At 42.6% G+C, this 144,179-nt stretch overlaps 2 protein-coding genes across 2 annotated transcripts; one reads left to right on the top strand and one right to left on the bottom strand.

Moving 5' to 3' along the window:
- Positions 1-2,015: 2,015 nt before the first annotated feature.
- Dennd11 (DENN domain containing 11) lies at positions 2,016-30,461 on the top strand. The gene is made up of 9 exons (XM_038320515.2): positions 2,016-2,285; positions 14,301-14,400; positions 15,288-15,446; positions 21,144-21,297; positions 23,333-23,471; positions 24,731-24,862; positions 25,009-25,159; positions 25,908-25,976; positions 27,358-30,461. The coding sequence occupies exons 1-9, from the start codon at positions 2,018-2,020 to the stop codon at positions 27,551-27,553; spliced, it is 1,368 nt and encodes a 455-aa protein (XP_038176443.1). The 5' UTR covers positions 2,016-2,017; the 3' UTR covers positions 27,554-30,461.
- Positions 30,462-34,879: 4,418 nt separating this feature from the next.
- Positions 34,880-113,405, bottom strand: LOC119807014 (acylglycerol kinase, mitochondrial). Its single transcript, XM_038319150.1, has 16 exons — positions 113,349-113,405; positions 108,555-108,661; positions 85,668-85,707; positions 79,900-79,979; positions 75,093-75,168; positions 68,893-68,985; positions 66,461-66,493; positions 64,588-64,682; positions 56,658-56,727; positions 53,138-53,217; positions 50,456-50,513; positions 46,646-46,793; positions 46,110-46,207; positions 39,093-39,163; positions 37,170-37,254; positions 34,880-35,934 (listed from the first exon to the last, which is right to left on the bottom strand). Exons 2-16 carry the CDS (start codon positions 108,653-108,655, stop codon positions 35,797-35,799), a joined length of 1,266 nt encoding a protein of 421 aa, XP_038175078.1. The 5' UTR covers positions 108,656-108,661; positions 113,349-113,405; the 3' UTR covers positions 34,880-35,796.
- Positions 113,406-144,179: the final 30,774 nt, after the last annotated feature.

The following is a 144,179-nucleotide window of genomic DNA, read 5'->3' as shown; positions in this document are numbered from 1 at the left end:
AATTTAGACATGGTGTTGTAGGTGAACCCGTTTTGAAATGTCATAACCTCAGGCAAGTATCTCTGGTATTGTGGCCTTTCTCCCATGGTTTCTCAAATACTTGTTCCCAAGCAGAACGGCTCTAACAGCTAAACTCAATGTCTCTACATCATTATGTGACAGCTCAGTAGATACAGAGATCAATCTGGTGCTCAGGTTCAAAAACATCTTTCAGACTGTGAATGTGTACGCTAAAGCAGAGCACCAGCACCATCACTAACATCTCGGTGCACCCACCACTTGCAAGATACTAAATAAATTCTGGCAAGAGGGCCTGCAGCTTGGGAGCCTAAGTCTCTGCTTTCACTTCCTGTGTTGACCAATATCTGTTGAGCAACGTTATGCAAAGCACTAGAAACATACTGTTGGGTTCCATGGTCAGCAGACTAGACTATGCTGAAGACAGAACATGGCTGTCAGTCTGGAAACTTCACTCTTCTGCATCTACAGAGAGCTGATTGTGCTGGAAGTTACATTTATGGGTGTGTATGTGGTCCTAGGGCATTAAATTAGGAAATGCTGAGAGAGGCACACATTGCCATAAAAGACCAAGAAAGGATCTTTTTCAAGTAAGAAAGAAAAAATCCATTTCCTCTAAAACTGGTGACTTTGGAAAGGTTAAGGATTATTTACCAACCCCCATTTTTGTATTTAAAAATAAAATATTGTATGTCTCAACCTCAGGAACTTTGGCTGTGGCTCAGTTTTCTCAAGTATTGGCATATGGCCTTGAGAGTTTGTGAATAATCCAGCCTGATGTGCCCTTGAATTAAAAGTAGATTGTGCCCTGGCTGTAGCTGGGATTGTATGTCTCCCAGCTCCCATTTCAGTAATGACTTCATTAACTGAGTGTGATAACCCCTCAGCATGTCTTTAGGGGATGGGAGTCAGGCTGAACTAACTAATGATGGCGGCAGCAATCCCTACTCTTTTTTTGGTTAAATGTTTTCTTGTTAAATTGCGAGTTGCATATTTGGAACTAGCAGCAGCTGTGGGCAGTCATTGATGACTCTCTTGAGACCAGGATTAAGCATATTATTATTGCATCCCTGGCGGGAAGACCATGAGCTTCACAGAGGTCGCTGGAGTAACAGGTAACATAGAAACCCACCAAGTCCTTGTCCGAAACTGGGCCTTCTTGAAACATGGGGTGACTTGTGTATCTATGTAATTGCCTCTTGCCATCTTATTTTTTCTCATGATTTTAATGGCTTCTTTTGCATACTTCTGAGCAAGTCACTAGGTTGACTCCCCCCCCCCCCAGTTGAGACATTCAAAATTTTATTTGTTAATATACAAAGGGAGTTTATAGGCAATCCTTACTTTCCAAAGCCACAGGCTTAAGGACTGACCTCCCCCTCTCCTCTGACTTCTTTTTTCTGTTCTTTTTAATGTAGAACAACATCCATAACCTCCAACTTAGTATCTTCAAATTGCACATACACAAGGAAATACATTCCCATTGTCATCCCAATCAGCCACCCAACAGTCCTGATTTATGTATAGATTTGAAACATCTGGGAAGTCAGCAGTCCTCTGCTTTACTTCCCGACTTGGAAGCAGCTTTCACCAAGCTCTCAGGATTATATAATATATGTGCCCCGGTCCTTAAAAATAATGGTGACGTACACAAATTCACTGTGGAATCCTAGGTGGCAAGGCGCTTCGACCCACGCGCAGGTGGACAGACGAAGGGATGTGCGCCCTGCACCCAACACTCTGGGTCAAAAGCACCCACATACAGAGATGCAGAACTGAAGCCCAGACCAGGCCCTGGGGCACCGATCCCGAGTGGGCCACTTTCGCGAGCTTCCGGGCTAAGCCCATCGGCTGGGACAGGGGCAGGAGCAGGTGTGGCCAAGCCCGGCGGGCACCAAGAGAGTGGCCGCCCGGCGCAGAGCGGCGGGGCGGGCAGGCCCGGAGGGGAGTGCCCGCAGCCCGCCCCGCCCCTCGCGCCTCGGCTCCGCCTCGCCTCGCCATGGTGGAGCAGGGAGACGCGGCGCCGCTACTGCGCTGGGCCGAGGGCCCCGCGGTCTCTGTGCCGCAGGACCCCGCGCTGCAGGCGGGAGGATGGGCTCGGGGCGGCGGTGGGAGCGGCCGAGCCGCCGCGGAAGCGTCCCGAAGGCGGGAACCCGACGAGCCAGCACCCCCCGAAGTGCTGCTGCAGCCCGGGCGTCTGGAACTGGGCGACGTGGAGGAGGACCAGGTGGTGGCTGTGTTCGTGGTCACCTTCGATCCCCGCTCGGGTGAGAGACGCTTAGGGATGGAGAGATGGTTTGGGGGGGTGGGGACGGCAACCGCCCGCTGGGTTGCGGGGGAAGGACCCGTTGGGTGAGCACTCCCGGCACACACCTGCATCCCTCCGCGCCCAGGAGTCCCGGGGCACGGGGGCGCTGTGCCCCAGATGGGAACCCAGGGATCTTGGGGGCTTTGTTCCGCCCGCTTCTCCGTCCCGCCGGGGCTCTCAGCTCCGCTCCGGTGCCTCTTCGCGGCTCTCCCGCTTGCTCCGCTTCAGTGCGGGAGGATTGGTTTGTGGCCGCGGGCACGTTGGCTTTTGTTTTCTCTCTTTTTCCTGCTCGGCTGGAAGGTTCCTTCGACGCCGAGAGGAGGGAGCCCACCCCCACTCTCCACCCCCGCGTAAGTCGCCTCCCACGCGGGTCCTGAAAGACCCTGCTCTGTGCCTGCCCTTGCTCCTGGTTGCTTCCAGCGAGGTAACTTTCCTAGGCGCCAAGTTCACTTTCTCCGAAGGCTTTATTTTGAGGAATTAACGTGGGAGCATTTGGAGATGGAGCTGGAGAAGCCTTCTCTGGCAGGCTGTCTTTCTAGGAGAACTAACTGGTTTGTCACACCGTCTTTACCCTAACTACCCACTGCGGGGGGGTGTGCGTTGAAAGTGAATGCGAGGGCTGAGGGCTCTGCATCGCAGTCCCCAAGCCGCTGTACTGCTTCATATTTGAAGGAGGACAAACGCTGCATCCTCCAAGCTTTCCCCTTGGAGTTGCTAGAGTGAGGAGTTGGTGTTTGTGAAGGAAGGGTTTTCTTCTTTCTTTCTGGGAGTTCCTACTTCCAGAAACCAGTCTTCCTACCCTGAAGGTGTGCACGGTAGGAAGATTTGGATTCTGTGAAAGGGATCCAGTTGTGATGGAAACTGGTGGCTTCTAGGCTGAGCCACTTAACTGGTCCAAGATTCTGAGCCCGCAAATAGGCGCATATGCTCCTTAACTAAGGCGAAAGCTCCATTCCTAGTGGCTGGGTTTGCGGGAAGAACTCGAGCCCCTTTGGTTCCTTTCTGCCTCCTTACCTCATTCCATTGACTTTCAAACTTTTATTTTTTTGACTCCGATCTGCCATGTGGAATTAAATTTACGTTACAACCAGCACATTCGAACCAAATGAAGCCAGAGTTTCCTGAAATAGAATTGACGCCCCCCCCCCGTACTGTTTTCTTACAGCTCATTACACATATTGCTTGACTCTTACAACTAGGACTCTTATACATACATGGTTTTAAAAATACTGTGATTTAAAAAAAAAACCAAAACCTTTAATGTTAGACAAAACAATACTTTTTTTTTTTTTTAAAGCTAACTGTATTTCCTGTGGAGTACTCCTTCATGTGAAGGTAAATAGAGGCAAGCTTAAAAGCCACTCGAAGTGTAGGAACTGGAAAGGGGACATTGACGGCTCCTGACTGCATAATGGTAACTGTCTGGTGATATAGTCTAGGGAAAGGAAGGGAAAAGAAAATCCCACAGTAATCACAGGCAGAGCTGAAAAGATAGATTATTGATCGCTTACTATAACTGATCAGTTATTGGTAGCCATCAGTTCGTAATTAATATTGATCAATTCATAAAAGCTCCTAAAGACTTTGCATAGGTTTATAGTCACAGCTGCTGACTATGGTTTCCTGGTTTATGCCTCTCTCTACCTCTCTCTGTCTCTCTCTCTGTCTCTCTGTGTGTGTGTGAGAGAGAGAGAGCGAGAGAGCGAGAGAGAAGGGGTTTTCAGACTAAGGTTAATGTGAAAAGACAGCTGGCACCAATACTGCCCCACTTGTGCAGGCATTTTGCTATAATCCTGTTTGGTTTAATTCTAACTACTCTGTAATTTGCTGATTATTTATACTTAGTTTATTCGTGAGGAAAGGCACCAAGGATGGTTCCAGATTTTGGGATGAACTAGCCAGTATCTACTTGACTCTTAACCAGATATCTTTCTAGCTGCCTGAACCTCTGCCCCCTCACTTTGCCTCATTACGACCTTAGGGATCTGGGGAGAGGCAGATGTGTGCACCTGGGTGAGCGTCATTAACTTGGTTTAGTTGTGGGGAGAAAGCAGCTGTTTCCTATCCATCTCCTTTCCTCTAATCCGTCCCACCCTGTAAATGACTCCTCTCATCCTGTGTAATATGCTGGTAGTTCTTGTGTAAGATAAAGTTGCGTAGCACATCTTTTAGAAGTAGCAGAGGAGCGGATGGAGGCTGCCGAGAAGTCCTGGGTCACTAACCTCAGCACCAGGAGGACGGAAAGAGCACATTGGGCCCGTGTGGATGGTGGTTGAGGAAGGACAGTGTAAAGAGGTGAGAGAAATCCACTCCGTCCTGCAAGCTGGAGCCATCACTGCAGTTAGAATTGTGTCTCTTTGTTTTAATCCAGGATCTTGTCCGCTCTCCGGAGCCCCATCTGCCATATGTTCCTAATTAATATTGGGCCACCCAGGCAAGTTCCTCAGCCTGCGTTATCAGAAGTAGTCAAGTAGATACTTCTGCTGTACCCAGACCAGAGCCGGTCTCATTAAGTTCACAGGTATGAAGGCTCTGTCTCATGTCTTGCTCTGATCTTATCACTTCCCCATGTCTTTCCTGTCTCCATCTTCAGGTTTCATTTTTAGGCCCTAATCCACCCCAACCACTGTCCAGACAATGGACAGTTCATGTATCCTCTCACCCAATACGGGCTACTTTTGGCATATGTACAAGTCAGTGTGTAAAGGCAGGCAGGCAGACAGACAGGCACGCACGCACACACACACACACACACACACACGTTGGGGTGTACAGAGAAGGAATGGGAGGAGGAGAGACTCCATAGCTGTGGTTTGTCTGTCTGGTGGTGGCTGTAAGGGGGGAAACTGGTTACTTTTGTAGTTTCTATGACAAAATATCTGACGAGCAACTTAAGGAAGCAAGGGTTTGGCTCCACCATGATAGGAAAGACTCGGCGGTGCGAGTGTGCGGTGGTTTGAGGAGATACAGTCCACCATGAGAGGAAAGATGCGCGAGTCTGCGGTGGTGGGGGATAGCACTTGAACAGGAAGCAGAGAAAGATGAATGCTGGTTCCCCGCTTGCTTTCTCCCCCCCCCCCCTTTCCTTTTCCGTTCAGCCCAGGACTCCCGCTCATTGGACGATGCTGCCCACATTCGGAGTGAGGCTTCCCCGCTCGGTCAACACCCTGTCAGACACACCAGGGTGTGTGTCTAAGGTGATTGGGAAACTAGTGAGAAGCCTATGAGGGAGGAGTGGATCCCGGCTGGAATGGGGATGAGTGGTCCTCCAAAGAGTGGAAGGAGGAGTAAATCGTTTGCACTTTTAAACAGAAGCTTGGGAGAGCTTCTTTGGGCATCTGTCGGAAAAATCAGAGGGAAGTGGTTTCTTCTGGGCTCCTGGCTCATCGCTTGAAACTTAGAGTTGTTTGACCTACAAACGACAGAAAGATCCAGGGCTTCAGGTTCAAGGTAAGACTGCACAGAGACACACAGAGGCTTTATCTGAGGCTGGGAACTAGCTGTCGGGTGGCAGTGCTGGCCATCTGGGCCACAAAGCTGCTATTGAAACCAGTCCCAGATGATAACTTGGCATGCTGGGTAGAAGAGGTCGGCTGCCAGAATATTGCTTTCTTCGTTGTGTTCAGTTCTGTGACGACTTAGGCCCAGATTTTACATTGGCTTCTAGGGTTTCTAGTAAAATTTCCTTTTTTCTGCTTGGTTAAGGAAAAAGTAACCCCACCCTTGGGATGTCCCCCGCTGGTGGCAGGAACTGCTGCCCCAGGGTAGTAGAGGTCAATGCAGTTTTAACCTCTCCGTTCCTGGCTGGGGTCCTACGAATCTAGCTACTTTAGACCATTTCTTTACAAGATTCACTGTGCACTGCTCTTATTTTGGGGGTATTTCCAGGGCTGCGTGTGTTCGCCTTGGGGTGGTTCAGAAGGGCAGAGAGATGGTTGCAGGGCGCATCACCTGGCGAGCTTTTCCTTCCTGATTACAAATGAATCACCTGTTCTCTCTTAGCCTCCAGCCGCTGCCCACATTACGCAGACACCTCTTCCTCTATCCAAATGCTGCTGCGCATCTGTCAGATGGGGACATTTGCAATCAGTCACATGTACAGCCAGGTGTGGTGGTGCATGACCAAAATTCACAGTTCAGGACTACTTGGGGCTACATAACAACCTTTTTTTTTAAAGAAAAACATCTACGCACACTTGTTCTCATCTTAAACTTTATCATGGAACTATGGAAAGGTACTATGATATTAGAGCTAGGTCTGGTGCCCAAGTCAGTCGTGACTTGGAGTGCTGCCCAGCTCACCTGACTCCTTGCAGACATGGGAGGGGCCGGTGGAAAGCAAGCTCTAGGAGTGGACAGTCGTCCTCAGAGTGGCACTCACGGGATGGGAAGGGGAAAGTTGACTCTGATAGGCGACAGGAAAGTCGCAAACGAGGGCAACTCTGTCACCGTCCTTCCTCAGTGTTTTCTGCCACCTCAGTGGTTGATTGGAATGCAGTTGTGGTTATTGATTAATGCCACGTTGGCAGACTTTTTCCTGAGCTGTTGGTGATTCACCTGCTTTGTGGTTTCCAGCCTGAAAGTTGTAACCATCTGTTGTGAATTTAGTTTCTTCTCTTGAGGTTCCACAGAGAGAAAAGGAAGGGAGGTGGTTACAATGCCCACCACTCACTGTATGCCTGCTGGGGTCTCTGGGACTGTACTGTGGGGTTCAAGGAGCATACCTTTGATCCTCCCGAAGAGTCTACACAAGAGAAAAATAGACACCTGGAGCTGTGAAGTACACCAGAGTGAGTGTGAGTGGCCTGTCACGAGATTTTTTTTCCCCCTGTGTAAAATTAGTGCATTGGAATTCAGCTGTAGGCTGACATATGGCTGCCTCGAGATTGCCAGGATTAACTTCTCCCTGATTCAGAACTCTCCATTCTGTCTCTGCCTCTTGTTTTGGTTGTGTTCTCATCTAAGGCAGTGTAAGATTACATCAAAAGACATAAGACCCAAAGGCAATTGATACAGACTGGACAGGAACTGGGCCAAACGCTCTTTGCAGTTTTTTCTGTCTCTAGGATTCAGTGGCTTGTTAAGTGATTATATACAAGTAATCTGTTGTTGGGACCAACAGTGCTCCTGCTTCTTGCCTTTATTATTGTCTTTTTGTTACTTTGAGGCAAGATCTGTCAATCTAACCCAGGATGACCTTAAATTCACCATATAGCCCAGACTGGCCTCAGACTCCTCCCCTGGCCACTTGAGTGCTGGGATTACAGATATGAGCCACTATATCTGGCTCCGTCCTGAATTTCTGAGACAGAATTGCTTGTTTACCTCCTAGCTGAAGCCAGAGACAGAAGTAAGTACTGATGGGAAATAGCCAGTGTACAAGTCTCAGGAAATGTTATACAGCACCCCTGCCCTTAGGCCTAAAGGAGTTAGAAGAGGATGCTGCCCACTGTCCAGTCCAGAAGATCTCAACAGGAAGTGCTTGGCTGGAGCCCCCCAATAGAGGGAAGAGCCTAATTTCTAACTTATAAGAGATTGGAGTCAAGATTGTTGTTTTCTCCACTTTAAATATTTTGAGGTGAGCTTTCCAGCTTGCAGGCCAGGTTTTAGGAGGCTGTGGACTGTGACATCTGGCACGTAGCGGGTGAGGTTATTTCACATTTCAGCAGAATATCTGGGAGATAGACACAGCCCTGTATAGAGGGGACAACCTGTGTCATGAGCTTCGTTTGTTCTGTTGTATCTGGAATTGAACCCAGGGTTTCACAAAGACTAAGTAAGTGCTCTGTCCCTAACCTGGGACAGCCTATGTCTTGTCTACCTCAAGAGTTTCTAAAGCCTCACACAGAGCCCCTAGGCTGACCTTAGGAGCAATGGAATGGCAGAGTTCATACCAATGTGTACATCCACAACCCTATTACCTTCTCCTAGATACACAAGCTGCTAGCCCAATTATTTGTTCGTCCTGGTTCCCTTGAATAGGACTATGTTTGCCTTTGCATGAGCTCAGCACCGGACACTGTGCTGCCAGGTTAGGCCCCACCAGTATTTACTGAACAGCCAGACTGGCTGAATGTACACAATTCAGACTACCCCATTTGTTCCTTTGGTGACCGTGTGAAATCCTCCCCCTAAGCTGTCTTTGTGGGAAAGACTAGGGAGGACCTATAGGTCCCTGTGATATAGGCCCACAGCTGGGAGGATACGGAGATGGAAGGAAACCAAGTTGGAAGGGCAAGGCCTGTGTCAGTGATGACACTCTTTTATAAGGTCACTCTCGTTGAGTTCTTCCACGCCGCCTGACTATGTTTTTGTTGATAGAGTGAGGATGTTTGGTGAAATTGAGAGCACAGTATAAAGTCTGAGCCTAGAATAGGTAGGGATGACTCTGTGTAAAGCTTTTCTGGCATTAAATATTTTCCCCCTAAGGATTTCCATTTTTGTAAAATCATTTTTCTTTATACTTATACAAATTCCAGATAGAAGTTGGTCTCTAATTCAGAATACTTTTTTTTTAATAGAAAAATGAGCTCAAATCATAATAGTTAGGTGTGGTCCCTTCTCTTAATTGTGGTTTTGCAAAGTCCCTTATGTATAGGTAGGTAGGTAGATAGATAGATGATAGATCCTTTTTGTATAGTTAGATAGATAATAGATAGAAAGATAGACAGACAGACAGACAGACATATATGAATTTCTACCATTTCATTTGTTTCCCTGATTTGTAGTCAGATTGGTTGAGCCTCAGGAAAAATCTGAAAGAACTTGTGTATCCTTCATGTCGAGTCTCCATCTGTTGACATTTTTGTCACATTGGCTTCATCCTTATACAGTCAGTTCCACTATAACATGAAATAATGTGTTCCAGAAACCTCTGCTAGGAAATACCATGCAGTGCAAATCAATTTCATGAGAAAAGTGAGAGGTAGGCACAGCCCTCAGAAACATCAGAGACACGGAGAAAGGGGAGGGAGGAGGAAGAACCTAGTAGGGACAGTAGGAGAGTCTCCAGCACATGAGGTGGGTAGGAAATACATAAGTACTGCATAAGGGTGTGATGCTCCCGGAGAAACCTGCGGTTTCCCTAAGGAGGCGAGTGTTGGAGGGCTGAGCAGGGGACTGTGAGACACGACACGGGCTACCTGAGGTCCCATGGTAAGTTGGGATACTAGTGGGTGGTGGTGGCTCCCAGCACACACCAGACAGCGGTGGGAGAAGGAAGAGCATTGCTCATTTCTTCGTGGCTGAGTCTTCTGCATTCTCTGGCGTTCCTCATGGCTGAAATCACGTGAAAACTAATTTGATGATCTCTGTCATCAAGCCCCCCGAGCTGGTAGTTACTTCTCAGCACTGTTGTAAGATACCTGACAGAAACAGATGAGTAAGCCTGGCTTTTGTTCCCAGTTTCAGAGGTTCTGGTCATGCACCTTTACCCATTGGGCCATCTCGCCTGCCCAGAACTTTAGAATTAATTTCTCATTATTTATTAAATGACTAGCTGGGCTCTTTTTAAAAAAAATTGGGATTGCATTGACTCTGTAATAGAAAATAAGGAGTTCTTTGTGTTCAAATTGTTCCCTAATCATCACTGACCCAGATTTAACAGGCATTGTAAAAGGCATTGATTTCATATGGATTTAAATATTAACACCCCCCCCAGCCTGAACTATTTGAAAATAAGTTGCAATGATGTTTATATCTCACTTCTAAATAATTAAGAATGCGCTTCCTCAGAGTAAGGCGGTTTTCCTGTATAACCCACAATGTCATTACCATTCCCAGGATAATTACCACTGATTCATCAATTAGCTGTTTAAAAGGCATGCTTGTTCCTAATAAAGCTGTATTGTTCCATTTGTTTTGGTTTTATTGCCCTTCGTCTCTTGTCCTAGGCACTGAGCTGTGTTGGGATGTGAAAAAAAAAGTCAAGCAAAAGTCCTCCTCTCCAGCCTTTCAGAGTCTACAGACTACCAGAGAGACAGGCGTCTAAGGCATAATAGTTGAGCAATAAGAGTTGCAGCTTGTTTTTCTTTCCTTCAAGGAGCATGTCAGAAGAAATGAGCTCTGCCCAGAGCCTCTGAACCTCTGCTATGTCCATGATCCGCGCTTCTGGTGGACCTTGCTCCTAACCCAGAAGGGCGTGCCTTCCTCTAAAAGTAAAGGATGCAGCAGGCAGGATGTCCTCCTCCCCTCCTTGGTTTGGCCAGGCACAGAGCTGTAGTGAAGAGGACCTTGAAAACCAGGCTGAAGAAAGGCGACATTATTCTTTAGGGCAGCTGTATGAAGTCGAATATGGCCTTGCTCATGAATACCAGGCATCTAACAGCTATGGTCTAATCAAGATAGGATCCATTCCTTTTTCATGTGTGTCTTAGCTTTGCCAAAGATTAAAGTATCGGCTCAGATCTATGGGGCCACCCAGGGACCTGAGTTCATGTCGCTTTATGGCTTTGTTGTTCCTCCTGTCATGACATCACCCGTATCCCATTCTAGGCAGCATGATAGAGGAAAGGGCAGCGTGTTCCTTCCCTTTCGGGCACATTTTGGAAGCTACGTGTCTCACTTCTGTCTGTATCCCACACCTACGTGCAGGAAGGGCTGAGAAACAATCTTCATTGGGAGTCCTTGTACTAAGTTAAAAATAGCAGGGTTTGAGAATGGATATTGAGGGGCAGCTTGCAGAACCTGTTATACCAGCATGCCTAAAAGCACCGAAGGGACTTTCAATAAAATTAGTCCCTGAAAATGGTCCATAAAAATGCAGTTATTGCGAGGCATATTGATTCATGCCTGTAATTCTAGTCCTTGGACTGAGGAAGAGAATTGGGCTACACAGCGAGTTCCTGGTCAGTTTAAGCTAGAGTGTGAGTTCCTGTATCAAAATCCCCCCAAGCAGACAACAATAAAGCGCAGATGTATTGTCAGTGATTTTGGAAAACATTAAACACTATTGATCTTTTTGAGATTCACATCACTAAAGGCTCAGTGAAGGTCTATAATAATAATAAAAAAAAATACATGGTGGTCTTTGTTCAACCTAAAAAAAATCTGGCCATAAAAGTGTTTCACACCATACTTGATTTTTCTTTGAGAAACCGTGTTCACATTAGCTTTGGGATTCCCAAAGGATCCTCAGTGAAGCAACAGGAACGTGTGGGAATTGTGTCAGTCGAGATTCAGACATCATGTATAGAAGGATTGCCACAGGGACTAGCTCTTATGTAACGTGGGGGCTAATTTGGCAGTCTGTGTAAAGCTGCTGTCTGCATGACATGAATGGGAAGGAAGGAGGAGGCAGATGGGGACCTAGGTCAGCCGGTCGCTGCTCTCACTATGTAGCTCTGACTGGCCTGGGATTTAACCTTATACTCAGAGATCTGCCTGCCTCCGCCTCCCAACTGCTGAGATTAAAGGCATGGGCCACCATGCTTGGCCAGTTGCCCCCAGTGTTGGTGATGTGAGTATCCTATAAGAGAAGTTGATGTCCAGGACTGGAGAGATGGCTCAGCAGTTAAGAGCACTGACTGCCCTTACAGAGGACCTGGGTTCAATTCCCAGCAACCATATGGTGGCTCGCAACCATCTGTAATGAGATCTGATGGCAGATTCTGGCATAAAAAAGCATCTGATGCAGCACTCATATACAACAAATAAATAAATCTTAAAGAAATAGAAGTTGATGTCGATTGTGGAATAGAAAACATACCTACCTTCCAAGCTCAGGTATCATCAGTAGCATGGGCAAGCCTGGCTGCTGTTCTCACGTTAGGAGGTGAGGATGAGCAACCCCGCAGGTAGACAGCTCGATGCCCCAGCACCGACCTTCAGTGTGTCCTTCACATCCACCTTCAGCTGTAAACTGGAAACGGGTTGAATGGGAGTCTGAGCCACGTAGTTCAGCCTACTCAAGTAAGTGCCTTCAGAAGCCAGCGCAGGCACTTCCCAGATGGCAGTGATAGAACTGTTTCAGTCACGCTAGCTGTCATAGCTTTTAATGGGCACTAACCTCCATGGGCGTCATAGTTTAGTATAGATAAAGTGCCACGCCCAAATGAGAGAAGTGATATATGGACACACCATTCTTATCACTGTAGGTGAACAAGTAACGAGCAAAAGACATACTGGTTGCTCTTATAAAATCTGAAAAGGGCCAAGCTGATTCAGAGCCGTAGTTACCTGTAAGAGGATGGATATGGCTGGAGGGCTCTCAAGGGGTGCTCTGGTGCAGATGTAACGTTCTTAATGCTGCATGACTTTCCTCTGCTGCCTATACAGGAATGCTCTCTTTGGGAAAACTTAATGTGTTGTGTAATTGATACTTAATACTAGGCTTCAGTACAAAGTTTAAGTTTCCTCAAGTTATAAGTAGTTATGGGTTATGGAAAAGAAACTTTTTATTAGGTGAACCCCATAAAGAGTGGGGTGGAGCCTAGGGATGTAGCTCAGCTGTGTCTGATATGGACAAGACCCTAGGTTAGGTCCCTTGGGTTTTAGATGGATGTTCGTGCATAATAAAGAAGAGAATACAGGAATGTGGGGAGACTTGATGCTTAGGAAACTTACCTTTACTCTGAAACCTAACACTCCCTATGAACATGTTTTCTTGTCTTTAACCCAGTTAACAGAATGTCATTTTAACCTTTTTCTGTTTTATGGAATTTTAATTCCCTTCTTTTCATGCTTTTATGTTTTCAGTAAGTTTATTAGTTGGATATAATTGTGGGACTGGGTGGTCTCCTGCGCTGTCTGCAGTGGCTTGCAACTAGATATCTGTTCTCTGATGATCCAAACAATTATCTGAAAGTGGTAGTGGCTAAGATAGTTGATGGTGTTTTTATTTTTTTTTTATTTTTTTTTTATTTTTATTTTTTTTGGTTTTTCGAGACAGGGTTTCCCTGTAGTTTCTAGAGCCTGTCCTGGAACTAGCTCTTGTAGACCAGGCTGGTCTCGAACTCTTGATGGTGTTTTTAAAGCCTAGAAAACTTGGACTTGGAGTGCTAATCAGCTTGCTCAGAAATGAAATCTTACGAGTTACTTATTCTTTGACTTTGGGAAGTTTTGAATATACAAACACAGGACAGATTATTCTACATTGTTCTCTCTGCCTGTAGCTTACGTGGCTGATTGTGCAGTGCTCGTACTCCCTCTTTTGGAGGATGATTGTTGCTAGATTCTACCTTCCTGCCTTCTGTCATAGCAATCGTCCAACGGAGCTGTAACTGCTGGTCCTTTTCTCCGTCTCCTTTTAACCCTTAGACTCTCATCATCTTTGTGGTCAGGGATTATGCCTTCTTCATGTTTCCAACACCTAGCTTAGTAGAAACCCAGAAGTTGGTTATGAGTGGCAGAGTCCCAAAATTCCTAAAGTGAAGAACTGATAGTTGATTCTTGAAGGGTCACATCTGGGAAGAGGTGAGAAGGAGGTGGTATGTGCTACACTGCTCAGAGAAGCAGGGAAAGACCCAGAATCATATCTTATCGGGGAAATCAGGAGAAAGAGGCGTTTTGAGGAATTAGCAAACATCACAAGGTGGTCAGTGAGAATTGGGGTTTTTTTCAGGTTGGGGTCAGATGTTAATGGCTATAGATTGTAAGATTAAAAACAATATCTCAGGAGATCAAGGTAAGACTATAGGATGGAGAAATGGGAGCATAAAGTTAAATAAATAAAATCTCCCTATACTTAGAGAAGTGAAGCCATAAGAGGAAAGTTTGGGAGTGACCTGAATAGAGAGGCACAGCCAGAGGGAGACCCTCAAAGGATACTGACTTTGAAGCAGGAGATGGGGTCCCTCCATTGCCCCCTCCTGGCCCCCTGGTGTAACTCATCAGGACATGGATGAGATGAGCCCCCTGGTTCTGGAACCGTCTGGTCAAACAGCGCATTTCCCAGAAGCAGTGTGTGCTGTGCTGTGCTGTGCTCTTTCTCAGAGTGATTTTTGTTTGTTTTAACCTGACCTCCCTGTTTCTGCAGGAAACATGGTAGAATGGTGCTTACCACAAGACATTGACCTTGAAGGTGTCGAGTTCAAGTCTATGGCCAGTGGGTCCCATAAAGTTCAGTCTGATTTCATGTGAGTACTTCTGAACCCATCTTGCTCAGCTTGACCCCTCCTCTCCCACGCTCCCCAGAGCATGTTATCGCGAGGTGTCTTCAGGCAGTGTATGCGTGTATTCTGTGTTTATCCGGTTTCCCATCAAGTAGGGTTCCAGCTCTCAAGCTTGCAACGGGTCCTGACCCTCCCAAGCTGACAGCACCTACCGTAGAGGTTCTGCTATTACTGCGTGATTATGTGGCCCTCGTGGAGGTTTTTGGTTTCAGTGTAAGAGAGGAGTTTCAGTTTAGTGTGGGTTAACCTAAGACATCTGTGTGATAAGCTTGGAGTGCTAGCTTTAAGCAGGCCAGTTTTTAGGGCTGTGTAAATGGCACATTGTGAATTTTGCGAGAAGCCAATGGATACGCTTTAAGGATAATTTGTAGCTTTCGTCTCTGCATTGGACTGGAGCCATGGCTGATCCAAGCGTATAAAGGGAAGGAAGTAAAGCGTCGGCCTCATTGGCGCTGTCAGAAGCCAAGGAACTGAGAGCGTCAGGGTTTGTTCTGAGAAAACAGACTGAGTTAGTTCCAAAGGAGCCTGGAGGTCAGTGTTGGTCCTGGTTCTCCCATTGAAGCCGTTAGTTGCGCCAGAGAGGATACCAGGGTCTGTGACTGTGAGCATTTGAGCGGCACGCCTATGGAGACCACATGCTATCGCTAACCCTTGACTCTGGGATAGCCGGTTTCAAGTCTTAGAGCTTTGACTGCTCCCCGGGAGACTGAACGACTTCTTTTATGGCCAAACTTTGTTATTTGGAGCTCTGAACATAGCTGTTTGCACAAGATCGCGTTACAAAGGAAGAAAAGCAAAAAGTATGTCTGTTTCCTAAGCCGGAGCCTCAGTACATATTTGGTCTATTTCAGCTATTTTCGAAAGGGGCCCTTCTTTGGCCTGGCCTGCTTTGCCAACATGCCCGTGGAGAGCGAGCTGGAGCGCGGGGCACGGATGAAGTCTGTGGGTATCCTCTCTCCCTCCTACACCCTGCTGTACCGCTATATGCACTTCCTGGAGAACCAGGTTCGGTAAGTGGCTTCTATACATGGCTTTTATATGTTGTGGGAAGCAGCAGGATCAGCAAGCTGGTGGCTGTGCAGTGAGTCCCTGGATGCGGAGACTGGGGCCCAGGACCTCAGGTGTCTTTCCTATGGCATCTGTGGCCCTGGGCCAAGCCTCAGTTGATGCTCCTTTCTTTCTTACAGCAAATGTATTATAAAATAATTCTTTATCCTATAATGAAAGTTGGGGAAGATACTTGCTTTCAGTTTTATTAATACTCTCATCAATTTTAATGACATTTTAATCAGACATGAACGTGATCTTTGTTTATACTCAGCTGCTATATTACTGTTTTCCCAGGTAGGCAGGTAGAACATAAATATAAAGTGTTTTATGTCAAATCACTTAATATTTGGGGTAATAGAATATGTAGCAGCAGAAGAAAAGTTATTAGTTACTATCTGTCTATCTATTGCATAATGCAGATAACCTAATTGAATGTCAAACAATGCTGGAGAATGTTATCTCTAGTCTAGTCCTGGAAGCACCATTAAGATTTTAATCTCTTTTCTTATATGTATATTTGTGCTTTGGTAAAATATGCTTGACAAGTGGGCATAGTGGCCCAGGAAATAAAGGCTTTTCAGTTTACATTTGTAGCAATATAGCAAAGACCTTATGTGTCAAACATAAAACATATATAAGAGTGTGTGTGTGTATAGTGTGTGTGTGTGTGTGCACTTAGCATAGATACTATATATAAACTATTTCATTCTATGCATCATTCATTCATTCTTTCATTCATTCATTCATTTACTCACTTTGAGTTAGAATCTTGCTTCGTAGCCCAGACCGGCCGTTTAATTGCAATCGTATAGGATCCAGGCTTTTTCTGTGGTTGCTGGGTTATAAACTGCAGTCCTCATGATTGCGCAGCTGTTGCTCTCAACCACTGAGCCACCTCCACAGCTCCCTTGGGTCATGGTTTCAGTGGACGGGATCTAAGCTAGTCCATCCTTCTTTCTCTCATTTTCATGGTCTCTCACATTTGATCCTTAGAGTCTGACTCCCCCCCTCCGCTCCTCCCCGCATCTGCCTGAGTACTTTGGAGTGAGCAAGACTCTGAAGTGCTTTTCAGTACAAAGAAGTTGGTTTTCCCAGCCTCACGAGATCTAAATCAGTGGATTTTAATAGCGATGATCAGCTTTCCTGATGAGCAATTAAAAAAAAAAAAAAAACAAACCACTCTCTTCTTCAGCTTTTAAGCCAATGGTTTTTGATTCTATAACAGCTCATTTTCTGGGTACCAACTTCTGCTTTAGCTAAAAGAGACACTAAGTTACTGTAACAAAGAAGAGACCCCAACATATAGCTGTTCAAACAAGTCAGAACCCCATCCTTCTAGCGCAGCTGTCCCAGACCAGACGGAGAGAAGGGTCTCAGCGAGGACGGTGCCTGGGACGCCGTCCTTCCGTCTCAGCCATCTTATAGCGTGATGGTGGAAAGTGACTCATTGCTGTCCTGTGACATTTCAACCAGTAAGGAGAGAGATTGATGCAAAAAAAATCTCAACTTGAACACATCACTTCTGTGCACATTCCGTAGGCTAGTTGTTGGCTGCTGGCCAAACCCAGCCGTAGGAAGCCTGGGGACATGTCGTTCCGGAAAGGGTGAAGTCATCTAAAATGTGGAGGCTCTGTGTGCTGAAGAAAGAAGAAGGCAGCCTCTACCAGTGTCATAAAGCTGTAGACGTTCCTCAGTTACAGTATCCACCCAACAGCCCTATTTACCGCTGTTAGTTCGGCATGTCTTTTAAAATCGATCCGTTCGCATGTTTACAGATACAGATCCTTATTCTCCCTCTCACACAGGAGAAAGCATGTGTCGTGTTTGTATTTTCCTCTCACACACGAGAAAGCATGTGTCGTGTTTGTATTTTCCCTTCCCATTCAGCGGTAGAGGAGCTTTCCTGTGGGCACACTGGAAGCGTCCCCATTGTTTTCCCTGGCTGAGTCAGAAAGACTAGAACAAAGATGAGACTTGGAAACAGGGCACAAGGAAAGAGCAGTCCGGTCTAGGTGGGACAGTGACTTCTGTGTAGTTAACTAGACTTCATTTCTGCACTACCTAATCTGCATATAAATTGACTCTGACTTCCAATGTCCCAGGCTTGCTTACTAATATTTTATCTACAGATATTACCTATCTGTGTTCAATCGCCACAACCCATGTAAGAGAAAAAGCCAGATATGGTGGGGCATGCTTGTAACCCCAGCACTGGGGAGGTGGAGAGGTGGATCCCTAGGGCTCACTGGCCAGCTATCCTAACCTACTAGGCAAATTCTGGGGCTAGTGAAAAATAGAATCCTCAGAAACCATACCTAAGGTTGACCTCTGACCTCTACCCATACTGTTGAACACGCTGTCTGGGTAGCTTCACCGCATGGCAGAACAAGTAACTCATGATATATTTAACCATTCCATTGTATTGAGCTTTAAGACTGTTTATTTTTTGCAACTACAGAGAGGAGCATCTTCTGGATAAATTCACATTCATGAATTTCCTAGAAATGGAGTCATCACTGGGTCAGAGGATGGACACAGTGTGCTGTTTGACACACGTTTGACACACCTTCAGAACGGTGGTGGTACTTTCCCCCTGAGCCAGCAGTAAATGGGAATGCCTGATGGTTCTGTATCTCTAGAGCCCAGTGACAGACTGGTTCAGACGACAGAGTGAGGTCGGTGGCAGAGCATCTCTGAGTCCCAGTGGATGAATCACGGCAGAGTACAGTAGGGGACAGCAAGGGTCTCTGTCCTGAGCATCTGCACAGCATGTGCCCCATCAGTGCAGGGGGCTGTGGGCCTAAAGAGAACCCAGCCTGGCTGCTCCTGCAAGGGGAATCCTTGATCTGGTTCACACAGTTGGCGCCCCGTATCAGCAGCATACGCCCAGTCATTTGTCCCCACCAATGATTTTCCATGGGTTGTGTGGTATGCGTTTCAGTGTGGTGGTTTTTAAATTTACCTGCCCTTGTTGAACCTCATCGTCTCCAGCTTTGAAAAACCGCCTTGTCTTCTGGCACTCTGTGCCTCTAGTACCTTAGGTGTTGTGGTCTGATGACCTATTACAGACCCTACAGTGGTGTTTAAACTCTGAGGCTTCCACACAACGGTTGGATAACATTCCTCTCTGGATTTCTGTTTATGCCTGGGCCTCTGTGTCCTATCCTACATTGCCTGTTACTGCCATGTTCTGTCCCAGCAGGCAGTGATACCTTAGACTGTCAAAGGACAGAGTCCTGATTAGCTGTTTTTTTTATTTTATTTTATATTTTTTTTTTAAGATTTATTTATTATGTATACAGTCTTCTGTCTGTCTGTATGCTTGCTAGACATGAAGAGGGCATCAGACCCCATTACAGGTGGCTGTGTGCCACCATGTGGTTGCTGGGAGTTGAACTCAGGACCTCTGGAAGAGCAGTCAGTGCTCTTAACCTCTGAGCCATCTCGATGGCCTTGCCTTTAGCTTCCTGTCTAGAAGCCTCACAGCGCTGACTTTTTCTGGAGGATCTTGGTCCAGCTACAGCACTGACTGTGGTCAAAGATTCAAGGCCAGCAGCTGAGTAGCAAATCAGCAAACAAAATGAAGGTGCCGTATTTAAATTACTGTGGATAAGTTACCTCTTTTAAGACTGAATATATAGATTCTCCGTGGGCTGTTAAGGGAAAATGGATCTTAACTCAAAACACATTTGAACTTCACACATTTGAATACATTCGGACTGGCACCCCGCTGCCTTTTCAGAACAGCTAGCCAGACCTTAGCCACCAAGGATTTCCCGTCCAGCCCAGGAGCTTGTCTATGAGTTACCGCCGCTGCTGTGAGTGCCCTCATGCTGGTTCATTGCTGCTAGTACATGGCCGCCTCCCTAAGCAAAGCTTTTTGGGCCCCTAAAATTAGAGCGAGGTGCTTATTTTTAGTAGTTATTTTCTAAACTTTTCTTTGGGAGGAGGCAAGGACCCATTGTTTAATTCAGGCTAACCTTGAAGTTATGATTCTCCTGCTCAGCCTGTTCTTGAATTATAGGTGTACACTGTCACACACAGCTAATAAACACACACACACACACATACACACACTTTGTTTGTTTGAGACAGGGTTTCTCTGTGTAACAGCCTTGGCTGTCTGGGAATTCCTCTGTAAACCAGGCTGGCCTCGAACTCAGAGAAATCCTCCTGCCTTTGCCTCCTGAGTGCTGGCATCAGAGGCGTGCGCCACCATGCCCAGCAGCAACATCTTTTTAAGCGCAATGATGACGTGATGTTAACTGCTTTCAATACAAACTCGTGCACAAAGTCTCCGCCGTCACCTTGTCGTTGAGTGCTGGAAGTCGCTCGGGCGGCCACGAAAGCATCTGCTACTACTTTTTCATTGGACATCTTCCTCTGAGCAGCTTGAGTTACAACATGGCGTAGGTGCTGGCAGGTTGGTGGATGGGAGGAGCAGGGACTGCCTGTTTAGTGTCGTTCCAGCTGTAATCAGCGATTCTCCTTTTTCTCCCCCAAAAAGCCTCTTTTTAATTGTTCGGTGGTCACCGGAAAATAAACCAGGGTTGAGAGGACTTTTTAATTCATCCTTCTGTTAATTTGCTGGGACAGTCTAACAGCATCTGTAATGGGGTGCCTTAGAAGAAAGAGACTTCCTGTCGCATAGCTTCGGAGACTCAGATTGAAAACATGAAGTCGTCAGTGTTTACCGCTGCTGGTTCCGCGTCTCCCCCAGCTCTGTGCTTTGCTGGCGGTCTCTGGGTAGCTTGGCATCTGCATCCCCCAGTGTCCGCCTTCGTCTTCACATAGCTACCGCAGGCCTGTGAGTGTGTGTGAATTTCCCCTTTTAAGTCACACCGAATTGGGGTTTCCCTGAAAATACCTCGGTTTAACCTAATTGCCTCTGCGCAATAAAGCCGATACAGGTATTGAGATAAAGGTACCGAGGTAAAGGCCGAGATTCCAGCATATCTCTGGGGCGGGAACAAGAATCAACTTCTGATATTTCCATTAAACATAGTGCCTTGGTTTGGAGGCAGGATTCTGAGTTGTCCAAATGATCTAGGACCTCAATGCTGTTTTCTTGATCCAAGGGTCAGTTAACAAGGCTTTTGGGCTGAGCACAGGATGTGACAGAGGGGAGTGCAGGGCGTGTGTATGTGTGTGTGTGTGTGTGTGTGTGTGTGTGTATGCGCACGCACGCATGCGCTTCTGCTTCATTTACATTATTACTTGATGTGGAAGTGTGAGCCCCCAGCGGCCTTCAGTCATAGCTTTTCCTTTCTTTGAGACACTACGGGCTCAGCTTCTCCCTGTTCCTTTCCACCAGCACTAAGCACAAGCATGCTCACATTCTACACAAAGCAAAGCAGCTGTAGGCAGGACGTGTGTGGCCTTCCAGGTTCTTTCTTCCCACAATAAACAGCGCTTAGAAAAGCACATGTGATCAGCAGCATAGCTTGCTCAAGAAAATAGACAATCGACCCTGCCTGTTTGTTCTGAACATTTTACATGGCGCCATCCGGGAATTGCAGGTCCTGTGTGTGCAGGTCCTGTGTGTGCATTTTGTACAAAGACAACTTGAAGGGAGTGTGTCTGGACCTTTAGCTCTTTGGATAGAGATCTGCAGTTGTGCTGGGCAGAGCCACTCACTGTGTGTGTGTGCTCCACAGACACCAGCTGGAGATGCCTGGACACTACTCTCATCTGGCCGCATTCTATGAAGACAAGAAAGGGGTGCTCCATGCCGGTCCTGGAAGGGGCGGCAGCCTGCCACCCGTCTACTGGCTGCCTTCCATCCACCGCTACATGTACCCCGAGATGAAGGTGAGGCTGGCCATTCTCTCATATATCTGGGAATAGTCGTGGTAGAGTAGTTTTTAAATGATAAGGAAATTATGCCTCAGCCTCCTGCAGAATAGTGCTTTTGGTAGAACTGGGTTAAATATAAGCATTTGGGTTCATTTAAAACATAAGGCAAATTGCCTTAAGCAATATGCAGTCTGGAGCCTTCATAGCACAAATCCACATACGCTGGGTCACATGGGGTGATCTCCTGGGATGCAGGATGCTTTTGATTGTGTCTGTTGTTTCTGCTATTATAAAGCCAAACGTTCAAACTAAAGATGAAGAGTTTGATAAACAGACAAGGTATTTCATAGCTGTGTTATTTTGACATTGTCTTATTTGGAAATTCTGCAGCATCCTTTGCATTTGTACTAGCATGTTTGTTTAATGTTAACAAGAAAGCCGACCCGCAGCAGGTGTTCAGAAGATACAAAAGGCTCTAAGAATATGAATTTCTGTTGTCTCTTCCTTCTTCTCCTGTGGCTGGGCACAAGATATTTCAGTAAAACTCAGGACTCCTCTTTCAAAGAAATTAATTTATCAGTGCCTGTTGCAACATTCTTTTAAAGTAAGGTTTAAAGAAAAGTGTTCTTTTTTGTTGTTTGTCTTGTTTTTTATCCTCGTTGTCTATTTAAAGCAATTGAATGGTTCACTGACTTGCTTTAGGCCTTTATAGCTAGGAGACTGACAAAATCGAAACCCAGGACTATGTCAAAGCTCGTGTTCACTCCCTACCCTCCTTCACTGCTTTTCCAGAGATTTGGACCAGAACAACAAGGGGCTGGTGAATGATATCGGGGTAGAGGTTGTAGGTTGCTTTGGAAAGGAAAATTTCCCTCCCAGGTAGCCCCATCAAAGCTCTGGAGATTGAGGACAGCCAGTGGAGGCATAGTGCAGGGGCTGCAGCAGGGCTGGCGTAGGGCTTGGGTCCTCCCCAACCCCCATTCCAGCAGCTCTCAGACTTTCAACTCAGTGTGTACTTTGGGGAAGCTGCCTGTCTTCAGAACTGTGCTGGCCTGCCTTTCTTATGGCTGATGAGCCCGCTATGCCTACAAGGAAGCATTAGAGTGGCCTTCTGAGCTATATCACAGGTCACTGGTTTGACGCCTCTGTTCTGCTGGTGACACTGGTGTTCTCCGTGCCTTGGTGTTCCTAGCTGTAAGTCATTCATGTTTTGTCTCTGGTGGTCCTTAAGCCGGCTGAGGTAACCCATGGTCTAGTTTCCCAGTTTTACGGACTAGGAAAGCAGAAACTAGAAACATTGGCTCCCTCTCCCAGGCTTCCCTGTTAGTGAACAGCAAAGACAGGAGGAGCGCAGTTCTCAAGCTGACACTGAGCCCCTAGCGGTCCTTCCAGAAGGTAGCTCTGTGGTAGGGTGGCCCCCTGCAGTTGGGACTGTTGGCCCCTCATGCCTGTAACTGCTGCAGATACCGGGCTGTGCACAGGAGAGCCCCCAGGTCCCTGCTGTTGCAGTCTGTTTGCTCGTCATTGTATTACAGTGCTCAGTGTTTTATGTTAAATGTTCTCACTGAGGCATATGTATCTTCAAGGGTAGTCTCCAAAAGTACATACTTTAAAAAACGCCTGCATTCGAAACCCACGTGCACATACAGGCACATGCGTGCCCAGGCCAGAGGAGAGCTCGGATCCCTTGGATCTGGAGTTGCAGGTGCTTGTGGGATGTCTGTTATGTGGTACTGTGCTCTGAACTCCTGTCGTCATGACTGTATGTTAAGTGTGCTGAGCCATTGAGCCGTCTCTCCGGCTTCCAAACTGCTGAGTTTTAAACCATAAAATCCAGCTGTTTCCTCTGCACTTCTCTCCAGAGTAAAGTGTTTATAGTTCTTAAGTTCAGACTTCATTCTGTCAGGAGAGCTGACACATCAGAGGAATCAAGCACCAGGTAGCATTTAGTGTGGAAGCAACTATCTCTGAACACTTGGGGATTTCGCGGAAGGCTGCGTCACAGTGACCACCTCTAACAAGCCGTCCACCCGCCCTTGCGTGTTTCCAGATCACACACCCGGCTGGCTGCATGTCTCAGTTTATTAAGTTCTTTGGAGAGCAGATCCTCATTCTTTGGAAGTTTGCCTTACTCCGAAAGCGCATTCTGATATTTTCTCCCCCACCCGTGGGCGTCGTGTGCTACAGAGGTAACGAGAAACCCAAGTGAGGGGCTCTTCCTAAACACCCAGTACATACGCCTTAGTCCTTCAGTTACTGAGCAAGTTGGGAAGAGTTTGGGCCCTATCAGAAGGGTCAAGGCTTCTGGTTAGATTTGTGTTTTAGAATATGGAGTCTAGAGGCAGTGAGGACAGATGAGGTTTCACCTTCATATCTGGGGGAGAGATGAGGGTCTGGGCTAAAGCAGAGATGAGGTAAACTGGATGGGGTTGTCTGAAGTATGCAGGGATGTAGTTGAGAAAGAGTCTAGGACCACAATGATGGGGCCACCAAAATGGGGAACCGAGGCATGCGGGGGGGGGGGGGGGGGGGGGAAATTTGGGTGTGTACTTCTTGAGACATTTCCGGGGAGATGTATATGAAGCACTTGTGTGATTGGGTCAGGACCTGTAGGGAGTAGTTGGCCTTGAGAAGAAGATTTGAGAGGGACACAAAGCCTGTATCTTTGGGATGGACAGCATCACCTGGACGGAGTGTGACGAATGAAGGTGTCAGGTGTGAGAGGCTGACAAGTAGTAGTGCAAGGACAGGCGAATGAAGGAGATGGTGGAGAGAGGAGGACCAGAGGATGAGAGGGTCCAGAGGGTATTGAGGAGGGGGAAGGTCAGCAGAACCAAAGTCTAAGTCAGGTCAGTGAGAGAAATTCAGAAAACACCTGTTTGACGATACATTGCTGATGAGACCTTCAGGATATCCAGTTCTGCAGTGAGGCCCTCAAAAGATTCTCCAAGGCCACCTGATTACAGGATAGGTAGCACAAACCAGGCCCTCCCCAGCTTCAGAGACAACTTCCCATTGCCCTAGCAAAACACAAGAGGCTGTGAATTCCTAAGAGGTTTGTTTGGGCTTTTAGTTCTGAAAGTCCAAGAGAGCGATGCTGGCATCTAGTCATCTTTTGAAGATCCCCTGGCGGAAGAGATGGTGCAGGAAAGAGTACTGTGTGGGAAGGAGCAAAGTCACTCTATAACATGCTTTAGCGATAACTGACTCGGTGTCTTCAGACACCAAAACTTGTATGAGCGTGGCACCTCTTTGACATAATTCCATCTTAAAGATCCCACATCTCTCAGTAATACTACTTTGGGGGCCAAGCCTCAGAGTGGGGATTGGCAAGAACAAACCACAGACTGTATGTAGCAGTTCCCATGTAGGTCAGCTGTTCGGTCTTGAGTGGGGAAGATGGAACAGAAGGGAAGATTCCTCATTTCTGTTGTCCCCACCTTTCCAGTGTACTGCTGCTGTTGTCTGGCCAATGTCTCTCTGCCTGGCATTGGAGGCACCATCCCCGAGTCGAAGCCTTTCTTCTATGTGAACGTGGCTGACATTGAGAGCCTGGAAGTAGAGGTGTCCTATGTAGCCTGTGAGTATGGGGCCCTCCCCTCCTCTCCCTGTGTCCAAACCCTTTCTTCTCAGAAATAGGCTCTTGGACTCTTGGCTCTGTAGTCAGATTGGGGTGGCTTTCTTTGTGCCCCCTTGGGGTTACCTCATTAATCCTGGGCTCCGCAGGCACCACAGAGAAGATATTTGAGGAAAAGAGGGAGCTGTATGATGTCTACGTGGATAACCAGAATGTAAAGACACACCACGACCACCTGCAGCCCCTGCTGAAGATCAACAGCGCAGACAGGGAGAAGTATCGCCGGCTCAACGAACAGAGGTGAGACAGCTGCCCGCCACATCCATGCCGTGAGTGCTAGTCAGTGCAGCCCAGGCCAGCGCTGTGCTAAGAGGACCAGAGGTTTGCAGGGCAGTCAGGAGCACCATCCTGTTCAGGATGGCTCTGCGAAATCTACTCCACCACCCCCTTTCCTTGAGCATTCCTAAAAGCGGGGGATGTGAAACGGGATAGAAATCAAGGGGAGTTCTGTGCTTTAGGAAGCCCACATGCTACCCCTGCTGCAGGGTAGCAGACACTCATGGGTGGTTTCTGGTGGGCTTGAGACTCTGAGATCCCAAGAAGGAACAGTTACAACACCAGCTTTCAGAAACGCCCCAAAAGACCTTGTTTAGATTTGCCCATGTATGTTTGGAATAGCCGTTCATCCGCATGGTATGGATCCAATAGGAAACTTGTGTATGCACACTGTCCCACGTAACTCTCAATTCTGTTTATCCTAGGAGAGAAAGGGTTATCATATATTATCCCCATTCAGTGAACAATCAGGCAAGACTAAGGACAATCAGGCAAGACTAACCTGATTAAGGGGGTTCCAGTGGCAAAACGGGCCACAGATCCTGGGTTTGAGTCCAGGCTTTGCTCATTCTCTTCTAGTCTCTGGCCTGGCACTAACTCTGCCTGGTGCTGTTTCTTGGGAGATAGGGACAGTGTTGATGTTGGGTTGCTGCCAATCATGTAATTGGATGTAGCAGCCACTAGAGCCTGATAGTGTTCTACCCTCTAACAGGCAGATGCTGCTGTACTCCCAGGAAGTTGAAGGAGACTACAACCCTTGTGAAGAAGACCTCTTTGTGCTGTGAGTTGGCCGGGGCAGCAGCGGTGGGTCTCTGGGAATCCTTTCAGTACTAACTTCTATGGATAGACAACTTGGTTCGCGCCCATGCAACCCACTACAGTTTCGGATGTCCTTTATTCTCAGGGCTCTCAGGGCTCGGTCCTTAGTGGTACCCTGAGTCCTGCACACCTGTCAGGGTGAACCCAGAGTTGCTGAAGAGACAGGGGCAGGTCCTAGAGAAAACGGGGACCCTGATCATACATCTTATTGACCATTTGCATCCAGGATGTCACCACATAGCTGTCATCTCTCCACCCTCTCATTTGTTGACCCTCTGGAAAGACCAGATCCTTGTGCTGAGTGTTATGAGGTCAGCTGGAAATTCTACCCTTGAATCGAGGGTAACCTCTCCTCTCCAGATCTGGTAGACATGGGAAGGGCTGGCTTTCAAGTAGCCACAGGAAGTCCTGTTTCAGAATCAGAGCAGAATGTGATTGAAGTAGAAATAAATGCTCCGGAGAGTCCTTAGCTTTGACGAGGGCATCTCCACGGAGCTCTATCTTGTTTCTGAGTCTACTTCCTAATGCACACGCACTGTGTCTGGGCAGACACAGTCTTGTCAAGGTGTGACAAACAAGCCATTTTGTTATGTCTGTGGAAAACCTTTAACTCCAAGGCAGCATGGCTGAATGAACGCCTCTCTAAACACAGCTCATTTACTCATTCAGCATGTGTACAGCTGTGACCCCGAAATCCTTTTTCTTACTGTATAATGTTCCCGCAGACACCCTCCTGAAGAGAGCACACACCCTGAGCGCTATGAGCCCTTGCCATCCTCAGGGAGTGCAGCGTGCCTTGCCTTTCCACTGCTGGCTTCAGAACTGCCCTGTGCCTGCTCCAGCCACTCTGAGCTCTCCCTGTCTGCGTGCAGCATCAGCGACCTAGGGCCGCAAGGCCAGCGCAGAGCCCCGTGCTCTCTAACGAGGCTTGTTGGCTACCAACTGCAGCAGTCCAGTCAGGGCTTTGAACAATGTACATTTCAGTCTCTGGCTTGAAGTCTTGGCCTCAGAACTGCATTCCCAGGTTCTGTGTTTTCACTCTTCCCTGAGGGTTAGGCACGGGGAGAGAAGCTGTTTATGGAACCTCTCCAGAAGGCTATGCTTAAAACAGGAAAATCGTAGTCAAGCAGCCATCCCTACAGATTACTCTGTCATATGGTGATTCTTGCCCTATGATTTCCTTGATGACATCATTCACATTCAAATAACCATTTTACATTTACTCCCTCTAAAAATTGTTAGATTTAATTTGGAAGTTTTGCACAGTTCGGGCTCTGTATGTTTGGATTATCTGGATGACCTTTTGCTGAGTCTTCTCTCCCTTTCCTGTCTTGGAAATGCAGGTTTTTCCTAGAGCAAAACAACCGGATTTTTCAGACTCTGTTGGAGGTGTCCGCCAGTCAAGATAAAACTCTAACAGCAGAGCATGCCCGTGGCATGGGACTGGACCCGCAGGGAGACAGGAGCTTTCTGATGGACCTGCTGGAGGCCTATGGCATCGATGTCATGCTGGTCATTGATAACCCCTGTTGTCCATAGGAGGAGGACCAGGACTTGGTGGTGAGCCGCTCATGTGGGGTGACAGGAGCCTGGAGTGCACCCCAGGCCCTCGGCAGCTTCAGTTTAAGTTAACACAAAGGACTGTTTAGACTCTCCAACCCATTCAATGTGTGCCATTTCCTTTCTCCCCTCCGCCCTGGGGCTGAGGTGAGGCCATCCGGGTTTTGTAGCCTTTGGTTGGACATTGGAATCTACTGTCTTCCACTGCTGCTGCTTTGGGTTTGGTCTTAGGAGTTCTGTCAGTCAGAGTGAGTCAGACTCTGGGATGAACTGTTCAGAAGATCTGTGCATCTTCATCCTTTGTTGCACTCAAGAACATGATAACCATGAGTCCTAGTATGGCCTTAGACGTGCATCTGCCTAAAACCAGAAACTAATCAGATGACCTTTCAGGGTCACCAAGTTCTAGGGTCGGGTTGGGATGACCTGTTTGTCATAGGACAAGTCTGCGTCTTCTGTGTTGACTGTAGTGGGGACCACAGAGAAGGAAAGCAGTGCTTCTGACCGAATGTCAGGGAAAGGTAGAAAACTAGAATGCATCTGAAACCCTTTCTAAAGTAAGGTAATGGTAGCTACACAGTGTAGCACACCCCTCGCCCCTCCTGCACCCGAATCCCCTCGGGATGGGTTGGTGAATTCTGAAGGTTGGAGCTGGCCCCCGGAGCTTATATAAGCTCATTTGACATTTGAGTCTCTTTTGAGGACTGACTATCTTCTTGGTGTAACAGGTTCAACAGGCAAGGGAAGACATCTTACGGTTCTCTGAGAGCTCTCCGGAGGGATTATTTGCCGTCCTGAAGCAGATATTTCTAGTGAATTCGGAAATGTAGCCAGGGTCTGAGCTGGTTGACTCAGTTTGGGATGTGGTAGGAACAGGTCTCTTAACTGGTTTAAAACTCCCACAAACTTATCTTTAGCAGAGACAACATTCCTTAGCCTAAGCAATTGGATCCACAGATCCAACAGATTTGACAGGGAAAATAAAAAGTGCCTCCCCTGCCTGGAGAATAGCTGGAAACCGCAGACAAACAACCATGCCTGCTTTCTTTGGCCTGGGATGGAACTTGTAGCCACCTTGTTCTTTGGGGCTGGGTCACTCGCGACTGCCAGGTTCCTAGATGAGACACTAGGTGAGAGGCAGGTGTTAACCATACTCAGAAAGCCAGTTCCAGTGCTAGTCTCCTTAAAGATTCTGACTGAGTTTGCATTTTCAGTAATGATTTCTTCTCCTGTGCTCCTACTGCCTGCCTCTGTTACATGTGAGCAGCCAGCCAGCCATCCAACACCCACGTCTGTAGTAGCCAAAGAGCAGTCAGGCCGATGTCCGCAGCAAGAGAACTTCAGACGGCGGGGCTCTGCCTCTTATCTCAAGTCTAGGTTCTCGCTTAACTCAAGTATTTTCGCCGTAGTTCCCTGATTAAAAACTCAAGAAGGAAGAGATTTGTGTGTGTGGAGAAGCAAATACACACTGATGAGTCAGGGTAACATCTTTCTGTAAATATATAAATAAGTTTGGGCACTGGCATAAACTGTTCGGCTAATAGGTTTTTCTCCTCTGCAATGTGGGTTTAGCGGTCATCCCAGTAACATGTTTACAAAAAACACAGCTGTGCTCAGTGGTGCAAGCTTCACCTGCTCCTTCCTGTGGCTGACTTCTCCTCGTGCCCCAGGGCCGACTGAACAGCGACTTCCAGTGATCTCTGAGAGCCTCGAAGTTGGGCGTAGATAGCCAGCCAGGGATAGGAAGAGCCCTTGCTGAGAACCTCCCCAGAGCCTTCTGCTTGCCACCACTGTTCCCTGTGCTGTTGCAAGCTGATCTAAAGATAGCAAGGGTGAGAAAGGCTGTCCTTTGTGAAGTTGGGCCCTGTGGACCCTTTTAAACTAAGCAGCCGATTTCCTGGTCTCTTTGTATCCCGCCCACCCTTGCAGAGGACCAGTGTATAGGTGGCCCCAGAGGGATACAACCCCCAGATGATGCCATGTCTTAGGTCATAGGTTCTGGGCTCAGCTGACCCCAGAGCAGGACTTCTTGTTCAACATCTCTTCCAATCCTTCCCTACTCTGCCAGCTTCCTCCTGCAGCCAGAACCTGGCACAGACCTGTGTGGCCCAACAGATGTATGTTAGCACCTCTGCAGCCTTTGCCTCTGTTATCAGCTTCAGAGTACGTCTTAGAAGTGAATTCCTGTCTGTGTCCCCGTGAGGTCTCACTTCATACCACACTGATCCCCCCCAGTGGCGGTGAGCCATGCAGGCCTGCCTCATGTGCTGCAAGTTCCCCGTACAGCGAAGAAGTTTGGGTAGATGGATACAGGACCCCCTCTACCATGATGGCACAGAAGCTGGCAGCCACAGGATTTGCTCTTTTTTGCCACTTTTGAAATACTTTCTGAAAACCCATCTGGTTTTATTAGGAAGAAAGAAGTGGGTTCACACCCTTCACAATTCCCTAGGTCTGACAGTCAGCAGAGTCAGGCATTTTTTTTCTTTTAAATTACCACTGGCCTCTAGGGAACAGGGTTAAAAATTCAGATGTGGGTCCTGCCACTCTTCCGGTGGCCCCCACCAGATCCCTGCCTAAGCTAACAGAGCCCTTCTGGGAAGCACTAAACCCCACCTGTACCATGCTGTGAACCATGTGCCAACCCAGAAGCACTTCCTGACTTGAGTTGCTGGCTACTCAGTCATTCTTAAATTAGAAGAAATTCCAAGTGGCCACAATCCTCAGAGGGATTGGGGTTTTAGATCTGTGGACATCCATATTAAAGTGGATGTTGTCAATTTCATTAGCAGATGGTAGGAAACACTTGGCTAGCTGGTGCCTGGCTCAGGACTTTTTCTCCAGAAGGAGTAAAAAATAGCACAGCTTATCCCCCCCCCCCCCCCCCCCCCCCCCAGTCTTCAGAGGAAGGCTAGGTCATTGCTTGGTATTAGCTTCAGCTTTAAACATGGAGCCTTCCTATGCTGGGCGCAGATCCAGGCCAGCGTCGGTGTCTTACCTGGGGCCCATATGGTCCCGCTAGGAGTACAGTGTGACAGGAGGCGTTGGCCTCCCACACTCTGACCCTCCCAGGCTGTGGGAGAGAAGCTGTTTCCATGGCTGTGACAGAACAGGATAGGAACCGAAGGCTGTTCGCTTACCTTGCTGGAAACCACAGGAAAACCACGGGAAAGGTGAGAGCTACACTCAGGAGACAAGAGTGTTAAATGCTTCATGGGAAGGTTCGCGTAAATACTTACCTGACATTAGCTAGGAGATAAAGGTAAATTGAGTCATAACCCATGGCTGTCTTCCTTCTGGTGGTGGTGGGCGGTGAACCTGCTGTCTTGAGGCACTGAAAGCGTATGGATGCAGTGAGGGGGACAATGACTTGCACAGGGCGGTACCCAGTTAGCCCTCTGGTGGCAAACGCTAGCCTCTAGAGACACAGGCCCTCAGGACCTGTCCTTTCCCTCAAACTCACAGCAGAGAGTGGACTGAGGTGCTCTCTCCAGGTTCAGTGGTCCTTGTGTAGTAAAGAAGGGATACAGGGTGTGGATGAATAGAATTACAAGATAATGCCAAGTTTCACAGTGAACTTGCCTTACCATGAGAAGAGTTTGAAAACTGACGAGAACCTCTGTAGGAAGACCAACAGGCCCTCCAGGGCTGCCATCTCCCCACCAGACTTGCAGGCAGGTAGGCTATGATTCGAAGAGCTGTCGGCCCTCCTATCTCTCACCCATGGCTCACAGTTCCACCCCATGGTGAGGATCCTGGGGGCCTGTGGGCTTTACCTCAGCAGACCTAGTCTCATCCCTTCTCATCTCATGAAAATCCTTTTCTGATTCAGGTAGGGGAAGGGGAGAGGCTGAGGGCTCCTTTCTACCCAGCTCATGGGTTTTGACTCTTCCACTTTATTGCTAGCATACCTCTGCTCCCAGAAGCGACTGGAGTACTGAGTGTTGTAGGAAAAAAGACTGTGAATTAAGGTAACGTTTTCCCTATGAGAAACGCAAGTTTATTTTTATATCAGTGTTACTGAGTACTAAAGTGTTGCAATGGAAAGGAATTGCAAAGTCATAATCTAAGAAGGAACGGGCGGCTTTGTAACTGGATAGCCGCCGAGGCCCTTGCGTGTCGTCATCCGTGACAGCGGACTGAAGCGTGAGCACAGACTTTTTCGGTGGCACTAGTTGGCCTGGGAAGGATGAGATGGCCACCAACTCTGGCTGAAGCTCCAGGACAGAAGGGATAAATGCAGTCCTTCGGTGACTGCTTCCTCCTGGTCAGGGGAGAGGGTGGCAGCGGGAGGTGGTTTCTAGCTGGCACTTTAATCCACTGGAGCGGCTGCAAGTTGAGTGGTGATGGTGTAAATTTAGAAAAGGAATAGGAAGTTTCTGGTGCTATAGAGAGAAATGAAGATGGGATAAAGAAAGCTCTGCTTTCGTCTTTTGAGAACTTATTCTAGAATTGCAACATGGCCCTGGCTCTCAGAAACATGTTGACTTAAAGTCTGAAAGGTTTACAGCAGAGGATTTATTTACTTTCGCAGCAGGTGCCTGCTCAGTCCCACGGTGAGTTTATCCTGATGATACTGGGGCTTGTGGGGGCAGAATAGGGTTTATAAATTGTGTATAGATGGAACTTCAAAGTGAAATACCCAGACAGAGCAAATATATTTAATCAAAATTGTATCTGGGTAAATTAAGCAAAGATATATAAAAGTTAGGAAAACTAATATCAGCCATCAGCAATGGGGGGATTCTGGCTGGGCTCCTGAACTGTCAGCATGGGTGGCTTCTAGGATTTGAGATAAAGGTAAACAAAACCAAGTTCTTTATTTGTGCAGAACTTGCTGGCTAAATTTTTATATAAGTCTGGAATATAATCCTTTCCTGAAGAAATAGTTGTCACCAAGGAAATCTGTTTTCCAATTTTTTTTTCTTTTTAAAACAGTAAGTGTCCCTGTTGCCTTAAATGTAAAAACCTACTTTGTGAAATAACCCCAGCCTAAGAGTTATAGCAATAAGAGAACCCGAATCTATTTTTGTTTCAAGTCTTTACCTCTATGACAAAGTCAGAAAGATAATTGGTAAGTTTTGCTCTGGGTACTGCTGCAGACCGAAGTATCCTTTCTCTGTGTCTTCAATTGTGTGTTATTTACAGACCTGAAGAGAGCTGGGCTTAACCCCGAGGCTAAGTGCAAATGTTTCTTGAATTGATTCTTTCTGTGGTACAAGTAACACCTGTGTATATCATATCTGTATATATCTGAACCAAGTTATGTGCAGAGGTTGATAATAACTATATTTACAAAAACCCCCAAATTTTTACAATTAAAGTTCACATTTTAACATGAACCTGTGTGCCGTGATCTCTAGCAAGGTGTCTTTGGTAGGAAGGAATGATGATGACCCCGCCTGTGAGCAGAGCCCAAAGGCTGGATGCCGCTTTTACCTACAGAGATGAGGACAGACACTGGGGAGCTGCAGCCAGTCCTCTGAGGGACTGTGGTTGGATAAACATCTCCAGGTAATGGAAACGAAAGTCAGAGAACCAGGACTATGGATCTTTAATCCCCACAGGAAACTTCTAGACTCTAGAGAAGCTATTTTGTGTCAGAAATATCTTCTCAGAGTTTTATGTGGCATTATACAGATATATGTGCACATGTTTATCTGTATTCTAAAACTGTTAGTTCAGCTTTGCCTTTGGGGGAATTATTTTAAACTAGTATAGAGTGAATGGCAACATTATTGATGGCAAGGCTAGGTTTCTATTTTGTAAGTGGGATGGCCATATCCAAGAGTGTGCCTTATAAGAACTAACATACTTACAGTTGTTCGCTTGATGAGGTGACCCCCATGATCCCCTCTGCAGAGCTGAGCATCTGCATACTTGTTAAATGTGGGTATTTATGGATGTCCAAAGAACAAAGCAGGTAGACAATGAAACCCAAGTCCTTAAAGGGAACTAGGGAGTAGCCGCTCCCCACCGCCAGACAGGGTTTCTCTGTGTAGTCCTGGCTGTCCTAGAACTCACTCTGTAGACCAGGCTGGCCTTGAACTCAAGAGATCTGCCTACCTCTGCCTTAAGTGCTGGGATTAAAGGCGTGCGCGACCACCGCCAGGCATGAGCAAAATTCTTAACGTGGGTCCAGTATCTTTTCCTAACCACGTGGCACTTACGGTTAGACTCTGCAGCTAACGGTGTTTTAAGAACGAACACTGGATTCTATACTGGTCCTTCATGCTGTTACAGAAGCACAGTCTTCTATCTCCTTACCCTCCACAGCTGGCGCTGGGTAACTGACTCATGCTCTTCTTCAGACTCACCTGTTTGTTGCTGATAAAGCAGAACATTTGCCTCCACCATAAACATACAGAAATAAACAGACAAACCTTATTTTTGTATTCTTCAATTGAGGGCTTTCTTGTAGGTGCTGTCTGTCTGATCCATTCATGCACTGATTTTACTGGAATGGGCTGTGTGGATGGGTATATCACTGTCTTTAAATTTTATCTTCCTCAAGTTCCTGTTGCTATGGCTGTCACTTTCCCTTTCATGATGGCAAGGGCTCAAGCCAACTTCGGACAGTGTAGGCCTTCTAGAGTTCAAGGTCTTCTGGGTATGAGCAAAGGAAATGCCCATGCTAGAATTAAAAGTAAATGGCACTGGGGCTGGAGAGGTTCAGCGATCAGGACCCAGGTTCAGTTCCCAGCACCAACATGACAGCTAACAGTTGTAACTTCGAGATCCGATACCTCACACAGATATGCATGCCGACAAAAGACCAATGCACATAAAAAATAAGTTGATGGTACTAACGATCTGGCAGAGGTTCATTATGGAAAGTCAAGTGCTTTTAGTACTCAGCTTGCAACAGACTAAAGGAAGATCTAATTAGGTTGTTAGTTAAAAGATCATTATTAATATTCATGCAGTAGTATACTTTTTCCTACTAATTTCAAAGCAATTAAAAATGATGTTATAATTCTTACATCTACACTGCGGGCTCATGAATAATAAAAAATGAAAAAGGACTATAACTGATACAGAATATCCTTGTCTCACCAGAAAGAATATTTATGTATCATATAAATGAACTAGTTAGGAACAACAACATTCTAATATAATTTTTAATTACCAAAAAATTCATTACTGCTTCAAATAACTATTTCTAATAATATATAACAATAATTGTTAAAATAGTTGTTCTGTAATGAATTAGAACTTAAGTTATTTTTGCTGAGAAAAAGCAATTGATAGACAGTAGTATAGAGATGTACCCAAGAAAGAGAAAAAAATTATTAAAAAATTTCATATAGGAAGAGTTAGTTCACTAGTTTATTTATATAAATAAATGAGGGGTGCATTTAAATTACACTGGATATGTTTAAAAGAATGACGCAACACTTTATTTGTAAACAACGGTATTTACACAACACTAGAAAGTACACTGACAAGTGTTTAGCTTCCCATGAAAAATGATAGATGTCAACATGAATACGTGATTCTTAAAAAATATATATAATACATTTGGGAAAATCAGGAGTTTTGAAGTAGTTTTAAAATACATTCTCCAGGTCTGGTTGATTCAGCTGTGAAGCAGCCTTTTAAAATGAAGATTCCTGCCAGATTGAGCTACACAGTTAGAGGGTGGGTCCCAGGTCAGTTAGTTTCAACGTGCGCTTCTGTCATACACATGCAAACTAACAATGAAGAAGCACAGATTTGTCTTTTAATAGCATTTTATAATATGTTAGCCAGGGCTGAAAGGGAAACAACCTCACGTCTGCTTTCCAGATTGAGACCAACCAAAGTGGAGATCATGGAGGAACAGCACCCATGAGAGAAACACCCGGAGAAGGCAGCTGCTTTCCTTGGATGTTCTAGGATGGTCAGAAAACTGGAAGAGTAGCTTACTCTCCACTGTGGGGCAGTCACAAAATTCCAACCCTTTCCAACTCACTGAGCACAAGAACTTCGTTGAACCAGAGGAGGGATCGCCTACCACAACACAGGAAAGCATGACTTACGGGATGCTGGTCACCGAGTGGGTGAGGGTGACAGGGTATGCGCACTAGGAAGCACTACAGGAGGAGGGTCAGGACTACTTGCCATGAAAATTCCCTTGGGATCCTGTGAAAACACTCTGGGGAAAGATGAAGCACACCCATTCCCTTGTGGTCCCAATGGTGGCGTGAAGGGCAGCCCACCAGCGCTGTGCTGCAGCCGGATCACTGGGATGCGCTCTGCAGCATCTGCTCCCTCTTCCGTGGGTCGCAGAAGAACTGCAGTTTCCTGGGCAGCAGCGTCACCTCCACAGGCATGGCTTCATACTCCTCGCTGTCGATGCTGAAGGAGCCCTCAGTTCCCTGCAGAGAGGAGGGGTTCTGAGTGCACCTCTGTGACCTCATGGATGAGGAAGCATCTCTGCTGAGGTCAGTCTAACAAAACCTCCCAGTGCTCACTGGTCCTGGAAATACCTCAATTCTCTCTCCGTCCATGAAAACGGATTTTTCTTTTTTAAAACTTCTATCTCAAAAAACAACTTTGTAGCTTGAATAAGGTTAAAATTATTTTTTAAAATATTTACCAAAAGACAAGAGCCGCCGGGCGGTGGTGGCGCACGCCTTTAATCCCAGGCAGAGGCAGGCGGATCTCTGAGTTCGAGGTCAGCCTGGTCTACAAGAGCTAGTTCCAGGACAGGCTCTAGAAACTATGGGGAAACCCTGTCTCGAAACAAACAAACAAACAAACAAAAAACCAAAAACCAAAAGACAAGAGCCCTTTGATATTATACATGTATGAAATTATCAAAGAACTAATATGATAACCAAGGATATCCATTAGGAAAAAAATTGATGAACATGTAACCGAGGGCCAGGGACCATAATTCTAAGCTGAAAGCAAAAAAGTCATGCAATTTTCATGTGAGGGACGTTGTGTCCCCTGACTCATTTTCATTGTCCCCCAGACTTGCTGGGCTCTGGATATGGATCTGTCAACACTAGTATCACTAGAGACTTTGGGGCCGGCCCAGCCATAACTCAGTTAATCCAGCATTTGCTCCATGAAGTGGCGGTGGCAGCACATGGGACACCTCCCATTGGCCTAGAGTTTCGATGCAGTGCAGCAGCACCACAGCCACAGCTCTTCAGAGACCTGGAGTCAAGCCCCTGTGGGGCAGCAGCAACCACATCACCTTCAATTCCTGTATCTCCACGTTTATTCCTACCTCAACAGGTTACTACTCTAAGCATAGCACATAACAGCATACTTTACAGGAAAAAGTAAAACCCACTGCTCACCAGCTAGAAAATTCCTAGACAATAATATGATTATAAATGTCTTTTGCATTACTGGCATGAAGAAGCAAAGGGCAGGAGACGTAAGGATCACTTTGAGGGAGGAGCCTGGCTTAGAGACTAGAAGTCCTCAGTGGCCTGATCCAAATCAGTAACTTAGAAGCCATTCTCCTTTACCTCAGAACTGATAATGAGTTTGCCAAACGGAAGGTGCCTAAATGGAGGTCAGGTAATATGGAAGAAGGAGGAAGAAATGGAGGGACAGACAGACCAATCTAAAAGAATGGTTGGTGCCCCCTTACCTCAGGAAGGAGGAGAGTGCAGTGGCTGGCCTGGAGACACTCAGTACCAGCTGTGCGCAGGTCAGGGTCTCTCACCTTCTTACTTCTGTTAGTGTAAGAAAAAGTGAGGTTAGAATCCTTGATGGCAGCTGCATTGGGCTGCAGAAAGCCCAGTTCTCCCTTTTGAGGGCAAGGAAGCCACTGGAAACCAGGGCTCAGCGACGAATTCCCCAGAATTCTGGCCCAGAGTTGTCATGGGTTCCAGGGTCAGTAGACTTATTACTGATGTTCTTGCTGCCCGGAGCGGCATAAAGCTGAGGCCAACTTTCTCTCAATTGCTCTACATCTATCTAGTTCTTAAACCGTTAACCTCATGTTTAAAATTAGGATATAACTAGATCCTTTGAGAAAAGCACCATATTTCTGTGACCCTTTATTACAGACACAGTAGCTTGATTCTAGCTTGCGGTAGATACCTCTTTATTCTCTAGAAAGTCTCAGATGGTTTCTGATAAATCTCAATATGCAACAGCCTGATGAGCACATTTACCTTTATTAAATGGCCTTGGAGTAAAGCAATCGGGCACAAATACGCTTGACCTCAGTGCATATGTACCTCATTTTGTTATGATGAATATAAAAAGTGGGAAAGTAAACAGGCAAGAGTTTAAGGCCAGCATGAGCTACCTGGGGAGTTAAAGGTAAGCTTGGGTCTAAGAGACCCTGTCTGGAAAAAAAAAAAAAAAGGTTTGTCATCAGCATTTCCCCATGTTCCATTAAGATATTCAGGACACATGGATTGCACACATTTACTTCCCTTAGGAACCAAGAGGAAACTTGCTGATAAGAATGCTGACTACAGCGCCATCTAACTGAGGGATACAGGGGAGTTTTTGTTTGGCTGTCAGTTTTATAAAGGAGATTTGAATATGGCTGCCACCATTAGGCAGAATCACTTCAGATACAGGGTGATCTGTGCACATTGTAGAGGGACAGCCTTTTCCTTCTTCCTTTACTATACACCAAGAATAAGCAAAGGCTGCAAGGAGCCATTCAGTATCTGAAGAGTTTGTATCAAAGGCATGAACAACACAGATTAATGAAAGCCATTCTGCTGCCCACGCTGGAATCGATAATGACGCAGCCATGGAGACGCAGCTGCACAGCAGCGATGTCCAATCCCTAAATGGGCACGAGAGGGAGCACCAGGACAGTGCAAAGGCAGCTGGGCAGATTACTGGTTGGCATGGGAACACACAGCTCCACAGATACTTGGGAGATGTCTGGAGGGTTTACAGAATTCTCAGCCAATGAAGTTCCAGCTGAGGCAGGACTTAACAAATCAGGCAGGACTCTGAAGTGTCTATGGGATTATACAAAGGAAAGCCTGGGAAATGTCCAGGTACACAGTATCCTTTCAAGTTTGTCCTTGATGTTCTGGGAGCAGGGAGACAAGGGGAATGCATGCACAGTAAGAGACACTGGGGAGTGATGTTCACTGTCAAAAGCCTCCTGAGACTGACAAGCAGTCCTGAGACAGTAGACATGATTTCCTTCTGTTTTACAGATGGCAAAGGACTCAGACAAGTAGATGACCTTAGAGTTCCAAGGCCAGGGAGGAGCCACTCAAGCTCCTGCACTGAACCTCGAGTCCTTGACTATGTCAGAAACACGGAATTCTTTCATTTCAGTTGAAAGGCAGAGTGTTCCATTCTGATTTCCCAAAATGAGCAGAGGAGGCAAAAGCGCACAGGCACCCGAAATTCCAGCTCCATTAGAAAAAAGAGTTACAGACAGACAGACAGACAGACATACAGACAGACAGACAAACAGACAAGGCCTTTGCCAGGTCTCCATCTGAAGTAGGCAGCCCACTCTGAACAGAAAGGGTTGACAACACAAGTTATTTCATGACCCTCCATTTCCCACAGGCCAGGCACTTACCCTATGGTTATGAAATCTCCTTTGCTGACAGTATCAGGCTCGATGCAAATGTTCATAAAGTCTTCTTTGCTCTAGAAAGTTCAAGAATATGAATGTAATGGAAATTGGGCTAATGCAGCTGTCACCCACAGGTGTCTGTGTATTTAAAATGCTCTAAATGTAAACATGATAAGCAACCTGTTGACAGAGGTTTCTGTCTTGCTTGGTTCCGCAGCTGTTCAGTCCCAATAAAACACAGAGGCCTATGTTAATTAAAAACTGGCTGGACTATTAGCTCAGGGTTCTTATTAACCAATTCTTACATCTTACAGTAACCCATAATTCTTGTCTGTGTTAGCCAAGGCTTAGTAGCTTTAACAGTGAGGCCTTCTCATCTTGCTTGCTCTGCGTCTGAGTGATGACTGCAGACTGAGCTTTCCTCTTCATAGAATCCTCCTGTTCTCACCGTCCTACCTCTACTTCCTGCCTGGCTACTGGCCAATCAGTGTTTTATTAAAAATAATGTGTTTTATTAAAAATAATACAAGTGGCAAGATAAAAGACCATTGTCCCACAGCAAGTAACCCTTTCTATTCCCCAATAATCACTGTAAAACTCTGTGGTTCTATCCATACAAAACCCAGAAAGATTAATCTGTAACTAAGCACTGTGGCAAGAGTCACGATTCCTGTGCCCCTCCTCATTTTGCTCCTAGTTATTAGCTAATAACATAAGCCCAGCTTAGTGAAACAGCCACAGCACTTCTGTGTGGCCATCTTGAAGTTCAAAACATGTAGGCCCAGGAGAACATACACAAGCCTCTGAACCCTTGCCAGAGTTTCAATTGTACCACCAAAGCACAGCTGGATCTACTAGGAATCACACACACAATGCTCTGACCTAATGACCACTCAGAGTTCACATTTCATTCTGCTACCTGCTGAGTGCCAGCCAAATTTCAGCAATTCCCGGAATGTTTGGGTTACATCACTGAACAAAACACACAAGGAGTTTCACCCACAAAGAACTTACATTTCACAGTAGGAAGTGCAGGGAGTAGAACAATAAGACAGTATATTTCTCAATATACCATAAATAGGTATACTAGAAGTACATCAGAATATATTACAAAATATATGTCATAAATAGATGAGTCTCAGATGACACTGGTGGCAGTAACTTAAAATATTTTGTGTATTTTGTGTGTGTGTATTGTATTTAATATATTTATGTATATTTTGCTTGCATGTATGCCCATACACTACATGTGTTCAAGATGTCCATGGAGGTCAGAAGAAGGTATCGGATCCCCTGGAACTAGAATTAACTGTTTGTGAGTCACTGTGTGGGTGCTGGGAATTGAACTTGAGTCCTCTGAAGACCCGGGTCTTCTGGAAGAGTAGAAATGTCTTCTACTGCAGAGCCACCTCTCCAGCCCCAGTGACCAATACTTTAAGAGAGCAGGAGCCCAGGAGGTGAGCAAGAAGAAATATCTTCATCTACAACAACACTTTTCAAACAGCAGGTACCCAGTGGGGCTGGCTGACATCAGGATCCTGCTTGTATTTGCTGGTTTAAAGTTAATTATACAGAGATTCACTCATCATTTTGAGAGTTCTTTGCTCAGGGCCTGCTGTGAAGCTCAAGAATTTTTATATCCAGGAATCTGATGCTGCCGATCTAAAGACCATATGTTGGAAACCACTATTCTAGGAACAAGCCATCCACACAAAGGGAGTGCCCAGCAGAGGCCTTCAGGTGGCAGAATCCCTGAAATGTACATAGAATGGCAAAGAAATCCACATGTCTGGAACAGACTGAGTGGCAGGGACAAGAGAAGCAGATGAAGACGGGGAAGAAAGCATCTTGTTGGGTAGGGCTCTGCAGACCACTGTAAGGAATGTGTCTTTTAGGTTGAGTGAAATGGAGAGCCGGTGCAGGGCTCCCAGGAGGGTAATGTTATGGCTTTTGTAACAGGGCCACTCTGCCCACTGTGCTCTACCTGCAGAGGCAGGGGAGAGCCAGTGAGGAACATGACAGAGAAATGAGCGGGGGCAGCAAAGGTTCAGTAGATGCCAGGGCAATGACATGGGGGGACGAGGGAACATGGCCTGGGGAGCTAGCCGGGAGTAGGAGGGAAGTGATCCAGTTGCCAGGTCTAATTCACAGGGGATAAGGGGAAAGGAAACAGCATATTTAAATTTGTTGGCATAGGCATGTTCATTTGTTCCCTGCTTGCGGAGACATGAAATAATCACTCAGAAACTATATTATTTGCAATACTGTTTGGCCAATAGCTTAGGTGTCTTTCTAGCTAGCTCTTTTTATCTTAAATTAACCCATTTCTATTCTGTGTGTCACCATGTGGCTGTGGGTTACAGGCAAAGTTCCATCGGTTACGTGGTTTCCCCGACTCTGCCTACTCTCTCTATATATCTTTTCCAGCCTGGCCAAATTCTGTTAAGTCGTTGGCCGAAAGCAGCTTCTTTATTCATTAACCAATAAAAGTAACACATATACAAAAGGACTTCCCACATCATAAACTTGCAGCAGGACGGCACAGCCATCCTCCAGTTAGAGCAGACACCAGCATGTGTTTTCTGGTAAGGGCCAGAGAGGGTTATCAGAAATCTCTATGACTGCACTAGGTTTGAATCTGTGTGACTCCACTGGTGAAGGCGGCTGGCAGGGTGGGCCTGTGGTTAGTCTCCACTGACAGCTGCTCTGCAGCTTTGCTCGAGGCAGTGATGTGGCCTGGAAGTGGCGCCTGCTGTTAGTCTCCAGATTTTACTAGAGGAAACGTCAGCCTGGACTCAGACTACTTTCGTCCCATTACTGAGGAAAAGCCTTTGAAAGCATCAACACCCCAGAACTGACAACCATGTTCACGTTTACCTAGTCTTGCTATGTGACTGAATATCCTAGGACTGGGCCGGGTTCCTGGAGTTCTTGACCTCAGGTGGTTCTCATACACACACATCAGTGAGAAAGCAGACGAAGGCTGCAGACACCTGTGGGTCCCCGGCTCGCCCCTCAAGGACGCTTTCTTTTACTTTGCTCTGCAATTCTCATTGCCCTGATGGCCCTAAATTCTCCAAGATGCCTTCCCTGAGGAGACCTTGGGTCCCTGGTGAGCCCTGTTCTCCATTCAGCAGCCTCTGTCATGCAGGGGGCTGGCAGAGACATGAGGCGCAGCTCATCTAAGGGCCTCCTTTCCGGGATCCCTGCCCTACGCTGTTTGTTTCTGGCCAGTTCTGCCAACAGTCATTTCATAGATTTTTTTCTTCAGTGTTCAAGGGGCAAAGGTAAAGCTATCGCTTGTTCTATATCTTGGCCATCTCCATCTCTCACATCCATTCAAAAATCAACTCACACTGGCAGGTTCAATGAGAATCTTATTGTCTTAAGGGAAGAGGAAAGGATATTTGATAGAATTTAATGCCTAAGATATTTAAAGTTAATAAAACTCTTGGCAAACCTAGCATGTTTTCTTTATTAGAAATTTCCTTATCTAATAAAAGATATCCAAAAAATTATACCGATTCAAGAACAAAGCAATGGCTCCCATAGGGCATTGGCTCCCATAAGCATTACTCCTGTGCAGCATGGAAGTCCCCACAGGAAGTAAGAAAAGACAAGGGTGGTAAAGATGAAGTCTTTAAGAGGGAGAAACAAAACTGGCACTGTTTGCTATAGATATATCAAAATCCATAGCAAATCTAAAAGAACCCATAGGCTACATAATAAGAATTTAATTAGGATGCTGATTCAGCATCAACACAAACATACGCGCACGCATGTGCGCACACACACACACAAAATCAATTACATGTCTGTTTCCTTAGATAATGAAATTTTAAGAGCTATATTGATAATAGCATTAAAAGTAAGATAACCAGGAGTGTATTCAGTAACAGGCAAATATTATAGAGAAAACCATAAAACTCTATTGAGAGAAATTGAACACATCAGTAAGTGAAGAGATATATCACACTGATATCCCAGAAGGGTCAATACTATAGAAATGCCATTTCTCCTCAAATTGATCTATAAGTACAATACAACCTTATGAAACGTTTATGGGGAACCTAGTAAACACTCTAATATTTACAGAAATCGCGGCTCTGAAGCGATGGCTCAGGAGATAGGAGTGCTTGCTGCTCTTCCACAGGAGCTGAGTTCAGTTCCCGGCACCCACACTGGGTGGCTCACAGGCACCTGCGCAGCTCTAGGGGAAATGATGGGCGGCACTTCATCCTGTCCCCAACTGGCCACTGAAATGAGTAAATAAAGTTGGAGCCTTGCCTTCGTCAGTTACCTCCACAAAGCTCAGTTTCAGGTGGCAGCTTTTCTCTTTTGAATAAAAATGAAACCAACCACCTCATGAAAATCATTTTAAGTTGATTTTCACTCAGCCATGTATGGTTAGCATTTTGCCACATTAGTAAATACAAAGATCACATATTACTTTAAATAAAAAAATACTCATTTAATCAACCTATTTAATGTGTTGCTGTTAAAGAATAAACATGCTTTATTAAGAGACATTAAATTTCTGGCATTCTATACTCTTAAAGCTATTTCATACTTGGAGATAATATTTTAATGATAAACCTTTCAAGCTAATACACGACAGCTACAGTATCTGAATATTTACTGTACTTGCAAAGTGTTGAGGAAAAAAGAAAAGAATGTGCTCCACTAGTGATGAGCAGCACAGTGTCACATACGTTTGTAATTAGCACAAAGATAAAAGCATTGAGCATCCTGAATGTGGCTCATCTAGAGCTGCAATCACACGCTCACTAAGTTCAATGCAGCACAGAGATTCACTCATCAGAGAAAAATGGCAAAGGAGCACAAGCAATATCCTGGGAATACATTGTTACCAAAGACTAAGAATAAAGAAAATGTGTAATAGAGATTTTATCTTCTTTTCAAAAATCCCTCTGAACAAAGGACTTTCCAACCTCATCGATTCACGGTGGTTCAAAATTCTGTGTAAGTACACTAAGAATTTAACCGTTCACGCCCACAAGCTAAACAACTATACCTGCCAGGACAAGGGGTATGCATGGGTTCTAGACCCTTTATAGACACTTACAGTCTCCTGAAGGCTAGGAGAGAGCTCTGTCCCCATGCACATCACCCTGAGAGCTACTGTGCTGTGTAACACATGGAGATCCAGAAGTTACTATTTCAGGTGGTGTTTCTTTGGAATTGATTTTTTTTAAAACTTTAGTATAAAATGCAGTTAGCTGTTTGCACATAGACACATGTGGTATAGTCTGAGGGTAACAACTAATTTATGTAAGATTCTGTGAACAGTGACTCACTCCCATGTAACGATATCAGCAAATATGAGTTCTCTTTCCTCAACTTCCCTTTGTGCATTTTCTATTTTTAGCCCTTGGACCGTTGTTTAATATTGTCTCTGTTCACTTCTTATTGATTTATTTGAGGAGTTTATTTATGATAAGGAGACCTAATAAATGCTAGTCTGTCATACTCAAATATTCTCCCTAATTGTCACTCCGAAGTTATTCTTTTTAAATAAGTATATTAATGCATCAATATAAAATTTTCCCTAGGTGTCATGCTTAGAAGAACTTTTGTACTTTCCAAGTTTATGCTGATAATCGTTTAAACTCAATACTTAAGTTTTATTTATGTTGAATTTAGTTCTTTAGTTCAACTGGAATTATTTCAGAAGGTAAAGGGGGCTGTGTTTGCAAACTTTTTACAGGAGATGGAAATTATTTGTATAAGTAGTAAACGAAGCAATACTCCAAACATAAACATTGGGATTAAACTTCCCACTGCACTGTGCTCCATCTTCCAGTTTTCTGATTGGCCAGGATAACAGTGAGTAGTCTACTTTGATTTATAAAAGCCGGGTATATTTGAATCATTACCCAACAGTTGAGAATGACTAAACTGGCAGTTTTCTCCATTCTAGGGTCAGTATGGTTTCCCCAAAATGGTCACAGAGCAAACATCTAAGGACTGGGGGCTACACAGCCTCTGTCCCAACTACTCCTTCCCCTGCTGCACTGCACGGTTTCTATGAGGAATACATGCAAAGGAACACATCTGGGCTACTATATTGCCTCACACTGGATTCTGAAATATGATTTTCATGTCTCATGTACACAAATATCATTCTTCTGACTTTCCATCATTTAAAATTAGAAAATGAATTCTCTACTTATAGGCAACATAAGATCAGCTGACAGTCCCGTTCGCTTTATTTCACTTCTGTGTTTTCTTGTTTCAGTGCACTGTCCTTAGCAACACCAGCCAACACAGTTTTCTACAGCAGTGGACGTGGTCATGTCTGTACATTTAGTATGGCGATAAGCTACATATGGCTATTGAACATGATATATGTCTACCATGACTAAGGAACTGCATTTTAAACTTTTATTTTAATTCCATATACTTTACTGCCACATAAGGTTAATAACTACTGCTTTGTACAGTGCATGTCTACAGACTGTATCCAAACTAAATCATATGACAGCCTACACATGGCACACTGGCCTGTAATTTTACCATTTAGGAGGCTGAAGCAGGAAAAATCACAATTTGAGGCTAGCCTATACTACAGAGCAAGAGTCTGTCTCACCAACACCAAACAAAACCCCCATATGTGTATAGCTATAGATCTGTGTGTTTCTCCTGGGGAATCTGAGTCTATGCATTTAATATATTCACAAAATAACTCATGTTTACTCAAGTGAAAGTTCAACTTTTTTCCAGCTTTTCACTTTTAAAGCTTCTGTCCCGAATCTTCCAAGGTCACCCAAACAAGAGTCAAATACTTGTTCAGAGATCCTTGCGCTTCTGTGCCCCAATGCACTCAGCTACCACTTCTCAAAGCTATTGTCTCTAAAGGCACATGACAGCCTCCTTTACTTCATCCTTTCATTTCTGTGCCCACAGAGGAAAACACGAAAATGCTGAATTAGTGCAAGGAAAGCACCTGTCCTTTTTCCCCAGACGCCAAATTCCTTTTTAAAAAATGAGTGCACTTGCCATCAGGTCAAGTTGGCTGTTTCTGGTTGTGATGGACAGCTCAATCGTGGACAGTTGTACATCTTTCCAGATCTTTGGGCTCACTTCTCGGGAGAAGGCTGTGGGAATCCATCAGACATGGGTCAGTGCTTCTATTGACATTTCACAGGCACTCACAGACAGACAGACAGACAGACAGACAGACAGACAGACACACACACACACACACACACACACACACACACACACACACACACCAAGACTGTGCTTGGCTTCCTCAGCCCTTTGTCCAGCTCTGTACTTTACTATATCTTTCCCATATGCAGGACTACACACTGGCTCTGTAGCCTAAAGCACACTCACTGAAAGCAGGCACAGTAGCACAGTGTCAGTGACAAAGAGTGCACAGAACCTGCTGTGCCCATTCACAAGACTTTGGAATTCAACTGGAACGGCTCTTGCTCCACTTAGGTATCTAGAACTGATTCTTGGTGTCTGCTCCAGGGCATTTTTGAAGCAGAGCAGGGCTTGTAACCCACAGTCACCATGTTGCTCACCATCCTGTGGCTGTGCCCAGAATGAGGCAAGCCTGCGTAATATTCTCCTGTACAGAGAAGGTCGGGGAGGGGTCTCTTCAGGCTCACTGGGAGGTCGCTCTGTAGGTCCCGTGTAAGAGATGGAGGCCTGATGAGTCTGAGGCCACTCCTGCCAATGAAGAAGAAATCAGTTTCATCAAATCCATAAAATTCCTACCTCTAGGGGCTTTGCTTTGCAAAGGTCAGAACTCTAACAAGGTAACCATCTCTTCAATGGGTGGAGTTCTCTCTGCTTTGAAATGTGAAACCTTTAAGCTTCCTTTTCATCTTAAAAACCATGAACACAATGACCCATGGTCTCTATTACTTCCCTAACATACAGCAGGGAGAACCAAGATGAACTGACAACTACTGCTCATACCTACTTGTCCAAACAATAGAAATCAGTATGAATGAACAGTGGTCACATAATAAACTTACCTTCGGTTTATCATCGGCACACAAACACCTAAGGAAATCACGTGCATCAAACACCTACTTCACTCCTGGTACCACACTGCATGTGGAGGACAGATGCTGTGGCTCACACTCAACCAAAGGCAGCCAGTGCCTCATCACTGCCTCCCAGCCTATCATTCTCACACGAGACATTTTATACATTTTTATCTAATATTGTTGTTATTAGTGTCAACAGGGAGGGAAAGAGAGAGGGAACCTTAAATCATGGCTCAACATTTATTTGGGTGGAGGGAGGAGGAAACATACTCCTGCTTAGTATTGACAGAAAACACAGAGGAGCCTATTGGGGACATCACCAACTCTCACACTCTGGGGTTATGCGACAGCACAAATTCTCGTGACTTTTACATTTAAGTATTCTGTGCCACCTTTACCATCCATCACCTGTACCATTTTCATAAGACCAACTGTTCCAAAGAATATCACGTTCATCACGGAGAAAGTCCTAAATCCGTCCAATGTCACTTTCATCTGGACCTAAATGATACTTCCATCTCAGTAAAAAGGGAAGCCCTTCCCCTGTGTAAGAATAACCATGGACCCATCCTTTTGTCGGTGTATGAGCAACTCAGTCATCTCTTCTGTCCCCCTTCTTTTCCACTTCTGCTTTGGGATATATAAAGATAGACATTTGTTCATCTAAACACCAACGCTCTCTTGCTCTCTTGTTTCTTATCATCTCCTCTTCAAAGTCAAATTTCTTGAAAAAGAAACTACCCTTGCCATCTTCATTTTCCTCCCACCCTCTGTTCCCCCCACCCCCTTGCTTTTTGAGACAGCATTTCTCTGTGTAGCCTTGGCTGTCCTGGAACTCACTGTGTAGACCACGCTGGTCTCAAACTCACAGAGATCCGCCTGCCTCTGCCTCCCGAGAGCTGGGATTAAAGGTGTGCGCCACCACTACTGGCTGTCTCCATTTCCTTTCTTCTCATTTATTTCTAGCTTTCTTTGCTATAATCTAACACTATTACTTTGGAGCTTGACAAACCTTTGGCAGCTAACAAGTTCAGAGAACAGTCCTTGTTCTTATCTAAACTCCTGCTGTTGCTTCCTAGAAATTGTACTTCTTTCTCGCTCTTGAAATACCTCTTCTCTTGGCTGCTATAGCGATCCCTTTTTCGGCTTTTCTCTTAGTACAGGCATTTCCTTAGTTTTCTAAACATTTACAGTCCTTTGTGCCATTCCTGGTCATCTGTTCTTAATGGCACTTTTACCAGACCCATCCATTCGATGGCAGTTACATCCTTACGACATGGAAACAGATTTCTTTGTCCTAGAATCTCTCTGAGGTTCAGACAGATCACAGCTGTGTCTATACTCCTTTGTACTACAGATATGCTACCCTCATCACATACAAAATAAAATTCCTCCATAAACTGGGTCTTACCCTAATATCATTAACATTAATGAAAAACTAAGTTACACAACTCTAGCCCCTCAGACGAGAAATCTGGATCCAGGATTCTTCAGCCTCTCAGCCTCTCAGCCTGCACCGCAGCACTCACTCTCTCCCTATCACTGGATGGCGGGGTCAGTTTTCTACCTGCTGTCTTGGTCTAAAGCTCACTCACGCCAACTCCTTGTGCATGCTGATGCCAAACAGGTTTTCCACAATGCAGATCTTTGTGTGATACCTGCCCAAGTCAGCCCTATTCTTCCAGCTCCGTTTGCAATCTACTGCACCAGCCTGAATTAATGACCATGGTTTAGCACACTGACTTCACATAGCCCAGTTCTCATCCCAAATGTCCTTTATCCAGTTCTACATAGCTCCAAATTTAGCATAAATGCCACCTCCTTCAAGAAGGCTTTGTGACCCTCGGTGAAGTTAGGAGGCCCTCCTCTGTTCCTGTCTTGCCATCTACACTTCTCTCCTGCCGGCTGTCAGTCCGGCTTGCCGGCTGCACTTCTCTCTGGCACGTGATTATGTCCTGAGGCCAGAAAGCCTGTGCGCCAATCACACAGCAACAAGGACCTGATGAGTACTGAGCGGGGAGTGTTTATAGATCTAAAATGCCACCATCTGAACAGAGGGCTACTGCTTCTCCTAGATGTTCCCGCTTCACCAGGGAAGTTACTCTCCTTGACAACAGCAGTTCTTACTAACCAGTTTGCTTTAGGAGCAGAAAGGCCTTGGCTTTTCTGTTTGATTGTTTAAATTATGTGTGTTTTCTCCAAGTATTTCACTCATGTTCGTTTTAGTTTTGTCCATTTAATTTTTTTATCCCAAGTGGAATTTCTTAGAAGGTTAAGAGAACTACATTTTTCAGTGTGTGTGTGTGTTTCTGTGTGTGTTTGTGTGTGTGTTTGTGAGTGTGTGTGTGTACAAATACCAGATAACTCTAAATATTAACACTAGAGCCTAGTTTCTTACACCAATTTTCAGATTAGTGAACTAAATTTTGGTCTGCATGAAGAATGAAGACAGTATATAGTTCATCTATTGAGTGACTTTCCTATTTACATTTTCATCTATTTGACATAGTTGAGTCCTTTTTCTATGCCCCCTACTCTCTCATTTGTAATCAAACCTAGGGCGTTATATGCTAGGCAAGAGCTCTGTCACTGTGCTCTGCTACAACCTCAGAATTTATTACTTTTTTTTTTTTTTTTTTTTTTTTTTTTTTGGTTTTCGAGACAGGGTTTCCCTGTAGTTTCTAGAGCCTGTCCTGGAACTAGCACTTGTAGACCAAGCTGGCCTCGAACTCAGAGATCCGCCTGCCTCTGCCTCCCGAGTGCTGGGATTAAAGGTGTGTGCCACCACCGCCCGGCAGAACTTATTACTTTTTAATATATTCCATATAGAGCACAGTCCAGCAGAAGTTTGTGATAAGGAAAATGTTCTGTATCAGTACTGTCCAGTATAGTAGGTACCACACTTACTTAACCAACAGTTTAAAACCTACTGATAATATATAGATTCCCATATAATTAATTTATCCATAATTGACTCCAAATCTTCAGGTCATTATCAGGTACTAATATAGATACACGTATTAATGATCTAGACATTCTGTTCAAGGTTTGTCTGGTAAGGGTGTGTGAATGAGTAGCAAAGGCAAGTATCCAAGACAAAATTTTTTTTTTTTCATGAACAGAATGAGCATGGATAGATGGATGGACAGACAGACATGAGGGGTGCTTGTCTATCAAAATAAGAATGTTTTCTGTAAGTAAAAATCAAATGCCCCTATGTTAGTGTTGGAACATGTGATATGGTTCTGTATCAAGGAATTAATATCTCAAATACACACATCACAAAGAAACATTGAATTAACATAGGTCAGGTTCTAAATTGCAAATGGCTTTTACCTGTAGCGTGCTGAAAAAGTGGGCTGCTTTGGTTTTCAGTGGACCAAGATACCAGTACCTTAGGAACCAAGATGAAAAGAGGAGAAGAGTCACCAATGTGTTAGAAATCACCTAGGACAATCAATGCATCAGGATTGTACCTCTGCTATGACTGGCTGCTCTTGAGGATTGGCTTGAGGACTGTAGTATAATATAGCCATAATTTAATATAAATTTTAATAGCACACAGAACAGTATGCAATTAGAGAGTATAAATATTCTTTTTTTTTTTTTTTTGTTTTTCGAGACAGGGTTTCCTTGTAGTTTCTAGAGCCTGTCCTGGAACTAGCTCTTGTAGACCAGGCTGGCCTTGAACTCAGAGATCCGCCTGCCTCTGCTGGGATTAAAGGCGTGCGCCACCACCGCCCGGCTGAGTATAAATATTCTTATAGTTAATAAGAGAGCTATAGCTTAAGTCTCTTTGACCCCTAAATTTACAAATCATTATAATACAGACTTTCACTGATATAATAGATTCAGTACACAGGCAAAAGAGCCACAAGAAGAGAACAATAAAGCCACATACAGATAGTGTATTATGGATGCCACTTGACCTAATATGTTACAGGATACAGGACAGAGTCCTGTATTCCATGGCCCCTCCCACATAAAATGTGCACATTCATATAAACCAGTATAGCTCACATTATACAGCTTTAATATTCCAAGTGTAAAGTCTCAGAGTAAAAATTCATTGCATATTGCTAAGTGCATAAAAGCTACTCAAGAGAGGAAGATGTCAGATTGCAATCATAAGTGATATAAATGCTACTCTTTAGATGTAGCTGATACCTACATGCTACTTGACTGCTCATGACTGATTCATGTCAGAAGGTCTTTATTTAGCTCCTATTACATATATGGAGAAAGTGATGTAGAGTATAAACATGCAGAAGAACACTAAAATTCCTACCTTTGGACCCATGATTTGAGAAGTTAACAGCTCCCAAATAATACTAACTAATAAGTGATGACAAATGTTGTAGTATAAACTGATCACTATTTGCTGGTAAGAAAAGTCAAGAAGAAAGAAAACAGAGTGGTCAGGCTGTGAAATAAAAGACACAGGATAAAGCACAGGGACGGAGCTAAAGTGACTGCAAGTGACCCGAATCTAGATGGCGAAAGATGGGAGGGGGGAATAACTTCAGGTAGGAAGAGGGATCGCAGCCAGAGAAAGGGCAAGGCTTAAAAATAAAACAGAAAATTGGACATTAGGGATGATGGCACAGTAAGTTGGGCCCAAATTCCAGAACAAGGAAGTCAGATAAAGCCAAACTGGAGCAGTTCTAAATTATCATTCAGGCTAATACTGTGAGGGTATCAATGAGGGCCTTGGATATTTGGTATCTTACGGTATTTTTGAAGCCCTCTAGCTATACTTCCTTTATCAAATTAGCCAACTAGAAAGACACCCTGATTCAGGCGGTCGATTTCTAAAGTATCAGCAGTCCCTTGCACCTTTTCCAGTAGTGAACTTGACTGTGGTTGTAGTTTTTCAGTGGCCAGCAGGGGAATGGTTCTTGTTTTATACCAGAAGTGACTCAGCAGTCAGTGCTAGCCAAGGTGTCATGTGGCCACCTGCAAACCTTAAAGCTAATGGTTCAGAAGCCATGGGGCGGGGCGATGAGCTGTTCCTAAGACAGCTAATCTGCACTAGTGCTGAACTGTGGACCAGAACACCAGGAAGCGGTTTGTTCAGAGCAGACTTTCTCAGAGAAAGCTAAGCAATTCTCCCAGTGAGCTGTGGGAATCTGAGATGACAGATCAAACCCAAGGTAACCCGTGGCATCAGCATGACCACGGCACACTCGCAGACAGAGAGACGTGAAGCATTTGAGACTGCAGTGCAGTGAGATACATCAGGAGTCTCCTCCTGACGCTCCGCTCTCAGGACTTCATTACCAGGGACAACAGAGTGAAACGTGTGAGAAATCTCTGTGAAGAATGTTTAGCAGTCTGGCCATAACAGCGAGAGGTTACTTGATGAGAGAGTTGTACACTGACTCAATCTTATCTCAGTGCCTCTCCTACAACTATAAGCCCTGGGCTCTAGGCTAAGGAAGGACGGCACCTCCACTAGAAATGAAATGAACCTTGGATGTTGTCTCCTTCAGTCCTGCCTCAGGAAGCTGGCCCACACTTCTTTCCTAGGCGGAAACTTTATTCCACATGAGTCTCCAAAACTCAGTCTATCCCTATGAGAGGCAGCAGCGGCCTGCCAATCGCTCCTCCTCAGCCTGTTCTTGCAGTAAGCAAAGCCAGACCTCACCTTTCTCCACCCAAACACGGTCTGCTGGCCAACTAGGACCTTACGTGCTCCCTGAGACTGAGGTGCAGGCAGCACCTTGGAGTCCATGTAGTATGCTGCTGTGTGATAAGCAATGCCAGTTCTTTCTTCTATGCAGCTTGAACCTAAGCTACATGTGAGAAAACAGACATGCCCTTCTCTTTATGGCTATTCCCAGTCCTTAGCTTATAAGCTCCAAACTCTTACCATGGTGCTCCTATTTCAGTATCAAAACCAAATTCAGCTACCTGGCCAAAAAGATTTACCCACAGACCATTGTTTTAAAACATCAAAAGCAAAGTTGGAATAAAACATTTAAAGAACCATCACGTATGAACACAGCAATCCTTTACTTGCTAACTTTGTTGCCAGCGTCTCTGAAGGATCCCCATCGGAGGCCAGTCATTGCAAACACAGGTTGTTCCTTTTCACCCTGGAAGTTAAATACAATTGATTTAGCTTTGTGAATACAGCAAATTCATAATATCTAGAGAATGTTCTAGGCCTGCTTCACACCAAGCCAAACATTTTATATGTAAGTTCAAATATTAAAGCAATTAACCCTATGCCATGGTAAGAGTGCTTGAATGATCCACACCTGTATTAGTTCTGAGGAATCTACTGGCAAGGGAACGTATTAGCTGTAATCCTGAGTAGTTAAATTCCAGTGGCTGAAAACTGATAGCAGGCCCCACACTCTAAGAGAAGTACAATACTACACACAACGCCATAGTTTTCTGGAAGATAGAAGGACCAACTTAGATTCTCTCATAACGGAGAGAGAGAGAGAGAGAGAGAGAGAGAGAGAGAGAGAGAGAGAGAGAGAGAGAGAGAGAGAGAGAGAGAGAGAAAACGCAGAGCAAGCAGAGAGGTACTGCTGAGGCACCAGCTGACTGGCACAGTAAGGACATGTTTGTCTCTGGGTGCCAAGTAGAGAGTACTTCCTCTGAGAGCTGGGCCAGGGGCTAAGACACTCGGGCATGAAGAGGCTATAAAGAACACTCAACCTGAGAATTAAAGGAGTTCAAATAAATGAGGCTAAAACAGATTTCCAAACTCAGAATACAATGTCATGTGGAGCTATACAAAAAAATCACATATGAGCCATTAGAGACCCAGCAGTGAGGCACCGGCAGGGAAAAGGGAGATAACACTACCAGGTAAGCAAAAGAGTTTCTGCTAATCCTGCTCCTAGGTTCCCACAAGAGAGAAACTAGAAACAATATGGTGAGAGGACAGTGGAGCCAAAATAAGTATTTCAGAGATACCGCTAGGAGGATAAAGGACTAGTTAATATAGGGGCGAGAGAAGATGCAGCTGATAAGTATCATTTGAACAGAGGCCCAAATCAGTACTATCCAGATGAGGTCAAGGGGAACCAGACTGAAGACCTTAAAGGCTGTTATTCAGGGAGGAGACACTACCGAGGCCTTAGAGCAGAGAAGGGATGTGCCCTAACTTATGATCACACACTGGTTGTTACAACAGTACACGGGAGGGAAGGTCATATTCAGAGAGCTCTGCATAATGATAAAGGGGACAAGAGACTGAAGAAAAGATGCTGGCCTCTAGATAGGTTTTGAAGATGGAGCCAACATGGTTTCTTGCCTCTCTCCTACCTGTGGTCTTATATAATACATCATAGGAGGAAACATATCTTGACTTCCTTACCAAATTGAAATGTTCAATGAGATGTGAGTACACAGTGAACTGTGAACAAGCTAAATATGATACCATTATAGTTCATGATTTCTTACTATTTGGAGTCTTCAGTTCATATTAACAGGGTATGGTGCTTGTGGAAGGAAGGACTGGCATCTAGCATTGCCTAGAACGCTTATGGCATTAAGCTTTGTCTACAGAGCTTTTTCTTCACATTCTGAATGCAATTTTCAGAAAGAAGGAGAATATGGAAAAAAAATCAATTAAACTAAACTGGTTCCTCAGAAACTAGGGTAGAAGCCACTGTTCCACATTTTTTAAGAATTGACTTGATTAAAATTTTTCTGCTTCCTGGGCTGTGTCATTAATATACAGAGATTATAAAAAATCTGATAACAATTTGCAAAATCAGTATATATGAGAGAAGGGGGTTGAGCTGAGACATTTAAGTACAAGCACACCAAGAATTTCCATTTAAATTCAATTTATTTTGTAATATATCACTTCTAATACATATATAACAAATACTAAACCACTGAGTTATTTTATATTTTTTTTTTATAAAATAAAATCTCCTGACTCACCTTCTTTGGTAATGATTATATTTTACAACAATGTCTTTATAGCCAGCAGTCTCTCCTAGTTATTCTTTAATCATATCCCTTTTGCTTTGTGAAAACAACTTAGTTGTATTATACGCTAAAGATCAATTGCAATTTAGAATATGAATAATGAGATCATGACAGGAAGCCTAGACATGGCTGTACACTTGTAAGTTAACTGTTGTTGAATTGTTGTTTTCTGTTTGTTTTTGTTTTTGTTTTGAGACAGGGTTTCTCTGTAGCTTTGGAGCCTGTCCTGGAACTTGTTCTGTAGACCAGGCTGGTCTTGAACTCAGAAATCCGCCTCTCCCTAATTCTGGAGTGCTAGGATTAAAGGCATGTACCACCAGGCAGCTTTTGTTCTTAACTTAACAGCAATTCAAGACCAGAGTTTGAGTGCCCAGCATGCTGTGAAGTGTATTGTTTCTATGCCCTTTCACATATTTCTAAATCAATTGATCTTCTACACATCTACAAATAAGAAAATGTTTCACAGCTCAATAGAAAAATGAGCTCTAAGATGCAGAAAGCTACAGAAAACCTTATTCACACCCTAAGAACAAGAAAGGTTGGACAGATAATCAACAAAGTCCTAAATTTTTTGTTTTTGTTTTTTCTAGACAGGGTTTCTCAGTAGTTATGGAGCCTGTCCTGGAACTCACTCTGTAGACCAGATTGGCCTGGAACTCACAGAGATCCACCCGCCTCTGCCTCTGGAATGCTGTGATTAAAGGCATGTGCCACCAGCACCGAAATAAAATCCTAAATATTCTTAAACTAAGACTTGGAGCTAAGTCTCCAAGCAACCAAGTGAACTGAAAGATAGAGACCGGCTACTCCAGCAGAGCTTGAGAAAAAGTTTACCTGTCGCAGAGCATGAAAGAAAGACGCAGCCAGCATTTAAATAGGTACAGAAATCAGTCATTGTTTTAAATACTTTATGAGCTTTTTTCCTTTTAGAAGACAGGGTTTCATGTGGTAAAGGTTAGTCTCAACTAGCTGTGTAGTTGAATAACCATGAAAGCTTCATCCTTGTGCGATCTCCAGAGAGTAGGGATTATATACAACACAATGTCTAGCCTTGAGGGCTTTTCTAATGCTCAAAACAACAATAGATGGATTTCTTGTAGTAGGTGGAGGAATTAAAAACTAGATATAATTATATTACGAAGTTACACAGAGAGATTTTTGAAGTAACAAAGAGGCAAGTTCAAAGCTAAGGTATCAAAAGGTAACATCTTATATTTAACACTACTGAAGAGCAGACTTAAAATGACTACAGCTGTCAATTTTATATCCCATGATTTTTATCACAGTTACTTTTGGCGAGGTCTTAGGGATTAAACCCCATACATGTAGACACACATACTATCATTTATCTATACCTTCAGCCCCATACAAGGGCATTTAAAGACGGATCATAAACACATTAACTAGTGATAACAGAATCATGAACACTGCTTTTCTCTGGAGACTAATAGGAAGGATAGGAAGAGAAAGGGACTGCCATGTTCACCACAATCCCATGTGAACTGTTAAAACTTCATCTTCTTTAACATGTCATTATTACTTTCATAGATTTTTCAAAATGTGAAGCAAAGATTTTTACCTTGATCTGCAAGACATCAAGTGGAACCGTCTCTCCTTTCACAATGGCGAGTGTGGCGTCTGTAATGTGTCTAAACAGGGAAACATGGAGAGGGTCTGGTTGTAAAAGGTAAACACCACCTGCTCGAGAGCATAGCACGCACACATGTGTGCATACACACCCACCCTCACACACTCAGAAGCCTAGGATAGATGTCAAGAAAAGCTAGAGTTCTCAAATATTATTATTTTTTAAAAAATATTTTAAGAAAGCAGAAGGAAAGCATGTGAAAGAATTAGCAATTCAGAACATTAGATTCATAGAGAAAGATTTGGAGCTTATATAAGATACTGACCATTTCTTTATATAACACTGACTGAATCACTCCACTGTGCCTTTTACTGGGAAATGTGGTACTTAAATACACAATGGTAACACAGCACCGTTTAATCAGTGTAAGAAATTATGTCATTTCCCCCTAAGAAAAACTTTCTTCTCAAACAGCCAGATGGTAACTAAAGAGGTTTAAGACAGGACTTAAAGTTATCTTAGAAAACTATAAAACAGTACCCAAGATATATTTCCTTATTTTCTAGGACTACAAGGATGTTCTTCATGTTTTTACTGTTGATTCTTTCATTCAAGATACAAGACGATCCTTATGTACATTCTGACAATCTCTTGAAAGATACACACACACACACACACACACACACACACCTCATCAAAAGTAAATACTATGTATTACACATACAGGCAACATAAAATTATGCCAGATCTGCAAACAAGCCTAGAGTTTGTACTGGAAATTCAAAGTCAGACATATATAAATACACAACAGAGGGCCAACAAGAGAAACATTAAGTGGCTAGACAGAAAGACATCTGCTCTCATGTGAGAGGATGCGTAGACCACATCAGAGACCTGCTCAGAATGGCCGTCAACCCTTCCGTTCCCTAGGTGCAGCCATTACAAGTCCTTCCTCTCATCCCTCAAGTCTGGCGATGATACCACCCAGAGGGGCCCACTCCTTCCAGCCTAGCAGAAAGTCTGTCACTGTGACCACCACTGAGCTGTTGCTGTCCTTTCATAACCACAGTCTGAACTGTGTACTTATTAACATTATCATCAGCCTCCTGGAGAATGAAAGCTCCACAAAGCTAGTGACAATTCCTGTACTGACCATGAAAACTCTCCATCGGCACAGTGCAGGTCAGACAACAGGCAGTCAGTATTTGCTGAGTACAATACTTTATTCTCTAGAATTTCCAGCACATAAACTGCAGATAACTCCTGCATATTCCTCATTTGTATTCAGCAATCATCACCTCATGACCAATCTTACTTCACAACCCTGTAAGGCTTAACCAATGAAAGAAAATCTGATACCTTAAGAGTTTACTACGTATCTGCAAAAGAGAATTTTATAAAATATCATTATACTTAAAATACTGGCCTACTGTGTAACAACATATTTAGTAAGTTCTCAAATTTTAACAATTAATATATAAATATATGTTACTTCCTTTGTTCAAGTCAAGATTCAAACAAGACACATAGATGGTGACTGGCTTGTGTTTTAAATCTCTTTCACTCTATTAACTGTTCTTTTTTGTTTCCCTATTTATTTAAGAAATAGGCCATTTGTCTGCTAAGTTTCTGTGACCTTGAACCTTAGCGATTATATGTGTAAGGCCCTGGTATATGTATGCACGTATGTATTATATTATTATTATATTATATATTTATTATTACATCAATATATTATTACATTATTACATTAATCACATGTATATTAAATAAATGTAATATAATTACATTATATTAAAATTTATGTATATATATGAATTTTATATATTTTCTGAGCTAGAATACAAAATTTATATCAATTCAGCCTTGAGATGTTGGCAACAATAATCCCAATGGGGTAGTATATACTTTTATCAGAAGATAAAAACTACCTGGTTGTCTTTTGGTGATGATGGGAACTAATGAAAATAATTACGTAGATGTACCTAGATCCGTTCCAAACTAATAAAAAAAAAACCTGAATTTTCTCTTTAGTTTGAATTCTACCATTCTTTCTACTTTATCTTCTATTTACCAAAGAACCTTCCCCTCATTAGCAATCTGGATACACTATAATACAGGTCATATAAGAAAGTCAAGATTAGCCAGATGTGGTGGCACATGCCTTTAATCCCAACACTCAGGAGGCAGAGGCGGGTATATCTCTGTGAGTTCAAAGCTGTTACATAGAGAAACTGTGGCTTGAAAAACCAAAACCAACCAAACAAACAAAAACAAGAAGAACATTTAACTGTTTTAAAACCATGAGACAGGGTCTCATGTATCCTAGGCTGGCACTTTGTAGCCAAAGATGGCTCAACTTTGATCTCCCTACCTCTCTCTCCCCCATGCTGCAATTACAGATGTGCATCATCATGGCTGATTTATTCCATGCTGGGATGGAAGACAGGGCTTCATGCTTGCTAGCATTTTGCCAACTAACATCCCTTCTCCCTTTTTCCTATTTATTTTGATAAGGTCTTTGTCCCCCAGTTGGCCTTGAACTGGCTACATAGATCAGGCTGACCTTGAACTCACAGTGGTCCACCTGCCTCTGCCTTTTGACTGCTGTAATAAAGGCAGTGCACCACACCAGTCCTCTCCCAACCTTGCCCAATTAAAAACAACAACTCTAAAAACCAGTTTTTTAAATAAAAACCTGGTTTCCCATAACACACAAACGTGCTCAGTATTTCAATTTTACAGGTTTTCTGATTATCACTATGAAAATGATCTGGCATGTTTCAATACACTGTAGATATTCACCTTATTGACACAAAAATGATGATGGGATATAGGATCACTATAGAATTAATGGTGAGAGATAGTAGCCACAGAGGTATATGCTGATGTCAACAAAACTTAGAAGAAACTAGAATGCATCTCTAATGCTTGCTTAATCAAATGAAGTTATTGAAGTTTGAAAGGATTATGCTTCTTTTTACTTTGAAACTCGTGTGTGTGTGTTGCTAGGGATCAAATCCAGTACATTTACATAAAACTTCTTTTTTAGAGCCATCTTAGGCCAGGTTCGTAGGAACATTTAAAGGCAAATACTGAAGTTTCCCTAGACAACCCTTCCCTCACAGAGAGCTGTTCTATTACCACACCCTTCCTCCCCCAAAACTGGTCTGCTCTTTTGTCACAACTCAAGAATTTCTACTGACTTATTATTGTCATTCATAACCCAGTTCTGATCATAGCTGCAGCCTAACTGGGTTGAGACAAGGTTAGTGGCATGTACCCACGACCACAGTACACGCAAAGGAATTCGGTCATCACACGAGTCTCTTTGCACCACTCCAAGCCCTAACAGCCCCCCCTTCTCACTGTCGGAAATTACGGAGTCACACAGCGTAGCTCTTTCCACACTGTCTTCCTTTACTTGGTCGTATGCACCCAAGTTTCTGTTTCTCTGTGGCGCATGGCTAATGTCTTTCTGGCACTGAATGAGATTCCATTGCTTGCATGTACCAGTTTATTAATCCACTTGCCAATTATTTCTTCTTGCATGAGTGGTGCCAAATCGTCTTTGACGGAATTGATTTGTTCCGAAGTCATCAAACTTCTGGGCCTAGAGCTACCATCCTTTCCTTCACAATCCTTTCCATGTTCATAGGCTCAGCAATGACGTCGTCTCTTTCATCACTAAAATTAAGCATTTGTGTCCTTTCTAGTTTTTATTTTTCCAGGCTAGAGATTTGTTGACCTATTTATTATTTCCAAGAACCAGCTTTTCCATTGACTTCTGTTTTCAATTTATTGAATTCCTATTATTTTCACGTGTTTACTCTGGATATAATTTGTCTTTCCTTGTGTTAATTCTAGATTTAACTTGCTTTGCTCCTCTTCCTGACTTCAGAGGCAATGTCTGACTTTGTAGCCAGGCTGATCACAAACTCACAGTCCTCCTGAGTCACCTTCCCACGTGAATGCCTCTACAGTGTGACGTCACATGTAATCTTGCTTTGCCTCTGTTCTAATGTATAAATTTTCTCTACATGCTTTAAATTTTCTCTAACCACAACTATCACTGCCTCCCACATATTTTTGGAAGTTGTTTTTATTTAGTTCAAAATAATATAAAATTCTCAAGACCTCTTCCTTGACATATGTGTTATGTAGATGCATATTGTATAATCTACAGATATTTGAAGACTGTCCAGTTACGTTTCCATTTTAATCTTCAACTCTTTTCTACCCCAATAAGTTAGGGAAGGGCTGAAGAGTAGGCTGGAGGTGGGTTATTTTCCTTCTCCCATATGGAAGCCCAGAACCAACTAGAGTCCAGCAATCCCTGTTGAGTTCCAATACTATTCGAGAAGCTTGGGCTCTGAATAGCAAGTTTCTCCTGATGCAGACTTGCGAGGGGAAAAAACTGCTTCAGAGTATTGAAAAACTTTTCCTCTCTGCCCTTCTAGTATGTAGTGTGGGATCTTCAGCAAACTCCCAGTTACATCTCACAAGATCATAAGATACAACAGTGGGTGTCAATGACCTCAGGTTTTCCTACAAAAGCACTGGTTCCCTCCCATTCACAAGTCTTTGCCTTGGTATTCAAACAGCTATTTGGCTGGTGTCCCCCCCTTCCTGTTCAAGTCCAGCAGAGTTTGTGGTTTGCTTTGTTTTTCCATGTGTGGTGCTGAGGATTGGGCCAGGGGCCTTGTGTAGTGTTTCTCCTGGGCAAACACTTCCATCAGCTTTGCATCTGTTCTTCCAACAGAGCTTCTCAAATACAACCCTGGAAACTGAAAGGTCAACTTTGTTTTTAAAACCAAAGCTGGAATCCACATGCAGTAAAATCTGTCCTTGCAGGCATACCTTTGGATACATTTTGTCAAATGTATCCATGTAAACAATACTATCACCAAAATAAATAATATCTCTAACATCCCTTCAAGTCCCTTATCAATCTTTGCAGCCAACCCACTCCCACCACCACCATTGGTTCCTGGCAATTACCAAATTCAGTTTAATCTTTAGTAGGAACTGTCATAGAATAGAATGAAAAAGCATGAGTTTGAGATTATTCATGCTACTGACTGTATCAGCATGGTAGACAGAGTCTTTCCATGGATAAGTAGCACTCTGTGTAACTGGAGGTTTCTTTCCCGCCTGACAATTCCCAAATAACCATTCTGAACCTTAATATTAATTACAAATGGTTTGGCTGATGGCTCAGGCTTCTTACTGGCTACCTCTTCATATAAACTAACCCATTTCTAATAATCTGTGTATGTTGATGTGCCCTGTAGTTTACAGGCAATGCTCTGACACCTTACTTCTCCAGCAGCTGCTGGCATCCCTCCACTCTGCCTTCTTTCTCCCTGTATTCACTTTGGCTTTCCCAACTAGCTATATTCTGCCCTGCCATAGGTCAAAGCAGCTTTACCCATCAACCAATGAGAGCAACACATACTCACAGTGTACAGAAAGACCATCCCACAGCAACTCTGTTCTATGGATATACCACAATCTGTTCAGCTGCTGATTCAGGAATTGGCTGACACTGGCACTAGTCCTGATTTTTGGCAACTAGCAACAAATTCTACAAATGAGGTTTAGGTTGTTGTCTGAATCTGTATGTCTGCATTTCCCTTAGGTAAATGCCTAAAGAGTATGACAAATTTATGTTGAATTTGGTAAGAAACAGCCATATTAGTTCCCATTAAGGCTGTACTACTGGGCATTCCTGCCATCGATACATGAATTTCAGTTCCTGAATATACACAGCAGTGCTTGTGCCTTTTGGAAGGCCTTTTTCCTTTTATTTAATGTAAGCCACTGTGGGTTAGAGAGATGGCTCAGTGGTTAAGAGTCCTTGCTACTCTTATAAAATAACACTGGTTGAATTTCCAGCACCCACATGGGGTGCACAGCTATCTATATCTCCAATTCCAGGGGATTTAATGCTCACTCCTGGCTTTCTTGGGCATCAGAAATTCTATATGGAGACAAAACACCCATATTTCTCTATGATCCATTATTTCCCTTTCAGTAGAGATGTTGCTTGGGGAGTGGGCAGCAAACCTTTTAAAAGTGAGGTTCTACTTGGAGGAAGCAAGAAGCATGCTCACAAGTGTAGCAGGTTTGTTCTGAGAGTATCTGGGTTGTGAAGGAAGCACCGCAGATGATGCGCGCATTGTACTTAATCTGAGCAGCACCTGGCACCTGCCTTTCAGAGACTGACCTAAAACAACCCAAACTGCAATTGAAAAGGACTTTTTGCACTAAATTGCTTCCCTCAATTGCTTGGCAGAAGACAACTGAAATGCAACCTCAAATCTATCACTCCCTAGCAATAACTAAAGTCCTCATAAAGAAGCACTGGGCCTGGCATTTAGGATCATTTACCTGCAACAGTCCACATTCCAAGAAGAAAGACATTTTTCTTCTTTAATAATTATGTAACAGGAAATTCTGACAGCAGGGCAGAAGGTAAAGCTTTGTTCTTTTTCAATACCCACGGTCAGCAGCCATGTTAAAAAGTCTGCAAAATTCTGAGCCCAGAGCAGAGTTACTGATTACCTAAGAGCCCCGAGGCATGGTTATAGATTAGATTTTTACTAATCTTTAAAACATAAACAGAAGCAGCAATAACAGTAGTTTAAGAACATGGGAAAAACTTGCTCCTAAAAAGCAGAAGGCTCTCAGATCCTGGGAGTGTTCACATGTGAGTGCAAATTGGCTTCTGGACAGGAAGGGTTTCTGCAAGGAAACCTGTCTCAGGTCACTGGTGTGCTACTGGAAATGCTGGCTGAAGCAGTTCAATCATCTCTACCGATACAAGGAGAGACAAGCTCACCAAGAGTCAAGTCTTGAACAGCACAGCATTTACATCAGACCAGCAAAAATGCTTCAGTCATTTATCCTTCATTATATATCACCCCTCAGAACTTCCAACCTTTGACAGATAGTATGGCCCATTAACAGGTTTCCCATGTTTGCCAGGCCTCAGGATGGTTGGAGAATGGCTGGAGGATCCTATAAAGGTGTGACACCTGAGAAATAGTAGAATGAGGGTACGATAAATATCTACATGCATGTCTGGGCTTTCCTATATGCACCCAGGATTTTATGAACAACAAAGAATTCCTAAAAGATATAACTGTTAGCCCTCAAAATTACAATAGGGAAAGTCAATCTATAAGAACTAGCTTAAGAAAACACTCTAAAGCAGAAAAAAAATTAACCCAAATAAAAAAGTCACTTTGCATATGGTGTGATGATTTCTCCAACACTGTCCATTTACTTACGTCTTTTGACAACCATTTACTCAAGATTATACTATTAATTACTGTGAAAGCCAGGCCTCAGATTCAAGATTACTACCTTTATGAAGGCTTTGCTCTAAAGCTTTCAAGAAAAAAGAACTATTAAACGACAATTTGCCTGACTCCCAAAGACACTGTTAGACTCTCAGCAATTTAGTTTAGACGCCAGGACTTCGCTCTTTCCTTATCTGCTACATCCCACACTACCTACCACTCCAGGCAGTGAGAAAAGGACCCGAGTCTGCAAACCTGTTCTACCTTACACCACCAACTCAGGACACTTGCCATTGTCATCACACATACTTCAAGGAAACGATCAATGCAAATCTGCCCTCCCTTCACGAAAGGGACTTACAATGCAAAAGCAGAGAAAACTGCATGATGGGTCAGAGATGCCATCTCCCTATCAGCTCCAAAGGCATTAAGTACTCACCTCCACCCTGACTTCGGGAATTCCTATTAGATTAGGAAGACACCACAACACAACTGGGAAACACCCCAATTCTCTGAAAGGCTGGATGTTCCCTCCCAATAACGTGAAGTTTCAAGGGATCTCTGCCCTAGGCTCTATCACCTACAAAGGGTAGCGTTCCATGGTGACAACCTACTGGACTTTGTTTCCACTTTCGGCAAAGAGGGTGTGACTCAAACTACTGGTCTGTCCCAGCGGGATAAATCCAATTGGAATCTTACTGAAGGTAGCCTGGTAGGACAAAAAGAAGAGAAAGTTGTACTGTTACAGTCAGAAACTTAGGTTTAACAGAGAGGCATCTGTGTGTCCTCTATGACAAAGCAACTGGCCTGTGTCTTTCTCATCTCCATGCCCCCTCCCTCTGCCAGTGAGCAAGTACTCCAAGCGAGCATTTTCTAAAACAAAGCAGTCCATGAAAACACAATGAGGCAGAATTTAGAAGATATCCTGGGGTGTTGTGTGAAACTGGGCTAAGACGACGAGAGTCTCACAGCTACTGCGTCAATCAGCCAGTGTGAGAGATGCTGAGCAGTCACACTACATAAAACATATACAGACAAAATTCAACTAAAATATCTACTATTTCTACAGTGACCAATGACAGGTGGCACTGTTTCATAAGCTACATCAAATACAAATGAGGCAAAGAGAGTAGGTCAAATAGCTGTCAGTTAATGACATACTAGGTGATTTAACTAAACGTCACATACATAATAGTTACTTAAAGATTCTTAAAAACTATTTTCAATAAATTTCTAACAAAATCCTATAAGCCCACAACCCAGATTTAAGAATATTTATCATTTTTTTCTGATGTTTTAAGAAATAAATTGGATCTCAAAATTAAAATAGATAATAAGTAAATAAATAGGTATAGAGACAGATGAAATCCTTTGAGATTCTGTTCTCCTGCCTGCTCTTTGAGAAAATAATTATGCTAGGTTGGTATGACTTTCCCAACTACATTACTTTTCTCTTACTACACACTTATACCGCAAATAATATACAGTGACGGTACTGTTTCCTGCATTCTAAAACCATGTAGAAATATATACAGAATCTTACTTTGTAGTTAACATTTCTAAGATCTAAACATGTAGATACTTACATATCTAGATCATTCCTGTGTATGCATACATGTTTTTCTGTGCACAGGTGTGTGGGGTGGTGCTGAGGATGCACAAAGAGGCCAGAGGGAACTTCCCGTCCTGCTCCCTGGGCACTGTCCACATTTTTCTTAGACAAGTCTCACCCATGGCTTGAAACGTGCAAAGTCGGCTCTCCTGGCCAGCCAGCACCCGGGTAGCAGCAGCACCGCCGACTACAACCAACTGATTTTATATGAATCCTGGGGAACAAACTCAGGTTCCCGCCTAGTCCACTCATTTCAGTGCTAACTAGTTCCTCTTATATGAACACATCACTATTAAATTATGAAAGCATTCATTAAAGAAAAGATTCTACAGGAAATTTTTATATAGTGCAGACTATTGTTAAAAGGTACCGGGTACTCTAGATTACCAACACAGCAAGTCCACCATGGGTTCATGAGAGTGACCTATGACAGAGGAGCCAGTATTCCTTCATCTGCTCAAAAATCCAATCCCATCACAACTGCACTGGACTGAAACTATAACACAAGAGTTGAGCACAGTGTTCTGTGCCTGGAATCCCAGAGACTGAGGTAGGAGAATCACAAGTTCAAGGCCAACCCGGGCAACTTATCAGGACCACTTCTCAAAATAAAAACTAAATGAATAAAGAAATGAAGGTGTAGCTCAGTGGTCCAGTGCTTACCCAACATCCACAAAGGCCTGGATTCAATCCGCAGTACAGCATATATGTGTATGTGTATATTGATATATACATACATACATATAAATACATACATTATTTTATACATTATATAAATATAATGTATAAATATAAATATGTATGCATGAATCATGAGGAGCAAAAGATAAAAGCATGACAGCAAGTAAATAGTAAATTTATTGTTACAAGCTCACCTCATCTGTCCTTCGAAGGACTCCAGTAACAACCTATGAATGTAAACAAATTATTATAAACAACATGCATTTCCTTTATCATAACAAAATTAGATTCAAATTTCATGGACCACAAACTTACTTGTTTTTTTCCAGAAACAATGTTAAATGATGTCCTAGATCTTAAAAACACATCAATTTCTCAAATAAGATCAAGGCTAAATTGGATTTTATTTTTAACCTAGAAGTAATAATAAAAACTAAGATAAATTATAGTAATTTCATATTACATTAGGAAAACTATATTTTAAGGTCTACAAAACATAGCTTAACTAATGTTTATATGTTATAGGTTCAATAGAAACTGGAGCTCTTTTCAATTATACAGAAAAGTCTATGTTACCCCTTTGAGATGCATAGATGAAAAGATGCCTTATTATATTCAGAAATCGATACTCAAGTGTTTCTTCCTAAGGGCTATGAAGACAAGGGGCTAAATAAGTAGCATTAAACACTTATTTATTTTATCCACCTTTGAGACAAGATCTCATTAGGCATTGTAGACTCACAGCATTCCTCCAACCTCAGCCTCCTGGGTTCCTAGAAGCAGGTGTGAGCAGGTTATCCGTACCCAATTCATTCTCTAGCCAATGTCTACTTTAATGTGTAAGAGAGCACCAAATATACAAAATACTGCCTTTCCTTAAAAATGATGTAAAAATAAAGGTTGACACGTCTCATCCCTTTATCTTGTCCCTCCCAGCTCACCGGGTTTAAGTATTACATGGGCTGTCAGTGGTCTACCTCGTTCATACAGAACGCTTCACTTCTCATTAGTAAGCTATAAAAACAACTACAAGATCGTTAGCAGAGACTTTTAAAGAAGAAGATTACTGAGGCTCAAATGACATCCAAGTCACACACAGGGCAGTCTCTGCTGTTCCTTTCTGATCCCTGACAATCATGAAACAACCAAAGAGAGTTCAGTCAAAGGCAACAGTAATGTAGTGTGGGTGTACAAACAGCAGCTGGTAAAACTGATGAACCTACATTAAAATTACAATATAAACCTTATTGTTTAGATTGGTGTTCACTCTGTACCGTGCACATTACAGGTTTCAATAGCCAGGGAATGACACCTAGACATCAGTATCATCTCCACAGTATTTTCATTGCCCAAAAAGGCCTGTGTGCTGACTGTTCATCCTCTTCTCCTGACTTCAGGAAACCTCTCCACCTTTCTACTCTCTCTACACTTGCATGGCCACAAGTCAAACAGCTGCACTGTAAAATATGGTCTTTTCATGCTTTCTTTCACTTAGTAATAAACACTATGTTTCCTCCAAGTCTTGTCATAACAATAATTCTTTTTTTCCCACGCTAAAGAATCCATTACTTGGGTATGCAACTCTACTTACCCATTGACTAATTAAAAGGCACCTTTATTTCTTCCAAGTTTTGTCAATTATAAATAAAAACACTATAAATGTCCAAGTGCAGATTTTTTTTTCTGTACAATAGCTGTGAACTCTGTTGGATAACTTCCAATGAGCACAACTGCTGGACTACATTTTCCATTTTGGTTATCCTAGATTTTGGTTATTCTAATATGTAACATGACTAAACCATTCGGCATTCCCACCATCAATGAATGACAGTCCCTACTCCACCACCCTCATCAGCATTCAGTATTGCCCGTGTTCTGGATGCTGGCCATTCTAATGGGTGTAACATCTGACTAAGGGTAAGCGATATTAATATTAGAACAAAGACAGGGCTAGGGATAAAGCTCAGGAGTGTGAGCTTGTCCAGCATACAAGAGGTGTGTTCTCTAGCACTGGCTGCCAAACCACCAACCTTAAAAGCAACAGAAAAATAGAGACTCATACAAGTGAAAAGCAGCGCCTGTCCTACACATGCAGTACTAAGAGTTAGCTTTCTACACAGCAGGGATGATGTGAGTGGCAGAGAGGTGTGTTCTTGAGAGACGCTGTCATCTGAGGAGACCTTGTCCTCAGTGACCCCATGAGGCCACCAAAGCACTGCTGTGCACCAGGATGCACAACGTGACAGCTTCAGCCATCCGTACCCCTTCCGCCTCCTGTCGTAGTCAGCGTCTGAGATCTAATTGCTGTGGAGCCCAAGATTAACTGCAACTCAAGACCTCCCACTTCATCCTAAGCGCTTACATTATAGAGCCTTGTTTGTTTTCTTTAATTTTGTCAAACAAAATTTATTGCATATAAACCCTTCTTTTTGCTGGGAGGAAGGTTTACGAAAAACAAGGAAGGAAAAGTACAGGAGCAAAGCTTAGGGCTGTATTAGTTGTGAGCAACAGCCCTAAAATAATGAACTCCAACAGTTTCCTTAATTATTGTTGCCACTGTTCTAGAAGCTAATCTCCACTTTTTTCTCCCCTTAAAAACGTTCCTGGACGGGAGGGAGGATCCTACCTCCTGCAGTGTGCCAGCTCCTCCAGCAACGATGATCACATCTGTGCTTCCCATCAGCTCCAAGAGCTTCTTGGCCTGTCCCTCATAATCTGTCTGAAATGTAAAGGAACGCTTTGGTAAATCTGTCACTGTAGGAACACAAGTTCAAAGGATGAAAAGGTGAGATACGCTGTCTAAAGTTTAAATTGACTATTTTCTCAAGAAAATTCTATGGAAAACAACTAGGTATGGATTTTTATACTTTTATACTTTCTGAGTCAGGTTTATACTTCAGAAACTATCTACTCAGCTCCTTATTTTAAAAATAAATTCAAGCCCAATAGCTTGTTTCAGTGACACAGCTAGCCAGCCAGCGGGCTCATTTCCAGTCCAGTGTGGCTTCTGTTACACTGGTGACAGGAAGTCAAGTGCACATGCAAATGGGGACGCGGATGTGATGGAAAGAGCACAGACTGCAGAGCCCCAGAGACCCACAGTAAACCTGGGCTCTGCTACTTTTCAGCTGAGTGGCCTTAAACTCACTGCATCTTAATTTCCTTATCAATGAATTTCCATGCATCAAGGGAGGGGTAACTATGGCTGCCTGCACTTTTGCTGCACAGCACAATCTAGGGCAGCTAGAAAAGTGTTTGCAGCTGGAACTCTGCTAAGGAGATGGAGATTGGTTTTGTTTGTTTTGTTTTGTTTGCTATGATGGCACATAAAAATGCAGGTGCGTTTTGAAGTTCTCACAGAAGAGCACTTCACCTTCCCATTTGTATAAGAATGCTCATCTCAGCCGGGCGGTGGTGGCGCACGCCTTTAATCCCAGCACTCGGGAGGCAGAGGCAGGCGGATCTCTGTGAGTTCGAGACCAGCCTGGTCTATAAGAGCTAGCTCCAGGACAGGCTCTAAAGCTGCAGAGAAACCCTGTCTCGAAAACCCAAAAAAAAAAAAAAAAAAAAAAAAAAATGCTCATCTCAGATATACGCATACATGTAAATGTACATTTCAGCCACCACCAGGGTGTGCGCTGATATGTACAGCCCTGAAGACAAATGCTAAAAGATTAAAGGGCATAAAGCAAGTGAAATAGAAATATTACCTACACACTAGACACACCAGCAGGCCAAACCTAAATACTAAATACCAGACAGGATAAAACACCTGTAGTATAATTTGAACTATCTGGTCTTTGTGCCCTGTTCTGGCAGAGAGCTCTGAAGATCACAGAAGATCTCCGTTACTCACAGGAAGCGCCCCTCAAGCACACCAGACTATGTGCTACAGAGGTAGCTTTGGGAGGATCCCTGGGTTTCTCTGGGATGTGAGCTGGTCACCAGAGACCAGCAGATGATTTAAGGGTTAGAACTGTGAGCTCCTCACCCTGACTTCCAGGGAAGGGAGAGGAGCCCAAGGATGAGCTCATTCATCAGGGATCAATGATTTCATCTGTGGTGTTTGAAAGAAAATGGCCTTCACAAGGGGTGGCACTATTAGGAAGTGTGGCCTTGTTGGAGGAAATGTGTCACTGTCGGGGTGTGCTCTGAGGTCCTTTCCTCAAGCCTCACTCAGTGTGATAGTCAGTCTACTTCCTGTTGCTGAGTCAACATGTAGGACTCTCAGCTCCATGTCTGCCTGTGTGCCGCCATGATCATAACGGACCGAACCTCTGAAACTGTAAGTGAGCCACCGTCAACTAAATGTTTTCTTTATACGAGTTGCCTTGGTCACTGTGTCTCCTCACAGCAATAGTAAACCCCAGACACCATCCATGAGCTCCACAGAGGAACTCCTACACGTATATTTATATAAAGAGATTATGCACAAACACAGTAAAACATTAGTACTCTGGGGGATGTAGATAAATATATGTACTGTTTTTGTAACTTGTTTTGCATATCCAAAATTTTTTCCAAATAAAATTTAATATAAAGAATAAGAAATAAGCCTTTCAAAAACTAATAATTTCAACTAAACTATAAGAAGAAAATATTAATATTTCTACTAAAATTAAAATTTCTAATACCTATTTTCTGAATATGTAAGATAAATCATATAATAGTTTTTATATGTAATTGCTGAGTATCTTAAATTAGAAAAATCATAGGCTTTTCATATTGAGAAATTTTTAAATTTGTTTGGTCTGAAGATGTCACTATAGGTATGAAGGAAACTGTCCTTCCTTATTAAAACATATACAGTCAAATGTTTAGGGAAAAAAATGTGACAGTGTTTTATTTACATCAGAGAACGCAGCGACTCTATGAGGATGGTTGGTGGAGACCACATGGGCCACACGACAGTCACCTCAACCAAACGTGAGTGAGGCCATCAAAAGTATGTTCGCTTATGCCACTAAGGATTCCTGAGGAGACTAACACAGACTGTTGACCAACAAGATCCTGATCAGAAAATCAATATCTGAGCTAAGGCGCTGGGTACTAATGCACAGGTAGCAGAGAAATGAGTTTACACATATATGCAGTTGGGCAGGAGAGCGGGCTCAGTCACTAAAGGCTAGGGTTCACATGCAAAATGTACCAATATTTATAACAAACATTTATGGACCAAATTGTCTTTAAACTATCTTGTGTTTATTCCTTGAGAGTTAGTCATCTCAAGATATAAACATAAAAAGCAGGCAAAATTGTCTATAGAAATGGGCAAATGCACAATCACGCTAGGAGATTTGCAACTCCCTGACAGGATAGCTTAAAGTTGTTATTATCAATAAAAACAAAATTAAAAAAATTAAAAGGGGTGAGAAAATTGCAGTACACAATGAACAGATTTGGATATAGGTCATAAACATAACACAATTTATCAGTTGATAGGAATTACTCTTAGGCATACACAGAACACTCATAAAAACAGACACAAACACAAATCCCAATAAGCTTTAAGATCCTGGACTTATATAGAATATGTCTTTGACAATGATGCAGTTAATTTAGAAATCACTGACAAAATGATACCCAGAAAAACTTAGATCTAGAAATTGAATAGCTCATAGGCCAAATAAAAATCATGATGGAAAAGAGAATATAGTTAGAAATTATAATGAAAGAACTGTGTCAAAGGCCATAGGACATGGATATACGAATGAAGCAACAGAGTTTAGAGCTTTAAATACATACGGGGAGTGGGGGTGATAAAATCAACAATCAACCAATGAGAGCGACACAACAGAGAACAGAAAAACTAGGTACATACATACCTACATACACACATACATACACACACATACCTACATACATACATAAACACATACACACATACATACACAATACATACACACACATACATACATACACACACATGCATACATACATACACATACATACATGCACACATACACACATGCATACATACACACACATACACACATACACACATGCATGCATACACACATACATACACATACATACATACACATACATACACGCATACATACATGCATACGCACATACACACACACATACACACATACATACACACATACATACATACGCACATACATACACACATACATACATACACATATATACATACATACACACATACATACACGCATACGCACATATATACACACATACACACACATACATACATACACACATACATACATACATACACACATACATACACACACACACATACATATACACATACACACATACATACATACATACGCACATACATACATACACATATACATACATACACACATACATACATACACACATACATACATACATACGCACATACATACACACACATACATACACACACATACATACATACACACATACATACATACATACACACATACATACATACATACGTACATACATACATACATACCTGAAGGAAGTAATTTTTAAAGGAAGACAGAAATGAAGCAACCTTGTCAGTGAGAAGATCAACAGGCAAACTGGGTCTTCAGCAGGAACTAGCTAAACTGAAAACCATCTTGGAGACTACTGAGGGGAGACTGGCAACAACCCAGCAGAGCAGGCGCAGCTAAGGGGGAGGGTGAAGTGGGGGCCACAAAAGCTACAGAAAGTTAAGAGACAACAGGAGCACATTACGGACGACTGGACGACAACTAATTTGAAGACCAAGGACTAGGACGAATTCCATGAAGAATGTTCACTGCCCAGGAGAAACTTCCGCACTTGCTGGACTATTGAGAAAGCCATGCAGTGTCTCCCTCAGCAAAGCTCCAGGCCCAGAGTGTATCCAGGAGTCTCATCAAATGATGAGCAACTACTATTGGTCTTACACCATCACCTGCAGGGCTCTTGTCCCTAGACTGCGGCGCATTATAGATGCTCATGAAAATGTTTTCTCCTTTCTCCTAACCCCAAAGGCAAACAACTGCAAGATCAGGCCTGACAAGTTAGAAAAGAGAATTCAAAATTGCACGGCCAGTTATACGACATGACCTTCTAATCTCTAAGAGACACTCAAAGTGTAATTTAGAAATAGATTACTATCAGTCCAGTCAACATTCTAGGATGGTGAAGGAGGGGCTTAGGAGTTGCCACCACTAATTAAGGAGCTAGTGCTAACTGGTGGCTTCTCAGGAAGGAAGAGATAAGTTGTCATTAAGGGGTGGTCCCTGGTAGATCCACTACACTCCAATGGATGGGAGCAAACAATGCACTGAATTATTATTATTATTATTATTATTATTATTATTATTATTATTTTGGTTTTTTCGAGACAAGGTTTCTCTGTAGCTTTGGAGCCTTTGCTGGAACTAGCTCTTGTAGACCAGGCTGGCCTCGAACTTATAGAGGTCAGCCTGTCTCTGCCTCCCGAGTGTGCGCCATCACCACCCGGCTACTGAATTATTTTTTTTAAAGACATAAAAAAGAAGGGATTGAGGATCTAGGAGGTACAGTTGAGGGACAGATCTGAGATGAGGTGGGGAAGGAGTTGGGGATGAGAATTATCAAAATACATTATATGAAACTCTCAAAGAATCAATAAAATACTCTTAAACAGTACTTTAGCAAGGAGGCATATATGTGAGGGTCTAGAGGGAGGAAATGGAAGGAGAAATGATGCAATTATGTTATAATTTCAAAAATAATTTAAGAATAAACCCAGGTTTAAAACACTGAGGGGCAGGGGCTGCCGAGATGGCTCAGCAGTAAAGTGCACTCGCTGCTCTTCCCGCAGATCTGGATTGAGTCCTAGCGCCCACATGGTGGCTCACAACTGTCCATAGCTCCAGTTCCAGGGAACACAGCATCCTCTTGTGGCTTCTGAAGTTACTAGGCCTGTATGCAGTGTACACACAATTCTCTTTAATTATTTAAAAATAAATATAGCAGAAGGCTGGTTTTTGACTAAATGCTCACCCCACACATGCATACATATGCCACTTGAAGTTCACCAAAATAACTTCTATAGATACAAGGTATATGTGCAGTGCACAAACATAGAAACAATTCTCCTTAATTAATTAAAAATAACAGAAGGGTGGTTTTGAATAAATGCACTCCCCCCCACACAACACAAACAGATATGCCATTTGAAGTTCACCATAATGGAAACCTGAGACAGTATCTAAAATTTACAATTTCTCCTAACTCATTTTGCCTTTTTTTCCTTTATACCTAAAATGTCAAAACTCTAATGACTTACTTTTTAAAATTCCCAGTCACTAACAATTCTTTACAAGGAAGAAAATGTTTACCTGCTAGTGGAACTACAAAGAAATTAAAGCACTCAAAGTGTAGGGCTTTGTACTTTGGGGAACACACTCTGACAACTAAGAGATAACTCCACCTGCTGCCTCTCATATGGAAAACTATAGGGTCCCCACACACCCATGTGAGCCCGGGACCCACACACCCATGTGAGCCCCATGCTCCACACGTCCATGTGAGCCCGTGCTCCACAAGTCCATGTGAGTCCATGCTCCACACGTCCATGTGAGCCAGTGCTCCACACACCCATATAGGCCCGTGCTGTAGAGACCCATGTGAGTTGTATTCCACACACTCATGTGAGCCTATGCTGAAATGAAAAGCAGACAAAGTCAGGAGAAAACAAAACTTCTTTGAGTAATTAGTAAAACAAGACATAACATTGATTTTCTTCTTTTCTTAAATGAAAAACTGAGTTCTGTTTAGAAGGGAAGAGCAAAGGATACATGAAAAGTGGTGGCCTTGTGCAAATAAAGACTTGAGAGTCATTCTCACCTTGACAACAGTCACATCCATGCCGGACAGGTGTAAAATTGGGGCAGCATTTTTCTCAAATAGAGTTCTGGCTTTGCTGTAGACAAAGGTGGGGGGAAACCACAATTATTTTAATACACATTCTAAAGCTGAGAATAAAATTTAACTATGTGCCCTAGAGAACACAGACTTGATTTGTTCAAGAATAGGAAGTTCGACAGTGAGTTACCATAAAAAGAAAAATAGTTTGTCCCTTGTCTCATACAATCAGCTTGCTTACATTTGGGATGCTACATTCTCTAGACAAACAATCAACAGTCAAACAACAAAGCCTGACCCCCTCAGAACTCCCATGGAAGGCCCTGCAGAGGAACAGAACAGACAGACACAGGGCTGGCCTGCAGACCTGGCTCTCAGAGCACATGCGCTCTCCTGCAGTTGACTTTTACTCTAATAAAGGGAATAGAAGTATTTACTGCAAGATTATTTATATGGCCCAGTGCAACAAAACAGATTCATTTAACCCTTTACTAATCAGCTCGCTCTTCTGGGAAGAGACACACCGTTTTTAAAGTTTAAACACTATGGGTCATCCCAAATCGAGAAAGATAAAGAGTTTTTTCCATGACAGCTGAGTTTTTGCTAGGAAAGGAAGCAAAGGTATCCCTTAGGATGGATGACTAACAAGGATAACTAACAAGGAGCTGGTCTACATCTCCTGAGCACAGAAGCCATCTCTGTTCCTCTAGCACTTGATACATCTGTCCATCAAAAGTGCTTTCAATGCATGAGGACAGCTTTCAAACTGTCTTTAGCACAAGATAAGAAACTTGCAAAAACAGACACCAGTCCTTAGTAATTCCTGAATCCCCCAAGTTCTAGGAGGGGATATTCAAAGGGATTTACTAAGTGTCTGATGGATTAGTGTAAGAATAAATCAGTGAATAAATCTCCACAGGTAGACAGGTGAATTCTGAGGAAAGGCAAAGAAGATTGTGATATCACACTGACTGTAATATCTTACGATTAGAGGAATCATTAAGCAGCCTTGGATGGCTTTGTGCATTTCTCATGAGCATCATTCCATTAGTGCAATAGGCAGGTAAATTCTGAGGAAGGACAAACAAGATGTGATATCGTACTGATTATAACTATCTTACAATTAGAGGAATCATTAAGCAGCCTTGGATGGCTTTGTGCATTTCTCATGAGCATCATTCCATTAGTGCAATCTCGTCCAATTTAGGTCATGAATCAGAAACAGTCTAGGGTTCATAGACAGAAGTAGCAGAACGTCTCTTCGCACAAATGGTAAAGTTGAAATCAAATAAATGTCAAAATATATCACCTAGTTGGCCTGTTTTTCACCCTGGTATTTTCAACTATCACACACGCACACAGGATTAAAACATCTCACTACTACCTACATATTTACTTAGCTTTTTTCCTAAAACAGTTTCCTTAAAAATGAGTGATGTATACTTTACATTTCTGAAGAATATTTATATGAGAAATACAAAGGCAGCTAAGGAGGAACACTTAAGGGCTGAACACAGAACAAATTCGCCATCTTTACTGAAAGCTAGAACCACAAATGGCACACAAAATGAAGATTATCAGCAACTTCGATGGAAACTGAAAGATTGCACAAGATTCCACAAGAACCATCAAGGCTCTAAGTGGGAACAAAAGCAAGTTCAATATTTGCTACCTTTCCTGGTGCTTGAATAATTATCTGAAGGAACATAAAAAGCTACATCGAAATGAGTCCCTCTTTCCCCTCCACCCCGTCTGCACCATAAGGAAAGGAGAAGCTGGGGACATCGTGAGGGATGCCTTTCCTGCTGCAATGATAAGAACAGAACAGCGGGGAGTGGGTCAGACCGTTTCCTAAAAGCAGAGCTCTGATGGTCTCAATCTGTCAGATCAATCACACCAAATCTGTAGTCTCTGTGAGCTCCAGAAAAAGGACTCGAGCATTTGCTGTTTATTTACATCTTTACATGAGGTCACAGGTTCAGAAAACCTCTAAAATAAGCGAAGACTTTTCTTCCAATTGAAAAATACATGTTGCCAGTAAGAAATACATTATTTATTATATAATTAAGGGTGCACTAGCACCAAGCTTGAATAAAAACTTTATGTACTTAGAGCAATTTCTAGACTCAGGCCCACACAAGAAAAGTACTCTTTAATGTATTATTTATTAACACTAAACACACAGTTATCTTATTTCTTAAGGTTCTCCTGAAGTTTTAAACCAGTCCTACATAACAAGATAGCTGCGCAATAAATTATACATTGTGTTAGCACCTGGACATGATGACAAAAACCGTGCCATTAAATAGTAAAAGCTTTGAAACAAAAGGAGCTGGGGAGTTTCAGAGCAACCATGTCCTACATGCATGTGGGGATCCACCTTGTTGTAGGAAGAAATGCACTCAGGAAAGGCCATCCGTGGCAGCATCTCCACCTGCCTTTAGATAAAGTATTATACTCGCAAACAAGAATCTGCTGTAACTTTAAAAATGTGAATTGGGGCTGAAGCGAAGGCTCAATAGCTAAGACTGGCTGAATAAGCTCAAGTGTGAAGACCTGGAATTCTGATCCCCAAATTCATGTAAGTGCCCAGTGGGTGTGATAGCAGCCAGGCCTCTAAAGAGAGGACTCTATAAACGTGCACACATGTGCCCACCCATATGTATGCATGCACACACACACATAAACACACACATGAACACACATATGTTTACGGAAAAAGAAAAATCTTTTAGCTCATGTAATTATATGTAAGATGTAAGAGGGACCTAAATTGTCTATAAAAAATTAAGTTTGGGGGCTGGAGAGATGGCTCAGAGGTTAAGAGCACCGGCTGCTCTTCCAGAGGTCCTGAGTTCAATTCCCAGCAACCACATGGTGGCTCACAACCATCTGTACTGAGATCTGGCGCCCTCCTCTGGCGTGCGGGCATACATGGAGGCAGAATGTTGTATACATAATAAATAAATAAATCTTTTAAAAAAAATTAAGTTTGGGGCTAGAGAGATGGCTCAGAGGTTAAGAGCACTGGCTGCTCTTCCAGAGGTCCTGAGTTCAATTCCCAGCAACCACATGGTGGCTCACAGCCATCTATAATGAGATCTGATGTCCTCTTCTGTCATAAAGTCAATAGAGCTGTCATATACATAAATAAATATATAAATATATCTTTAAAAATTAGGTTTGTAAATATAAAATAATGTGGCCTGGGGAAAAAAAACCAAACAACAAAAACCCCACTTCTAAGGAAGTGAGAACTCACACAGTCAAGTCTATCTTAAGGAAACTGCCAAAACTCTGTCACCAGAAACTGAAGGTTTCTAAAGGATAAGCACAACAGACAGCTACCTTTTAAAGAGGTGAAGGGGCTGTGGAGGAAATCTTGGGAGAAGTGAGAGTGTGAGGTGGAGAACATTCTGAACCCAGCCAGACACTGACAGCAGCAGCCAGTCCTTAGGACTTTCTATAAATATTAACCCTCAGAAGCACCATCCCACTTAACACAATAACAAAGACATCTGTGTTCTGCATAGCAGTTCTTACAGTCTGTGTTTTGGTTTTGTGTCTCTTTTGTTGTTTAGTTTTATAGCTGAGTAAACTGAGGATTTTGGAGGCTGAGTCACTCAGAATATTCTAGAAGCAGAACAACACACACACACACACACATGCACATACACAAACACAGAGGCACACACACACACACACACACACACACACACACACACAGCTCTCTGCTGCCTTCACCAGGCCACAGTGATTGAAGGACTCGGTATTTCGGCTGTGCTGTTTAAGGACCTAGGAATATGATTTATTACTGATGTGAAACCTGGTGTTTATGGAGAAGGGGAGACGCCTTAACCAAGCCTAGCAGTAAAGTTAATCTGCTTAGACACAATTTACAGAACGGGTGAACACACCACTTAGTGTGGAGTCAAGCTCAAGCTTTCCCAAAAGATCATACATATCCCCCAAACTAACTTTGGGGCCCTCACTTCTTTTTGCTCCAGACAAGACATTTGCCTGGACATTTAAAACCCGACCCCAACTACTCATTACCAATGTCATGTGACTTCAATTTTATAGCACCCAACCTAATAAATATTCACAAATTACTCAAGACTCAGAAAGCATAGCTGATCTAGACACTGGAAAAATAATAGGCATCATTTTTTTCCTCTTCAATTCTTTCTTTAATATAAATCTTAAATTGCTTTTTTTTTTTTCAAAATAGTATCTTTGTATTGATCTCTCCAACTGCCTAACTAACACTGTACACTTTCTTTTTTCTGTTTTGGATTTTCCCCTCACTTATAATCACTTTGATTCCTCCACACCCTCTCCTTGCCTTCACAGTACCCCTCCATTTCAACGAGTACATACGACCAAGAAAGACAGCATTGTAAACAAAAGCCCAGCTGTTCCTCACACTTAATTCCCTCCCCACCATCCCTTTGTGTATCAGTTACTGAGAAACACGGCCATTCTTCTCCCTATAGGCCACATCCTGCTTTGGGAATAAGAACATGCTCCTCCAGGACCAGCTGAGGATTCCCTTCTCTGGAAAGAGCACACTGCCCTCCTGAGCCCACAGTGCTCTTGGTCATCTCTGTACATCTTTGTCTATGGTGACAGTTTGACACAATTAGTAAAGCAGAGCGACAATCACTCCCAAGAGGAGCACTCCCAAGCTGACACAAAGCCTTGGTGTTTGCTGAAGATGAGTTCACCTATGGTTACTTCACAGGAATCTATTACTTCCACTTTGAGAATAACTCAGAAGCTGAAATACCCTTTGCAGGCCGCAGGATTGAGAAAGACTGTGGCTTTCTTCACTTGTGCATTGGGAGGAATGAGCTGGTTGCCAAACACCTGAAAAGAAAAAGAGGAGTTTTCAATTAAATGCCCTTTATTCAGCTGAATAGCTGAATAATTATCACATATTAATTATCACGTACATTTTTTTCATCCCCAAAGAATTTACTTCTGGCCAAAGAACAAAAGCTCATTCATGATCTCCATAATAGAACCACCACAGGCAACATAACACAGGGACACTGGTATTCAGTGACAGTAAGCCATTTTACATCAGGATAAAAACCTTGCTTCACTTACGAGAGGTAGTATCTTCTAGAAAATATTGCTGACTTTATTACAAGCATACAATGTGCAGGGCCACAGGCTGTGAGAAGGGAAGTTTAACCCGTGTGGCTTCAGTTTTCAGTGGACAATCCTTTCTCTTCCAATTCATTACTGAAACTTTTCCTCCCCTACCCCTGTCAAAATCTATGTTACCAGTGAATTGTCACATCTGCATACACAAAAGAAACCCATTACTCAAGCCTTTTCTACTCCACTGGCTCTATGGCTGAGTGGAATCAAGAAGCAGAGAAGTAAATGTGAGCATTCAAACTGGCAACAGGACGGGAGCTCTGACTGTGCTGTCTGGAGCGGAGAGCTGGGAAGAAGAACGATAGCAAGAGCAAAAACTTGAGCTGGGCGGTGGTGGCGCACGCCTTGAATCCCAGCACTTGGGAGGCAGAGGCAGGTGGATATCTGCGAGTTCAAGACCAGCGTAGTCTACAAATTGACTTCCAGGACAGCCAGGCTGTTAACACACAGAAACCCTGTCTCAGGAGGGGAAGTGGGGAGAAGAAACAAAGCTGGGCTATGGCAGCAGAATTCTAGAAGAGAATTAAAAAGTAAAGATTAGAGAAAAAAGTTATACAAAGATACTGTATTAAATAATTAATTCTAAATCTACCACCTTCCTGGTTGTCCATCAGAGGTTCTGTCTAAATCTTGCTTCTAAATAAACACCTTTTGAGCTGAGGAGAGGGCTCAGTGGGTAAAGGGAGAATAAAGCGCTTGTTGTGCAAGCCTAAGGAACTGAGCTCAATCCCCAGCATCCAGGTAGAAAGTGGACAGTGTCAATGTAGTCTACAGCCCCGGTGCTGGGAGGTGAAACAGGCAGGTCTAGGGGCAGCGGGTCTATCTGAAACAGCAAGCTCTGAGTTCAGTAACAAACAATGAATCAAAAAATAGGTGGGAAATCTATTGAGGATGACATACCAATGATAACCTCTGGCTCACAGAGATAGAAGTGCAGACATGCACATGCCCATACACACACACACACACACACACACACACACACACACACACACACACACTTTCCAAATGCTTCAAAAAGATACTTTCTTTACAAAAAACTACCTGGCCCATCATCATTTCTGTTATCCTTTTACTCTTACTCAGACCCGGATATTTTGCTGCTAAATCCCAAAATCATTTTGTTCCGTTCCACTACATGCTAGAATTCCAGCAGGAAAAAAAAGCAACTAATCCAGCTGTAGTGGTCTGAATGAAAATTGCCCCCATAGACTCACAGGAAGAGGCATTATATAAGCCAGCTTCAATTAGATGTTTTTCATTTTAAGTGTTATCTTGGTTATGTCTCTTTACAGCAATAGAAACCCTAAGACAGACGTTGGTACCAGGAGTGGGGTGGGTATTGCTGTGATGAGCGTGACAGTATTTTTGCCTTGAGGAGCGCACATTTGGACTTTGGACTAGAAAAGTGATTGGACATCTTAAGTTGGGCTTAACGGGCCATAGCAGCAGAAGAATGGAAGACAGTGGTGCTGAGGGTGATCTGAACTATGGGGGCTAGCTCAAGAGGGTTCAGAGGAGAAGAATTTTAGTATGTGGCCTAGAGATTGTTCTGTGATATTTTGGTGAAGAATGTGGCTGTTTTCTGCCCTTTACCAAAAACTCTGCCTGAGGCTAAATTAAAGAATTATGGATTAACGGTTTGGCAGAGGGCATTTCCAAGCAAATTAGCATTAACCATGTTGTGTGGCTATTAGTGGCTAGTCTTACGTAGATCTATAATGAAAAGGAGCAAGTTAAGCAAGAAAAAATACAAAATGTGAAGTTGAAGGAGAAAAGCAGCACCAGGACGTGTAAACAGATAAAAAAAAAAAAAAAGAGCCTGATGCTTAGTAGAATACAGGGAGTGGTAGCCTCAGAGCCTCAGAACAAGACCCCGCCTAGCTAAGCTTCCAACGTATGGAAAGTGAAAAGGAATTAAATAAAAGCTTAGGGTCAGGTGTGGTGGCACACAGCTTTACTCCTAATACTGGGGAAGCAGAGGCAGGTGGGTTTAAGAGTTCAAAGCCAGCCTGGTATACAGAGTAAGTTCCAGAACAGTAAACTTAGATAGTGAAGGAAACTATTGAAAACCGAAAGCTGGTGAAAATGTATTTGAAAAAAGGAGATATTTTTTAGCCCCAGCAAGCAGCTGAACTTGGCAGCTTTGGTCACATAGTTCTGGTTTTAGAGTTCAGCATAGAAGAAACGGGTATGGATCTCCCTTCTCAATTAAGGAAAGGTGCTGAAGCCATGCATGCCAGGGTATCCCTATATGGAAGTCTAGGAAGGCCATTGTGTGAAGTTGTAAAGGTGAAGCCTGGATTGCCTTAAAGATCCCAAGATGTTGGAGATGCCAGAGCTATAAGATACCTGCCAATAAAGTTGCTAACAGGAAGCAGAACTAGCCCACGAGAAAACAATGTGATAGAGTCAACCAAGCTGAAAAGAGCTGAAGATCTGAAGAGCACTTTGGCATCATGCATGGAAATGCAGAGTTTGGAGTTTACCAGCTGGGTTTCAGTCTTGCTTTGGTCCCATATTTCCTCACTATACTCCCTTTCCTCCATTTTGGAATGGTAATGCATATCCTGTGCCATTGCATGTTATAAGTATGTAATTTACTTTTTTTAAATTTTGATTTTACAGTGGGTTATAGTTAAGAGATTGCCATGATTATCAGAGACTTTGGACTGTGGACTTTCAGACATGGTTGAGACTGTGTTAGACTACAGGACTTTTGAAGTTGGACTAAATGCATTTTGCATTATGATGCAGCTACAAGCCTATGGGGGCTAGGGCATGGAATGCAGTGGTCTGAATAAAAATGGCCCCCACAGACTGACAGGATATGGCATTATTGATGATGTGACCTTGTTGGGGGAGTGGACTTTGAGGTTTTAGATGCTCAATCCAGGCCCAGCATGGTGATCTCTTTCTATTGTCTGATCCTCTTCCTATTGTCTGTCCACCCAGATGTAGAACTCAGCTACTTCTCCAGCATCATGTCTGTCTGAGTGCTGCCCTGCTTCCTGCCATGATGACAATGAACTAAACCTTTGAACTGTAAGCCAGCCCCAGTTAAATGTTCTCCTTTATAAGAGTTGCTGTGGTCATGGAGTCTCTGCACAGCAACAGAAATCCTAAGACACCAGCTCTCTGGCCAACCAGATTCCAAACCCACAGCACTAAATTACCCCTCCTCGTCCTCATTTTTCAGTCCCTAGAGTTGCTAACCATACTAATAACTCAAGTCTAGATTCCAAAATGGATTAAGTGTGAGACTAGAGTTGAATTACATGACTTTTATTTTAGCCATTCAGTAATTTAGACTATAAAAAGAACACAGGAAAAGTCAAGAAAGCTGTGAGGATCAACCCACCTTTAGTCACAGGGAAGCGCTAAACAGGTGCAGGGGAATGGAGGATTAGAATAGTAAGGAGGTCAGTATGTGGGGAAAAGTACCCAACAAGACCTTATTCAAGGAAAAGTAAGAGGGATGGGATTCAGAAGAGGGAGAGGATGCACCTTAGTAAGAGGAGGATGTATCAGCAGAACTCAATATTAAGGTTTATTCAATAGTTACCTTGATTATTTTGTAGAATTTTTTATTGTTATTATTGAGCTATATATTTTTTTCCACTCCCTTTCCCTTCTCCCCTCTCCAATTTACTCAGGAGATCTTGTCTTTTTCTACTTCTCATGTGGATTAGATCCACCTATGTTTCTCTTAGGGTCCTCATTGTTGTCTAGTTTCTCTGGGATTATGAATTGTAGGCTGCTTTCCTTTGACTTATGTCTAAAAGCCACTTATGAGTGAGTACATATGATATTTGTCCTTATGGGTCTGGGTTACTTTACTCAATAAGATGTTTTCTAGCTCCATCCATTTGCCTGCACATTTCAAGCTGTCATTACTTTTTTCTGCTGTGCAGTACTCCATTGTGTAAATGTACCACATTTTCCTTATCCATTCTTCAGTAAGGGGGCATTTAGATTGTTTTCAGGTTCTGGATATGACAAACAATGCTGCTATGAACATAGTTGAGCACATGTCCTTGTGGTACGATTGAGCTGTACGAGTTTACACTCCCACCAGCAATGCAGGAGTGTTCCCTTTATCCCATATCCTCTCCAGCATAAGTTGTCATCAGTGTTTTTGATCTTGGCCATTCTTACAGGTATAAGATGGAATCTCAGAGTTATTATGATTTGCATTTCTTTGATGGCTAAAGATGTTGAGTATTTCCTTAAGTGTCTTTTAGCCATTTTAGATTCCTCTGTTGAAGGTTCTTTGTTTAGCTCTGTACCCCATTTTTTATTGGCTTATTTGTTCTTTTGATGACCAATTTCTTGAGATCTTTGGAAATCAGCCCTCTATCTGCTATCAATAGTTACCTTGATTTTGTCATTAAGTATTGTATTGCATGTACTGGAGTATCATACTGAGACTCATAAACAGGTATAAAAATATTGTGTCAATTAAAAACAACCCAAAATCTTATTTTTTGGGAGAGGGTCTCATAGTACAGTTCAGACTGGCCTGAAACTCATTTTGTAACCCAAGAGGTAAGCTCATGGCAATCCTCCTGTCTCAACTTCCAAAAAAACTGGAATTATAGGTTTAAACTACCATGCTGATCTTTAAAAGAAAATTTAGAGTTCATTTAAATTAATTTTTAAATAACTCTAAGCTATACTAAATGGTCTATCTGTGCAGAAATAAAATCAAATTCTTAGAGCATATTGAGAACCAAAGAAGGATTTATTAATAGTATCTATTGAAATGAAAACACTTCAGAAACAAACATGAGGTCTGCCACCCACTTCTACTAAATGGGTTCTCTTTGTCATTTTAACTTTCACACATCTCTTTAGACATTTCTGACGTCATAAGCTTAAATGGCATAGAACAAAAAGGCACTGAGTCACAGAACTCCATCTGCAGGGTATAAACTACACATTGGGAAGAAAGATCAGCCATGTTAGGGAGACGGGCTTTAAAAGGAGGATAAACAATTTTAACAAGACTTGGCTCTCAGAGGTAACATCTGCTCTGAACCGTTATCCCTGGGGACGATTCAATCAGGAATGATTCAGGCTTTAGTCACATCTTCAGGAATAAATGCAACAGGTGCCAATTCCCAGCTCTTCAGCCAGTCCAGTTATGTGTTCTTGGGGGTGATCCCGAAGTAAACAAGTCTAAAAGGGTGGGAGTCAGAACCGCTCTTCTCCAGATGCTGACTCCCCATCCTACTCAGAACTGGCTGACAGCCTGACCCGTCTGGAGGTGGAGGGAGAGTCAAACTGCACTCATGTGAGACTCCGTGTGAGTCCCTTGGAGGAGCTGTCTCTCCTGCACCACAGAGATAAGGGGCGACTTAATTATATCACAGGAAATGGCATTACCTGAGCTTCTTGACAGGCTGCTCTTCTTAGCAGGTTATCACTATCAAAGCAAACAAAAGAGACCCAGCATTAGCACTGCTAGAGATTGAGACCCAAACTGAACTGGTAGGTTCTTGGGGGGGGGGGGGGGGGAAAGGTAACTTTAGTGAAGATTTCTTAAAGACCTGATGCAAATCAGAAGCACATTAGGGGAATACATTCTGAGGGAAGCTTTGCTAGCTATTTCCACATTCTGGTGGACAGAACAACGGCCTAGACCCCTGAGACACCTACAGCCCAATCTCCAGAACCTGAAGATCTGTGACCCTGCATAGCAACAGGAAAGTGCAGGGAAATTGAGGGCTTCAGGACAGGGAGGACATCTTGCTTATCCCTAGGGTCTGTTAGGCACAGCAGCCTTTCTGACGGTGGTCAGAACACACATGACTCTGGGAGGGTGGTCACTTGCTGCTTTAAAGATGGAAGATTTAAAGAGCCCCAGAATGTTGTAAAGCTGGAAAAGTTAGGAAGCAGCTTCTCCCGCTGAGAGCCTCAGGAGGAATGGCAGGCCTATCAACCCTTGGACTTTAGCCCATAAAATAGTAAGATAAACATCAATGGTTTGTTAAATTGTAAGTTATTAGGTAATAATAGGAAACTAATAGACGTGTCTTGTATTTTCTTATCCAAAGGATACTACTCAGGTCATTTGCCAAAGCTAAATTTGATGTTTCGCTGCTTCTACGACTATTTTACCCAAGTCCCCCATTTTTTATATCACTATCAGATACTCTATTATATCACGAATGGAAATAAGAGGCAACAGTTTGGCTTCCAAAAATGAAAACATTCTATCAGAATGCAGTCATGTGCTTAATTACAGAAAGTTCTCCACGATATGTGGGGAGAGCACATTACATGGCTCTGATTGCTGCCGAGGCCAGTCTTCAATACCTGCACTTACACACTTCGTATTGCTAAGGAAATAACTGAAAAGATGTTCAACCTTCTTAAACATGAGAAAAATGCAAATCAAAACTACTTTGAGGCTCCATCTCACAGCTGACAAGTGGCTAAGATCAATAACAGAAGCTCATGCTAGCAAGGATGTGGAACAAGGCAAATATTCCTCCATTGCTGATGGAACTGCATAGAGTCATTTTGGAAATCAAAATGGCAGTTCCGCATAGAATGGGAACGCAATCTACCGCAACGCCCAGCTATATCACTCTTGACGTTACATCCTACCACAAGGACACTTGCTCAACTATGCTTATTGAGACTTTATTCATAATAGCCAGAAACTGGAAACAACCTACATGTCTTCAACAGAACAATGGATAAGGTAATTGTAGAACATTTACACAGTGGCATATTACACAGCTGTTAAAAAAATGACATGAAATTTTCAGGCAAAAGGATAGAACTAGAAAAATCATTCTGAGTGAGGTAACACAGACCCAGAAAGATAGAGTATGTACTCACTCATAAGGGGATATTAGCCATTAAGTAATGATAATCAAGCTAAAATCCATAGACCCAGAGAGGTTGAGTTAAGAGGAGGGTTATGGGGGAGGGGAGAATGCAGGGATCTGTTGGGAGCAGTGAGACCCCAGATCTTGAATTTCTTGTAATCCCCTGATCTGAGTGCCTACAGCTGCTCTGAGCATGAGACCTTCAGGAGTTCCTGATGGCAGGAGAGTGGTTTCTGGTGGGTTTGGCTGGGGCGTGGCTATCTCTATATAATCTGCCCCTGAACACAATAAAGGGGGTAGTCTTGCGGAATTCAAGGATGGCCCGTGTTGCTGTCTCTCTGTCTGTGTGTGTCTGTGTATTTTAACCTCCAGCCCCCTTGCCCAATCTCGCGAACTGGGTTCAAGCACACCGAACACAGACACGGGGGCACAGTGTGTGGCAATTGGAGGTCTCCACCGAGATATCGGCAATTGGAGTGCCAGCTGAGATATCGGGAACTAGGGAATGCTGAGAGGTCGCCCTCAGAAGGTGAGGGTGGATTGGGGTATGGTTAATCCTGACGTCCTTAGCTCGGTTTGGCAGCAAAGCAAAGTCCAACCGAGAAAGAGGGGTAAACGATCAGGGTTGTCCCCGGCCGGAGGGGACGTATGTATTGGGAAAAGATAGAAAGTATATAGCTTAAAAAGAGAAATGTGTACAGATGTATGATATGTTTGTGTTTTTTGTGTTCTGGACTGGAGAAAGACATGTGATTCTAGGAACTGCTAAGAAAGGTATTTTGACTTTAAAATATGGGCTTAAGAATTTGATGTTTTGGAAAGGAGGTTCTGTTTTTGTCTCCACAGACGATGAGAGCCTAAGGATTTATTCGATATTCAAATGGTTTGAATCCCCGAGACCTCCTGAAATGTGGCAGTGGGGTGTGAGCGGCGGCAGCTTCAAGGCCAAGCGGCTCCACGAGGCTCCAGACTGGCGCTGAGGGGCTGCAACACATGCAAACCCCAGGACCTGCCTCAAGGACCAACGGGGCAAGAGCGCTAGGCCTGCTTCCAGTGTGGGCCTCAGGGTGCAGAAGCGCAGCACGACTGCGACTTGCGTCCAAGCGCGACTGGAAAATGGCAGTGAATTGCAGTAAAAACCCCTAAGAATGCAGCGTCCCCACTCAGCGGGAAGTAGCCAGACAGATTGACAACACCCAAATTCCCTAAGTGGGGCCGCTTCAGTGGTTGCAGAGCAGCAAGCCTGCTTCCCTGAGTTCCGCTCCACTTCATGCACCAGTTTGGACCCAGAACGAATGCATCTGGGGCTAGAAGGCAGCTGGAGCAGAGCTTTGCTAGGTGGCTGTGGTGGAAGGCACATTGCCTCAGCCCAGTCAGTGCCTAGCCCGGCGGATGCCACAGCAGTGCCAGAAGTACATGTTACCTGGAGATACTGACCCCTCATCCCCCCAAATACTTAAGATCAGGCACTGTTTTATGAAAAATTTAGGGGGGAGATGTTGGGAGCAGTGAGACCCCAGATCTTGAATTTCTTGTACTCCCCTGATCTGAGTCCCTACAGCTGCTCTGAGCAGGAAACCTTCAGGAGTTCCTGATGACAGAGTGGTTTCTGGTGGGTTTGGCTGGGGCGTGGCTATCTCTATATAATCTGCCCCTGAACACAATAAAGGGGGCATTCTTGGGGAATTCAAGGATGGCCCGTGTCGCTGTCTCTGTGTGTCTGTATTTTAACCTCCAGCCCCCTAGCACGAAGCTCGCGGACTGGGTTCAAGCTCACTGAGCGCAGACACGGGGTGAGGTGCGGTGCATGGCAGGGATCTCCCTGGGAGGGTTAATTAGAATGGATTTTGTGGGGCACATTGGGATAGGAGTGGGGCAGATGGGGTGGAGGGAGAAAGTGTGGGAAAGATGGCAGAAATTAATCGGATTTGGGGGTGGTATGGAAACCTATTGCAGTGGAAACTTCCTGGAACCTATGAAGGTAACCCTAATGAGGGCTCCTAGCAATGGGAGATATGGAATCTCAACTGGTCATCTTTGTCGCCAGGAAATGTTTTCAATAGTAGGGCCAGGGTACATTCAATTGAGTTGTTGACCAAGGGAGTCCCATTAAAATCTGCCCCCCAAACCCAGCCTGAATCTAAGACAAAAGGCTGCCCTCTAAAAACTGATGGCAGGACTCCATTACTACTGGCACCCACAAAAGTCAATGAACATGGAGAAATCAAGCTAGTGCCTACATAGAGCCCTCATCTCTACATTCTAGTCTCTTTGGTGCAGGAAGATCCTCTGCACTCTACAGAAAGAGAAACATGCACCAACCAGCCACAAAACCTTTAACATACAATCTGTCCTGCCTAGGGCAATGGTGGCACAGAACTTGTGGGAGTAGCCAAAAATTATCTGATTTGACCTTAGGACCACTCCACAAGATGGAACCTACTCCCAACACTACTTGGGTAACAAAAAAATCAGTGACTGGATAGCCCAGAGACCTAGGGTAAAAGCAAATATGACTGTTCAAAAAAAAAAAATCAACAAAATGATTCTTAATAATCTGCTAAACTCATAGATCAGTTGGTACCTTATCCAGACATCAGAGAGGTTTCCTCCTACAGCAGATGGGAACAGATGCGGGAACCCACCGCCAGAAATTATGTGGAAAGAGTCTAAACTGGGTCTCCATCAACCCCTTCCTTCCCCCCAGAGCTCAGGGAATCCTGGAGAAGAGGAGGCCAAAAGAGTAGACGGAGGTCAGCGAGGACACCAGGAGAACAAGGCCGTCTGAGTCAACTGAGCAAGCACATGTGAACTCACAGACTGAAGCAACAACGACAGGGTCTGCACCAAGCGCTCTGTGTATATACTACAGCTATTAGCTTACTATTTTTATGGAACTCCTGAACGTGGGTCTCTGACTATTTTGCCTACTCTTGGACTCTTTTCCTCCTGTTGGGTTGCCATGTTCAATTTTAATATGATAGTTTTTGGTTTGTTTTATTACATTTTATTTTGTTATATTTGTTATTTGTTAGAGGTCTGTTCTTTTCTAATGAGAGACAGAAACAGTAATGAAAGGAGAGAGGAGGTAGGGAGAACTGGGAGGAGTAGAAGGAGGGGAAAACTACAATCAGGATGTATTTTATGAGGAAAGAATCTGTTTTCAATAAAAGAAAGATATATAAAAAAGGAAAGGAAAGAAAGACAAGGTAAAGGCTCTGGTGGAGAAATAATTGAGGAAAAGGGTTAAGTTTTCCTTATACTGCATCATTCCCTTTGATGTTGCTTTATACTTCTTGATTTTGTGTTCAGATCTCCAAGATTTTGGTCATTTTCTCTCTCCCCAGATTTATGGTTTAAATGTGAAGTATCTCTAATAGGTCCATGTTTCAGACACCCAGTCCCCAGCATGGGGTACTATTTTGAAAGTTACAGTGCTGAGGTTCACCATGGGCTCAGCCTTTTGGTTCCAACTGCCTTGATAATGATAATTTGCTAGTATTTACTCCTACTAAACCCACAGCCCAGATTCTTGTAGACAGTGGGAACTCAATGAATACTTGTTAATAAATAAGTGGCAAATGTTTGGACAGGAAAATTGGCTCACTGGGCTCAAAAGGCACACTTTATGCTTCAAGGGAAACTGGAGGTTATTCTTGTATGAGTACCTGGCAATCCTGAACCAGCAGATTAACCGAGACAGCTGTGCAGTGTAGCCAAGGGCAAGGATGAAAACCCACACTCAGGGTTATGCTGCCAGGTCAGAAGGACCTCAGACTGTGTGCACATGCACATGCAGCACCATATGCACCCGGGACTCTTCAAAACCAAAGCAGGGAGTTCCGACCTTCTGATACCAGGGAGCCCAGGAACTGTTCTAGTGTCAGAAAATTCCAGATACCTAATGGATCTAGAGTCTAAATGTGAGCCAGAGACCTACAGAAAACTGACTGTACATCAACTGGCAGCCCATGCTCTGTCTATACAGCAAGGTGCCTCCTAGGCACTAATAGTAAATACAATTTACAAGAAGTGCTCCAAAATGGAGTCATATCAGGAAGGGGCCTGAAGACATACTCAGAAGCAAAATGGAGGCTCTTTGACAGAAATGAATTAGAAGCTTCTGGATTAGAAAACAGGACCAGGTGGTGGTGGTGCGAGCCTTTAATTCCAGCACTCAGAAGGCAGAGGCAGGAGGAGGTAGATCTCTGTGAGTTCAAGGCCAGCCTAATCCACAAAGTGAGCTCCAGGATTGGTTTCAAGGCTACAAGGAAACCCTAATTTGAAAAACCAAAAAAAAAAAGAAAAAAAAAGAAAAAGAAAGAAGTCTGCTCATCTTATTGCCTGAGGCTTAAAAAAAATATGAACTTGCCTGCTACTACAGTAACAGGATGTTCTCAATTTATTCCAAGCCATAAATGCTTTATTTATTACTTTAGGACTGCAAAATAAGATAAGTTGTTACTTCAATAACAGCTTTACATGGAGAGAAGAATTACATTGATCCATCTTATTTTCCGAAAAGAGTATTTCCCACTACAGTTAGAGGCAAATTGTTCAGCAATTTCTACCACCAGTTTTCCCTTGGTGCATGCAAACACTGCCTTTGCTTTGCACAAAACAGATTTCAAGTTTAGATGTTTACAGCGACCATGGCGACTTACTCAGGCTTCCTAAAATAATTAGTCATCACATTGCCAGGTTAAAGTCCTTAAAATAAAAGAGAGTAGTTGGGTGTGGTAGCACACACCACTAATCCCAACACTTGGGAGACAGAGGCAGGCAGACCTCTGTGAGTTCAAGGTGTGGTAGCACACACCTTTAATCCTAGCACTTGGGAGGCAGAGGCAGGGGGAACTCTGTGAGTTCAAGGACAGCCTGGTCTACAGAGGGCGTTCCAGGACAGCCAAAAGATACAGAGAACCTGTCTCAAAAAGCCAAAAATTAAAAGTAAAAATTAAAGAAATAGAGGTTAAAATAAAGCCATGTAAAGATGAAAAATACACAGAGAGTCTGAATACTGTATGGTATTATGTTCTCTTTGAATTGTTTGACTGCTGAGGAAGGAGCAACAGCTGCTAAAAGATATTTGTTTATAAACGCTGCTGAATTAATCCAAGATAGGTATTCTGAAAATACCTTGACTTCAAAATTGAAGTCAAAAGATAGGTTAATTTGAAGAGGTTTTGCTTTTGTTTCCACAGAAAATGAGAGGCTATGGATTTATTCTGAGTTAAGAAAAATCAGATTTGATCAAGGAAGACCACCTGAGAAATCTCTGGTAGAAACTGATGGCCCAGATGTCTGAGTTCTACATCCAGAACAGATTCAAAATGCTGCCTGAGATGATCAAGCCTCACAGGATACTCCAGTCAGGACTTGATCATAATTCTAAATTTTCTTTAGGTTCCCATAAGATTATCAGTGCCCCCAACCAGCAGGAAGTAGCCTGGAAAACTATGCCCACATTCCCAAAAAATGGACTATGGATATTTTCCTTTGTTTAGAATGTTGGTTACAAGTTGTTATGGCTAGTGGTCAGGAGAAAAGCTAAACAAAGCATATTAGATTCAGAGTTCTTTCTTTTTCACAAAAAAGAGGGGGAAGTGGTGTGGGACAATGGTCTGTACTCTGTCAATTATATTTTAAATAAACACTGATTGGCCAGTAGCCAGGGAGGAAGCATAGGTGGGACAACCAGATAGGAAGTAGAGGCGGGTCAATAAGAACAGGAGAAATCTGGGAAGAATGAAGTCCTAGTCTGTAGTCATGACCCAGCCACAGAAGAAATAAAATGTGACTGCCTCGCTGAATAAGGTACCGATCAACGTGTCTAGTATAGACAAGAATAATGGGCTAATATAAGTTATAAGAGTTAATAAGAAGCCTGAGCTAATGGGCCAATCAGTTTATAACTAATGTAGACATCTGTATGATTTCTTTGGGACTTAAAGATTGTGGGAACTGGGCAGGACAGAAACCCCGACATTATAATATATATATATATATATATATATATATATATATTTAAGATATATATATATATTTAAGATATATATATATATTTAAGATATATATATACACTTAAAATATATATATACACTTAAAATATATATAAATACAAATAAAATATAATAAAGAGTGTATATGTGTATGATGTATATGTATATAAAAGAAAACAAGGAGCCACACCAACAATGGTTGGCATCAAATCCATCACAGTCATGTTGCTGAGTAAAAATGGGTAAAGAGCAAGAAAGTTGCAAACTACCAGAAAATGTGTGTACAACAGCCTCCTGGGCTAGTGAAAAGTGAGGCAGCTTTTTAGTTGGTGTCTTAATTCAATAACGGAAGAGACATTTCTAAATAATAATATAAAGCAAGCCAAAACCAGTTCTCCACGAATTATTTGCAGTTGGACAGTGGTAACACATGCCTTTAATCCCAGCACCCAGGACACAGATGCAGGTGGATCGCTGTGAGTTCAAAGGCACCCTGGTCTATAGAGCAAGTGGCAGGACACACAGAGAAGAAACCCTGTCTCAGAAAACAAAACAAAAAAAAACAAGCTAACAATTATTTGCTAATACAGAAGAGAGAAGAGATTTGGAAAAAAGTTCATAGAACACAATGAATTTAACACAACAGCTACACACAGATGAATGAGGAAGAAGCCAGCAGGTGGATATTCGACAATGAACTAAACACTCCCAACAAGTCTTTGCCAAATGTGTGAACCCACTTACTGAATGAGATCTGTGATTCAGCCCAGAGTTTTGAATTTGCTCACTGTCAAAGCAAGGGTTCCCGAATACCGGCAGCAATGTTTACTTAGGTCTGCAATCCCGAATACCGGCAGCAATGTTTACTTAGGTCTGCAATCCCGAATACCGGCAGCAATGTTTACTTAGGTCTGCAATCCCGAATACCGGCAGCAATGTTTATTTAGGTCTGCAATCCCGAATACCGGCAGCAATGTTTACTTAGGTCTGCGATCCCTGCTTCATCATCTTTGCTTCTCTGACAAAGCACAAAAAGGCAAACAACAAATATTTGCAACCACAACAAATCAATGCTTTTGTCAAAAGGTGTCCACGCCCAAGCCCATTTCCTAGAATTCTGCAACTTTAAGGCTGAAAGAGTTCTTAGAAAAGATCCAGCCCACGGCACTACAATCTCCCTCCAGAGCCCAGCCCCCATCAATCAAATGGTGTGACACCACTCCACCAGTAACAGAGTCCTACAGCAGTGATTCTTGTCTTGGTGATGACATATAAAGAGAACATGTAGAGACTGAGACCCAATCTCAGTCTCCAGGCCCCACAAGATTCTGGATGTGCACGTAAGCTGTCTTCTCAACTCCTTTGAGCTCCTAGCCTATGACGTATTGACTTCGTGTGGGGAAAGCTCTGGGCTGGGGAGATGCACACTGTTAGAAAGTGACCGGAATCCTGGCTCTGGAACTGCAGTTCCCTGCTTCTCAGCTGGTGTGGCTCCCTCCAGCTCTCCAGTGCTCTCCACAGCCACTCTCAGAGAAATGCAGTGACGAAGCTCTGCCCACAGCTCATCCGTCACCCACTTCACCATAGTCTTTCCTCTTGCCAGTGGGCCAGGAAAAAGCCCCCAAGTCTATCCCCACCCTTTAAGAATTCAATAGTATTTATCCCAAGTCTATCCCCACCCTTTAAGAATTCAATAGTATTTATCAGGCAAAGACTCAACCTCTACCCGAGATAGGAAGGCCTCAACTCTTAACAAAACCCAAAGGCTGTTCTGAACAGCGCTCATTTGGTGCCCATTCTTTCTTTCACACTCTGAAGTCAGAAATCCCCCCAAACACCTTTCCTCTGTCTTTATGTGAGATCACAGCACTTGTCTATTGTCTACACTTGTGCAGAACAGGCATTACTTACAAAGAGTTAAGTATCTCCTGCTTTCTCAGGCTTCCTCCTCACAGCCTGTTCCCCTTCCAGCTCAGGATAAGAAATTTTTTTAACAAAAGATGGCATCCTTGAGGGCCTCTATCTTGTGACTATGCTGTTCTGTGAGCCTGCTCTGTAGAACTTTTCATTATGGTTCGGCAGTCTATGCTCCCACACACCCACCTATTGACCAACATCAACATCAACAGCCAACATTAAACTAAAAGGAGAGAAACTCAAAGCGAATCCACTAAAATCAGGTATAAGACAAGGCTGTTCACTTTCTCCATTATCTATTCAATATTGTACTCGAAGTTCTAGATAGAGTAATAAGACAACAAAAGGAGATCAAGGGGGTACAAATTGGAAAGGAAGAACTCAAACTTTCACTATTTGCAGATGATATGATAGTATACTTAAGTGACTCCACAAATTCTACCAAAAAACTCCTACAGCTGATAAATACCATCAGTAATGTGGCAGGATACAGGATCAACTCAAAAAAAAAAAAATCAGTAGCCCTACTATATACAAATGATAAAAGGGCTCAGAAAGAAATCAGAAACGTCACCCTTCACAACAGCCACAAATAACATAAAATATCTTGGGGTAATACTAATCAAAGACGGGAAAAACCTGTACAACAAGAACTTAGTCTTAGAAGAAAGAAATTGAAGACATCAGAAAGTGGAAAGCTCTCCCATGCTCTTGGATAGGTAGGATTAACATAATAAAAATGACAATTCTACCCAAAAAAAGCAATCTATAGCTTCAATGCAATGCCCATTAAAATCCCAACACAATTCTTGACAGAGCTTGAAAGATATTCAATTTTATACAGGAAAAAAAAAAAACAGGAGAGCCAAAACAATCCTGTACAAGAAAGGAACTTCCAGAGGCAACACCATAGCTGACATCAAGCTCTATTATAGAGCTACAGTAATGAAAACAGCTTGGTATTCACATAAAAACTGATAGGACAACCAATGGAATTGAATTGAAGACCGTGATATTAATCCACATACCTATGAACACCTGATTTTTAACAAAGAAGCTAAAAATATACATTGGAAAAAAGGAAGCATATTCAACACATGATGCTGGCATAACTGATCTCAACATGTAGAAGAATGCAATAGATCCATATCTATCACCATGCACAACTCAAGTCCAAATGGATCAAAGACAACAACATAAAGCAAATCACACTGAACCTCATAGAAGAAAAAGTGGAAAGTAGCCTTCAATGTATGGGAAAAGGAGACCACTTCCTAAGCATAATACCAGTAGCACAGACACTGAGAGCAACAATAAATAAATGGGACCTCCTGAAATTGAGAAGCTTCTGTAAGGTAAAGGACATCGTCAGTAAGACAAAACAATGGAAAAAGATCTCCACCAACTCTACACTGAACAGACGGCTGATCTCCAAAACATATAAAGAACTCAAGAAACAAGACATCAAAATACCAAATAATCTAATTAAAAAATGAGGTAAAGATCTAAACAGAGAATTCTCAACAGAAGAATCTCAAATGGCCGAAAGACACTTAAAGAAATGTTCATCATCCTTAGCTATCAAAGAAATGCAAAACAAAACAAGGTGAGATTCCATCTTATACCTGTAAGAATGGCCAAGATCCAAAGCACCAATGATAGCTTGTACTGGAGAGGACGTGGAGTAAAGGGAACACTCCTCCATTGCTGGTGGGAGTGAAAACTTGTTCAGCCACTTTGGAAATCAGTATGGTGGTTTCTCGGAAAATTGGGAATCAATCTACCACAAGACCTAGCAATAGCACTCTTGGGCATAAACACAAGAAATGCACACTCATACCACAAGGACATATGCTCAACTGTCTTCAAAGCAAGATTATCTGTAATAGCCAGACCCTGGAAACAACCTAGATGCCCCTGAACCGAAGAAGGCATAAATAAAATGTGGTGTATTTACACAATGGAGTACTACTCAACACTAAAAAACAATGACATCTTGAAATTTGCAGGCAAATGGATAGAACTAGAAAATAACATTCTGAATGAGGTAACCCAGACCCAGAAAAACAAACATGGTATGTACTTACTCATAAGTTGATATTAGATGTAAAACAAAGAATAGCCAGTTTATAGTCCATGATCCCAGCTAGGTAACAAGGAGAACCCTAAAAGAGACATATATGGATTCCCCTGGGAAGGGGAAATAGACAAGATCTCCTGAGGAAATTGGGAGCATGGGGGTGGGGGAGGAGGGAGGTGAGAGGGAGAAGAGAAGGAGAAAGGGAGGAGAACATGAGGGAATGGGATGGCTGGGATAGTGGAAGGACAGAGAGGGAGAACAAAGGAAAATATATCTTGAATGAGGGAGCCATTATGGGGCTAGCAAGAAACCTGGCACTAGGGAAATTCCCAGAAATCCAAAAGCTAAGACCCTAGGCAATACTGAAGAGGGTGCCTGAACTGATCTTCCCCTGTAGTCAGATTGACGACTACCTTAATTGTCATCATAGAACTTTCATCCAGCAACCGATGGAAGCAGATGCAGAGATCCACAGAGGAGCACTGGGCTGAGCTCCTAAAGTCCAATCAAAGAGAGAGAAGAGCAATAATATGAGTAAAGAGGTCAAGATCATAATATGGATAGCCACAGAATCAGCTGACCTGAACTAGTGGGAGCTCACTGACTCTGGACTTACAGCAGGGGAGTCTGCATAGGACTAAAACTAGACCTTTTGGATGTAGGTGACAGTTGTAAGGCTGGGGCAGTCTGTAGGGCCACTGGCAGTGGGACCAGGATTTATCACTACTGCTTGAACTGGCATTTTGCAGTCCATTCTCTTTGAAGGGATATCTTTCTCAGTCTAGATATAGCGGGGAGGCCTTGATCCTGCCTCAAAGTGATGTGCCAGACTTTCTTAACTCCCATGAGGAGTGGATGGGGAGTGGGGTGAAAGGAAGGTGGGAGGAGCAGAAGGAGGGGAGGGAGTAGGAACTGCGATTGATATGTAAAATGAGAAAAGAATGTTTTAAAATAAATAAATAACTTTAAAAAAGAATATGAACTTATTCTACTCTCACTCTAGACTCAAGTCTTGGCAAGATACCAATGTTTCTTCTTACCCTACTGTTCTGCTATTCGTGAAAGCACAAGCAAGTGGACTGAGTACCCTACACTCTGGATAACAGCTCCATCTCTGACTGGTAGCTACATCTCCGTGAAGTCTACATAGTACCACAATTAGGGAATATGTCAGCTCCCATTGGAGAGCATCCTCTGCCCTCTAGGTTTTTATAAAAAAGATTTCTACTTCTATGTAATTCACTTTTAACTTGACATGTATTTGTGTGAGTGGTACACATACCACAGCCTATGGGTGGAGGTCACAGGACAATGCCCAGGTGTCAGATCTCTCTTCCCACCAAGTGGCTCCTGGGAGTCAAACTCAGGTTGTCAGCCTTGGCAAGAAACAGCATCTTGGTGGCTCCTATCTAGTTCTAAGAAGACATTCTTTCATGGTTTATTTACTTCTATTTTCCCTTTATTTTCTTCATCCATTAATTTTTATTCATTTAAACACCTTATTCCAGATTTTCCCCCCATAGAAATATATCATCCACTTTACCAGCTCTAGAGACAAATGACCATCATTATACACTGACAAGTGAGTGCAAGGTTCTCAGGTCCAGAGAAAATGAGAAGACAAAGTATTACATAGAGATTATGAAGGTATTCAAGAACATATAGACCAAGAGAAAACCTAACAGTTCCTCTATAAACATCCCCATGAGATGGGATTCACTGTGGGATCATAGCTCCACAACAGATCTGGACAACTTCTGACCTGAAAACATGTAAGTTAGTAGCTACTAATATCAGGGCTCTGCTGTTCTGAAACATGCTCCATTTGAAATGCTGGTCACTGCCTAGAGAAGAGCTGCTTTCAGCACAGCTAAGATTACTTTCTGTACAGGCCTTGAAACAAGCAAAACCACCAACATGAAAATCTCCCCAATTATGTGAAGCCAAAAACACAAGATATAACTTAAATATACCTCCTGTCTTCCATCTCAGATACAAGAAGATAAAAATATTGATTTTTTTTTAAAGGAAGAAATCTGTTTTCCACATAATTTAACAAAAGGACATGGAAATAAAGGGAATATAATTAAATGTCATTGTATTTAAAAAGTTAAAAGTTGCCTTATTCCCTATCAAATATTGGCTGACAAGTGTGGTATTTAATTGCCTACAAACGAGCTTCTTTAAATAGCACTGATTAAAACCCCACTTTCAGCATCAGCCTGTGCACAGGGGTGGGGACCTTGATTCAGAATGAACTTCGAAATGACAAAGCAAACTGCTTTATCAAAATATCAACAAATGTGAAACAAAGAGAAGCTAGGAAGGGGAATAAACCTCCTGCCATCAGCCATCGGTAAGGCAGCTGCGGCAGGGGAGGCGGCCCGATCCCTGACACCTGTCTCAGAGTCAGAGGCTGCTCTGAAGGATATCAGGATGAAGCATCTGCATCCAGACATCCAGAGATACTGGGAAACAAAGCACAAGACGTTCCTGAAACCATACTATCCACCAAAAGAAAACTACCAGTCTAGTCAAGTGTGGCGCATGCATAATTTACCCCTGGGAACTAACACATTCCCCTTGCCTCTCCTGTCAGGGTCTCAAACTCAGTGTGCCTAAAATAGGATATAGAATCTCTTCCTCAGACCATTCTTCCTGGTGACTTCCTTCTCTCTGCATCACCAATTATACCAGTCTTGAGGGCGTAAGATGATTTCTCCATGTTCCTCCGCCAGCCAAACACCCACTCAATCTCCAGGCAATAAACACAGCTAGCATGGCAGGAGCTAAACCGAAGCACAGTGGAAGGCATCTGCCCCACACCCCCTCACTGTCCCTGAAATTCAGCTGCAAACACATAGAATTACGCCTTCTGTGGGGACAAGGAGCTGAGGCTCAGAGGTAAGTGGTTTAAGTACTTGACAAGGCCATGCAGCTGACAGGTAGCAGATCTGAACCGGAGATGCCTGCGCCGTCAAAGCTGTGCTGGCCACAGCCACAGCTCCCACTTCCTGCCTTCTCCTCTCCTCACAACCCTGCTTCAGCCATCAGTAGCTTTGAGGTCAACTTCTGAAATGTGCCCTGCACAGGAGAGTGAGTTAAACTTCTAGAATGTTACCTTGCTCATAACATTCTTCTCCCCTTACCATCTTTACTTGCTGCTCAAACACAGGTGTCCTATACACAAAGCCTCCCACAACCTGGCTTTTCCACAGTCTGATGAAAACATGCAACTTCACTCACGTTCCTCTTCTTCCTTTTTATTTATTCTCTGTGCCTTTCACATCATTCATCCCCATCCCATTAACTGCCCTGTCCTCTTTACCAGTCTCCACAAATCCACTACACTGCCATTTCCTGCCCATGCTTGAGCAACTGACACTCCCAGAACACTGTGCCACTGAGTCCGCAAGGTCCAGCTCAAATGACATCTTTCTTAAGTTTCCCTCATAAGGAAAAAAATCAAAAGATGTGTTGCTTCTGTTAATGTTCACTGCAGCAATGGCAGTCTAAGAAACATTTGTGTGACAACCCACAAAAACAGGTGCTATTGTTGTTTACTACCTCTAGGTTATAGGCAGAGAATAAAAACGTGGCAATGTGACATTACCCAGGGCTCCACTGCTTGTGATGATCTGAATGAGAATGGCTTCATACGTCAGATCAAGGGTTCAGGCATATCTTACTGGTTGCAATGGTTTGTGCCCTATAGTTCTGAAGTCATGCTGTGTGAAATTTCAGGTTTAGTTTATACTAATTCTATTTGTATGTGTGAATACCTGCATATATGTATGTATATGCATGGTGCCCACAGAGGTCAGAAGAACGTATCAGATGGAGTTACAGGGGATTGTGAGACACTATGTCAGTGCTGGCAAACACATGCAGGTCCACTACAAGAGCCATCTCTTCAGCCCCGACATGAGACTTCAAACTAGTCTTTTTCAGACTGTCTCATCACACGCGGAAGGAGAAATGGAAAAGGCTCAGGTCTTGTTCCATCACCTGGCAGGTCCTTGTCTTCCTGCCCCACTGGATAGCTCTCACGACGTTCACTGTCCAGATACCATCAACACTTTGTTTCAACTCTCCCAGTCCTGAGTACTTATTACCTCGAATTACTCGGAGCATTTACTTGACCTCATGTCTACAATCCCTAAGCTAGAGTTCTGCAGTCACCTCATTCCATCCTTCAGTGACTCACAAGACGCTACTATGCCCATTCCACAGTTGAAGAATGTCCAGCTTCAAGAGCCCAACGTCACTCCGCTAGGACATGTCAGGGCTGTCTGACTCTAGTGACAACCTCCACACTACACTGCTCCCTTTCTCCCGCTCCTTGTTAATCAGCAGGCTCTTTGCCACTAAGAGGGCTAGAAAGGATGGAAGACGTTTGCAGGTAAATGGCTGACATGATGAACTAGCAGCCTGGAACACAATCTTCCCCAGAGATCCCAGAAGGCCCAGCAAGGGCAGTTGGAGAGGAATGAGCAATACTTAAACTCCTTTTACTCTCAGCACACGGAGTCATTGCCTGCCCTTCAATTGCTCTCACAGAGCTGTGCTGAGAGACTCATCCGTGCTGCTGCTGCCTACTACAGCAGCCTGCAGCAGGAAAATTATACAGGAGAAATCTTGAAAAAAAATACTTTCTTCTTTGAGGCTTGGGAGAAGGGAGAAAATAGAATTCTCAAAAGAGAAGAAATTTATGAATACTATAAAAATGGAATAAATCTTGAAAATAAGTATGTGATATCAAAAGATTAATAAGAGGAGGTAATAAAAATGAATTATAGGCAGATAAAATAAATTAAAATCTTTCTTTTCCCCACACCTGCTGTGAATCCTCCTTACCCCTTCTATTTATCTGGAGACCCAGGAGAAGATGGATGTCTAAAGAAACACAATGACCTCAGAATCCATGTCTCTTACCCGCGAACAGCCATGTGGTTGGGGGTCCCTTACAAAATATGCCAAGTAAGGATGCAGTCTGGAGGACACCAGAATGACACAGATCTCAGACTACTGATGCAGGGGGTAAAGACTGAAGGGCGCTCACTCAATCAACTAAGAGGCTATTCATGACTTTCTCAAGAGCATGCTCAATCAAACGATGGAATATAAACCAAATATAAACTAAACTGGTTTAAAGTGGCCGAAAAGGGAAAGAGATAAACATGAAAAAATTGGTATAAATGGAAAGATAGGTAGGACAGTAAACAAACAGAATTGTCACTTAAATGGAGATAAGTTTAAGTTTGGAATAATTTTGATCAGCAAGGAAGAAATCTGAGATTAGGGATACAAATGAAGGAGCAGATGATGAGGGGCAGGTACAAAGGAGAGGCTGAATGACTGGCACTGGGCAGTAGGATGGCTGCCTGCCCAGTGAAGGAGAGAGCACAAGTGTGCATGTGGAGACTGGCCTGTGCTCTGGAATTTCCTCTTTAAAATGGGAGTTAAGGTTGCCTGAGTATAGAGAAGGCAGCAGATGAAACAGAGAAATTCATGAATATTTCAAGACGCATTTGTGAAAAATGGAAGAGGAGCCTGACTACAGATGGAGCACACTTGTTCTCGGGGAATTCAACAGCCTGGGTGTGTGGGTTCAGAAGGGATGAACGTAACTGATAACTTTACTCTGAATCCCATCCTTTCATCCTCTCCAATAAACAAAATGTGCACTGAGTCCCTTCTATGTGCAGGGGCTTCAGGATAATACCATGCAAGACAAAGTCGATACAGTATTATGATAAGAGAAGACAGAAGCAGAAGAAAATCAACACAATGGCGATGAGTAGTTTCACTTATTTGTGTGTGTGTGTGTGTGTGTGTGTGTGTGTGTGTGGTGCACTGTGTATAGGCGTGCTCACTTGTACACCTGTACTTGCAGAGGGCTGAGGTTGATGTTGGGTGTCTTCCTCTATCACTCTACACCTTCTATTTGGAGACAGGGTCCTCAGGGAACCTGGAACTCATTTTCAACTAAACTACCAATAAGCCCAAAGGACTGTCCTGCCTCCACAACTCCAAAGATGGGGTTACAGATGCACAATGCCATATCTAACTTTTATGTGGGTGCTGGGAATCCCAAATCAGATCCTCAAGTTTGTGCAGCCACTGAGCCATCCCTTGGCCCCACAACAGCAATAAGTGGGGAATAGACAGGAAGAGCTCATAGCATTATGAAGAAAATGCAGGAGGACTGCCTAAGATTAGATTGGGAGAGCTCTTTGAGAAGTTAGTACTTGAGACTTGGAGAACTTCAGTTGCCCAGAAAAGAATGACATATGCAAAATGCCTTCTAGGATCTCTGAAAGACAATAATCACATCACTCAAAAAGATCAGAAGCCAAATGCTAAAATGTAGAGCACAACAAGGTCACGGATGTATTCAGGTGAGGCCAAGTTTCTGCACAGCTGGAAAGAATCTGGGATTTGAGTCTAAACGCAAGAGCAGTCTTCACTGGCAAAACAGAAACAGACAGGAAGCTGGGAAGTTAATTAGAATCTACTCAATAAAGGAGGGCAGTGTAGATGAAGATGGAGACAGCGAGGACAGACAAAAGAAACAGAACATGTTAGGAAACTCTAAAATAATTTAGAATCTATGCACAGGATATGAGAAACAAGGATAAGGAGGGACAGAGGATGTTCCAATATCTAGGGAAATAAAATGATAGTGAGTAATACCAATAACTGAGGAGCAGGTTGGGGAAGGGGCTTTTGTGTTTAGGATGGCGGGCCAGAAATACCCGTGAAGCAGCCGAAGATAAGCACTTGTATTGGTTCCTTTTCTGCAGCTGTGGTAAAACACCAGGCCAATGCGATTTAGAGAAGACGAGTTCATTTGAGCTATGGTTCCAGAGACTGAGAGCCCATGACAGCAGAGCAAAGATGTGGTGGCAGGAGGAGGACACTGAGGACTTCCTGACCCACGAACAGGAAGCAGAGGGAGCAAACTAGAAGAGTGGGACCTCGAAAGCCACCCCTATTGAAACAGTTCCTCTAGCAGGGCCCACCTCCCAAACAGCATCACCAACTGGGGATCGAGTGTTCAAATCCCACAAATAACAGGGACTCTCATTCAAGTCAACACAGCACTTGAATACACATTTAGGTGTGAAACTCAGAAGATGTCTTTATGGGCAGGTGAGATCATTCAGGAGAGGGCATGACATGAGAAGAGAACATGGGGCAGAGAACCCCCCCTTAAAGGAAGGGGTCTCAGAGAACGAGAAAGGGAGTGGCAAGGAGAGAAAGAGAGAGGAAGAAGAAGCAGGAGTTGGGAAGGCAGAGACACTGGGGAAATGTGTCTTGCTGTGGTAAGAAAGGTCATGGGAGACTGCAAGGCCAGGAAGTACAGGTAAAAGGAATGAGCCAGAGCAAGTATGGAAGAAGAATACATTACAAGTGCTAGGGGGTGGCACATCCCTACAATGCCAGCACTTGAGGCAGGAAGGACTAAGGCCATAGCCAGCCTGGGCTACATAGAAAGAATCCATGGAACTGAGGGTTAGGGGAGAAAGAAAAGAAGGGGGAAAAAAGGAAGAGAAATAAAAAGCATCTAAACAAGAAAGAAAAAAGAAAATTATCTTTTTACAGATGACATGATCTTTTATATAGAACACTAGAATGGTTACACCTAAACACAGAATTGCTAGAACCATAAAACAACTTCAGCAAAGCTGTCAGACAGAAAAAGAATTAACAAAGCAAGCTGCACTTCCATACACAGAATCAACAATGCGTAAAGGAAACTAAGAAATGAATCATGTAAGACAACCAGAAAAAATAAATATTTATAAATAAATTTAGGCAAATGAGAGAGATGTGATCCATAAAAACCACAAAACAGACAGGAAGACACCATGTGCTCAAGGATTGGAAGACAACGCTGTTAAAATGGCCACAGTGCACAGCAGTCTACCAAGTTCATGCAATGCCTGTCAAATCCCAATGGCACTTTTTGCAGAAATAGTAAAAAGAAACCCCAGAATCGATATAAAATCTCAAATAGCCTGAATGGTCAAAATAATCTAGAAAAAGAACAAAGTTGGAAGGCTCTCACTTAGTAATTTCACAACTTCTTGCAAGGCTATAATAAAATTATAATTCGGGCATACAGACTTATATATACAGCTTCATGTACATGGAACAGAAAACCTAGAGGTAAAGCTCCATTGTATATGGTCAAAATATCTTTAACAAAAGTCCCAAGACCACACGACAGAGAAAGAATACCTTTCCATAAACAGTGACAGCCTGATACCTACATGCAAACAGTGAGGCTGTACCTTAGTAGTATACCATATGCACAATTAAACATAACAGCCTAAACGTGACCTAAAACTATGCAGCTCCCAGAAGCAAACATGGGGGAAAGCGTAATGCCATTGGATTCGGCAGCAACTCCTTGGATGTGAGAGTAGAAGCTCAGGCAAGGGCTGAGGAGATGGCTAGGGTGGTAGCGTGCATGCCCTGAACACATGAGGACCTAAACATGGAACCCGTGTAGTCACGTGAAACACCAGTGTGACATCTGCAATCCTAGCACTGACAAGCAGATACAGGGCAAACCAGAACCCGCTGGCCAGCTAGTGTGGCCCAGTCCATGAGCTCTGGGGCTGATGAGTAACGGTCCCCAAGAATAGTGTGGAGGGCAATTAAGGAAAACACCCAACATTGATTTCTGACCAACATATATATGCAGAGACATTCACCATATACAAATCTACCCAAAGCACAGGCAACAAGAGCAAAGATAGACAATGGGACATCGACTTTAAAAGCTTCTGGACACCCTAAGACACAACAACAAAGTGAAAGGCCAACATATACAATGAGGAAAAAAAACTGTGAATGATGTATTTCATAAGGGGTTAATATCTAGAAGATATAAAGAATTCATACAATTCAACAACAAAGTCCAATTAAGAACTGGGCAAAGAGCTACAACAAATTTTTCTCCGAAGAAGAAATACAAGAGGCCAAAAAGTAAGTGAAAAAAATTCTCTGTATTTTTAGAAAAATGAAAATCAACACCACAAAACCCATCACAACAAAACATAAGTTATGCAGATGTAGAGAAACTGCAACTATTTTGCACTATGGTAGTACTATAAAAGCTGTTACCAAAAACAATTTGAAGGCTCCATAAAAAACTAACAATAGCACTTCTTACTGTATTATCCAGCAGCCATTCTTCTAGTTATGTCTCTAAAGGAACTGGAAAAGATTCCGAGCAGTGAACCTGATGGAGGTGACATCACTGGCTGCAGCTGAAGCAGTTCTGGCTGACCTTTCTACTTTAAAAGTTATGCCTCTTCTTCAAATTTTTCTGTTTGCCACTGTCACCTGATCATCGAGGTCACTGACAGCACATCTAGTTTTTCATTAGAAACTAATCATGAACTATGCAAACTCTGCATACAACCAAAATTAAACGTTGCATATAAGCCAATAAAGATCATGTTCCCTCCTCAAAAAAAAAAAAAAAGAATCTAAGTGGTATTTGCTCTCTCAAGTTCACTGCAACGTCATTCACAATGGCTGCAGACAGAAGTAACCCAATCTCCACTGAGAAATGAGTAAGGTATAGCGTACACGTGCAGAGCAATAGTAATTACTCAACCTTTAAAAAAAGCCCTGACATCCTACGACGTGGACGAATATGAAGGACAGTGTGCACGTGCAATAAGCCAGTCACAAAAGGGCAAACACTGTATGATCCTGCCTACACTGCATGTCTCTATCAGACTGATGAGAAAACAAATGGAAGAGCTGGTGGCTGCGGAGAATGAAGGAAAGACAACAGGGATTGCTCAATGGGTACAGTTTCGGTTTTGCATAAACAAAGGAGTCCAAGAAATCTTTGCACAACAGCATGAGTATACTCAACAACACTGACCTGTGCATTCGCTCATGAAAGATCAATGTATGCAGAAGAAGCGTGAGAAAGAGAAGGGGGAGACCTGAGAGCTGCATCTGCCCCTGTAACCTTGGATTTCAAGGGTGGAGAAGGAGCACGTGAGGCCTTCAGTCAAGCTGTTTCAAACCTCATTCAGAGTGAGGCCTCCTCATGCTGGAGAACCAAAGGGTCTTTTAAAAAGTCTGAAGACTTCATTGAGTATCAGAGGAAATCTGAAAGCACAGTGAGCTCTTCAGATCTTCACCTGGTGGGGCCGGGGCGCCCCCAGTGAGCCAGCATCAGTGTGCTCAGAGGCCCTGCAGAGCTGTACAGGCTCCCCCGAGGCCCAGGTTAGAAAATGGATGAAAGGCCTGCTAACTCTTCCCTTACCTTACAAATGCTAAGCTGTGCGGATACTAGCTAACAGAGCTTGGTGCTTAGCTCTGAGAGTACGTGCGAGGAAAGAACCACTGCAAATTATTAGACCACACACAAAAGTGTCAAGTTTTTTGTCAGCAGTAAACTGAGAACACTCATAAGAGTATCAAGTGTGGATCTCTTTTCCAATACAATTCCTACCTCTTCCCTGGTCAGCAAAGCAATATGGAATATCTGGATTTCTGTGTTGGTATACACAGACATAGCACTTGGTTACATAATTATAAGACTACAATTATGTTGACTGTCTTAAGATTTTATGATTTTTATACAAAAAAAAAAAAACCTGGTTATGTAAACTTACCATACAAAGCCAGAATAGAATATCTGGCACTTTCTTTTTTTTTTTTTGGTTTTTCGAGACAGGGTTTCCCTGTAGTTTCTAGAGCCTGTCCTGGAACTAGCTCTTGTAAACCAGGCTGGCCTCGAACTCAGAGATCCGCCTGCCTCTGCCTCCCGAGTGCTGGGATTAAAGGTGTGTGCCACCACTGCCCGGCTAAATCTGGCACTTTCTTCTCCTGCTAAGTCTGAAGGCTGATATAACACATGATACAATGAATTTCTTATTCATACACAAAGGGTGTCAAGCTGGGATCTCATTTACATTATCCCAGTCTAATGAAATAGATGAAGATAGTCATTGGGGATGGAGAAAGCAGAGCCAACAAGTATCCAGCAGACAGGGGTGACAGACAGAGACAGACAGAGATCACAGTAAGAAAAACTGGGCAATAATCGCAGGGAGATGAGTTATAATTTCAATTTACTACTTACTTGGGAGAAGACTTTATTCTGTACAGAATGGGTCCTGATCTCTTCAACAAAGAAAGTGAATAAAAATTGCTTTCTTTCCAACCTCACTAACCATATGCATTGATGTGTAAGTGTTACAGCTATAATTAACTATACAGTTTCGTATGCTTACTTATATAGGACAGCTTATAAGAAGCTTTTGCCTTTTTATTTGAATAACTTTGTTTAGCCACCATATTTTATAAAGACATGCAACTGAACAAAATTGCACACAGGCCTTTGGATCATTTTATAGTGGGATGCAGATGGGGAGGGGCTGTCAATATTTACCAGTGCTTTCCATAGAGCCAGTGACCTCCCCACGTCAGAAAGCAGAGCCCAGCTGTAGTTTTCTTCCAGTGATTTCGAAGTGTTCTAAAGAACGCAGTCATCTTCTCCTGCACATTTGATAGGCAGAAACAGGAAAAACACATTACCCAAGATAAGCATGGAGCATCCTATTAGTCATTCCTCTATGGTCTCCCCTCCCCCTTTTCCTTGTGTTTTCTCTTATCCACTTCTGCTGTGGTTGTCCTCTTTCCCTGTCTAGTAACATCATCAGCATCTTCTCATCCACCACGATCTTCACTTCCTTCTTTATTCACGTACTACTGTCTCCACTCTCCTCCTTCCTTATCCAATCACCTGTCCCTCTCCATATCAGAAGGAAGGAGGGAGATAAGTGGAGAAGATTTCCAGGCTTCCTCTGATGTCTGTCTTCTTACTGCCCCACTACACCAGTGTTGAGTATTTGTCCATTACATATGAGGCATCGAAGATACCAGCAACAGCTTATTCAAAACAGAAGAAAACACCAGGTCTTCAATATGAAAATGAGCACAGAACATGCATAAAAAGCTAAATCACGTGGCTAAGTAAAAAATGCTCATCTTACTAATCAAAGACATGTAAATTACAAAGAGCTATTATTATTCCCATATAAAATTCAGTTTTAAATTATCATTCACTGATTTCACTGATGACAAAATACAACAAGAAAGATACTCTTGCCTACTCCTGTAAGGAAGGTAAATTAGCTCTATATGAAAAACAAAATGGCTCAATATGTTTATTTTGTTTTTGTATGGCATCATTTGATGATATTTATATTTACCAATATGTTACCTAGCTTATCCACTAAAGTAAACCCTGAGAATGTAGGGGTTTGGTCACTGCTAGAACCTACACACCAAGTAAGATCTGGCACATGATAGGTATTCTAGAAACATCTATAAAGCGAGTGAGTCATATAACAATTCAACTTTTTAAATGGAGAATTTTCAGAAATGTAGAAAAAAACAACTCAAAATACAAAGAAAGTAAACGTAGCAGGGTAAAAGACATCTATAACCAGTGTTATCCCAATTATGTTCAAACAGGACCACCAATCAAAATCCTAATAAACAGGGGCTGGAGAAATGGCTCAGAGGTTAAGAGCATTGCCTGCTCTTCCAAAGGTCCTGAGTTCAAGTCCCAGCAAACACATGGTGGCTCACAGCCATCTGTAATGGGGTCTGTTGCCCTCTTCTGGCCTGCAGGCATACACACAGACAGAATATTGTATACATAATAAATAAATAAATAAATAAATAAATCCCAATAAACAAAAGCAGAAATTTTACAAAATTTCCTCTAAGTTGTAGGATAGTAAATGACATCTTAAAATTGCAACATACATGCAATGCTAAGTTTTCTAAAATAAATTATTATCTAAACAGATGGAAAATATTCCTCCCTTTAAATATTTTCTTCCTTGGTTAAAATCCCTCCCCTAGGAAGAAACATCCACACTGCAGACATCAATGAAGTGATCCAGGCTAGTGCACACAAAGTCTCAAAGGCCCATGTAATTGCTGACCTCTCCCCATCAGGCCTAAACACTTATATATTCACAAGGTCTTTAAGAGACAACACCTGCTCTGTGTTAAGCGCAAGAGCAAGGAATGGTTAAGTCCCACTCTCAAATGCTCATAATTGTTAAATCCCTAAGTGCAGAACAACCACATGAGCTAAGTTGCAACACAGTAAGATAAAAGTTGGGAGATGAGAACAGAAGTCCGCAAACTTGGGCCTAACTGGGATGGACCTGCCGGGCCAGAGACCTATGGATCAGGAGTCCACAAACATGGGCCTAACTGGGATGGACCTGCAGGGCCAGACAGACCCTACTATCAGGAGTCAGAGGGAAGGAGTTAGGAATACGCTACGGCCTGAGCATCTGTGTTTCCGAACTTCTAAGTGAATATCCCAATTCCAAGTGAAATGGCATTAGGATGTAGAGATAACGGGGCAACAAGGGTGTTGCCTTCATAATAGGATTAGCACCTCTCTAAGAAGAGACACCAGCCAGATGTTACATCCCATTCACCCACAACCCACCCTCTGAAGACACAGCCACAAGAAAGCCACCTGCAAACTAAGAAGAGTGTACCACACCCAGTGCAACCATCTTGGATTCATACTTCTACTTTGTACATTGTGAGAAATAAACTTTTGTTATTTAAGCTGAAAGACCCCCAGTGTGGGGAGACTCTCACTCAAGTCTCGGGATAACACGAGCCCCCAGTAACTCACGAGAGACCGTCCTTGCTTTAATCACACGAGGTTTAATGATGAGATGAGACGGGAACCAGTGCACTGGGGCCGAGACTCATAAACCACGCAGAGGAAGAGTTCGACCCGGACAAGTTTTTAAGAGAAGAAACCACAGCCCAGTGATCTGAAAGGGGCAGGGAGGGTGTAGAAAATTCCAACAATACCAGTGATGATCACAAGGGGGCAACTCCCTGCCTCTCAAGATTATCCTCAAGATAACAATCTAACTTTATCTTCAGCTAGTTCCTGAAACACAGTCACTGGACCAGCTAATCCTAGATTTCTGATTCTTCTCTTCCTGCTTAGATTTCTGGCTATTTTTTTCCTGCTGGGGGGAGTCTGGATTTATCCAGGTCTTTCAAAGCCACCCCAGTTATAGCTACCTGAGCAAAGAAGTACACAAAGGCCACAAATATATATTTGTGTGTGTGTGGGGGGGGGGGGGGTAAAGGCTATATACAAAATGAATACATACACACATATATGTATCAAATTATGTTCTGAAAAACATACGAAGGTAGTAGACTGAGGAAGTAATTTCTCTTCTCACCCATGACTAAGACTCCTGTAACAAAACATATTAACAAACAAACAAAAAGGATATAAGTCTATGTGATGAGTTTTACCTAACAACAAACCTTCAGAAATAAAACTCTGTGTAGTTTAAATTTGATAAAGAGTAGCAAGTTGTACAGAAACATGACAGAACAAGGTGCCATGACAACAGGTCTGTTTGTTCAGGTCCTCCTGTAGCCCTTCATCTTAAGAAATAAAGGTGATCATTTCCTGCAGGCATAAGATGAGGGCCTTATACAGGAAGTCTGCTTCAGGTTAGAACAGCAACAACTTCCTGCTTCTGCTGCTTCCTCAACTGCCAATGTACTAAGTTGGAGATTAACATGCCTAAAAACCATCTATAGAGTGTAAGTACAGGATAGCTTCTAGAACACTGGTTCTCAGTCTTTAGGGTCTTTATTAAACCTTATTAGAAAGCACAAAATATGTTGGAAATGTGTATTCTTGGTTATTATCTCCCTTCCCCCAAAGCCCCTTTGTTCCGGAACTGAGTATCATCTCATATTTAGTTAGTTAGCAATTACTACCATAATTTAATGTAGGTGATAAACACACCAGACTTTGAAAAACAGTAGTTTAAAGATAAAAGATGGGAGTGGAGGGAAGATATGAAAAGACTGAGTCCACACTACGGGCTTTGGACATGCTGAAGACAATGGGGGGAAAACTTGAGATTTTTAGCAGATAAAGGACATAATCATATTTGAGCTGCAGAATATAAAACAGACTGTGAGAACCTGAAAAGTAAAGCTTAAGGGGGTCAGGAGGGGGAGAGGCTGCCATAATGTCTGGTCAGCTAAAGGGAGGAACAAGAGTCCTCTTGTCTCAAGGGAGGTCATTGTCTGGCAGTGCTTGGTGACCAACCGATTGGAGGAGGTGAGAGATGAGGAAACAAGCCAAGGTTTGTGCTTAGGCAATGGACAGGAATGAGATTTCAAGCCTTTGACTGATATTGCAGGTTTGTGGAAAAACAGTGCAGCTAAGGAGACTCCAGACTGTTACACCTGAGACTTGAGATGGGCACTCTCAAGGGAACCACACAGATGTCTGGACTCGGCTGTTTGGAAATAGGAGAGACTGGACACAAGCTACAGAACTGGAACTCACGTCTGTGAAAGCAAAGTATGAGGGTTGCCAAGACCATCCAAGTGGAGGGTAGCATGGGACGAAGGTGTCAGTCGAGGGCACTCTGGACGGTCTTTAAAAGCCACCCCTTCCCCCAGCAACTCCCTTTTTTTGTGGTAAATGATTCATATATCGCCAAAGAACAGGGAGCCTAGTGTGCAAAGAGGACTGGACGAGAAGCCTGAACTAAACCCCAGCTTTGTCACACACAGGTAGCTGGACCCTGGGTAAGTCAATTAATTTCTTCACTAGTAAAACGAAGAAACACCATCTGCCCTGATTTTCATGTTTAAATTAGCATATATTTGCCTTTAAAGCAGGTTGTCCCCAACCCCATAAGCTCCCAAATTCTAACTGCACCCCCTCTCCTGACCAGGAAGGTGGGGATTTTCTCACTAAAGCAGCGCTCCTTGAGGGGTTCTAGCCATCTCCATCAGCAGAACCTAGAAAACGGAATGAATGAACCGACCCGCCCTTCAAATACTACTGATTTCGTTTTCGTTCCGGGGGACCCCACTGCCCATGGGAGTGGTGACTGAGGGGGCCACAGATTAGGGACAGCTCTGGGACTCGAACCAGCACACCTGACTCGCAGGGACTACAGGAGTGTGCGCCACGCCGGCCCGGCCCAGCACCCTTCTCCCGCCGCGCCGCAGCCAGCAACTGCTCGGCCGATCCCCGGGCGCCAGGCGGGTTCCCGGGATATCCCGCTCAACTCAGCCACGCTCGAATGCACCCCACACCCGGGCCACACACACCCAATGGCCCGCACTCGCTCTCCGAACTCACCGCTGCCCGCCGCTCGGCGCCCGGCCTTTCCTGTGTGCTCTCGCGAAACTCTTCCTCCTTTCAGCGGGAAACCGCTACCGCCGCCTTCGGGTTCCGACGCGGGGCTGCGCGGGCCGGGTGGGGCGGAGCCCTCCAGTGGCCCTGAGGGGTCACTGCCCTTTCTTTCCCTTCTCCCACTTGCTCATTCTTTCAATCTCTCATCCATCCACCTTTCCATCGCTTCTGGAAAGTTCACAATATATAATAAGAACAGTTTTACGATTTGGAACTAAATCATAAAGTCATTAAAGGAGTAAGACAATTTTAGACAGTGGTAAACGAAATCAAAGAAAACCACACTGGTTGATAGGGACTGTGGCAAGGAGGGGCTGAGTTAAACTAAACAGCCCAAGTTTGGGATCCCCGAAATTAGGAAGAAGAGGATCAGGTCAGAATGCACAGAAGACAGAGCAGGGCACAGGAGAATCAAGCACAAAATCAGAGATGCACTAGGCCAGTGTGAGGAAGACAGAGAGAGGTAGAAAGAGAGCCATGAGGCAGAAGAGGCCACGGAGGAGTAGGGGCACCAGAAAATGTGTCTGCTCAAAATATAAAAACTTCTGAACTGAAGAGGAGGGACAGATGCAGGGGAGCTTCCTGATTCCCTCGGTTTGTTTAAGACCCAGGCAGCTAGTTACAAAGAATGTATCTTACCACCCCACACTATCAGGGAGAAGTCAACAAAACAGTACAGACTTTGCTACAAAGAGAAGTTGTGGAAGTCTGTCTTGAGGAGGGCATGACATGGCCATTGGTGTCTTGAAATGGGAACAGCTGTGCTTACTCGCCCACAATCGTCACAAGATCAGATACATTCACATCCAATCCCTACTGGCCCGCCTCATAGAAGATATACAAGCAAGGAAAGGTTGCTGGGGCCAAGAGATCTGAGGAGTGTTGGGGGACAGCAACTTCTCAGTGCTGTTGTCTTCTGTGTGTCGCCCATGTTTCTGTTGGTCATCCCTCACCCATGCGGCTCTAAGTAACCCTGATCAAATTCATTGATTCACAAATGTAGACTTCGGGGGAATCATTTCTATGGAGTCTGTCCTTGTCACCCTATCTAAAGAAAATGAGCGTTCCTTTGCTGGTGTCTCCCTAGGGAAAATCAACAGGAAGTGAATTTATTCCCAGCCAAATATGGCCATAGTTTAGGACACACATTCAAGTTGCCCTGAATGACATGTTCCACTGTGGGACAGGTTAGTTGAATATTTATAATCACAGAATAAAAAAAGTCATAATTTAATTTGGGATGTCAGACTGGCAGGTTACAGCAAAGTAGAGAACTGTCTTCCATGGGTTTCAGATGCCGTGTTATGACCTTCCTAGAGTTGGGTGGGCAGAAGCTTTCAGTTGTATCACTCCTAACGTCTTACCTAGTAGACATAAACATGGGTCAGGAGAGGACTTGGTGGCAAATGGATATTAAAGGTAAGAAGGGATGCTTTGGGCTATTCTTCTGCGACAACCCATCTCTCCATTGTGAAGTTCTAATAGGTCTGCCTGTCTGCGGACTCTGGAACACCAACATATCTTTTTTTTTTTCCCAGAACTTTAGTCCACAGACAACAAAGGCTAAACACTGAGGACAGCTTTAGGTCCTCATCAGCATAGGGACATTACTTAATGAACCAATCTTTACCTGCAATGTATTTACCTTCCCCTAAATTGCTGCCAATAAAAAAATCAAGATCACCTCCCCATTTGGTCTTCTCTCTAAATTCTATTGTTCTTTGTTGCAAGTGCTATCTATCTAAGCCAGAGTCCTAAGCCACTGCTTTGAGCTTTCTGCTGGTGTTCGAATTCTGCTAATTTCTCCTTGTTAATCTGTTTTTCTCTTTTTCTTCCTTTTTTTCTTACAATTTTTTTTACAGGAGTCTCCCTCACTGGTAGAGAAATTATATTCCTTTCTGTGCAGAGAAAAATGTTTTAGAGTTGCCATTAGTGGAATGGGATTCAATCAGCAGGGTTGTGGACTCTCCAGTCACAGCAGTGAGAAAATTCCAAACAGAAAGCTACATGAACACAGCTGATGCTAACTTCCAGACAGTTTAAATTCGATACCAACACCCCCATATTCGTGTGGGGATCAAGCCAAGCAATACAGCTTTCTTCTTCTTCCATCTCTCTGTCAACCAGCATCCGTGGGGAGGTGTGTGACGGGCCTCATGGAGAGCTATGAGGCTGGGCTCATGTTTAGTGCCCGCAACCTCGGGGCTTGCGATCTACTCTCCCAGGTCCTGTTTGCTCTTCTATAACTTAGACTCAACGTGAATGCTTGAAGGAGAATGAAAACATCCACAGAGGCTAAGTACAGTACAGCACATTCGATGTCAGGCTTCTCGCGGGGACAGTGTGAGCTCCCTAACACTCACTCTCTCCACTCATAAGTTAGAAGATGGAAGCACTTCAGATTTTATAAAATTCCCTTAGAGCTTAAAATATTTTAATAACTTTATAATTTAAAAATAAATAATTTAATGATTTAAATGAGTTACTTTCAGAAATTCTTTCCCAACTAGCTAAAACGTTTGTATTTGGAAATGGTTTTGTGCAACCGCTTGGCTGCAGGCTAGAAAAACCTGAGATTTGTGGGATGGTCCATATGCTTTTGGTATTGGGCAGGGGGGGCATCCTGAAAATGGGAACAGGTAAACTCTGATACATTTTCCAATCAGGAAACAATATTTTTTAAAAACCTTGAAAATAATTCCATGTACATGTGATGTGATGTGATGTGTGTGTGTGTGTGTGTGTGTGTGTGTGTGTGTATCCTCTTTTAAGGCTGATAACTTGTTTTGGATATTCTATGTGAAGGGAGCACTACAATCATTTTTGGATTTAGGACCTCTCAGGAGCAGAATCCAATATTGCTGCCACACAGGCATCCCTAGTGAGTATGAACTTGACCACATGATCATCCCATGTGAGAGTGATATTTTTTCCTTTTTAAAATGTTTTTATTGAGATATACATTTTTCTCTGATTCTCTGCCTCTCATCTCTGATTCTACTCTCTACTGTGAACCCCATGCTCCCAATTTACTCAGGACATCTTGTCTTTATCTCCTTCCTCTGTAGATCCATGTATGCTTCTCCTAGGGTCCTCTTTACTGTCTAGGTTCTTGGGGTTGTGGATTGTAGGCCGATTTTTTTTCTCTTGCTTTGTGTCTAAAAGCCATTTATGAGTGAGTATTTATTATATTTGTATTTTGGGGTCTGGGTTGCCTCACTCAATATGTTTTTTTTTTCAGAGCCACCCATTTGTCTGTAAATTTCAAAATATCTTTATTTTTTACCACTTAGTAGTACTCCATTGTGTAAATGTACAACATTTTTTTTTTTTTGCCTGTTCTTCAGTTGAAGAGCATCTAGGCTGTTTCCTGGTTCTGGCTATTACAAATACTGCTGCTATGAACATAGTTGAGCACATATCCTTTGGGTATGATTGAGCAACCTTTGGATATTTACCCAAAAGTGGTATTGTTGGGTCTTGAGGTGGATTCTTTTCCAGTTTTCTGGGAAATCGCCATACCAGTTTCCAAAGCGGCTATACGAGTTCACACTCCCACCAGCGATGGAGGAGTGTTCCCCTTACCCCACCTCATCCCCAGGATAAGTTGTCATTAATGCTATTCTTACAGGTCATTGGCTATTCTTACAGGTGTAAGATGACATCAGAGTTGTTTTGACTTTCATTTCTCTGATAACTAAGGATGTTGAGCATTTCCTTAAGTGTCTTTCAGCCATTTGAGATTCATCTGTTGAGAGTTCTCTGTTTAAGTCTTTACCCCATTTTTTATTGGATTATTTGTTCTTTTGGTGTCAAATTTCTTAAGTTCTTTGTATATTTTGGAGATCAGACCTCTGTCTGAATTGGGGTTAGTGAAGATCTTTTCCCATTCTATATAGGCTGACATTTTTGCCTTGTTGACCATGTCCTATGCTTTACAGAAGCTTCTCAGTTTCAGAAAGTCCCATTTATTAATTGATGTTCTCGGTGTCTGTGCTACTGGGGTTATATTTAGGAAGTGATCTCCGGTGCCAATGAATTCAAGTGTACTTCCCACTTAATCTTCTTTGAGGTTCAGTGTGGTTGGTTTTACATTGAGGTCATTGATTCATTTGGACTTGAGTTTTGTACATGGTGATAGATATGGATCTATTTGCCGTCTTCTACATGTTGATATCCAATTATCCAAGTACCATTTGTTGAATATGCTTTCTTTTTTCAATTTTATATTTTTTGCTTCTTTGTCAAAAAATCAGGTGTTCATAGGTGTGTGGATTAATAGCTGAGTCTTCGATTTGATTCCATTGAAACCTCCTGTCTGTTTTTATGCCAATACCAGGCTGTTTTCATTATTGTAGTTCTATAGTAGAGTTTGAAGTCAGGACTGGTGATGCCTCCAGAAGTTCCTTTATTGTACAGGATTACTTTGGCTATCCCTGATTTTTTTGTTTGTTTGTTTTTTTCATATGAAGTTCCTTTATTGTACAGGATTATTTTGGCTATCCCTGATTTTTTTTGTTTGTTTTTTTCATATGAAGTTCAGTATGGTTCTTTCAAGATCTGTGAAGAATTTTGATGGTTTGATGATTTTGATGGGAACACTACTGAATCTACTTTTGGTAAGATTGTCATTTTTACTATGTTAATTGTAACTACCCAAGACCAAGGGAGATCTTTCGATTTTCTGGTGTCTTCTTCAGTTTCTTTCTTCAAAGATTTAATGTTCTTGTTATACAGGTCTTTCACTTGTTTGGTTAAAGATACCCCAAAATATTTTCATGTTATTTGTGGCTATTGTGAAGGGTGATGTTTCTCTGATTTTTTTCTCAACCATTTTATTATCTGTATAAAGAAGGGTTACTGATTTTTTTTAGTTAATCTTGTATCCTGTTACATTATTGAAGGTGTTTATGAGTTGTAGAAGTTCCCTGGTAGAGTTTTTTGGGGTCATCAGCAAACAGTGACCGTTTGACTTCTTCTTTTCCATCCCCTTGATCTCCTTTTGTTGTCTTATTGCTCTAGCTAGGACCTCAATAACTATATTGAATAGATATGGAGAGAGTGGACAACCTTGTCTTGTTTCTGATTTCAGTGGGATTGCTTTGAGTTTTCCTCCATTAAGTTTGATGTTGGCTGTTGGCTTCTGATATATTGCCTTTAATATGCTTAGGTATGTTCCTTGTATCCCTGCTCTCTCCAGTACTTTTATCATGAAGGAGTGTTAAATTTTGTCAAAGGCTTTATCAGCTTGTAATGATGATCATGTGCTATTTTTTCTTGTGGTTTGTTATACGGTGGATTATATTGACAGATTTTTTTGTATGTTGAACCATCCCTGCATCTCAGGGATGTAGCCTACTTGGTCATGATGAGTGATTTTTCTGATGTGTTCTTATATTCCATTTGCCAGTATTTTATTGATTATTCTTGCATAAATGTTCATGAACGAGATTAGTCTGTAATTTCTTTCTTAGTAGTGTCTTTCTGTGGTTTGGGGATCAAGGTAACTGTAACTGCATAAAAAAGAGTTTGGCAATGTTCCTTCTGTTTCTACTGTGTGGAACAATTTGAAGAGTATTGGTATTAGTTCTTCTTTGAAAATATTCTAGAATTCTTCACTGAAACCATCTGGTCCTGGGCTTTTTTTACTTGGAAGACGATTTAATTTGTCTGGTCTTGATTTAATTTTGGTAAGTGGTATTTATCCAGAAAATTGTACATTTCTTCTAAGTTTTCCAATTTTGTGGAGTACAGGTTTTTGACCTGATGATTTTATGACCTGATGATTCTCTACATTTCCTCTGTGTCTGCTGTTATGTCCTTCTTCTCATTTCTGATTTTGTTAATTTGGGTTTTTCTCTCTCTTCCTTTTGGTTAATTTGGATAAAGGTTTGTCTATTTTGTTGATTTTCTCGAAGAACTAGCTCTTTATCTCATTGGTTCTTTGTATTGTTTTCTTTGTTTCTGTGTTGTGGGTTTCAGATCTCAGTTAGATTATTTCCTGTCATCTAGTCCTCCTGGGTGAGTTTCCTTCTCTTTGTTCTAAAGCTTTCAGGTGTTCTGTTAACTCACTACTGTGGGATTTTTCCAGCTTCTTTATGTAGGCATTTAGTGCTATGAACTTTCCTCTTAACACTGCTTTCATTGTGTCCCATAAGTTTGGGTATGTTGTGTGGTCATTTTCATTGACTTTTTAGAAAGTCTAATTTCTTTCTTTATTTCTTCCTTGACCCATTGGTGATTCAGGTGAGCATTGTTTAATTTCCATGTGTTTGTGGGCTTCCTGGAATTAGTGTTGCTGATGAATTCTAATTTTAAGCCATGGTGATCCAATAAGATACACGGGGTTATTTCAATTTTTTTTATATTTGTTGAGGTTTGCTTTGTTACCAAGTATGTGGTCAATTTTTGAGAAGCTTCCATGAGGTGCTGAGAAGAAGGTATATTATTTTAAGTTTGGATGAAATATTTTATAGAAGTCTGTTAAGTCCATTTGAGTCATAATATCTGTTAGTTCCCTTATTTCTCTGTTAGGTTTCTATATGGCAGATCTGTCCAGTGATGAAAGTTGAAGTCTTCTACTATTACTGTGAGGGATTTAATGTGTGATTTAAGCTTTAGAAGTGTCTCTTTTATATATGAGGGTGCCTTTGTATTTTGGGCATAGATGTTCAGTATTGAGATTTCCTCTTGATGGATTTTTCATGTGACTAATATAAAATGTTCTTCTTTGTCTCTTTTAATTGATTTTAGTTTGAAGTTATTTTGTTAGATATTAGGATAGCTACTCCAGCTTGTTTCTTAGATCCATTTGATTGGAACATTATTTCCTAACCCTTTACTCTGATGTGATGTCTGTCTTTGAGGTTGAGGTGTGTTTCTTGTATGCAGCAGAAGGATGGATTCTGTTTTTATATCCAGTCTGTTAGCCTGTGTCTTTTTATAGGTGAGTTGAGCCCATTTATATTAAGGGATATTAATACAGTGATTGAAGTTTCTGTTATTTTAGTTATCATTGTTGGTGATGTTATTGTGTGTATTTTCCCTTTTTTTGGAATTTGCTGCTGTGAGATTATCTATAGTCTGTGCTTCTGTGGGTGTAGCTGACTTCTTTGGGTTGAATACTTCATGCTAGTACTTTGTATATGGCTGGGTTTTGGGGCAGGTATTGGTTAAATCTGGTTCTGTCATGGAATTTCTTGTTTTGTCCATCTATATTGATTGAAAGTTTATATATCTTTATCTGTCTGTCTGTCTGTCTGTCTGTCTGTCTGTCTGTCTATATTGTAGTCTGGGCTGGCATCTGTGGCCTCTTAATGTCTGAATAATGTTTATCCAAAACCTTCTGGCTTTCATTGTTTCCATTGAGAAGTCAGGTGTAATTCTGATAGGTCTGCCTTTGTGTGTTACTTGACCATTTTCCTTTGCAGCTTTTAATATTTCTTTTTTCTGTATGTTTGGTGTTTTGATTATTATGTGGTCAGGGGACTTTTTTTTAATCCAGTCTATTTGGTGTTCTGTAAGCTTCTTGTATCTTCATATGTATATCTTTCTTTAGAGTGGGAACGTTTTCTTCTGTGATTTTGTTGAATATATTTTCTGTGCTTTTGAGTAGGACTTTTTCTATTACTATTATTCTTAAGTTTGGTCTTTTCATGGTGTCCCTTATTTCCTGGATATTTTGTTTTAAGCTTTTATTAGATTTAATGTTTTCTTTAACTGATGAGTCTATTTCCTCTATCGTATCTTCAGGGCTTGAGATTCTCTCTTCCATTTCTTGTGTTCTTCTGTTTATGCTTGCATTTGTGATTCCTGATCGTTTTCTCATAATTTCTGTTTCTATAATTCCCTCAGTTTGAGTTTTCTTTACTGTCTCTATTTCAGTTTTCAGGTCTTGAATTGTTTCTTTTATCTGTTTGATAGCTTCTTCTTGGTTTTTTTAAAAAAGGATTTGTTGATTTTTTCCCAACTTTTTGTTTGTCTTTTCCTCCATTTCCTTGAGGGAACTTTTCATTTCTTTTTTAAGGGCCTCAAACATTCTCCTAAAGTTATATTCTAGGTAATTTTCTTCTGTTTCATCTATATTTGGGTGTTCAGGTCTTGCTGTTGTATAGCCATTAGTTTTTATTGGTGTTGTGTTGATCTTTGTGGTGTTGAGTGTGTCTTACCTTGTTGCTGTTGTATAGCCACTAGTTTTTATTGGTGTTGTGTTGATCTTTGTGGTGTTGAGTGTGTCTTACCTTGTTGCTGTTGTATAGCCACTAGTTTTTATTGGTGTTGTGTTGATCTTTGTGGTATTGAGTGTGTTCTTACCTTGTCTACCCATCTTTTCCTCTGATTGGTGTAGTTGGGGCTGTGTCTCTCTCTGGTGGTCAATCCTCCAGGTGCCAGTAGATCCAAGGCTCAGATGGTTGCTCCTCATAGTGCAGTCAGGTCCATGGTTTCAGTTACCCTGGAGGTTCCAGGATGTGCTCCTAGAGGTTTCTCAGTGCTCCCAGGTGTCACTTTGCAATACTGGGGTTTGTCCGGGTCCACTCTCATGGAAATTGCTTGCTTGGTGTGTGTGTGTGTGTGGGGGGTCTCCTGCTGATGAGGTCGCTGCCTTGGGCCTGCCCCTGCAGATGTCTAAAAATATCTTTAAAATAGATTCAATATGATTTGAACCCAAATCAATTTTGGGCATAGAAATATAGAAATAAATGAGTCCAAACTTCAGACAGAAATTTGGAGAACCTAGGATAGGTGGTGGTAACATTTTGAAAAGGAATAAAAATTGACAACTTATACTACTCAGTTTTAAGACTTTCCAAAAAAAATTTTATTAATCAAAGTAGAAATGTATTGTTCACTTTTCTCATTGATTTGATGCATTGCTGAAGCAACATAAGGAAAAGTTCATTTTATTTCAAAATGTGAAGGGACGTCATCATGGTGGGGAGAGCATGGCAGTGAATGGCAAAAGAATAATGCAGCTGGTCACATGCGTCCAGGCAGGAAGCAGAGAGATGAGTGCAGCTACCTTTCTCCTTTGTCCTTTGTAATTGTGTCTGTGAGTCTAGCCCATGTGCCAGTGCTGCTCACGTTCAGGGTGGGTCTTCCCTCCTCAGTTAAACATCTAAGGAGACACCCACAAAGTCATACTGGTATGTGTATCTCCCAGGTAACTCTACATCCTGTCCATTTGGCAAGCAAGACCAACTGTTACAGGTATGATAATAGCGTCAGGATAGACACAGAGACCAATGGAACAAAAGAATGAACCAGAAGTAAATCAGGATATACGCCCGCTGACAATTTCCCAAGGTAAGTCAGAGGAGGGAGGGATGGGATGCTGTCGAACAATAAAACAACTGGATGGCCAAATGAGAAAAGCAAAACTAACAAAAGCAAGCTGTGGCAGTTTTAGTGTTATTGGCCACCATAATCTTATAGGGAGCGGCACTCTTAGGAGGTGGGGCTGTGCTGGAGTGGGTACAGCCTTGTTGGAGGAAGTGTGTCACTGTGGGGACGGGCTTTGGGGGTTTCCTATTCCTGTTGCCTGTAAGATGTAGGGCTCTCAGCTACTACTCTAGGACTATGTCAGCTGCAGGCTACGTGCTCTTTGCCGTGATGATAATGGACTGAACCTCTGAAACTATAAGCACGCCTTCCCAATTACATGTTTTCTTTACGAGACTTGCTGTGGTCATGGTGTTTCTTCACCGCAATAAAAACACTAAGACACTAGCTTAAAACAGATGTGAGACCTAGACATAAAAGTGAAAATTATAAAACTTTAAGAGGAAATGTGGGGAAAATCTTAATATCTTAAGTTAAGCAAATGATTCTTAAACAGATCATATAAACATGCATGCTATGAGTGAAAAAAATCACTAAGTTAACTTTGCTAAACTTTAAAGATTTTGTACTTCTAAACATACTATTATCAAAATGAAAAGGCAAAACATAGACTGCTAAAAATATTTGCAAAGCATATGAAGAACTTGAAATCAAAATGCATAACGAGTTCTTACAATTCAATGAGAAAAGGATTACCTTTTTTAAATGTATAAAACATTTGAATAGCTGCTTCAGCAAGGAAGATCTACTATAGACAATTATACAAATCAGGATGTCTTCAGATAAAAATAACTGACATAAATGTAGAGATGTGTATCTGCTGGGACTGTGTTACACGATTTCTAAAAATATAAAATTCTAGAGAGTTTGGAAAATAAGTTGGCCATGTCTTAAAAAGTTAAGCATCCACTTAACTCTATAATCCCCAGCTATTGCTTCATTTACTCAAAATGAAAACGCAAACATATATCCACACAGATGTGTATGCAAATGCTGAATCCAACTTTATTCATGGTAGATAATATCAAATGTGACTATCCATCAACAAATGAGTGGATGAGCAAATTGTAACAACAACACCAAACAGTTGATAACTCATCCATAAAAAGAACACAGCATATATATAGCACTGTGCTGTGAGAAAGAAGTCAGAAGCAAAACATTATATACCATGGGGCTACATTTATAGGCGACTCAACAAGAGACAAATGGGATACATGGTGATGGGCAATAGACCAGAGGTTGTGTGGTGCAGGGGATGGACTGAGATGTTTGCAAGGGTTAACAGGGAAGAGTTAGCACCTGGTGATGATAGAAATGGTCTATAACTTCACTGTGGCCGATACGGCAGTGTATATCTTTACCAAAGGTCGCCCATTTTACTATGGGTGCATTTTACTGTTTATAAGTTATATGCAAAAATCAAAATTGAAGTGAGATAGTTTCTGGAGTTGGGGGAGGAAATTAAGAATGCTCCTGGCTTGTTAATTTTTTCAACCTTATCAAGTATTTATTATATGTACATAAAGAAATGCATATTTTGCAAGAAAACAAAAAATCCATACTACCTCTCTTGTATAAGTAGAAGTGTCATCAATGAGAAGATGCTAGATATAAAATAATCAAACTATTAAATATATAATTACAGGTTACTATGAGACCAATCTAAGAAGAGAAAGCTAGGGAAGAGTTAGAGATAAGTTCATGATTTATTTTATTTTTAACTAATTTTATGGTGTTGGGGATTGAACCAACAGTCTTGCACTTGTCTGTTGTGTGGAGACATTGCTGTCCTCCAGAGTCCTTTTGTGTTTGCTTTAGCACTGAGCTATACTCCAACTTGAGGAATCGTACATATGCTTAAGAGAGTTTTCTTGCATGAACATGCTGAGCTGAGCACAGAAGGACGAATGAAAGTTAGCTGCCAACTAAATGGAATGACAAAGACCTTGAGACTAGAAAGAGTTTGGTATGTTCTGATATGTAAAAAATAATTATAGAGGTCTGGGGAGATGGCGTAGTCAGCAAAGTGCTTGTCATTCAAGCATGAGGATCTGCTTACCCACGTGAAAATTTGGTGGTATATACCTGTGATACCAGCACTGGGAAGGAGGACATGGGAGGGACCCTGGGAATTGCTAGCCATCCAATCTAGGGTTCAACGAGGAGCCCTGTAAAAAACAAAATAAAGTGGAGAGCAATTGAAGAAGATACCCAACATCGACCTCTAACCTCTACACATCCTAATGCACCTCACACATTCATGCAAATACATACGCAGGTAAACACATACACAAATTATTATAGATGAGTTTTAGAGAATTAGTGTAAGGATGAAGCCATAGAAACTTATGAGTAATATTGGCAAATATTTGATCACTAGAAGACTTTATCTGAGGATATCTAAAACATAATAATATGAAGTTGAAGATTTTCTTTTAATGCCAAAACATTTCAGTAGCCAAACACAAAGGCACAAGACACCAGAAACTATTTGGAAGTCAAAGGGCTTTCATCTTTACTTCAGAAAGAAAGTACATCAAATTTTAGAAGAAACATTAAAATATGGGTCTACTATAGTCACTGTTAAATGGTTTTTCTGAAACAATTTGATCCTTTGGTCACATAGGTAAGTTTATAGAACTTTATAGTTTATATACACACAAAGGGGAAATATCATAAAATACAAATAAGAGACACTGGCAAATATTTCATAGATGAGAAAACACGTGTAATCCTATGTTGTCTGATATATGGGACCATCTCCCTCACCCCTGAGACATTTCAGTTTCCTTCTGCTGCAAACAAAAACATTTAAGTCTGGAACCGTTTTTATACTAGTTTCCCCTGTTTTGAGGTTTTTAAATTTTTAAAAATATCTTTAGCCGGGCGGTGGTGGCGCACGCCTTTAATCCCAGCACTCGGGAGGCAGAGGCAGGCGGATCTCTGTGAGTTTGAGACCAGCCTGGTCTACAAGAGCTAGCTCCAGGACAGGCTCCAAAGCTACAGAGAAACCCTGTCTCGAAAAACCAAAAAAAAAAATATATATATATATATCTTTACATGTATTTATGTGTGAGTCTATGCCACACGAGTGTGGGCATTCTCGGAGGCTACAAGAAGGGATGAGAACTCCTGGAAGTGGAGTTATCGGTTACATGGGTGCTGATAAATAAACTCAGGTCCTTTACCAGAGACACAAGCATTCTTAACCTCTGAGCCATCTCTCTAGCTCCTAGAGATTGTCCCATCACTGAGGAGGTGTGGCAGGGAACGTTTTTCTCCTGCAGATGAACGCAGCTGTGTTGAAGGATAAGTTTTCACAAAGTGGCTTAGTGGTAGGTCTCACTTCTCACTGGCCCTCTCCATAGGACTCATGCGTTTATCTCTCGGGTCTCATTAGTGCTGAGGTAGAGGTCTGAGCTGGAACCTTCAGCCCTGGGAATGCATAGTCACACATTTCCACTCTGGGATCATGTCCTATTTAGTTCCCAGTCCTGTTGGACTTCTTTCTGTCTGGCCAACTTAGTTATGCACTTTGGATAATTTTGTTTTGTTTTACCTAGAATTCTTTGAAACTGGAGTATAGAGATTTTCAGGTCTATTCCACCATGCTCAAAGCAAAATTCTGAATGAATCTTACGTACAGGTTAGATTGCTGTTGCTCTCTGGTGCCCTCCATCTAAAGAGCTATTCTCCTCTATGCAGGCGAAAAGATGCAGCTATTTTAATTACATGAGTGTTTATTAGAATGATGTCACAGAATTATTATTTTGACTGAAAGGTCAGTTTTGCTAAACAGCAGCAATGTGAAGCCAAACCAAACTACTAAGAAACGGATGGATGTTCTACTTCTAAAAGAGAAAACAACCACTAAGTTAGAAACAAAAGTAAATGCATTACAGGTAGAATTTTCCCCTTCTCATCTCAGAATACATAGAAATTGGATTGTCTGGGAGCCTGGGATTGGTGGAACAATACTGTAGACCTGCTTCATCCTAGGTCTGGTCTTTGTCCTTATAAACTACAGAATAGACAGCTACAATTGCCAGCTGGGGCCCAAGTGAGGTGAGGAGGAGGTGGCACAGGATGATAAGGAGACACATTAAAACAAAGAACCATCAGAAGAAAAGAAAGAGCCCCGCTAGACACAGGTGATAAAGTGCTTCTCAGAGCTCCTTAAATCCCATGCAATGATATGGAAAATATTCTGTCTCCTAAAAATATTGGTTTCTTGAAAGGCCTCATTTACATATTTCCAATCTGGTAGCTGTACATTCAGTGGATATTAAAGGTCATAATAAGGAAAGGTTTTTAAGCATAAATATCACAAGAACAGCACTTCATATTTTCTTGCAGGAAACACGGAGTCTAAAGAAGTATCTGTGTGCATAGAGTGAGTAAATACACCAAAGTGAATGTTCAAAGAATTTGCTCACATTTTCCATGATAGAAGCGCTTACACTGGGGAGCATCTGCTCCTGCCACAGAACTCATCTGAGGACATACAGGAAAGTCTACCGACAGGCAGACGCGCACCCCAACACTTCCTTCCTGGAACTCTTCCCCGTTATTGATAATGCATCTATAGTAAAGGAGCACAGCCCGGGTCCAAGAACGATCAAAATGACTGGAGAATGAATCAGGGACAGTAAAAGCTTCAGCAGAACACTGACGTCTGCCAGCTATTTCTATCATTGATTTTCACTTATTCCCTGCCTTAAAGCCTCCACTTGTCCTATTAAAAACAATGTCCTCACTCTGGCCACCAAAAGCCTGTGGTTTGTAAGTTGTCAATGGGTGCTCACGGCTCCTGCCTTTGATCTAAACAGAATACAGTGTTTTACATAATAGGGTATATAGAATTTTGGCATGATCCAAACACAGACTGACCACTTGGTTCCATGACACCATTAAAGATTCTCGTTCTTTCTACCTCTTTTTTCTGTTGCTCTCTGTGAAGTGGCTCTGCCTCAGGCTGGCTCCTTTCATGGATAAGCGATGATGGCATATGGATATTTACGATTCTATGGGAACATCTTTTTAATAATCCTTTTTTTTTGAGTGTTTGCCTGCTTACACATAAGTGCATCATATGTGTGCCCAGTGCTCATGGAGGCCAGAGGCAAGTGTCAGGTCCTTGGAACAGGAGTTACAGATGGTTGTGAGCTGCTATATCAGTACTGGGAACCAAATCCAGGTGTGCTGAACCACTGAGGTATCAGACCCAGAGTCATCTTTCTTCTTTTCTCTTCTCTTCTCTTCTCTTCTCCTCTCCTCTCCTCTCCTCTCCTCTCCTCTCCTCTCCTCTCCTCCCCTCCCCTCCCCTCCCCTCCCCTCCCCTCTCCTCCCCTCTCTTCTCTTCTCTTCTCTTCTCTTCTCTTCTCTTCTCTTCTCTTCTCTTCCTTCTCTTCTTTCTTCTGTCCTCTCCTCTTATTTCATCTCCTCTTCTCTTTCTTTTTTCTTTCTTTTCTTTTATACATTTCAGCCATTTAAAGTTTATGATTCACTAGTTTGAATGTAGTCACAGAGCTGTGCAGTCACTTCCACGTGCATATTGAGAACATCTTCCTCTATATCCATATTCAGAACAGTTGTTTCTCATCCCCCCATTCCCCAACTCAACATCTAATCTTTTTCCATTCCTATGTGTTTTCCACATCTGGATGTTTTATGTATGCAGAGTCACATAACATGCAATCTTGCCACTGTCTTACTTCATCTAGAATGATGCTCTTAAAACCGATCACCACAATCTTGTCAAATCGTCCAATGTAGGAACAAACACTTTCTTAGAGATCTCTTAGCAAACTTCCCCTCAAGACTCTGGACTCAATTGGAATACACGACAAAATTCCTAGTCTAATCAATAGCCAAAAAGAGGAACTTCTATGGTTACTGCAAGTGAGAGTAAACTGGTGGGGACTGGGTGAACGAATCACCTGTGACAGTCACAGGTAAGCATGGCATGGGAAGGTGGTGGCCTGATCAAAATTAGGTTCCTCTAAGGAATATGGTCGATATAAATGGATGGCAGAGAAGGAAGTAAAATGGGAACCACGCTTTCATGCAATATGGTGGTTACAATTGGAGCTATGAATCAACACTCTCTAGGGTTTCTATTGCTGTGAAGAGACACCGTGACCACGGAAACTCTTATAAAGGAAAACATTTCACTGGGGCTGGTTACAGTTTCAGAGGTTTAGTCCATTATCATCATGGTGGGGAGCACAGCAGTATGTAGGCAGACATGGTGCTGGACAAGTAGCTGAGAGTTCTACATCTGGATTGTCAGTCAGCAGGAAGAACCCTGGCTTGAGACCCTGAGCCTGCCCCCACAATGACACACTTCCTCCAACAAGGCCACACTTGCTCCAACAAGGTCATACCTCCTAATAATGTCACTACTTGTGGGCCAAATATTGAAACACACGAGTATAGGGCATTCCTATCCAAACCACCAGAAACAGCGAAAGACGCTGAGATTTTGGGTTGTTTATTCTAACAGACCTCCCGTCATATTTTATTTTCACACATAACCTTCAATCTCTAGGACAGTGAGCTCCAGATCCTACAAATCCACCCCAGAATTGAGTCTATCTCCAGGTTTAGTTAAGCTGACCTACTTCAGAGGGTTCCAGGGAGCAGTAAAGGCAGGATGGAGTAACTGAGGTGTAGGAGTGTCCCTATGCCCAGGAAGTCATGACATACCAGTTTGGAAAGACAGCTTTGCTTTTAGCTTTATGTAGTTGATGAATGTATGAGGTGGCAAGAATGGTGTGTGTATGACAATATTGATTTTCAAATCTCATTCATGGGAAAAACTGAGACATGGAGCTTTTTAAAATCGTGGTTCTTTCTCCCATGGTGTAGCCACATATATCCTCATTCTCTTTCCTCACAGAGGTTGTATGTGGGAGGTGTCACAATTCTTTCATTGTAACAAAATATATCACAAAAATTAGTTTCAGGCTAAAGAGTTGACCTAGTGATTTTGCTCGGAGAACATTTGCTGCTCTTGCAGAGGACCTGGCTGTGGTTCCCAGCACTTATACAGTAGCTCACAATAATCCATAATTCCAGTTCCAGGGAACCCAACTCCCTCTTCTGACCTCTGCAGGCACCAGACAAGCATATGGTCCACACACAGGCAAGACAGACACACAGAAGATGAGTAAATATTTTTTTAAAGAGGCTGGGAAAATGGCTAAGTGGCGGAAACACATGCCTCCCGAGTGTGAGGACTAAAATCTGAAAACCCAGAAACCCACACAAATGGTAGTTTAGATCATCCTTTATAATTCCAGTCTCTGAAGACAGAGATAGGGTATTCCTAGACCGAGCTGGCTAGCAAAAGTGACCATGGTGAAGAGCTCGGGGTTTAACTGAGAGATCCTGTTGTCACGAATAAGGTGAAGAAACGATGGAGGATAATTACCAGCATTGGGCTTGGGCCTCCTCAGGCATGTATACACCCCCACACATATATGTGAAGCACCCCAAAAACTATGCATACACACAAGCGCATCACACATATACACACATATGGAAAATGGAAAAAGTAAGTTTAAGAAGCAAAGATTTATTTATATTCACAAGTTTAAAGGTTTGGGCCTACAGTCACTTGACATCATTACTCAGTCTCTAGCAAGGCAGAACTTTACAGTTGTGGGGAGCATGCTCATCTCATTGTGACTAGGATGCCAAGGGACAGAGTGAGGGTTGGGGTTCCAATAGGCCCTTCACAGTCACACCCACAGTGCTCTACTTCCTCCAGCTAGGTTCTTTCCCTTCAAGTCTTACCATTCTGACAAGGTTTTCGGGAGACATTTCAGAGCCAAGTCACAATGACAGGGTGGGGTGTACCAATTGGGATGTAAATGCTCTTTTTTGAATGGTTGTGCCACTCTTGTCCCAGTTTTTTCCCATCCTACTTTTAGACAGAGGTCGTTTCTCTCTAACATCTTCTGAGCCAAGAGAATGGTATCTCCGGCTTGTTCTGAACTAATTGCTAGCTACTGCATTTCAAGATGGTCTGTGATGGTTTTCTACTGAAAGACTACACTTCCCAGCTTCCCTTGCTGAATATAGACATTCTTTCTGTCCCCATAAGGGACAGCATCCCATTTTCCAAAGATGCCCCCCTCGCCACGAATAAGCGTAGTCTCACCTAAAGTCATACTGAACCTCTCCTTTACTATCCATCTCTCTACAGCTGCTTTTAAGTAATTCAACAGTCTGAGATCATTGGGGAGGGATCCTACACATACTGAGACTGATTAAGACTCTTCTGATTGTGGGACCTACAGGATATCTCCAATAACCAATATCATAGTCCTTCAATGTCTTCATTGGGACACAGATTGATTTTATAGGTAACAAATCCCATGCTTTCAATTTGTAGCTTTTTCCCACTATATAGAAAGTGCCTATGGGCCAGAGTGCCTGATATGAAAAAGAGATTCTAGTCCCTCTCTTTGACAGTGCAAAATGTTCCTTCCCAAAGATTCTAGGCAAGTGCTGACTGTTTCTGTTCCTCCAGTCAGCTTTGTCCCATCAGACGGCTTCCAAATAACCACACAGAGCCTTATTATTATAATTGCTTGGCTGATAGCTTAATCTTCTTACTAACTAGCTCTTATCTCTTAAATAAACCCATATTTCTGAACTACGCCCTGCCACATGGCGGTACCTTTTTTCTGCATGGTGTGTTCATCTTCTGCTTCCTCTGCATCTCAGTGGTGACTCCTGTCGACGGTGCCCTTCTTCCCAGCGTCCTCTTAGTTTAATGTTCTTGCCTAACATCTTTCTGACTCGCTATTGGCCAATCAACTCTTCATTAAACCAATGAGAGTAATACATAATCACAGTGTAAAAAAAAAAGGATTATTCCACAGCTTGTTGGGACAACTTCCAGTAGTTTCCAAGGAATACTTTCCTGCTCTTTGAGAACTTCTTTCAGTGATTTCACAGTGGTCAGAGAACATGGTATTGGAAGAGCACAAGCCAAGCCTGTCTTTTCATCTCCATATTTGGCTTTCCCTGTGGCACAGACATGTTTTTGAGCCCAATCATGTCAGACACACATGCTCATTTTGTTCCAAGGAAAGCTCTCCCAGATGTGTCTAACCTTGGATACGGTGACAAGACATTGTCATGTACAAAGTGTATACTTAGGAACCACATCGTTAAGATACAAAAATATCAGAAAAAAATCATATTTTAATTAAGTTTGTAAATTCATGTTGGGCCACATTTATGGCTATCCTGGGCACATGTAATCCAGAGGAGGCAAGGTGGTCATGCCGATAAGGATTTCCACAACTGTGAAAGAAGGCTAGTCCTCAGTCCTCGAGTAACAGAAGGTCTTGGGGGCTAAGTCAGTGTCTCATAGACTGCAGAAGACCATGGAAAGCTGGTTAGTGTTAAGACTGATGATTTTATAAGCTGCATCTTGGTGAAACAGGACTTGGAATAGAGTAGAATCAACACAGGTCTCCAAACCCAACCTTCATATCCACATGCAAGTGAGCATTGAAAAAGATCAGGAATGCTCATGATTTTATGGTCATAGACTTCAGGTATACATTTAGAAATTTGTCTATTACCTTTGATGCCTTCATTCTTATAAAAAAAAGTCACAATTGATACCTAAAGTTAGTGATGTACACTAGAAACATCACCATTGTTTGGGAAAGGGTCAGGCCAAACACCACGTAGCTATGAGGGGAAGCCTGGATAAGGGTATAGGCATGATGGTATCGTCAACGTATTTTCTGTGACTAGACAGAATACCACAGCTATAAAGGATACATTTAAAAATAAATGTGTACTTAGGTCATGGAACTGAAAGCTGAGGATTCCAGCTGCTGAGAGTCTTTGGGTAGTAGGATAGGCAAACACTCATGAGAAGAAAAATCAGGCCTAACTCACACCTGGGCAGCAGGAACCTGCTCCTTGATAACGGCATCAATGCATTGGTGAGGACAGAGTTCTCATTCTACTTACTTAATTAAAGGTGTCATCTCTCCTCCCCTTCCAACCTCATAGTGAAATGGCAATTGAGCTTAACATGAGTTTGCAGAGGACACTAAATCCATGGGAGATGAATAGAGAAGGGGCTGGAGATACTATTTTGTAGTGGCGATGCATGCAGGAATCCACAGATGGCCTTACCCAAACAAAATGCCAAACATGAATAATTAACTACAATACTAATCTACTGAAAGTGCAATATCAGTCGGGCACAGCTTGGATTCCCTAGGAAGCATATTCCAAGACAATGCATGCTAATCTCTTGTGGCTGCTTAACAAATAGCCCTTGTTCAATAGTTTAAGAACAGTTTGGAAAACAAAAATCTAAAATGTATTTGTGGAGTTCCATTCCTTCTGATTCTTGGAGAGAGTTACAGGCAAACTTCAGAGTATTAGAAAATTCCATGTAGTCAAGTTCACACTCACACGGAATAATCATGTGATAAAGATCACACTCACACGGGATGACCATGTGGTCAGGATCTCACTCACTCAGGAGCAGGCAGGCCCGAGGAACCTCTGGGAACAGGTAGGCCTGAGCGACCTTCCAGAGTGTCAAGTAACCTCTGGAAGTGCCAAGTGACTTCTGGTGTGATCAGAACCTTGGCCCCAACTCCACCAGGAGGAGTGACCATCTGGGCTTTGAACCCACAGGAACCTGGAGGAGTAATCACTGGAGACATAGCCCCAGCTACACCAATTGGAGGAAAAGATGAGCAGACAACAAGGTGAGAACACACTCAGCAACACAAAGAGGAACCCAACACTACAAAAAACTAGTGGCTCCACAACAGCAAGACTTGAACATCCCAACACAGATGAAGGAAAAGAAAATGACCTTAAAAATAACTTTAGAAATGTGATTGAAGTCCTTAAAAAGGAAATTAAAAATTCCCTCAAAGAAGCTGAGGAAAATAAATACAAAAAAGATAGGAAGAAATCATCAAATCCTTTAAAGAAAACCAAGAGAAATCAATCAAACAGGTGAAAAAAAACAATGCAAAACTTGAAAATTGAAATAGAGATAAGAAAGAAAACACAAACTGAGAGAATTCTGGAAATGGAAAATATGGCTAACTGATCAGGAACCACAAATGCCAGTATAAACAGCAGAATACAAGATATAGACTAGAGAACCTCAAAAAGATACAATAGAAGAAATAGATTTATTAGTAAAAGAAAATATTAAATCTAACAAAAGCTTAACACAAAATATCCAGGAAATAAGGTACATCATGATAAGACCAAACCTAAGAATAACATGGATAGAAGAAGGAGAAGAATTCTAACTCAAAGGCACAGAAAATATATTCAAGAAAATCATAGAAGAAAACTTTCCCACCCTAAAGATGGGAATGCCTATGAAAATACAAGATGCTTACAGAATACTAAAAAAGCTGGATCCCCCCGCCCCAAAAGTCCCCTGGCCACATAATAATCAAAACACTAAACATACAGAATAAAGAAAGAATATTAAGAGATGCAAAGGAAAAAGGTCAAGTAACATATAAAGTCAGACCTATCAGGATTACACCTGACTTCTCAATGGAAAGAATGAAACCAGAAGGTCCTAGATAAGCATTATGCAGACATTAAGAGACCATGGATGCCAGCCCTGACACTACTATATGCAGTAAAACTTTCAATCGCTGTAGATGGAGAAAGCAAGATATTCCACAACAGACCAGACAACAGTACCTAACCACAAATTCAGCCCTACACAAAGTACTAGCATGAAAACTTTAACCCAAGGAAGTCGGCTACACCTATAAAAACAAAAACTATAGATGATATCACAACAACAAATCCCAAAGAAGGGAAAAATGCAAATAACACTACCACCAACAAAAACTAAAGTAACAGGAACTAGCAACCATTGGTCATTAATATCCCTTAATATAAATGGACTCAACTCACCTAAAAAAAGACACAGGCTAACAGACTGGATACAAAAATAGAATCCATCCTTCTGCTGCATACAAGAAACACACCTCAACCTCAAAGGTAGACATCACATCAGAGTAAAGGTTTGGGAAAATTTTTCTAATCAAATGGACCTAAGAAACAAGCTGAAGTAGCTATCCTAATGTCTACAAAATAGACTTCAAACTAAAATCAATCAAAAGAGACAAAGGTCATCTCATATTAGTCACAGGAAAAATCCACCTAGAGGAAATCTCAATACTGAACATCTATGCCCAAAATACAAGGGTACACTCATATGTAAAAGAAACACTTCTAAAGCTTAAATAACACATGAAGCCCCATACACTAATAGTGGAAGACTTCAACACCCCACTTTCATCACTGGACAATTCTGCCAGACAGAAACTTAACAGAGAAATAAAGGAACTAACAGATAATTATGACTCAAATGGATTTAACATACTTCTATAGAACATTTCATCCAAATACTTCATGGAACCTTCTCAAAAACTGACCACATACTCGGTAACAAAGCAAACTGCAACAGATTAAAAAAAAAAGGAATAACCCCATATATCTCATCGGATCACCATGGCTGAAAATTAGAATTCATCAGCAACACTAATTTCAGGAAGCCCACAAACACATGGAAATTAAACAATGCTCACATGAATCATCAATGGGTCAAGGAAGAAATAAAGAAATAAATTAAAGACTTTCTAAAAATTCGGTGAAAATGACCACACAACATACCCAAACTGATGGGACACAATGAAAGCAGTGTTAAGAGGAAAGTTCATAGCACTAAATGCCTACATAAAGAAGCTGGGAAAATCCCACAGTAGTGAGTTAACAGAACACCTGAAAGCTTTAGAACAAAGAGAAGCAAACTCACCCAGGAGGACTAGATGACAGGAAATAATCAAATTGAGATCTGAAACCCACAACACAGAAACAAAGAAAACAATACAAAGAACCAATGAGACAAAGAGTTGGTTCTTCGAGAAAATCAACAAAATAGACAAACCTTTATCCAAATTAACCAAAAGGAAGAGAGAGAAAAACCCAAATTAACAAAATCAGAAATGAGAAGAAGGACATAACAACAGACACAGCGGAAATGTAGAGAATCATCAGGTCATAAAATCATCAGGTCAAAAACCTGTACTCCACAAAATTGGAAAACTTAGAGGAAATGTACAATTTTCTGGATAAATACCATTTACCAAAATTAAATCAAGACCAGACAAATTAAATCATCTTCCAAGTAAAAAAAGCCCAGGACCAGATGGTTTCAGTGAAGAATTCTAGAATATTTTCAAAGAAGAACTAATACCAATACTCTTCAAATTGTTCCACACAACAGAAACAAAAGGAACATTGCCGAACTCTTTTTATGAGGCTACTATTATCCTAATACCTAAACCACACAGAGACATTACTAAGAAAGATAATTACAGATCAATCTCACTCATGAACATTGATGCAAAAATACTCAATAAAATGCTGGCTAATGGAATCCAAGAACACATCAGAAAAATTACCCATCATGACCAAGTAGGCTACATCCCAGAAATTCAGGGATGGATCAACATACTAAAATCTTTCAATATAATCCACCGTATAAACAAACTGAAAAAAAAAAACATGGTCTGTCATTACAAGCTGATAAAGCCTTTGACAAAATTCAATACTCCTTCATGATAAACATCTTGGAGAGAGCGGGGATACAAAGAACACACCTAAACATAATAAAGCCAATATACAGCAAGCCAAAAGCCAACATCAAACTAAAAGAAACTCAAAGTGATTCCCTAAAATCAGGAACAAGACAAGGTTGTCCACTCTCTCCATATCTATTCAATATAGTTCTTGAGGTCCTAGCTAGAACAATAAGACAACAAAAGGAGATCAAGAGAATACAAATCAGAAAAGAAGAAATCAAACTCTCACTATTTGCTGGTGATACAATGGTTTACATAAGCGACCCCAAAAATTCTACCAAGGAACTTCTGCAACTCATAAACATCTTCAGTAATGTAGCAGGATACAAGATTCACTCAAAAAAATCAATAGTCCTCCTTTACACAAATATAAGTAGGCTGAGAAAAAAAAACAGAGAAACATCACCCTTCACAATAGCCACAAATATCGTAAAATATGTTAGAGTAACTCTAACAAAACAAGTGGAACACCTGTATGACAAGAACTTTAAATCTTTGAAGAAAGAAATTGAAGAAGACACCAGAAAATGGAAAGATCTCCCTTGGTCTTGGGTAGGTAGAATTAACATAGTAAAAATGGCAATCTTACCAAAAGTAATCTCCATATTCCATGGAGTTCCCAGCAAAATCCCAGCAAAATTCTTCATAGACCTTGAAAGAACAGTACTGAACTTCATATGAAAAAACAAAACCCCAGGATAACCAAAACAATCCTTCTGGAGGCATCACAATCCCTGACTTCAAACTCTCCTACAGACCTACAGTACTGAATACAGCCTGGTATTGGCATAAATATAGACAGGAGGACCAATGGAACTGAATCGAAGACCCAGATCCACACACCTCTGAACACCTGATTTTTGACAAAGAGGCAAAAAATATCAAATGGAAAAAAGAAAGCTTATTTAACAATTGGTGCTGGCATAACTGGATATCAACATGTAGAAGAATACAAATAGATCCATATCTATCACCATGCACAAAATTCAAGTCCAGATGAATCAAAGATTTCAACATCAAACCAACCACACTGAACCTCATAGAAGAAAAAGTAGGAAGTACACTTGAACACATTGGCACAGGAGACAGCTTCTTAAATACAACCCCAGTAGCACAGACACTGAGAGAAACAATTAACAAATGGGACTTCCTAAAACTGAGAGGCTTCTGTAAAGCAAAGGACACAGTCAACAAGACAAACAGCAGTCTATTGAATGGGAAAAGATCTTTACCAACTCCACATCAGACAGAGGTCTGATCTCCAATATATACAAAGAACTCAAGAAATTGGTCATCAAAGAACAAGTAATTCTATAAAGAAATGGGATGCAGAGAACTCTCAACAGAGGACTCTAAAATGGCTAAAAGTCACTTAAGGAAATGCTCAACGTTAGTCATCAGAGAAACGCAAATCAGAATGACTCCGAGATTCCATCTTACACCTGTAAGAATGCCCAAGATCAAAGACACTGATGACAACTTATGCTGGAGAGGATGTGGGGACAAAGAAACACTCCTCTACTCCTGGTGGGTGTGCAGACTGGTACAGCAATTTCTCAGAAAACGAGGAAACAACCTTCCTCAAGACCCAGCAATACCACTTTTGGTTATATACCGAAAGGATGCTCAATTATACCACAAGGATATGTGCTCAACTATGTTTATAGCAGCATTTTTGTCATACCCAGAACTTGGAAACAACCTAAATGCCCCTCGACTGAAGAATGGATAAGGAAAATGTGGTACATTTACACAATGAACTACTACACAGTAGAAAAAAATAATGACATCTTGAAATGTGTGGACAAACGGATAGATCTTGAAAACAGTATATTGAGTGAGGTAACCCAGACTCAGAAAGACAAATATCATATGTACTTACTCATTACTGGCTTTTAGACATAAGGCAAAAGAAAAACCAGCCTACAATTTACAATCACAGAGAACTTAGACAACAATGAGGACCCTAAGAGAGACATATATAGATCTAATCCACATGTGAAGTAGAAAAAGGCAAGATCTCCTGAGTAAATTGGGAGCATGGGGGACTATGGAAGAGGATAGAAGGAGAGGGGAAAGAAATGGTGGGGAGCAGAGAAAAACATATAGCTCAATAAAATCAATAATAAAAATGATACTTTCAACCCTCAATCCCAGCACATGGAAAGCAGAGACAAGAGGATCTCTGTGAGTTCAAGGCCAACCTGGTCTACATAGAGAGTCCTAGAACTGCCAGGGCTACAAAGTGATACAGAGACAGCTTGGGGGTAAAAAGATAATTAACCCTTCAACAATATTGAATTTAAATTCCCAAACATGATATTAATCTCTATTTATTTAGATACCACTTAATTTATGTCAACAATGTTTAAGGGTATGTCTTATATCCTTAAGCATACTTTTAGGTTAGATATATTATAAATGGTATTGTTTTATTGTTTTCAATTTCAATCTCTAGTTGCTTGTTGCTAGAATATTGAAATAAATTTTTATATTTACTTCGGGGCCCTACAATGTTGCTAAGCTGAACTAGAATTTATAATAATTTTATTGTTGGGTGGATTCTCTGTGTATACAATCAAGTGATCTGCATAAAAAATATCACTGATAGCCGGGCGGTGGTGGCGCATGCCTTTAATCCCAGCACTCGGGAGGCAGAGGCAGGCGGATCTCTGTGAGTTCGAGACCAGCCTGGTCTACAAGAGCTAGTTCCAGGACAGGCTCCAAAGCCACAGAGAAACCCTGTCTCGAAAAACCAAAAAAAAAAAATATCACTGATGACAGGACAGAAATCTGACTTTAGGGGGCCCAGAAAACCAGATTCAGTCACAGGTAGGCTTAGAGCCAGGTGCACTTCAGTGTGAAATCAGCTTACTCAGTCTGGGCACACTGTGAAGGAAAGGAAGGACCAGGTTATGAAGCCCTGCCCTGGAGGGACTAGCATCCTAAGCTCTGTTCTAGAGGGGCCAGTTTTCTAAGGCCTGCCCTGGAAGGACCAGCATTATAAGTCCTGCCCTGGAGAGACCAGTATCTAGGCCCTGTGCTGGAGTGACCATCAGCCTAAGCCTTGCCCTGGAGTCACTGAGAAGACTTACAGGGTTCTGCAGAGGAAAGGCAATGAGGAAAACAAAGTTATACTTAGTCAAGGCTCTGTGGTCATACTGTTCCTGATTGACCATTATCTCAAGTCTGATTCTATGAAGTGCTGTTGGTGTCTTTTTCTGCAGTTGCCAGAGGGACAAATTCCATTTTTTTTTTTTCTCATGGTTTATTTTTTTTTATATTTAAAAATTTCCATCTCCTTCCCTCCTCCTCCCCCCTCCCTCCCCTCCTTCTCCCCTTTCTCTCCCCTCCTTCTCCCCCTTCCCTCCCCTCCCCTCCACCCATACCTCCCCTCCCTCCCTCTCAAGGCCAAGGAGCCATCAGGGTTCCCCACTCTATGCTAAGACCAAGGTCCTCCCAACTCCCCCCAGGTCCAGGAAGGTGATCGACCAAGCTGAGAAGGCTCCCACAGAGCCCGTCCATGAAGAAGAATCAGAGATATGTCTACAGTCTCCATGTTCCAGGAACCTGAGATAACTGAGGAGAAATGACTCAGACAGAGATCATGCAAGAGAGGAAAATGGAGTCAGTTCGGATAATGACTAGGTCCCCTTTTACCCCTTTATTTCTCTTACAGGAATCTCCGTTACAAAGGCAGTTTTACTAATAATCTGAACACATGCATGTTTTACTTCTATATCTCCCCATGGCAATATTAAGTAGAATTGGTAATTGTGGCTACTGTTTTCTTCTTCTTAATCTAAGAAAAAAAACACTCATAATTTTACCATTTGAGTGAGCATACCAATGCATTGTTCAGAGATACTCTTCATGTTCACTAAGTCATCAATATTTTCTAATTGTGAAGGGGTCATGAATTGTTGTTCACACCTCCCATCTGCATGTGTTTCCTACACTAGGCTTAGGACTGGAATGTAAGTAGAAGCATCGTAATCTGGCATATATTCCTGTTGAAATGCACCTGAGCACAATGCCTATGCTCAGTCTGCAGCACCTCCACCAGGACACACACACACACACACACACACACAAGGCATTTATTGATCTCATGATTCCAGGGGCACAAAGATCCAAACAACTTATAACTAACAGCAGCACATCTCGTGACAGGGCCCCTCAGCTGCATTACAAACGGCAGAGAAATGGAAAGGAAGAGCTGTAGGCAGAAAGGGCATTTGTGTCAGCGAGAAAGCAAGAAAAAGTGGGGAAATATCAGGCTCCCTTTTAAAACAGCGTGAATACATGGGAATTAATTCATGCAAACTTGACTCACTCCTGAAAGACAGCATCGATGCATTCATGAGGGTAGAAACACAGACTTGATTACCCTGTCTCTTAAAGGTTTCTCCACCAAACCACCACCAAGTTGTAGTATCATGATTCAAGTCTTCTTCTTCTTCTTCTTCTTCCTCCTCCTCCTCCTCCTCCTCCTCCTCCTCCTCCTCCTCCTCCTCCTCCTCTTTTCTTTTTCTTCTTTTTCTTCTTCTTCTTCTGACAAGGTTTCTCTGTGTAGGAGCCCTAGCTGTCCTGAAACTCACTCTGTAGACCAGGTTGGCCTCAAGCTTACAGAGATCTGTCTGCCTCTGCCTCCCGAGAAGATTCAAATCCTTTTCTAATGAAAGTACTCAGTACAGGGTAATGAGTCCACTGGCATAGGCTGAATGACACAGAAAAAAAAATATAGCTGACAAATTTTGAGGATAAAGAGTTTTAAATTCTCTTAGAGATTATATCTTCCTAATATTAGATACTATTTCTTCCAAATCTCATTAAAACCTTCCCAGTTAGAGGCTACTTAGCCATTCTACACATCCCCACGATGCACAAGGAACCATAATAGAAAGGATAGTGCTTTGTTCAGATTGTTTCACTATCATCAAACTGACAAACGCTAAGAAAACTCAGAACAGGCATGAGATGGACAGATGAAGACAGCTGCTAGAGTGGGAAGAAGCCCAAGAGGAAGGCAAAACAAGAAAGGAAGTTAGAGGGAACCTGAGATGCATTGACATTGTCATTGATGATGCTGGTGACAAGCACCAAGCCACTAAAATTCTGTTTCCTTATATTATTCTTTCTTCAGTAAGGATGATTACAAACAAGTACTTGACATGAAATTATGCTTTGAATTATTTTTGGCGAGTATGTCCTAGACTATTTCAGAAGACTAGGTGTGGTTCCATTCACATTCCACCTTTCTAAATCTGGACCCCTCCAGGAGACTCTCCAGCCTATGGCCCTGCAGGTCAGCATTCTCTGAAGTATCCTTTATAAGGGATGATTACGGAGGAAAGTTAATAAACACACACCAACACACCAGTACTGCAGCCACCAGCACCAGCAGCACCATCATCACCACCACCCCACGCAACACCACCACCAGCAGCACTATCACGACCACTACCACCACGATGGCCACCACCACCAGCACCAACACAATCATGACCACAACCACCACCACTACCAGCACAACCACCACCACTACCATCATCACCATCACCAGCATAACTACACCACCACCACCACCATCACCTCCAACACCAACACCAACACCATCACCATCATCTCCACCACCACCATCATTATCACCACCATCACCACCACGACCAGCATGACCAGCATACCCACTACCACCACCAGCACAACCAGCAGCAGCAACAGCAACAGCAGCAGAGACGTCAGCAGTGATTCCGTGAGCTACTATGTGCCTTCTATTAGAACTCAGTAGACATCTCACACTCGGATGAGCATGAGCATGATGGGTTTGCAAAAAGATGTCTGCCATAGTACATAGCACTGTAACACTAAAACTGAGTATAAAACAGACTTCTGGACACGGGGGTCCATTGGAATGAAGTAGTATAATAAAAGTACCAATAGAGTTCAAGACAGTAAATATAGATTTGATTTTCATCTTTTCCCCTTAATGTCCAACCCTGAGGGTGGTCGTTTAAAATTTCTGAGTCTCTGTTATTTGATGTGGGATGTCCTTCTGTATATGTGTTGCTCTTATTGGTTAATGAATAAAGCTGTTTTGGTCTGTGGCAGGGCAGAATACAGCCAGGCTAGAAGAGATATGGAGAGAGAATAGGTGAGTCAGAGAGATGCCATGTAGCTGCCGTGGGAGACATGCTGGACCCTTACCAGTAAGCCACATCCTCATGGCGATACACAGATTAACAGAAATAGGTTAATTTCAGATGTAAGAGTTAGTTAATAAGAAGCCTAAGCTAACAGGCCAAGAAGTATGATTAATATCGTTTCTGTGTTATAATTTAGGTCTGGACAGCCAGGAAATGAAACCACAGCCTCCGCTTACAGTTATTCATCACTATAAACATCATATTATGATTGAACAAATCAGTAGATGTCAAATCACCTAGTCTGATATCTGTAGGCAAAAAAAGTACAAATTCTCCTTTTAATTCCATGCCAGATGTTTGCTAAAGTGGATTTTAAATATCCTTTATTAATAGTACAATTAATATAATTGCCATTCATTAGCAGGATTTAAAATATATAGGGGCTGGGAAGATGGCTCAGAGTTAAGAGCACTTATTGCTTTTGTAGAGGACCTGGGTTCAGATTCCAGCACCCACATGATAGCTCACAGCCATCTGCCACTCTGAGCTCTGAGGGCATCTGCACACAAGCATGCATATACTCAGGTGCATACACATAAATGTAAAATAAAAATAAATTTCAAAAATAAATATAGAAGGGGAGATAAATTTTTGCAGGAAATAAAGAAGATAAGAGCCACCATTATAGATATTTAATGTGTGTTTAACTAGAATAATAAACTTCTGTTTACATTATGAGAATTCTAGGTCCTGCCTGAGAAACAGTGGCCCGGTCCTTTGGGAGAATAGTTTATAGGTTCAGACTGGACTAAAGCTGACTGACCATCCTTAGACCATCAAGGCAATTTTGGCAAAGCACAACAATTTCGGAAAGGGAACGGCTACTTTGAAGCAGTAATGCAAGAGGCCAAAGGCGCGTCACTCAGTAGGGGTTCTCATCTCATTTCCTGGACATTTGGCCTTGGACATTTAATGAAGGCTTATGCTGGGTCAGATTCTCTTTTCGACTTCTCAGCTCTCCATTGCCAGTGCACAGACTGAATGTTTGATCTTGGCCTCATTGTCCAAAATTGCTCAATTTGCAAATTTTCACGATTTGTACCCTTATAAAATCCTGCTACTAATTGCGCGTGTAATGGCTGAGATTAAGTCATGTGACTTAAAATTCTCTGACCTTAATCCTAAAGCTCTTGATTTGTTCATTACCATTTGTTCTCTTCCTTAAGAGGATGGCTTTAATCCTTGCAACTTTAAACCAAGGCTTCTGGAACCCAGTCAGTTCCCTTCGTGAAGGCGCCAGATTGAGAATCCTACCACGAGGTGGCACTAAAGACCCAGCAGAAGCAGGTGGCTGGAAGACAAACTGCACTGTATATTCCTGTGTTGCCCAGCATGCCTGGGATCTTAGGGGAAGTTTTGACTTGAGTGTGATGGAGTCGGGTGCAACAGTCTTTCCACAGTGCTCAGCATCTAGCGAAAAGGTCTTGAGCTTTGCAGTAGCATTTGCAACGTCTTTACAGGATCGTGAGTGGTCATTCTTCTGCCTCTCCTCCCTTTTCTTCAGTTCCCAAGTCTGGGGGCCCAGCCGATGCGTCTTCACTCACTGA

Source organism: Arvicola amphibius, chromosome 2 (assembly GCF_903992535.2).
Source record: "Arvicola amphibius chromosome 2, mArvAmp1.2, whole genome shotgun sequence".
Classification (NCBI taxonomy): domain Eukaryota; kingdom Metazoa; phylum Chordata; class Mammalia; order Rodentia; family Cricetidae; genus Arvicola; species Arvicola amphibius.
Note: the sequence above shows the minus strand (reverse complement) of the source record. Positions and strands in the feature narration are given on the sequence as shown.

Excerpts from the sequence above, each read along its gene's own strand:
- Dennd11 (XM_038320515.2), top strand. The coding sequence starts at position 2,018 with ATGGTGGAGCAGGGAGACGCGGCGCCGCTACTGCGCTGGGCCGAGGGC. Across the intron at positions 14,401-15,287 it reads AAAGTTCAGTCTGATTTCAT|CTATTTTCGAAAGGGGCCCT; the intron begins GTGAGTACTTCT and ends GGTCTATTTCAG. Across the intron at positions 15,447-21,143 it reads TTCCTGGAGAACCAGGTTCG|ACACCAGCTGGAGATGCCTG; the intron begins GTAAGTGGCTTC and ends TGTGCTCCACAG.
- LOC119807014 (XM_038319150.1), bottom strand. The coding sequence starts at position 108,655 with ATGACTGCGTTCTTTAGAACACTTCGAAATCACTGGAAGAAAACTACA. Across the intron at positions 53,218-56,657 it reads TTGATGTCTTGCAGATCAAG|GGTGAAAAGGAACAACCTGT; the intron begins GTAAAAATCTTT and ends TTTAACTTCCAG. Across the intron at positions 46,208-46,645 it reads CTGGGCACAGCCACAGGATG|CCTTCTCCCGAGAAGTGAGC; the intron begins GTGAGCAACATG and ends GGATTCCCACAG.